General features: G+C 41.5%; 3 protein-coding genes across 4 annotated transcripts; 1 reads left to right on the forward strand and 2 right to left on the reverse strand.

Annotated features, from left to right (window-relative positions):
- Positions 1-30,416: 30,416 nt before the first annotated feature.
- On the reverse strand, positions 30,417-39,214 carry LOC139929712 (SH3 and cysteine-rich domain-containing protein 3-like). Its single transcript, XM_071922703.2, has 12 exons — positions 39,136-39,214; positions 38,613-38,691; positions 36,942-37,098; positions 36,718-36,815; positions 36,514-36,595; positions 35,712-35,809; positions 33,971-34,037; positions 33,726-33,775; positions 33,294-33,397; positions 33,130-33,181; positions 32,078-32,215; positions 30,417-30,647 (listed from the first exon to the last, which is right to left on the reverse strand). The coding sequence occupies exons 1-12, from the start codon at positions 39,150-39,152 to the stop codon at positions 30,549-30,551; spliced, it is 1,041 nt and encodes a 346-aa protein (XP_071778804.1). The 5' UTR covers positions 39,153-39,214; the 3' UTR covers positions 30,417-30,548.
- Positions 39,215-40,919: 1,705 nt separating this feature from the next.
- On the reverse strand, positions 40,920-108,102 carry r3hdm2 (R3H domain containing 2). Of its 2 annotated transcripts, XM_078283680.1 has the most exons (27): positions 107,825-108,102; positions 107,424-107,476; positions 83,227-83,404; positions 81,792-81,957; positions 81,381-81,609; positions 78,753-78,794; positions 76,754-76,840; positions 76,430-76,553; positions 75,501-75,579; positions 74,027-74,086; positions 73,307-73,447; positions 71,945-72,053; positions 69,610-69,705; positions 69,198-69,229; positions 68,420-68,473; positions 64,933-65,168; positions 62,307-62,488; positions 60,656-60,949; positions 55,465-55,600; positions 52,194-52,351; positions 51,693-51,832; positions 50,392-50,492; positions 48,727-48,896; positions 47,388-47,532; positions 46,012-46,106; positions 43,495-43,579; positions 40,920-42,647 (listed from the first exon to the last, which is right to left on the reverse strand). In XM_078283680.1, exons 5-27 carry the CDS (start codon positions 81,537-81,539, stop codon positions 42,262-42,264), a joined length of 3,111 nt encoding a protein of 1,036 aa, XP_078139806.1. In that variant the 5' UTR covers positions 81,540-81,609; positions 81,792-81,957; positions 83,227-83,404; positions 107,424-107,476; positions 107,825-108,102; the 3' UTR covers positions 40,920-42,261. The 2 variants fall into 2 exon arrangements, with proteins under 2 accessions (XP_078139806.1, XP_078139807.1); XM_078283681.1 differs by lacking the exon at positions 68,420-68,473.
- Positions 108,103-110,343: 2,241 nt separating this feature from the next.
- LOC139929715 (inhibin beta B chain) lies at positions 110,344-112,205 on the forward strand. Its single transcript, XM_071922706.1, has 3 exons — positions 110,344-110,376; positions 110,645-110,929; positions 111,430-112,205. The coding sequence occupies exons 2-3, from the start codon at positions 110,695-110,697 to the stop codon at positions 112,203-112,205; spliced, it is 1,011 nt and encodes a 336-aa protein (XP_071778807.1). The 5' UTR covers positions 110,344-110,376; positions 110,645-110,694.
- Positions 112,206-133,994: the final 21,789 nt, after the last annotated feature.

Here is a 133,994-nt window from a genome sequence, read left to right on the forward strand (position 1 = left end):
TCCATTCAAGTTCTGTGGATACAACCCTGTATGGATTTCATATATCGCCATGAGATTGGAGGGACGTAACGACCACTTAATGAAGCTTTTCATCAGTCAAATTCACATCAATCAAGAGCAGACTTTTAATGTTTCTGTTTTTGGTTTAGGAGCAAGGCCGGCGGTAGCTAACGTGCGTCTTGCCCACCCAATCAAAAGTTAAGAAAAAAAATGTTTTTTGTTCAGCCAATGGAAAAATAGCACAGAAAATGCCAGTACCGTTTCCAACTTCTGATTGGGTGGGCAGCCTACAGCCCGCCTCTAAAGTCGCCCACTGCCCACCCCCCCTTCTCGTCGTGTTCAGGCACAAACACACAGAGCTCTGAAGCAGACCCGTCCGCTGCACAGTGTGGCCGTATTCACACCAAATCAGGCGTTGCGGCACTTCCTGCAGGGTTGTGCAGAGGTGTGCGGAGGTGTGGGCGTGTTTATTTGTGCTTTAGAACGTAACCGCTGTGAAACAATCAGAAAATAACGTTTTATTTCTCTGATTCACTGGCTTTCTCGCTACCACCGCTCCCTCTCTTCATTCACTCTCTAGCTCGCTCGACCACCGCTTCTCTCTCTCTCTCTCTCTCTCTCTCTCTCTCTCTCTCTCTATTCAATTCAATAGGCTTTATTGGCATGACATTTGACATGTGTTGCCAAAGCACAATTACGATTATGAAAGACAATGTTAAGGAATGAAATTAGCAAAAAATAATGTGAATAACAATATTAGTTAATAGAATATAATAGATAATGAAATAAATAAATTAAATAAAATAATATATATATAAGTAATATAAATAAGGGATCATGTACAAAAACTGCTTTGCACCAGATTACTAGCTACTAGCTAACAGCTACTAGTGAATTTCCATCAGCAGTCCATTTGCATCAACTCAAATTTATTCGATGAAGGGAGAAGGACAGACTGAGGAGAATGATCTGTGTCTGCCAGACCCCAGCAGAGAATAGATCCCCACCAATCGGTGATTACTATTGTTCCACACACTAACAGATACCATACTACTACCTTTTTAAAGATATAATTACGGTGACTTTTCTAGAAAGTTTACCCATTCTCTCAGTTTGTGAATGCTGTGCTGCTAGCAAAAGCTCATAGTTTGTTTTCTTTGTCACTTTTGAGTTTGAGTTTGAATAAGACTACCTTCTATTTTTGTAAATATTGGCTATGGTGAGAAGTCTCACTGGATTAGGTTTTAATTTTATTTGAGAACTAAGCTCATCCAATGAAAAGAAATGTTATGGAGTTGATTATGTTAAAATCTGGATGAAGGAATTTTTTTATTTTAGGGTAAATCAATCTGCCTTCCACTGACTCAAATCATAGGATAGCAGCAAACTTAGAAATGCTGCTTCACCACCTCCCAATTTCCCTGCTTCAAATTGTTCTTTATAAATTAGAATAGAATACTACTTTATTAATCCCCATGGGGAAATTAATCTTCTGCATTTAACCCATCCAAACACCCCATACACAAACACACAGCCATAAGCTGGATGGCACGATGGCAGGAGCTTGCATCTGATCTTGACTCTGACAACCCTCCGGTTGCCAGCTGTCATTTTGCCAGATTTTTGTGCCATCTGGCCAGGGATTCGAACCGGCAACCTTCGGACTACTAGTCTGCTTCTCTAACCTCTGGGCTACCTACCGCCCAAGTTGCCCACCTATTATTTCTACCAGCCCACCCTAATATAGCAGGCTAAAACCGGCCCTGTTTAGGAGCCCTACAGCCTGGGCTTTGTCCAAAGGCAGAGAGAGGCCATACTCCAAGTGTAGACTTTCCACTGAGGCGTTGTGGTGGCTCAGGGGGCTGCGATGTCCTGTACCATCTTTCCTGTCACTCTCATCTGTACACTCTGGCTTTTGGAATAATCTTTAATACAAATGGAAGTAACACTTTAATTCAAGTGTAGCTATCACAGAGCTTTGTGCCCACCTCCTTCCAACCAACACTGTTCCTTCTGTTTCTCTTCTGTCCCTCTCTCACCTCTGCCCTCCCCTGTGGTGCCGCAGCCTCTCTCCTCTTCACTCTAATTGATAGGAGCAGACTTAGTTAAGATGTCACCTGAACACATCCAGAACCCTTGAACGCGGCGACAGCCCACCATCGGCTTCCAATACCTTCCCATATAAACCCCATGCCACACATGGACTAACTGAGGGCTAAATTGGTATTGTAGGAGGGTCAGGAGTGTCCGGGGCCCTGAGGGAACAGTTGACCCTTCCTGTCACACACTTGCAAACTCTTACACGTGCTCCACACTTGAGCTGTTAAAGCTGAACCACTATGATCCATTTACTCCCACAGCAGCTCAATTAACACATACAGCCTGTAGCACATGTACTACAGGCTTTCAAGCATGCTGTACACACATGTGCATGCAAACCAATGTGTCTGTGCACAATGCACACATTTACACATACAGATATGCACACACACGCACAGTTCACTGGCTGCATGTATAATAATAGTAATTGGTAATTGCTTCCCTAGTTCTAACCTGGCTGTCATGATCACATGTGACCAGGTGATTAGACAAGACAAGCACCCAAAGCCATTGATTAGAGACATCTACTCCATAGGAATATATAGATTTATGAGCGCCTGCACCACACAATGAGTCAACCCAATGGGATTTCTTGTGTAAAGGTTACAAAAGGGTAGAGAATCTTCTCCTAAAGGATTTTCATTTCTAACAGGATGGAAGTGACCTTTTCAAGAAACTTTGTGAGAATAGTGAGCGATGCAGTAATTGTGGAGCATACATCTTTAAAATTCAGAATATGGATTCCTTTGTTTTCAGAGAAGGACTGCTACATACATTTTGTATAGATTGAAAAATCAAGTAATTACTCATTCTTCTAAAATGACAAATTTTCAGAAAGTTAGCAGAGAGCCCCTCGTTAATCAAGATTATTCAGTGAAGCTAATTGTTACCGTCACTGCGATACTGACTATAGGGTCAAACAAACGAATAGCAGCAATCACAATACTATAATCAAAGTTACTACTTATATTTTATAATACTACAATACTACTTATGAATCACATTGATTTTTAGAGTGGTATGTCCTTTCAGCATTCAAGCGTTCAGAAAAAAAAAAAAATCCACAACATAGAGACATTTAATATTCACAATAGGAAAGTTTTAAGTGTTTCCAGACCTCAAGTAATGCATTTCAAGTAATGTATAGCTGAATTAGATAGGATCAATACTCTACAGTTGTTATTGCTGAATGGAGCAAATCAATACACTGTAATATAATTGTTTTTTGTTGTGTGTGTAGATGATAGGCGGTAGTTCATTAAAGTGTATGTATGTAGCTGTGTGTGTGTGTGTGTGTGTGTACAGTATGTACAGTAGATGGGACAGATTCAATAGGGCCAGAATGCAGAATGGATGCAATTTTATTACTTTTTCAGCCAGAAGACAAATACATAAAAAAACAATAAACTTGCAAGGCTGCGTTTCTTACATACACCGAGTCCTAGACTTGCATGGCAGTCACAGCTTATTCAAAATATAAAACATGCGAGCATACGTATTCTGAAGCGAAATGTAAAGTATAATCTGTATGTTCAATACTGTATACTACTCCAAAAATGTCATGCAACAAACAGAAGATTTCTTCACATCATTGTATATTTTATTCATTATGCCACCTCAGCTGACAGTTCACTTTTGTTAACCACTGTGTTTGGATGTCTGAGGTTCGGATAAGTGAGCTTCTACAGTATTTAAAACTAGCTTGGGGAAAAATTTAACATCTTCTTTGAAAAAAACCTTTTATACTGCTCCTAATACCCCTTGCGTGCCCTGGAGGATGTCACTTGTGAAATAACTTAGATGAGATATGAAGCATTAACCTTATTCACAAGGAGGATAGGGAGAATTAAGAGAATGGAGAGAGAAACGGGACAGATATTATAATCCTTTCTATATTTCTGAGGGAGGGGGGTATCATTCATCTTATCCAAAGATACACATCCCAGCAATATTTCCGTGGATAAAAACTGCCTGCCTGCCTGGACTGTTGTGCCAATGTAAACTAAAAAGCAAGACAAAGCATCTTCTCCCCTGCTTTTCACCTGGTGATCAGCAGAAGAGTATCTCTTGAAACTCGCTGTCAGGCAAAATGGATTGTACTTAATTTCCAATAAGGTGCTTAAGAGCGATCCCTAATCATGCCTTTAATTAGAATCCCTTGGTCATTAAGGGGAGATAATTCAGTGAAAAATACCTCTGCTCTCTGTGGGAGCAGCAAAGCGGCAGACGGACGAACGGGCTGCTCTGTACACAGGCCAATTTCTCTCCTCTGTGCAAACTACCATAGGCTACATCACATAGGGCCTATTAATGCAAGTAAAAAATGAGGCTTTGTGCACCTGGCTTCCACCAGAGGTATAGTCGAGAAGAGATTTCTGTTGTAGTGTATTCCTTTGTCAACAGAATTTGACTTTGAAACTACCTTTGACCGTCCACCTCAGTAACACTTAAACCTGCAATAAGTGATTTCAGACCTTGTAACCAATCCTGAAACAAACGTGGGCTATGTGGAGATTTCCTTGAGCCTTGATCATATAAACATATAAACGCGGGCCAGCTGTGTTGCTGTTTTCACCTCTTTTCTAAAGTTTGTTGTCAAAACCTGTTTAATAAAACATAAAAAATAAAAAAGTGTTTAGTCAATGTGCCCTATAGTCTAGGTTCTTATATAATATGTAATATTGTGATTCTGTGTATTTTCAACTTGTTAAATTACCTTCTGTTAATGATTTTCTTCTGAAGAATTCATTGTAATCTTAGCCTTTCCGACTCGAAGCTCCTCCCAACCCATTCAGTAGCTTTTCATTTTTTAAAAACTAGCTTGTCTCCTCCCTCGCTGTTTAACAGTGGCGCTCTCTCCCACCCATTCCTGAAAAGATTTCTCATAATGGCGGAACCGATGAAACGAGCGAGTAAACTTGTTCAACTCGTAAACTTGCTACCTACCTCTTCACTTGTCATTGTGGGACATGTAACCTTCAGCGGGAGAAAAATCTGGCAAGACTGGTAACCGGTGACACTTCTCTGTAGGTACGTCTAGCCTTTATGCACAGTCCTTCACTATTGTCCTTTGGAGCCTCCGTAGTCCAGCAGCTTTGCTGTGGTTTATTTACAAATGTGTTGCAGTTCCTGTCACCCTCTAGTGGTCGGAAAATCGCTTAGTTCAGCTTTAACATGGAGGACAGTAAACCGATAAAACCATATGCCTTCCCCTTTTAATACCTTCAAATTTTCCACTGACTCCAACTAGGCTCATATACTCTGGGCAAGTGTTTTACGGCATGTTAAAAGCTTGACGCAACAAAATCAGTGGGTTAAAATTGGCCTGTTGGCCAATTTATCTAAACAGAAATGCTGTGAATCAAAAGATGGATCGGTAGATCAGGCACATACACATATCATGTGGCGGTATTAGCATGGGAGGTTCTGCGTGGCACTCAGCCCCTTGTTCAAACATTTTTCTGCGTGCTATGGGAATCCTGTGGCATGTAAACAGATCACTATCTATGTCATGTCTGTTTGTGTACTTCATCCACAACGTCCACGGTCTCCCGCTCTAGAAGAATGGTAGGAATGATTCAGAGATATTACAGGCTGTGCTCTCCCCGTTATTCTTTGTGTCATGCGTTTTCTCTATCATGTGCGCGTGTCACTTGTTTTCTCTGTTTCATTGCACGTGTTTGTCTTGTTTTCTGTTTGTGTGTGTGAGATTCAATCTGTGTGTGTGTGTGTGTGTGTGTGTGCATGTGGATATATAGTGGCGTTTGGTTAATAATCTCCTGACCGTTTCATTACAGTAATCAGGGCTGGGATCGGTGGCGGTGGCAGGATGACTTAGAGCTCTGGGCCTCGCCTCATTAACTCACTGTGACCAACGAGCGACGCCCTCGCGACAAATTGGAATTGCCTCAGCGGACCCGGGGCCCCGAGTCAGACTCTTCCATAGAGGGTCCAGTGAAAGTAAAGATACTGTCCCTCCATCCTCTCCTCTCCTCTCCTCTCCTTTCCTTTCCTTTCCTTTCCTCTCCTCTCCTCTCCCATGATTATAGCTGAGATCATGTCCCAAATACTGTAGCTTTTAGTTCTTTTTCCCTTGCTCCCTGTTCTGGTGGTGATGAGCCTGACCTTCTTTGACTTGAAATCCACTCCGCCGTGGCTATAGGACACATGTAGGACTGATGTGTTTCCCTAAAATCCTGGCTAATATTAGGTTCATAGTTGATAGTTCTTATATTTATCAAAACATTCATGTGTTTTGTAGTGTACTGTGAAGTTTGAATTGAGTATCTGCTTCCTCCTTTCCCTACTTTGTTTTTTTCTTTTACAACATATGTGTTTTTATACAATAAAATCACCTATCTTTCCCATCACTCATCCTATCGCACATTCATAAGACAATGCTCACTCTATCACTTTCTTTCTTTCACCCTCTATTTATTGTTAGAATCTCTCTTATTCATCTTCTCATGTGTGAGGAACCAAATATATTCTGTCCTTTACTGCGAATGATCTCATGCCTCCCAACAACCCACTGACAGAATTATTTTCAATCGAAACAGTCTGCAGGATGAAAAAACTGCTCTATAGTTAAAACACATATAGTAGCTGCTAAGGTATACGACTGCCTGGAAATCTGACTTCCAGTAGCATCTTTTTCTTCAGTGTTTCCATACTCACTAACTCGCATATGTACAAGGCATTACTTTTGAAGTGTGCTGCTTTTCTGAAGCTTGACCCATGTTTCCTGCAAGTCCCTTGGGTAAAATGAGCTATGGACTAAGAGAAGGATGTAGCGAGATTCAGTGGGTGGTCAATTATATTTGTTTGCCTGCATGTGACATCTGTGGGCAATGTGGTATGTGCTTGTGTGGCGTTTGTGTATGTGTGCTCATGTTCGTTTTAATTCACACATCTAAGATACCTAGGCACAGCGCCCAAGGCTGAAATAATGACCCGCTGTCATATCTGTGCCCCCTTAATCCCCTCCTCACCAGCCCCCTCCACGTGCCTCCATACAAGTTAATTAGCTGCCCACCAATGTCATTATTAAATATAATCACAACATCCCTACAAGGCTCAGGAGGGAAGGGTGTGTAACATTACTGTCATGTGAAAACGCTGCAAAATCACATCCTAGTGTTCTTTGTATTATTTTACTTTGGCGCAGCTGGCAGCTTTGGTGTCAGTTCATTTTCAGTTTAATACATTTAGTATGTTGATTTTCTGCAGAATTGAAAAAAAAACTCGCAATCTTTTGCCATAAACTGTCTAAACCTGTTGAATACCTTTAAACTAATCAGTGTCAATGGGACAAGAAGGAAAATAAAACAATCTCTCTCAATTCCTGAAAACCCTAACCCTAAGATTTTCACCCAACAACAATAAGTAAATTCAGAAAGACAGATCTCAATGTAATTTCAGAGTCAAGTCCTCATCCTGGCTGCAGTAGCAGTACTAGTAGCTTCCAGAGTCCACAAAGCAGGGGGTCTCTTAGTCATGACAGTCCCTGGCTCTGCATCCCACTATCGGAGCTAAATAACCTCCATATTTCCCCCCGTGGCTGACAGTAATGGGAACCACGCTGCGTCGCACCACTCGCCGCCCTGCTTGCGTGCGGCTCACTGATGCTCAACCTGCTGATTGGGTTGGTGACTGGGGTCATCTTTTACTGCGCTGACCACAAGTTATGGAGCAAAACTTCAATAACCCGCTGGGCTAATGCAATTAGTAGCCAACAACCTTATCACTTACAAAAGCAGTAAGAGTACTGTCCCGAGGGAATGAACGTTGTTTGGGTCTGCGCATGATAAACAATGAGGTCTTCACAAAAGAGGAGAAGGGAGGGAGAAGGGGAGAAGTAATGTGGTGATACAGCCTTGTTGTAATGTGTTATCAAGTCATCAGTGTAAGGTGGGGGAGAGAGAGAGAGAGAGAGAGAGAGAGAGAGAGATGGGAAGGTGTGAGCAGTGTGTTATCAACACGGCATAGGATGCTATCTCTCAGGATTGTCGTCAGTGTTACCCTCACTATCAGTGTTCTCTATCTGATGAACACTTCGTAGTTATGGAGTGTTTATATGGCCAGAGATATGGTACCAGTAAAAGTGTTTTCCTGCCACGCAAGCATAACAGGTAGATAGAGAGCAGAGAAATCACATGGTTTCCCTGGTTCAGTGGGAGTTTTGACCATTCATGTGTAGCATAGATACGTCACCAAAGGCTGGATTATATGTGGTTTCACACGTTTGATTGGATCTAGAGATTACTAAGCAATACTGGCAAAATAGCATTTAGGCAAATTCTAAAAATTCTGATACCAAAGCACATGTATGAACAATTCTTACCATTTTTCAGAAATTCAAAAATGCAATTACATGACCTTTTGACCATGCCTGGACCAGCTGCGATTATATCATGTATATATGTTCATATAATTGTGTGACATTTTCAATAGTTCAGTGTATCATGTTGCTATTTGGCTGAAGTGTTCCCCAGCACCAAAACAAAGTTGAGAACAACTGATCAAGAGTCTATTTCAGTCACAGTCATATTAAAAAGGACAATAGTAAACATGTCGTCCCCCATAAATGATGATGTCCCCGTCTGGGCCAGTCAGTAACAAATATCTCACCTTGTTTTGAGCTGTAATTGTAGTTCACCTTTGGTCCAATCAGTGTAATTTTGAATGCTGAAATGCAGTGGTGAGATGCATAATTTCCCCCCCAAGTTTTGTTAAAATCAGATCAGTCTGAGGTATTGCGTGTCACACGTGGATGAGCGAACAAATGATGTAGTGCCCCCCTGATCAGTGTAATTCTCAAAATGTGAGAACGCAGTGGTGAGATGCATCATTCCCCGAAGTTTCTGCAAAATCCAACAGGTAAAAGACAAACATTGTAGCTTCCCTCTTCGGCCAACCAGTGCAATTGTAAAATTTTAGTTTGTGAAAATCCGAACAGTGCATGATGTACATACATTAAACAAACGCTGATGACAAAAATCTGAGATGGGGGTCCCTGGGACAAAAGATTTGTCGAATGGGGGTCTTTAGTTTGGAGCATATCTATTTGGGGGTTCCTGCTGTAACTGAGTCATTTAGAGCTTATATCATCTTGTCTCTCACTCAGGTTTGACCTTCAACCTGATCACAATCAGCACTTGATGTAATTAATGAGGTGATTAATTGCTGGATTGATCCAAAGATCGATGGAATGTTTGCACCATCAAAAGGCCCTCGGATTGAAATTGGAATCCTAAACCCAGTGTAATTAACTGGAATATCAGGAGCTTAATTGGATCCTGATGCTCACTTTTGGTGAAAAGTGTTTGAATTTGTTGTGTGTGTATGTGGACCTTTGTGTGAAGTAAGTGTTGCAAATGTTCAATATATTTTGAAAAAAAATCTAATTCTAATCATTATAAACACTGGGGAAGTGATCACAGTGTAAGCATCAGTCCAGAGTGAAATTTGCCCTCAGTTTAATTTGTTATACATTTGAAATTGCTGGTTATCAGATGTCAACATCCATCTCCTTACAGTGATTAAACTGCACTTTTTGGGGTTGTTTTCTGTAGTTTGATTACGTTCTCACTCCTAATGAACCGCACCGCAGTTCAATTAGAAGAGGACAGCGATCTGCGTTTTCAGGTGGTCTTGGTGCAGTTATTTGGCACGGAATTGGAGTTGGAATAAGTCGGAATACAGTTGGAATAAACTGCCCCCAACATGCTTCATGTCAACATGAAGCATGCGACACCTGTGACGAGCTTACATGCTTGTCCCTATAGACAACTGTAATTATGGTGACATAGTTAGAAAGGAGAGCCGTGCCTGTGTGAAGAGTCAAAGGAAGAGTATGAGGGAGAGAGAGGGTAACAGTGACGACAGGGAGAGAAACGGAGACAGTGGAAGACACAGAGGAAAACAGAGAGAGAGAGAGAGAGAGACAGGAAGGTGGCGGTAGTGAGAGGCTCGGGGCTGGGGAAGGTGACCCTGAGATACTGGCAGGGCTGTTCATTTAAGCAGGCAGGGAGCAGGGCAGTGACAGCCAGCCCCCGACCGCTGCTGGACCCCCTGGAGAGAGGCACCGCAGCAGATGGAATAAGAGAATTTAGATGAAACAATCCCACACGGGGCAACGTGGCCATGTTGATGCTGTGCTCTCATTGGAGCTGCTTCTAGACTATAGCATCTGAGAAATCTGGCAGGAAAAAGTTCAAATCCACTGATATAACAACATTTATAGTCAATGTCCTACAAAAGCCGTGCATTTTTTTATTTCCAGGGTAACTGATGGCTGGCATTGTCCCTCACACAACGAATGTGTTTAATGAACCTGTGACACTGTGACAAAGCCTTTTGGAAAGTTTTTGTTTTGCGTGACATTAGATTAGATTAGATTAGATGCAAAACAAACAAAACAAAACAAACTAATCTAAATTTGTTTTGTTTTGTTTGTTTTTCAGCTTTAAAACAGTTACAGCAGACAACACTTATTTCAACATTCAGCGCACAATTATCACATGATAAAAGTGGAATCACCTATTAAAATAAAATCCATACTGTGCAGCAATAATATAGTTTCAGATGTATTGACTAATATTCTCAGAGTTTCTGAGTCAGACAAAGCTGGTCAAAAAATGAAAAACAGCACCCACACTGGAAGTTGTTCCCTTCAATACAGAATATAAGAGCTTTCAGCTGGTTCAGATGTTTGGCAGACAAGTCATACTAACTTTAGAGTAGACAATGACCACATGTGGAATCCAATCTGATCCTGAGAGAGAGAGAGAGAGAGAGAAAGAGCGTGAGATCAGATTGTGTGGACAGGGTTGGGTAAACTCATCATTACTGGGTGCTGGACTTCTAATTTTTCCACCTGACTCTCATTCTCCATTTCAAGGACACGCTGCCTGCTGGGAGCGCGATGGTACTGTAGCTGTAGCCGTAGCGAGCGCTGCTCCCTCCATTGTGGTCGGCCGGCCAGCTGCCTGATGCATTTATATCTTCTGATTACCACCCACCACACACACTGATAAGATCCCAGCTGGAATAGGACGGGGGCCAGAGTGTCAGCGCTCGGTGTGTATGTCTCTGTAAGCCAGTATCAGCATGCCTGAGCATATGTGCATGTTTGTGTGTGTACTTGAACATCAGCATGCCTGAATGTGTTAGTGAGTACCACCAGACGTCAGCACTTTACATCTGGGTGGTGTGAAACAGAAGGAAAACACAAAGACATCCCACTGGAGTGTCATACACACACACACACACACACATACAGATGTGCTCAACACACACACACATCACACACACGTATACGTACAGCTAAAAAATAGATGAAAATGTGTTTTGGTTCAAATTACAAACTTCCTCATCAAATGGATGAAAATAAATTACAAAATACTGGTGTCAAGAAATGTATTTTAATCAAAATATATGTCGTTTATATTGTAAAAATACCAAAAATATATAGAAAATATAAATAAAAGCATTCTTCCAACTAACATTTATAACTTCTAAAACAATGGGAAATTTGTCAAATATAAGACATTTTATAAATAAAGTACAAATGAGGAGCCGGAAATGAGGATTACATTCAGGCTTATAGAGCTCCACTGTATTCTATCTATTTTATTTAAAGTTCTTATTTAAAGATCTTTCCTGCATCTATCCGATATTAGTAATGCACCAACTACTCTCATCATTCAAATGAAGTAGAACTCGACAGACAGACATAGTTGTGCAAATCTGTCAGTCAGCTGGTCACCTGATTTTACAGTAACATCTTATGACTGAAATAAATCCTCTCATCGACAAAGCAAGAGCGCAGCAGTATTTCACCAGCATTATGGCTGGCTACATCCAGTCACACCGGTGTGTGGCAGATAAAGTCACGATTGGCTGAGCACAGAAAGTGTTGAACTGGGTACATACAGAGAGGTGTGATGCTCGCTAAATAATGTAGCTGGGTACACACCTGTCACCCTCTCGCAGATTACCATCCAAATATATACCATATATATTTAGATTACAGGTGAACCATGATGCCGGCCATGTCGACTTGCACAAGTTTGGTTGTCTTGGCTGTCCACAGACTATGAAAGAACTGTAAGAATGAATAACTTGTAATGCTAATAGGCATACAAAGAGAGACTGGTAGCATCACTAGCAAGTTAATAGTACTGTGCAAGTAGCCAGAAAGCGTGTGTGTAACTATGGTGTTTGCTGTTGTTGCTGTTATTGTGACCATCCAAGATGCTGAGAAGATCATTTCACTTTATTATCACCATCCTCATGACTTCTCTCCATGACAGAGCCATTTCTCACCAAGACACCCTTTTCTAACTAATTCATTTTCCTCAAACGGAATTTATCTTCCATTAGCCCCCACATACATACAGACACACAATCACTTTCCCTCTCCATTGAGAAAGAGGGGGGGAAAAAACAGGCTTTTGTTGCCAGAGAATGTCTCATCCTTCTTCCATGGCGGTAATGTTTCACCTCTGCATGTAAACTGTCTGAATTTGTAATGTGGCACTGACTGACGCATTCATTTTCTGGCCACTCGTCAGATTTAATATTATGTATTTATCTGAGAGTGCTGCCTCTTCTTCTCGCAACTAGTGCTGGAAAACCCATTTATTCTCAGCGGGTGGGGGGGTTCTCCTCGGAAAAATAATCACCCTCCAAAACTCACCTCTGAAAATTTCAAATGATAACTGAAAATAGCGATAAACAGATGTTAGCATATGGTTGAGTGTCTCTCCCTTCAGTCTAATGTTGATGTGACACTTGTCTGTCTTTCACTCGAAGGTGTTCTGCCTCTCTCCCAGGGGAATGGGTGTGTGTGTGTGTGTATGTGCCTGTGTGTGTGTGTGTGTGTGTGTGATAGTTGCTCCGCCGCTGATGATGCATCCAGAGCTGACTTGAAGAGGGAGCACACACACTCACTCACACACACACACACACACACACACACACACACACAGGCACCCAACCACACAGAACCTCTCCCAGAACGACAGAACACACACACATAAACACACATATGACACACACACACACACGAATACAGACAAACACATACTGCACACAGACTATGAAATGTTATATATATACACATATTGCATATTGCACACAGATACAGATACATTGACTTAATGCTGCTATTTTTCCTCAACTCTTCGCTCTCCTCTCACCTCTCCCTCTTCATCTCCTTCCATCTTTGCCTCGTCCTTCTTTGTCTCTCCCCTCGTCTCCTAACCCTCCAGAGGGTTCCTCCTGATTCATTATTCCCTGTCAGCATGCGTCTCCTGAGGCCTCCCATGCGTTCGAGCCCCTCTCTGACTCCACTTGAGCTGTTAAACGGGTACAGGCCCCCCCCTTCCTCCAACTTTTAAACAGGTAATGGGTGAGTTTTAAAGTAGACATAATAATATTCTGTATGTTTCAGTTCCACCTCCTCAACTGTTACATACACACAATCTGTCTGCCTTGATCAAGGCCATCTACTTGACATTAGCAGCTACGCAAATGCATCACACTCTACCTCAACTATTAAATGGAGACATATTCAGGTATAAAATCAGAATACAAAGGGGAAGGGAAAGAGCTCTCTCTCTCTCGCTCTCTCTCTCTCTCTCTCTCTCTCACACACACACACACACACACACACACACACACACACACACAAACGCCTTGCTCTGCATCTTGTTCTCTGCCCCTCCTCCTGCTAGGAGCCATTGATTCTGTCAAGCCAGCATCAGTCCGTCCTGTCTGTGCCTTTACTTGGTATTCCCATGTCTTCTCTGGAGAGCAGTATTTGGGGACATGGAGGCAAGAGAGAGAGAGAGAGAGAGAACGGATCAAGTGCGATTTATCTGGTGTTGGACAGCCAGCCAGTCAGCCATTAAACTATATAGGCTGAAGAGGATCAGGAGGGTTGCAGAGGGGAAGGTCACAACTGTATAAACACTGACACGGCAGTACTGGGACATGATTGGTGTGTGAAGAACTGTAGATGTGTGCGTGTGTGTTGGAGGTGGTACTGATTCAAGACTGTGTGTGTGAGTGTGTGTAGAGTGGTGGGCAGTCTAGGTGTGCAGTCACTGATATATACATGTATGTGTGCCTGTGAAAACACGTGTTGTATGTCCATGTTTGACGATGAAAACACACACAACTCGCATCTTACTGCGTAGCTTCGTCATACAGTACATCCCCATACCTCTCCCTTCTCGCTATTCAAACACATGCAGCGTTACTTTTGGCATGTGAAGGTAATTTTTCTGCTAACCTGAGAGAACGTGCTCATATCACGCTCACACCTGTCAGTTCACACCAAGGTTTTCTTAATGGGCTCTGTGAGTTACGGTTCAGCTGCAAAGCAATCTGACCCCGGGTTGGTCAGGTCAGACTTTTTGCTCTGACCTGAGACCTTGGTGTGTCACGTTGGGACTGGGAGTACAAACATAGGAGTGCTGCTCTTGTGAACGTGGTCGGGTGCTGTTTGGCAGGTCGTCACAGCACATCAAGGAACAGACCAACATACATATGCATTTGAGAGGTGATACTTTGACGGTGTAGGTCATTGCCGCAGCTACTTTGGATGTGAAATTTCTAACAGGTTAAAATTAGACAGTCAGCTTTACTCTGAGAATCCATAGCAGTATATGGTAATAATCCTCATAGTGCTAATTGAGGTGCAAAGTTCGAGGGTGCCTTCTTAAAACTGTTTCGTAAAGGCACACCGTCGCGCAAAGAATACCGTCTCATCTAACCAGGCAGTAAGTTAAATGTTGAATTCAAACACTGTATGGAGATAGGTTTTAATACTGAGAATATTTCACAATCATATTTTCATTGTGTCATCAGGCATTATTCTGACCAAAAACATATGAAAAACAGCTTTTTGAACAATTCTGAATTCATATTTTCAACTTGCTGTTCTTGACAGTTTTGCATAGTGGAACACTGTCATAATACCGTTGCCACGGAAAACACTTGTTTTAATATTGGGCCACATCACTGACAGGTCAGGCCTTCCTTTTTCTGTTTTGAAAGGTGGGCAACACATAGATCTATCTTTTAGAGATAACACTGGATGTTCTATGTGGATTTATAATCGCACTAACCGTCCTACTATCATCACAATATTATCACAGTTCCAATCGGAAATCTGGGCATTGTGCATAATGACATTCTCCTGTTTATAAGCAGGCAGCTCTTGCGCTCGCAGACGTTAAGTTTGCGTGGAGTTTTATGAATCAGGGCCTGGGAGTCTAGTTGTGTTTATGGGTTTCAGACTTCTAAAAGTCATTTCACATTTATACAAAACTTTCTAATTACTTAAATGACTGTTACAGTGATAACAATGTCGCATATAGGCAAGAAATATAGCATCATTAGCATGTGATTAGCAGCTGGCCAGCAATATTGCTCATACCGCTGCCAACTTTTCCTTGCAAACTGCTGCCAATACAAGCTGACCTGTCTCAGTTGCTCAGCTGATAGAAAACAAATGGACAGGATGATTGGTATGTCTCCAACTCCCTCTCTCAGTTTCTTTAAATCTATTGTTCAAGATCCTTTTTCCCTTTTACATGTGGCATCTAAACTCTAACCGTTTCTCCCCCATTTTTTCTGCCTCCCTCCCTCCTCCCTCCCACTGTGTCCTAGCAGCCCCGCGTTTGTGAAGGTCAGCCTGCCTCTCCCCACAGGAGACCCTGACTGATTGTGCTGCCTTTGGGGCAAGAACTCACGAGGAGTGCAGGTGTGTGTGTGTGTGTGTGTGTGTGTGTGTGTGTGTGTGTGTGTGTGTGTGTGTGTGTGTGTGTGTGTGTATGTGTGTGTGCGTGTGTGTGTGGGCTCTTACATGTATGTATAACATTGCTCTGGGATAGAAGTAGGTACTGAATGGATTGTCACATCCCAAACTTAACCAGGCGCCGGGCAGAATACAAGCCATGGAACAAAAGTTAAATTTGCACTCTGAAAGCTGCTCCTAAGGTGTGTGAATTTAATTTAACACCTAGACTTGTGACATTTGAAGCCCAGTGCTCAGACATTTTCTGTCTGATGAAGTGCACTCAGTTAAATTTATACAACTTGGGAGCAACTTTTAGGGTGCTGAGTCTATTCTGTTTGTCTATTGACTGAAGGGATTTGCTCCATGCAGCGACGGATCACCCACCATACCCACCATATAATATACTTGCAATAGCACTAGTTCCTAATATTCATTCATAAGGATGCAGTTACTAAAATTACAGGTGTTTCTGAGGTGTTTTGAGTGGGTATGACGGGGAAATGACACCTGCCTTGTTAACCCGAATTATTAAATGCATACACTTTGTTAAAACAATATCTGCTCTCCATTATTTAATTGTACAATCTGAACAAATATCCCACTGCAAGTTACTGCAAGACTACTTCCCTCAGGTTAGATTTGACAGTCCATCTTTCAAACTCTGTTTTTGTACAAACACAATATTCTCTAGTGGGTATTTGTTGATCACTGGCACCATTCTGTCATTCAACAACACCAATGATTTACCTAAACAAAGACTTGAAACAATACATTCAATACTCATCATTCTTTCTCTCTGTCAATCTTGTTCTTTCAAAGAACTGCCCCCACTGCCACTGCTTTCACTGATCCAAACCTCAGATATCCAAACTAGAAAGATGCTCAACAGGAGCAATGAATGCAGATATGAAGTAATGCAAAAAAATGTGAAAGGAATGAGGTTTGTGTTTTGAAAACATGCATAAGTGCAGAAACACCTAGCATGAGCAAGAGGTTTCTAAAATTGAGTGTTTATCATGATGACATTTCTGAACTGAATAAATCTTGTCTGCTTGACTGTACCTCTGTTTTCAAGCTGACCACTACTGGGGCAAACTTCTAGAAATAGGTTTTGGCCAGGAATTGCCCTTTTTCTCTCATTTTGCTAAGGTCCACGTTGAACTGCACATGTGTAAACTTCACTATAAGCACCTGTTGAAGTGAAAGCAACTGTTTCTTTTGTGGATTTTTTTTTTTTTTTTCATTTTAGTTTTTATGTGATTCAAATTGGTTGTGGAAGTGTTTTTGGAGCCACATTTCTTGAGAAGGTGAATTGATTCTACAACGTTGGTTTGTTTGATTTTATAGTTGAAGTTACTCTACCAAGGTGCATTGCGTTTGTTGGATGTTTAAAATGGTTGCTGGATGTAGGTTTTCATAATTATGTTGAAGTACTCTGTTGTAACTGAACTGAGGAATAAATTCACCATGGCCAGAGTTTTGGTAATAAAGTTAGGAGAGGCTAATGTTTGTATAGCTAAGCTAACGTTAACCACTTTGCAGGCCAAGCTGGAACAACAGAGTAATTTGAATTTCCACCTGAAAAGTTAAATACCTAATCTCACTGCAGACTATATGCGTAACTTTAGAGACTCAAAATGAAAAAAAAAAATTGGGATCATTTTTCCAAAAATATAGCAATTTCTTAGTCAGAAAAATGAGTCAAAATGAGACTGTCGGAATCATATATTCAGCTGGCCCATAGGATAATTTCAAGTAATTATGCACAGTACCTTGAATTGCCACAATGCCGAATGCAATTTAAGGACAATTAAATTGCAAATCAAGACTATAGGCCTATAGGGCATTTTACAATTTACCCAGATGCTGACATTTTTTTCATATTTTGAATAAGCGGTGCCTACAGATCACTGCCTTTCATTTGTCCCAACATTTCACTGGTTTGAAGGACTCCATGTTTTTCGGAATGGGGAGGTTCTACACCACTGTAGTTTTCCTGAACTTTTCTCAGGTGGGGAAAAACTGCTTACTTTCTATTGATTTCTCTTTTTTTATTTGCCTTTCCCATTCTGCAGACTCTTCACTTTTTCTGCCCATCTGTACATCCTGCATTTCCCCCCCAGTAGATAACGGCTATCTGCGCAATTATTTGTAGCGAAGTGACGATCAATAGAGCTAATATAAAATGGTTAAAGAACAAGCAGCTTGATATCCAAAAGGACATTAGCATAACTGGGTTTGAATGCAGGAGCCGCCAGGATGACTATTAAATGAGATGGGGGTTGGGGGGGGTGATGAGAGAAAGGGGAAATGTATTCTGAGTGTGTGGCTGGTAGCAGTGCCACCTCCACCGCCACCTGTCAACACACACTTGTATATCCACAAACACACACACACACACGTTACACAGAGAGAGAAAGAGAGAGAGACAGAGGAGGAAGAGGAAAAAAATAGCATGTGTCCTTACAGAAAATGTGTGCACGCACACACACACACACACACACACACACACACACACACATCAATCCAACCCTGCCGCCTCACTAACATTTACTCTACACTCTGAGCCACCAATGTGTGTCCAGCCCATCTGTTGAGAGGACAGCAAAATATCTCCATGCAAAACAACTGAGAGGAGAGGAGAGGAGAGGAGAGGAGAGGAGAGGAGCGAACGACAGTCATGTCCTGGACTGGTAACACTGACTGTCGAGAGAGCGTCAAAAATGCTAACAGAATGATGTACGAAAAATCACAGACAAACAGATGCAGAGGAACATGAACATATGCATACCTATACACACAGGTACATGATTATGCACACAGACGCACTGTATTGAAGCTCGCACACACACCAGAAACATATACATATGTGAATGGTACACAATGTGCACAAAAACATGGGCACACGCCACACACACACTCTGACACAGACAAACACACAAATTATGATTTAATATGTGCGCGAAAGCCACAGGTAACATCAGGCGCCAACATCATGACAGTGCACAGAGGCGTCAGTTGATGAAACATAGATGTACAATAAGAAACAAGTGAGAAAACAAATCTGAATCGTCATCGAACAAGGCTTTAAAGATTAAGAGAAAACAAATTTGTTAATAGTGGTATGCGTTTAAAACTAGGCTTGTACAGTGTTACTATCATAAATCCAACCTAGAGAAAACTGTAACTGACCACATGCGCAATTTGAGATTCCAAAGAAAGGATGGGTATTTTATGGGCCATTATTTTCGCAGATCATGCTCCAAAGTTTGTGTGTTTGTTTTCTCCAGTGTGTGAGTTTGTTTCTACTTTTGTAGCATGTGTGCTCCTTCAGAAAAAAATGTCAAAATAGAGTGCTGGATACATGGGAAATGTTTGTACAGCGAGTCTGAGAGACGGGGGGGTGGGGAGAGGCAGAGGGGGAGAGAGACAGAAATAGAGAGAGTTGTTTGTGAGTTTATTTTGAGCTCCATTACCCCTATTATAGATGAGTATCTGCTCTCCACCCTCTTCTAAACCCTGAGGATGCAGGTGGCCCAGTGAGAAAAACACCTATCAATCTCTCTCTGGCCATCTACTTATCTAGCTGCCCATTTATTCATCAGCTCATCTGATGACAATCCACCCATTCCATTCCACTATTCTTCCGCCTCTCCTCCATCTTTCAGATAATCAGTCCATCTACACATCCATCTGTGCACCCATCCAGCAATTCATCTACCTATCCACTTATCTCCCCATCATTCATCCATTTGTCTATCATCCATCCATCCGTCCATCCATACACCCTTGCTTCCATCAATCTCCAGCGGCACCATCGAGACTGCACCTCAGTTGTTTAAAGTGCTTCACATGAATACAAACAGGCTGGACGTTAGGCTTCCAACAGACATCAGAAAACCAGAGGAGCTTCTTAATCAATAGGCGGGGCGAGTTGTAATCACTCCTGTTACTCGATAGTGCTGAGAAAAACACAAAAATAAAGCAACAGGGGAAACAATTAAATGCATTGATGGAAAAGAATGTACAGTGATAGCGTTGATTAGCCGGAGAGTCTCTAGTCTCTGGAACTAATTACCAGTTCAGATATAAGCTGTAATTGAAATGGATTAGTGTTCAAGGAATATTCCCCTATCCCATGTACAGTAAGCCAGTGTTTTTCTAAAACCGGGTCCGGACCCACAATCAGTGTAGATTAAATTGAATCCTCAAAATATTTCAGAAACATTAGTGGTTTCAGCAGATGACGGTTTTGACGGACGGACATTTCATATTTTGTATGATGCCGCCATAGGCTCCCTAAGTCCCTGTAATGTATGGTAAGTCAATTAACATGTTGTTGGCTGGTTACATTTTGTTATATTAGTCTGCAGGAGCCTAGAGGTTAAAGGAGCAGGCTTGTGATTCGAAGTTCGCCCGTTAAAATCCCTGGACCAGCTGGGAAAATGTGTTTGGGTAAAATTAATGAATAACGCTTTTCCCTCCCTCAACAACTAGAGTCGAGATGCCTTTGAACCCCACACTGAACCCCCAACTGCTCGAGTCCAGCTGCCACCAGTAGAAGACTGTGGTTGTACTGGGCAGCTCCCAGGTGTGAAGGTGTGAACTGTATGAATGTGTAGCAGGGCATAGCTGAATAGAGCAAGTGTGCTCGGTCAATTTTCCTCAGATAAATTAAAAATAATTACTATCATAGTCTGCTAAAAGCAGCTTTGGTCTAAAGAAAAGATTTTTTTCTTAAATGGAGGTCCCTAGAGAAACAGGCAATGAACATTGATATTGAAAATACCAATTGTAAGTAAGCTGCAGCACTGTATGTTATTATGCTCACAGGAATAAAAACAGGAATAATTGACTTGAATATCTGACATTGTGAGGTTTGCTATTTGAGACAATTAATGAATTATTGAATTCTTATTGATTTGCCCTATTCTCTCAATGGAACTTCTGCGGTTGTCTGCAATGGCAAACCTCAATAGTAATATTATGGAGGGAGAACAGAGGGAACGAATGCAGAGGGAAGAGCTTAGCTGCGGATGTCATTCACTGAGACCCCTCCAGGCCAACCATTAGCAAGCAAGAGGCAATCATCATTTCATCAACGTTCGCCGCACGGTCTCTCTCCCTGTCTCTTTTATTCATTTCGCCTTTCTTTTTGTTTCGTTCTTCCTCCTCCATTTCTCATTTTCATGCTATTTCCATCACTCTCTCCCCTCTCTGTGGTCCTCCATCCTTCCCTCTCCCTTGGTTTACGGTGGTACCCGATACATCCATCCCTCCGCCTCTGTACACACTGATGAATGTTGATTCGAGTGAGGAATGTCATCCCAGTGCGAGAGAGAGAGAGTGTGTGTTGATGTATGTGTGCATGTATGTGGTGCCACCTCAGGGCGACCTGCTGCAGCCTGATGGCCGTGGAGAGGAGTAGAGGCGTCCAGCGGAGCCGCTGTTATGGGATAATGGAGGATGTATCACTCGTTCTTTCTCTCATTATAGGTCTCTCTCTGTCTCGCACACACACATAAACACTCACCTCTTACCAATCTCTTTCTTTTCACACAAATGTACACCACACACCTCTATCCCCTCTCTCTCCTCTCACACACCTTTTCCCCTGTATCTCTCTCTCTCCGTCCGCGAAGCTTCACTCACTACCTTATCGGCCTAAACCAGCTCTGACAGTGCTGGCCCCGCTCACACACACCTTGTCTCGGGGGCACACCACATTATGAAACAATTACTCCCTTAATTGACAGTTAATTAATCTAAAGTCAATTTGACCTTGCCAGCCTAACCTTGAGATTGAAAGCTGTGGTAGTCGTGACACGGAGCCAGAGAATGGGGTTGATGGTGGGATGGAGGGAGCAAGAGAAGGAGGGAGGGAAGGAGGGGAGCGACAGACTAATGTCTACTTATCTCTACACCGGCGGAGAAATCACTTGTGGTATCTTCTCGTCTGAGCAAAGACGGACTGCAGTGGTACGGGATATGTTTCTCTCCCCTTCTCTGTGTGTGTTTGTGGCTTGTTTGTGCGAGTGTGTGTGTGTGTGTGTGTGTGTATGCAACATTAGCCCTTATCACACAATGAGGTGATTGCCAGCTTATTTTGCTGAGTTCATCATTTAGGTGTTAATTACACCTCTCACCTGAAAACGCTGCAAAGCCTCACTTTTCGTTCTCACAGCTAACCATCTTGGCCGCGCACAGTGTGTGTGTGTGTGTGTGTGTGAGGTTCCAGAAGTCCTTACAGCTATGGTACAATTACCAGACAACTTGTGAGGGTGATTAAGTGGTCTAAGGCGCTTACCATGTAAACGCGCCGTCCTGGGTTTGAATCCGACCCAGGACCTTTGTCGCATGTCACCCCCCTCTCTCTCCCATTCTTTCCTGTCTCTCTCAACTTTGAACTGTCTAATAAAAGAAGCTTGTAAGGGTCAGGAGTTTAATTTATGATTACTATGGGTGCAAGGTTAAGGTTATGGTAAGTCATAAAGGCTACAGTTGGGGGTAAGGGAATGACTGTATCTAGATCTATATGTCTATAAATGTGTCTGTGTTATGTCGTGTTTTTTAATGCCCAAAATCAAATTGTCCTTCAGGGATTAATAAAGTTGTATTGTATTGTATTGTATTGTATAATTAGATGTCCTCACAAGTGTTGTACCAACTTGTGTGTGGCTGTGTGTGTGTGCTTATAAAACCAATCGTATTAGCATAATACTGTATTTGTCATAAAAATGTGCTCAGTGTCAGACAAACTAATGTCAAACAATTTCATAATCACAATGACAACAGCAATTGTTTAGACTGCTTACATCACACTTACACTTTACATTGTCATAGCTGTCAAATGAAAAGTTCAACTCTTTGCCTCGCAACAAACATCTCACTCAACACTCAACAATATCAGAGCCGACCTCGACACGAAGACCCCTATTTACATTTAGCCCCTTTTCTTCCCGAACGCCTCCGCGTTTTCTGTAACGAAATCTGCGGTGTGGCGGATAAATTTGTCTCCAGTTTGTGTTGCTTTGACAAGACAGAGCTCCGGCTTCATGGCCGACTGAATTCGTGTGATTAAAGAGACGACAAGCAAAACCATCTGCTTGTCACATCCATCTGTCATCGCCCAGCGTTCGCCATCAGCCGCACATCACTCAAAAACAACAGCAAGTCATGGAGAGAGGGCCCGTACGCCTCGACGCCTCGGAGAGACAGACAGAGACAGAGAGAGAGAGAGGGGGCAGCGGAAGAGAGCGGGAAGTGTAAGAATGAGAGGCAGAGGGTGTGAGTGGAAGTAGATGAGAGAGAGAGAGAGGGTGAGAAGAGAGAGCGCAGGGGTGAGAGAGGGAAAAGACAGCAAGGGAAGGAAGCGACATACAGAGAAAGAAGAACCCCGTCCTGTTTTGTGTTGAGCAGATGTGAGCCAGCCTGTTGATGTCGTCCTGTTGTGTCCAGAGGTTTTCAACTAGTTAACTTCCCTGCCAGCCTCCGCCGGCCTATGATCAAATCCCACCACAGCTTTCTTCCCTCGCCCTCTCCACTTCCCTACAGTGATATTACATAAAAAAAAATACTGAAGGTGAGCAGACTGCCCACTCTCCTTTTACAACGACAACAAAAAAAGATTGTCCTCTGGGGGGAAAAAAAAAGAAGCCACAGGACCGGCTATAAAATGATTCTGCTCTGTCAAGACTATACGAAATGAAGTCGGACAAAAACTCCAAAGCTGCTCCTTTTTTGTGCAGGAGGACAACGTCTTGTTTTTACAACGCATCTCTACTTGCTCTCTCTCCTTTCTCTTCCCCATGATTTCTCTGTTTCAGTCACTCTCTGCTCCTTCCCTCCCTCTCTCTCTCACTCCTTTCACCTCAACAATGTCCTCTCATCCTCAGATAAAAACACAGTCAGCAAAGGGGCCTTTGGGAGATTGTGGGAAAACCAGCCCTCATCTTTCATCTTCCCATCCTCAGCCCTCTTCTCCCTCTCCCTCTCCTTTCCCCTCCTCCTCCAGTCTTTTTCTCTCCCCCTCTCCTCCTCCTCCTCCTCCTCCTCCTCCTCCTCCTCCTCTCCTCTCTCTCTCTCTCAGCCACTCTCTCCCTTTCTCTCTCTCCCTCCCACCACCTATCTCCAGGATTATCGATTTAGCGTAGGCTGTGATTGAGTCTCACTGGGTGTAATGTGGGCCCTAAGGTGTCTTCTGAATGGAGAGCATCATGAGTTATGGACTAACTATAGTCACTCCTCCACAACACCTGATTCGCGGACGGACAGACGGACGGACACAACATCCACACACACACAAGCAAACAACAGCATATCCTCCATGTAAACCGACACGTGTGCACAGACACATACAAGAACACACGCAATGTGACAGTAACACACACACACACACACACACACACGCCACAGAGATCTGATCATCAATGTAGACATGGTAACTTCAGCTCGATGGAACTATAGCTCAAGGGCCTCGTCTAACCTCTTGTGCTGTTGCTAGGGCCGTAATTTGCATTCTGGGAGATTTCGTCCACTGGTGACCTCTGACATTCATGTTTTTTCATTTTCATTCCATTAGAGGTAAATGTAGAAAAGTTTAGAAAGTATAGATTGCCAGACTTCTTTTAAGTTAGGCATGAAAGTGTCCAAATTAAATATTGACGATGCATATTATAAAAACCACAAGCAGTTCTGGGAGCAGATGAGGTGGCTAAATTTGGACGAGGAAAACGCTGAACAAATCGGTCGGCACAGAGAAGACTCGGGGTGTAACTTTTCAATAAAGTAGAGAACGCGAGTCCTCCGAAGGAATAATATGTTATGGACTATGGCTTCCTCTCAGAGTGAGGCTCACCCTAGTCTTGAAACCCTGCTGCCCTGTACAGTGTGACCGACAGCTGCTCAAGCAAATTCAACAGCATGCTCCTGAATTAGCAGAAAGATTTTATTTCAGGGGGTTAGGTTAACTAACTTCTTCAAATCAGTTACACATAATGTGCCGTACTAGCAGGCATTACCACATACATTATTTATAATACTTAGGGAGCCGGGATTAGATCGATATAATTGCTTAAAAGGTGCATACGTTAAAATGAGCTATGCATTTATGTTTGCATAAGCCTGCTGTCTAGATGCAGCTTTGCGGCTGATGTTCCAAATGTATGTTCGCTTTTATCCATGTTTTAGCACCCCCCCCTCTCCCCAAGCCGTCCCACCTGCCCCAAAAGCAAGACGCTCATTGTAATTCGTGAATCCTATTAGGAGTGGCCCCAGAGTCGGCCTCTGCTTAGCAAATAAATAATGGTAATGATGATGATCCCTCATCTTGTCACCGGGGCTCTCCCCCGGGGGCCTCGCAGTGCAGGTGGAGGGAGCTTCTCCTGGCCTAATTGGTTCCAACCCTGCAGTCTTCTCTCCAGCCTTCTCTCCCTCGTTCTCTCTTAGGCTCGATCTCTCTCTCTGGGCCTCGGGACTGACTCGGTAAACTTGTCTTTCACGTTGCGTGTGTCATCAACATCTTTAATTTATTCTTGCGCAAGCACAAAAACACACATGTGCGCCAGCATTTTCTTTCTCTCTCTCTCTCTCCTTATACAGACGGATGGACAGACGTGCCAAAACACGTGCACACACACCGACATGGACTGCGGTAAAAGGCTACCAGTGTCTTGCCACTGTCTTCCCCTACCAGCCTGATGTCCTGAAATTTCAGGAAATGAACACGATGTCTTAAAATGCAAGTACACTGCACGTAAAGTGAGAAAAATAAATGTTCCCGCCCCAAAAGGATTATGTGGAGAAGGTACGACTCGAATCAGCAGTAGAAAGTAATGGTGTTGTGGTCGGGGTAGTAGATGGGCGTAAACATTTGCCTTCAACTCTGACGACCCGGGTTCGATTTCCAGTTCATACCAACATTCTACTGTGAGTGAAGATTTCATTTTTAACTAACCCTAATCGTATTTTTCTTATTTAACCATGACCAAAGCCTTTCCCTAACCTTAACCAAATTGTTTTAGTCACCTGAACCTAACCGTAACCTTAACCCAAACCTTACAGTTGTTTTAGTTGCCTAACCTTAACCGTTAGCTAACCTTTTCAGGTGAGGAACAGGTGAAAACAGCATGTCCAATTCATGCTATTGTCACATAATCCAATTTGTGATTGAGGAACATAATCTTCACATAATTTGTGTCCATGACACCTAGTTTCAGACTTTGTGGATATTTCACAAAATTTTATGGAGGTCAAGTTGTCCCCTATAATATGTTTTTGGTGGCCTGTGCAAAAAACACCTTAAGTTGCTCTGTGATGCCAGACAAGAATCTGTTTCCATCTTTCTATCCATCCATCTATCTGTCTGTCTAGTCAATGACTCCTAACCCTGCCCTAGGCCAAGCATATCTCCACCCATCTCCGTACCCCATTACATTTCCACTTAAAAAAGACACCGTTTTGTAACTCACGAGATTGGAAAATCATTTTGAAAGTATGAGTAATGGAGATTAATAATCATACAAATCAGATTAGATAATTGAATTTTGGCGCCTCAATGAAAAATGGAAGGAAATAAAAGGGGTGTTATTCTGCAACAGTTATTAAAAGAATCATGTCAGGGCTTTAATCTAACGCTTCAGAGGTTCAGTCAGGAAAATATGGGATTTGATGCACACACATGCTATCACACACTCACTCACACATGCACACACACACATATGCATACAACACGTCACAAAAAACAGATCGAACAAAAAAAAAAAAAAAACCTCTAAAAATAAAGCCAGTCCCCAAGCCTTGTGAAAAGCCTAAATGTTGTTTTGCAGCTTTGAGGGCTGGGAGAAGAAGCAGCATTAGCATCGGTCCGTGGAAGATACTTTCTGAAACATTGCTCTAAAAATCAATACCTTCTCTGCCAGACAAAGAGGAACTCTAATATAGTTTTATGTTATTATTTTTCCTCACACATTGCTACATTTCTCAGAGGCTGGTGGAGGGAAGATGGATTTTCTCTTCGACTGGATGCTAAATGCGATTCTGAATGCGGTGGGTCAATGAGATGATGCAGAGGCTGCACTCTTAGGATGCGTCATGTTCTGTACATCCATGGGTGGAGTTTGACACCTCGCAGAGTTACTTTTCAACACAACAGCGGCAAATGCTGCTCTCACAAGTGTTGCAGACATACATGTCTCACATGAATGTACCAAGACGTGTGAGAAGTAACAAGCTCAGTCCATTCAGGATCATATCCGGTATGAAAAAGGTTATTTTCAACTTTACATTGTATTTAGATCATTGCATTTAGAATGGGCTTACTGATATTATTTGATAGTGACCTATGACAGCCTTTTGAATGCAAGTGTAAATTTGATGTCTGCATTGCATTGTACCTAATGGTCAGGAAATTACTTAAATACTATAGAATTATGGGGGTTATTATGATTATTAGAAAGCTCATGAATTATTCCAGCAGCTGTACACAGTTTTTAAAGACCATGTGATCATTAGCATTAAAAATGAAAATAAATTCTTCACTCCAACTCGACTGGTATGCAGGCTGGTATCCATGGGCTCGAGCCTGCATAGAGTCGATGGTTCTTGCTTATAGACTGGACATCGGCCTCAGTACTGATTCAAACAGCATACACACTCTGCCCTTGTGCTGAGAATTATACTTTGGGTAATATCAGGTGCAACAGGGACCTCTGCTGGTCGAACTCCACATCACAGCCACCGTTACCTCTGTGTCTCAAAACAACACACGGCACGCAATTATCCAGGTGCAAAAAAGATGGACATGTCATACTGTTCCACAGCGCTCAGCAGCTAAATATCAAACATTTGGATGCTCCTCAAAGATTTTAGAGGATGTTTGGAAATGCTGGATGCATGTTGGGGATTGGATTTAGTTAAAAGTAGTCGAAAACGTTAACGCATTTTCTGTCCAAATGAACACAAAGGAATCCTCTTTGTTTGTTGCCTGACTGTCAATCCACTGCAGTATCGCTGGATGGAAGTCCTGCACAAATGCAGAAGACTGATGTGAAAATCCTTTTTGAAGCACCCAGGTATTGAAAGTTTGGCCAGGACTCCCAAGTTTGGCTCTTGATGTGGAGTCCCCGACAAAAATTGAATTCCCTTGAATTGCACGTATTCTGTGCCACAGCATCATGCTGACCCTCCTCTTTGCCCTTGCCCTCTCAGCAATGCACTCACATATATACAGGAACACACACAGAGAAAATCATCCACCCACACACATCCACACACACATTTCGGCAACCCTCCACCACCCTGCCTGTCTAGAGTGGCAGGGTCAGGGGGTCGGGGATGACAACATGGCAGCTGTGATATCCCTCTCAGCCCGGTCCCGTGGTCGGCAGTGGCATGAAGCAGAGGCTGTTTCCTGGGAGGAAGTGACCCGTGTCTGAAGGGGTGGTCTGTTGTCCAATCAGGGGACCGCTGAAGCCTAGCGGCGCTACCTGCTCAGGCCACCCTGTTTCTTTCCTCTGACAGACAACAGAGAAGGAAGGAGGCGTGACGCAACTCATCATCTGGATATGGACGTGGTTGTGAGTGTGTGTGAGGGAGAGGGAGAGGGAAACAGAGAGAGAGAGAGAGAGAGAGAGAGAGAGAGAGAGAGAGAGAATTAGGGAAATCAATATGGAAAAACAAACAGTGAAAGAGAAAGAGCAAAAGTACAAGAAAGAAAGAGGGCATTTATTAGTAACAACAATCAGAAAGCAACGGACAGGAGAATGCCTGGAGATGAAAAGATGGAGGGGTAAAAAAAAAAAAAAAAGAAAAACATACGGAAAATGAAGCTAAAATGAACCTGTGCCTGTCTGTCTAGGTGTCGTGTTTGTCGGGCCGGTGATTACCACTGGAATGTCTCTCGGGACGTACAGATGCCATTCCCTGCATTCCTGTTCTCTGAGCCATCCCTTTACATAGCAAACCGTCCCCACACAGTCTCCTTTCGCTAATTACACTGCGCTTGGAGCAGCTAGCAAGTGACCAAGAATGGCTCTACATCCTTTTGAACTATTGGAAATGCCTCTCTCTCTCATGTCTGAGGAAATTAACGCATTCTTCCCTTTACCATGAATGACCTCTTGCCTCCAACAACCAATTGATCACAATTCCTGCAGAGGAAATATGAACAAATCCTACAGGTTTCCACAAGTTCTTCTGTTTCTTTCTGTTTCCTTGACACTCACAGATTCTCTCTCACACACATTCATACACAGCCACACACACACACACACACACACACACACACACACACACACACACACACAAGAATTACAGTGTCTTAGCTAAAGCAGCATGTATAATGCAAAACACTCCTACAATGCTCATCAAAGACAGGCACGTGTCCCAATACTGTATCATGATGCCAACTGATGGAAAGAGGCACATGTGTCCTAACAGGCATACTGTAATAAGATAATTATATTTCTAACTTTGGAAAGATATGAGAGGCTTAATAGTCGCTGGGTGTGGTACATTTGTGCTGCAAGAGCATTATTGCCAAGGTGTTTTGTTCACATTTGACAAGGACAGTGGGAAGGTAAACTGTTGCTCTCCTTTTCCCCAAAGTCCACAGTTAAAAAGGGAGCTGCATGTCAAAATTTGTGCTGACAAGAGAAGTTGCCAGCCTCCCTCAAATAGCTCCCTGACTCCAGCTAATGTAGTTTTACAGCATGCTAACTAAACAGGCAGATGAGACACATAGGACTTCAACTTTAAAGGGCAAATAGAAATCAATGACATATAATCCTTGTTTGTGCAGTGAATTTCAGGAAAAGGAAGTTTCAGAAGAGTAATAATGCCTTTTTTTGCCTTTTGAATGCCAAGTATTCTCATTGGTAAACACAGCAGCCCAGAAATAGTATCACATTTGATGGAAAGGCCATTCCAGCCACTGAGGTGCTCACTGTCAGAGAGAGAAGGAAAAAGAGGCCCAGAGACACTGAAATCCCCTTATTAATTCTCTCATAACTGCATGTTCAATTCAAAACCCATATGGAAACAGTTACTATTGCACTTATTTAGAGATATACCTGTGAAGACTAACTTCAAAACTAAGGTTCCATTTATGCAGTCCTGCTATAATAATACTGTAGAGTAACTTAAATTATCTATAGTGGGCCTATATCAGAGATACGTAATGTGTTCAATGCTAGGCCTTGATGAAGCTAACGTGTGTACAGTCTTGGTATTGATATCAGATAAACACTTGCATGAACACACATAATTGTATGAAGACAAGAAGAAAAATCAGCATAACATTCCAGACAAAGTATATTGAAACAACTGCCTTTAACTTTCCTATCATGTGTCAATTTACAGTGACTTTTTGCTTACAGATATTGATATTTTTATTTGCCTGTTATTTATCTGTCTGCATACTGAGTGAGCTCAACACAATATATGTAGCACATAGGTAAAGATGTGCAAAGTGGACAGATAAACAATGAAAATACCAATATCTGCAGATTAAAATTCAAGTATGAGATGTTACTGCACAACGAGGGATGTTCAGGTCGTGATGGGCGGATCAGAAGAAAGTGTGCCAGCTGTGTGTTAAAACTGAGCGGCGAGCCTGCTGGCGGCCTGGCGTTCCTCCTCAGATCTCCTGCAGCAGGTTGGAGGGGAAGAAGCCGAGCTTCCGTCCTGTACTGACCTTCAGGTAGCCGTTCACCTCCTCGCCCTTCTTCACCACGATCTGAGGAGACACAACAAACTCAGGCTGGGAGAGAAGGGTTAGGCTGTGTGTGTGCGTGTGTGTGTGTGTGTGTGTGTGTGCACAAGTGTGAGTGAGCGTGTCAGTTTGTGTGTGCATGTGTGTGTATAGTTTTGTGTATGTGCACCCAAGTGTGTGTGTGTGTGTGTGTGTGTGTTTGTGTCTGTATATTTAATTCTGTCTGTGTGTATATGAGTGTGTGTATCTGTATCTGAGCGTGTATAGGTGCACATGTGTGTATTTCTTTGTATATGTGTGTGCATTTTGTGTGTGTGTGTGTGTGTGTGTGTGTACCTGTGTGTACATGAGTGTGTGTATCTGTGTGTGTTGTGTGTATGTACATGGGAGTGTGTTTATGTGTGCATGTGTGAGTGTGTATTTGTGTGTATTTCTTAATGTGTGTGTGTTTGTATGTATATTTCTTTTTGCATGTGTCTGTGTGCCCAAGAGTGCGTGTATGTGTGTACCAGCATATACACGTGTGGGTGTATTTCTTGATGCTTGTGTGCATGCGAGTGTGTGTCTTTGTGTCTGTGTGCGCCCAGTGTATGTCTGTTTGTGTGTGTGTGTGTGTGAGAGAGATTGCACATTGCACAAGTTTACTGCGGTTACCAGAAAAAGATTTGTAAGGATATTTTTTCCAATGTAATTTATGGTCAGAGGTTAATGTTAGCGTTAGGGTGAAGTTAGGGCGAGGGTTATATTTAGGCTTAGGTACAGGCATGCAGTTGTGAGAGTTAACATTAGGTTTGGAGGTGAGGGACTGAATGTAAATCAGTGGAACATCCTCAAGTATAGTAACTGCAACATTTGTGTGTCCTTGTCAACATGATGCATGCTTATGTATGTATAAATATGTATTATATGTGTGTGTGCCTCTGTGTCCATGCACATGATGATGGCATCTACATATACAGTACATGTATAGTTTCCCCATGTTTAATTCAGTGATATTGAATTCACCACGTGTTGGTTGTCTTTAACCTGTACACACTCCACTGGATCAATGTCTCTTAATTATGTGTATGAACAATAGACTTAACTGGAATTTACAAGTATGTGGAAGCCTGCTGTTTAACTAAGGCTTGCTTTAACTAAGATACCATGCAATCTGGATGTGTGTGTGTCTTCTTTGAGGATATGTGTCTGTCTTTGTATTTCCATACTTATGAGGACCACATGTCCACACAGGGATAGAAAGATGTGGACACTACAGTCCTTCAAAGTGAGGACATTTTGCCGGTCCTCACTTCTTTAAGATTTTAGAGTTAGGGCATGGTTTTAAGGTTAAGATTAGAATTAGGGTTAGTTTTAGGGTTAAGGCTAGGGTTAGGGGGAATGAATCTAGTCAATTATGTTCTTCACATGTATAGTATATGTATGTGTGTCTGCATGTGTGTGTGTGTGTTAACCTGGTCTTTCTTCAGAGTGATCTGGCCCATCTCTCTGTTGCCCACAAAGGAGCGTGTCACCTTGTAGACTCTCTCTCCTGCTCGCACTCGGATGATGTAGTTGGCGGGGAGGAAGCCTGTCCTGTCTCCTATCTTCCCCTGGTGGAGCACAAGCTTCAACAGTGAGGTGCTGTAATCTCAGTGTGTCAACAAGATTCTTAATTAATTGATAGTCCACTGCCTAATTGTGTAGCCTATTTAATATACAAATCTGCAAAGGTGTATATTAAGTTCTCCCATGTAATTGTCCCCCTGCAAATACATGCAGTCATGCTAATTGACATTAGAAGCTACACTGGGAAACTGGGCAGCAGATTCAGCCATCGTTGATAATAATCCATCTTTTTCTGGATGTAGCGCTCGCTCGTTGCTCTTTAGGACAAGTTTTGTATTTCGCTCGTAACTTTCGATTTGTCGCTTCTTGCACGCCAAGAAGATTTCCCGCCAGTAACCATACCTTACACCTGATTTTCATTTGTGCAAATAGGGCGAATCTACAGGGTCTTAACTGGGGAGTTTTAATGATTTAAACAAAAAAAAGAATGAATTACAAAACACTAACAACTGAATAGATAACTAATTGATTAAGACGAAGCAGCCCTATAGTAACCATTCATTGTGTAGAGTAATGGCTCGGAAATGTTTTCAGTCCAGGACCAAATTACTAATTTATCCTGTTGACCTGGAACCCAGTCCTGTTAAAAGGGATTACTATGAACTAGAAGGCACTAAGTAGAGCACAAACCTCCACCAACACTGAACAATTCACCAACTTGCAAAGCTGTAGCCTCTGTAAAAAATGATAACCGTCTAATGGCAGAAATCCCAGATCTGAATCATCACCAAAATTGAATCAACTGATCACTGGGCCAAGGGCTATCTGTCCACCAAATCTGTGTGTAACAGACAAACAAGAGTGAGAATGTAACCTCCCTCCAACTTAGCTGGCAGAGGTAATGAATACAGTGACATATGCTGCCTGAATAGTATGAGAAATCAAAACTAGGACTCACCCTCCACCATTCCTCATTGGAGTCGTCTATCACTGTGATGCGGTCCCCAGCACTTAGAAACAAGTAGGATACGGGTATGTCAATGAGAGCAGAAATATTGAGATACTGAAAAAGCAAGAGAGAGAGAGAGGGGTGTGGAGAAGGTGTAGAGCCACAGTGCTTACTGCAGGTCCAGGTCATCTTTCTCTATAGCCTTGAAGCGGTAGAGAGCCAAGTAGTAGTGAGACTGGCTGAACACACCGATCTTCCCTGGCTGGGGCTTCTTACTCTACAGAAACACACAGAGACACTGTCTTTACCACCATCATCATCATCTTTCATAGCTGTCTTTGATAATCCTATCACCACCACCACTACAGCCATCCACTATCTCCACTGTTGTTAGCCCATCACACTCGTCACTGTTGCTGTCATCATCATCGCTGTCAGCATTGTCACTGGCATCATTCTCATAATTCTCACTGTAATTAAAATCATCATAACTCTCATTGTCATTAAAATCATCATTATCATGACTCTCATTGTAATTAAAATAATCATTGTCACGGTCATCATCATCATCCTTAATTGCCATCTTCATCTCCACAATCTCTGACCTTTTCATCAGCCGGAGCTTTGTCTCCCTTCTTGTCTCCCTCTGTGTTTGCTAGTACACAACACAACAAAAAGTACGACAAGCAAACAAAGAAAAACATTATTAATTTGCCATGTGGAGAAAACTGAAACCCAACATATTTTCCAGTCACTAGAATGCTGACTATTTAGCACAGATTTTCTGCGGTGGAAAATCCAGATATGGAGACAAAAACTCTGAAACAAAGTGGTTAACATCTCAGCTCACCTCCTTCACCTCCTCCCTCCTCCTGTTTGGGCTGAGACTCATCTTCTTCCATCATCATCATCATCATCTGGACCGTTCAGGAATTTGCAGTTAATGAACAATCCATTGCCACATGTAATAATATAATAATATCATAGTAATAATAGTAATAAACTTTATATAGCACTTAGTATAGCACGTTTTAAGACAGAGTTTACAAAGTGCTTTAACAATCAAATAAAAGCAAACACCATACTCATGAAATAAATCTAAACAAGTAAAAACAAGAAGGCAACACAAGACAAACAGATTAAAATAGAGGGTAAAAACAATATAGTAAAAGAACAGGATAACAGACAAAATAAAAGCAAGAAATGATTTACAAATGAGATACTGAGTCTACGAGCCTACTGAGAGGCCCTGATGGCAAAACCCGGTCTCCTTTAGTATTAAAGTATAAGTTTGGCGATTTTGGACCTATATATAATTTGTCTCTTGCATACCTGCAGTACTTGGACCTGCAGACAATATCGTCTCCTGAGTCAACTGTCAGGTGAAACAGCGAGCTCTGTTGCTAGGCCTCCTGCTGCTAACAATGAGTCTAAACGGGGTTTGTCAAAATATCTCCAAAAAAGCCGTTTGTAGGCTCCACAGGGGAGTTGAGAGTAAACATGACACAATTCAGCCATTAGTCACACTTTCACTAATCAGGAAATCATTGAACTATTTTTCTCTGCTGCAGCGCAGACTGCTGTGGGGTGAAACTGCGTTACTGGTGGTGTGATCTGGTTTTGCAGGCAGTCAGGTCAGATTGTAAACAGTAGAGTTTGGTAGAAGACTATCCACTGACTGAAAATGGTGCGGTGCTGCTGCTTTCCGGGCTGTCAATATAAATACGTCGGTTGATCGGCATATCGTTTTCACAGACTGGCTTTTTTGGAGATATTTTGACAAACCCCGTTTGGACTCATTGTTAGCAGCAGGAGTCCTAACAACAAAGTTCACCGTTTCACTCGACAGCTGACTCTGGAGTCAATATTGTATGTGGGCCCACGTACTACAGGTATGTAAGAGACCAATTATATATAGGTCCAAAATCGCCGAACTTATCCTTTAAGCCTCGACTTTAGAACAGCCAAAGGCCCTTGCCTGAAAATCTGAGGCTGCACACTGGCTCATAGGTAGGGCTGGGTATCATTTAAAAAATTACGATACCAGTACCAATACCAGTACCCTTAAAGTGATACCGATACCAATAGAGTACTTCATTCGATACCTTTTTTTTACGTTTTGGTGGCATCTCGGCACGCTGAACTGCCAACTCTGTCACACACACCGCACTCGACTTCACCACCACAGACTGTATGGGTTGTAGCTGCTGTGGTAGTGGGCCAATCACACGTCGCATTAAATCGCAGAACGCTTTTGGTGATTGGCTGCGAGCAAAACCATACAAATAGTCATTTTTTTCTAGATCTGTGTACAAAAAGTATCGAATGCAGGTATCGCTTGACTGGAGAAGTTTCGATACTACTTGGTACTGGGTTATTTCAGTCGATACCTTAAAGGTATCGAGTACCGATACCCAGCCCTACTCATAGGGGGGAGGGAGTTAAAAGGTCTGCTATAGAGCCTAGGGCAGGACCTAACCATGCTTTAAAACATTCAATTATTCCACGGTGTGCACATTTTAAGTGGCTCTGTATTGGAGCATCATTTAAAAGTCTATTAATATTGGTGCTCTGAAAGCATTCACACTCACGTTCTTCTTGTCTTCTGATCCTTTCTTGCGCTCCTTGTTGGCCATGATCACACCGATGCGCAGCGTCTCAAACACAGGGTCAGTGCGGTTTGACTGCGCTGCCAATAAAAGGTCATCAATAAACAACCAGAGATCACACTGAGTCAAATGCAGTTAAGTGAAATGTTTCCATCAATACATTTGAGCTTTGCTAACCAGAAGTATTTTTTTAGGATTTGAGTTGAGTTTACAACTTAAGTGAAAAACTCAAAATGAAAATGTATCTATTATTCCTATAATCTTGGAAGGCTCATTTTAGATTTGATTTCATGAACAGCTCAAGACTGGAACAAGACAGCCAAGCCGCTCATCTGTAATGGCATCAAGCAACACTTCCAATACCTGCTCCATTACCAATGAAAAGCATACCAACTGTCCAGAGATGGATTTTTTAGGGACCATTCTCTGGTTCAGAGCTGTTAGCCCAACTATGAATTATAGTTTATCCCAAGTCATCCTTTCAATACATTGTCAGTGGAGCAGCGACAGATAAGAGCTAATAGTCTTCTGGAAATCCTTCTGGGAGAAAGTTAGTCATGTTCACAATGATTGACTGGAGAGAAAATGTGGACCAGAGAGTTCATACGAACACTCAAACAAATAAAACATTGAATTGAGTGAGCATCTCATACACTGCCAGTAGCCTAGCTCCAGAAAATGTAGTCCTCTAGAAATTCATCATAGGAATAAATGACTCATTTGGTTTTAGGGTGAATTTTCTCTTTACGCAGCATGTAGGACAATGTGTGGAAGTTGGACTCACAAAAGGGCAGCAGCTGTGAGACTGTGGCATTCTGCTGACTGCTGTAGAGAGGAGAGCTGTAGGCCCTTCTGAAACCTGGAGGCTGTAGGAGAGAAGAAAACAAGAGAGGAGAGGAGAGGACAGGACACTTCAGACAAAAGATATGCTCTGCAGTGTAGTATTGAATTAAAGCTCAAGCACTGTGGAATATGGAAGGAAGCTTACAATTTTGCCAAAACATCTTTGGAACTCCACATAGGACTGACACTGGTGGTGGATGTTGGTTTTGCAGTTCTTACATCGCAATGCAAACTTATTGTTGACTGAAGAGAGAATGAGCAAAATGTAAGAAAAATTACATCATGAAACCACATTATAAAGAGTACAGCACACTGAAGTGCACTTTTTTTATCGTGCAGGACAGAGAACAGGAGACAAGAAGGACCTACGGACTATCATGCGTGCGCAGACGTCACAAAACTTTGGTTTCTTGCAGTAGTGGTCCTTGAACTTGTGAGGTTTGTCGTTGACTGGTTTTATTGGTTCTGAAGGAGGCGGATCCTCTTTCTCCTCCTCTTCTACCTCCTCATCATAGATGAAATATACCTGGATATGGATGTAGGGATGGGAATGCATGTTCAAAATCAATATAGAGGATAACAATGAGTTGTGTCTCCTGTCAGAAGACAAAACACAAGCAGGCTTAAGTTGAGTAAGAGGTTTGACTTCAATACTGGTCTTAGATCGGAGGTTCTGGTTGTTAAAATCAAAACTTTTTAATTGGGTGTGGTAATAGAGAGGTACCAACAAAACTGTAAGATATTACGAAGCCATGGTACTATATAGTAGGAGTCAAGCAAGCTAAGCCTAAGCCTAAACCAGCCAACTAAATTTACCTAAAGGATTCAGTCTCAGGACTGATAGCAGCTCCAGTGGATTGTTCTCTTCTGCTTGCTCTTCATTTAACCAAAACAGTCCCAGTATCCCTGTACTGTACCTCCCACTGCATGCCAGATTTTCTATTAGAAAGCTTCTATTAATACTGAATCACCCTGGGGTGTGAGTCATATGGAGTCTGCCTGTCTGGTCTGTGTCGAGGGCTGCAGTGAACACGGTATGAGCCAGATCCACGCATAATGTGTTAAAACTGATGAATGGAGCGACTATGTCATTATTGAAATAAGCTTTTTTTTTGGGACGTTTTCATCTCCCCTAACATTCATAGAAACTGTCCAAATTTGAGAAAGTGGTTATGCATGCTACTGCTAGATTTTTGGACATACAATCACACACACACACACACATACACACACACACAGAACCACAGGTGGGGTAGATTGAAAGGGCTTAGATCTTAAAATAGCCTTCAACAGGGACCGTCAGAATTCCCCGCTGCACGTAATAAAGAGTCTGACATTGCTCCTCCTAAATATACTACAGTCCAGTCAAACAGAGCCATAGCGTTCATGTACACACACACACACACACACACACACACACACACACACACAGAAAGAGAGAGGCCTGACAGACTGAACTGGCTCCAAGCTCTCCATCACTGGCAGGATTAGAAGGCAGGCAGGCCGGTGATTTACACTACAATAGCTGACTAATACCAGGGACAGTTCACACATTACAGGACCATCACTCTGCAACTCCGTTTAGCTGTCAGTATTCCAAAGCAAAACCGCTATGACGCCTCAATATGGCCGTCAGCTTAGAATTAACTCATTCATGCTCACTTATACTCAGCAATCCTCCACAAATCAAGAAACATCAATAACAGGCAATGACATGTCTATCAAGTATTTCAAAGGACTGCTAATGAAGAGTGAAGCTTAAGACAGATCAATATGTGTTAAATGATTGGATTTATATTACCAGGGTGTGAGACAGTGTCTAATTCATTGATTCTTCGTCAATACAACCCCTGATACCTCTAAAAATACCTTAAAGTAGCCTCTGACTTTGATCACAAATAGAGATTATCATTCCTATTGCCAGGTGACACATTTTCAGAGCTACCTGGCATTGGGAAGTCAGTTGTCTGGCTATCTGGCTAATAAATAGCCCCTGGATGTATGCATAGCGTGCTAAGAGGTGGATACTGGATCTCTCACCGTGTTGTCCTCCTCTTTCACCACGTTATCAGGGAGAGGTGGGTTGTCGTGAATATCCACCGAGTCCTTGTCATCCAATCTGTCATCGAGCAGCAAAGGTCAAATGTTGATACAGAAGACAAATTGTGACTAATATTTCCTCATGCTCAGCTAGGCCTATCAGTGCTTTCCTTGCCCATTACGCTCATAGGTGGACCACCTGGGTTCCTTTTTTTCTGGCCTCCTATGTATTATGAAATGTAAACTTTATTGTGTATATTTTTCATACAAGGCCCTTAAATGATTTCCAGCAGTGCTTTGTTTGTTCCTAAAGGTTATTTTGGGGTCTTCAGAGATTCTTCAACCCCCTAACCCCATGGAAATCCCCCTCCCACACAGGCAGCCTTACCCGCCTAGGCCCGTCTAAAAGTCAGGGAAAACTCATAGACATTTATGGGGACAATCCACGCAAGTTAAGTGACTTGTCAAGAGGATTTAACAAATTTCCTGCTCCCTTCTTCAGTAAAAAAAAGACTGGACTCACGAATCATAATGAGCCATGGTGTTGCACTGTCAGTCAGGGTTTAGTTCCTCCAGGTAGTTGGGCTTTGGGCCAGTAGAGGGCACTGTGAACAAAAAGCACACCGGCATCACTGCTGTCACTGCCACATGCCATACTGGGATTTCCCATAAAGTGTGCAACTAAATCCATATAAGTGTCTGATGGTAAAGCAAAACTTTTTGGCATCCAGTCACAATCAATAATCAACCAATTCTGTTTGATATATCAGATTTGTCCACAAATTGACAGGTAAGCATGACTACACACCTATTCACCATAATAGCATTACATTATCAGTGTAGTGTGACAATAAGGTGCGGTTAATTTCAAGATGCAGCCAACAGTGCGGCCTATTCTGGGGAAGCAACTTGATCTCGGCAAAGTTAAAACAGGAACAGTCACAACCTGGCAAAAGATACGGCTGAAGCATCTACAGAGGGTATCCCCCTTCTCATCTCATGTTGCTCTACATGCAAAAATACATCTTCAGTACATGCACAGGAAAACATTCAACAATCTACCACTAAACTAGTACCTAGGAGGTATTAGTAAGCAGTTAAGAATGATGAGAGCAAGTTGGTCAGATCATTATTTTGGATGAGTACCCATGCATGCCTAATATCAACCAACCGTGAAGCTTGAATGCAGGTCTTCACTGAGTGAGGGGGTTTTCACACACTGTGCCGTCAGGAGGGATCCTCTACAGCTCAGTGCCACAAGGAACTTCATAGGACTCTTTCCAGCTTTTTCTGCCACCCCCTTTGTTTGGTCCTTTACATGGTCAACTTTCCAAATGAGGCTTCAACAGGTGGGAGATTGGGATGAGTAATGCCAGCAGTCCAGCCCAGCCCAGCCTCTGTATGTATATGTGGGTGTGTGTGTGTATGTGTGTGTGTCCATGTGACTGCTTGGGACAGCTGAGCACTTTAAAAGCTGACAAGCCCCCCGGCTGAGTGGTAAAAACGAGAGGGCCCTGTTTCAGGTTCCTCACTCAGTAATGAGAGTTATAAGTTACTTATCATATTAACACACTCACAGACTACTTGTGGACTTAACTTTTGACAATTGCCTGTTTTATGATTTTACTAAATGAACCGCCAGAGGACACCAAATAAACTTGTACTAATGAGATGCAGTGGAGGAATGGAAAGCTCCCGAAACACAAGTAAACAAGAGAATCCCTTTCAACCAAACAAAAATAGCTTGGTGAGAGTTAAATCAACCTAATCTAAATCACAAAATGTTCCTTTAAGATTACAACTGAAATGTGGCATCCAGATTGACTCACACACACTTTGTTTGCTCGGTGTATCAGTAAATCTGATGCAATAGTTCCATCCAGTGACCGTAAGTTAGAGCGCTGACTGTCAAATCATACAGCCAAGGACATTTTGACTCAAGCCCCACAAAATAATACTGAGGAGTCTCGTGTCAGACGGTAAACTGGCCTGACAAATTAAATCAACACTTGTAAAAGTTTCAGTGTTGCGCCATAAACATCCAGACAGTGGGTTTAAAAGAGCACTGTCTATGAAATTGGATTGGACCATCAACATGGTTTTTCTGCCTCTAGTGTGACGACAGCCCACTATGATTCACCTCTCAGGTGTATTTCTGGAAATCGACAATTAATAATATCAATAACACCTCCTGTGTATGTGTGTGTGTAGCTATTTATATATCCCAGCTTCCAGAATCTGCTTCAGTGAATCAAATAACGAACCACATGACACCGAGGATGTTTTGATAGATTTTTTTCTTGACTTTTATATTTTTAAAAACAAACAAAAAATAACAGATTAAATAAAATTTACAGTAGACATATGCAATCATTGTGCACTTTAACTACTTCTTCTGATACGTTCTGCACAGCTGTCAACGAAAAAACGCAAACACAATGGGGTTGGGGTTGGGGGGTTGGGGTTGGGGTTGGGGGGGTGGGGGGGGGGGGCAGTGGTGGGAGAGAGAAGGGGACAGAAGAAGAGAGGTAGAGGGCAGTAAGGAGGCAACGAATGGAGAGACTGTGGGAAGGAAAAGAGGGTTGAAGAGGGAAGGAGTAAAGGATAAAGGAAGGCCTAAACTTATCCACTGGGGGTGGGGGGGTGGGGGGGGGGGAGAAAAAAAAAATCACTGAATATATAGATTTCTTTTATTCCTTACATCACTTATATAAATATATCGAACCAAAAAAAAAAAAGAAAAAAAAAAGAACAATACTCTTCTGAGAAAAAACAGCGCAATACAGAAACCCACAACAGCAGTAAGGCAAACAGAAAGCAAGAGAGGAGAGAGCAGTGAGAGAGTACATGAGAGGGAGAGAGGGACAGAGAGAGGAAGATAGAGCAAGGGGAGGCAGTATGAGACGTGGCAAGAAAAGAGAGAGAGAGAGAGAGGGGTGGGGGGGGGAGCAAAAGGCAGAGAGAGCGCGCAACTGTGCGTATGAAAGTTTATAAATATGTGAGATTAAGAGAGGATAGGGGCAGATGGGAGAGTGGAGGTAGGAGGAGGGAGGGAGGAGAGAAAGCATAGACAGAAAAGAGGAGGAAAGGGAGGAAGGCTGGAGAGCGGAGGGACGAGGAAGAGGAGGGGAAGGTTTGACTGAGGTCGACTGTCCAGTGTGTTCTTGTTATGTGCTACGTGACCCTGTTGCCTGCGTTTGTGTGCGAGATCTGCATGTGTGTCTGTGTGGGAGAGTGTGTGTATGCATGCGTGTGTGTGCGTGTGTGTGTGTGCGTGTGTGTGTGTGTGTGTGTGTGGAATTGCACGTGTTTTTTGTATAATTGGCAGCACACATTCCACGGCAACAGTGAAACATGCTCACGTGTCTTGTGTGCTCTTCTGGTATATAAATATAAAACAAAAAACAAAGAATAAAAACAAACAAAAAATCATATTTGCAAACAAACACCAGCCACCTTATGATTCACACCTTCTTCCCTTTTATGCATTTGACACACCTTGATCATCGTCCAAGTTTCCATTTTTTTTTATTTTACACTGAGAGCAGTCCCCCTCAGTCCTCCTTCCTTTTCCACCACTCGACCAGGAGTCTCTCTCTTTCTTTGTCTTTCTTTCCCTCTCTTTCTTTCCTCCCCCTCTCTTTTACTTTCACTGAGAACTGGCCCTCTCCAGCACACGCAGGTCATAGTTCTTTTTGGCGGCCCTCAGTTTGAAGAGGCAGGCCCCGCTGTTGTTGAGTTTGAAGGAAGCACTCTGTGCAGCCATGGTGCTGGGGAACACTGCCACCACTGTGTAGAGGTGGGCCGGGTCGTGGCCGTCGCCCTTCCCTCCCCCGGGCCCGGCACCGGCTCCCGCCCCGGCAGGCCCTGCACCAGGGCAGGGGCCGCAGCCTCCTGCTCCTCCCCGGCCTCCCTGGGGGTCCTTCAGCCACTGGATCTTGGCACCGCACATCGACAGCTGATTGAAGAGCTTCTCAGCTTCGGGGCGTGAAATCCCCTCTGGCAGGTCCGTTACCTCGAGAACTCGACTTACCACTGGGTTGAGGAGAAACAGGGAGAATCAGAGCGAGAGATGAGATGTAGAGCAGGCTCGATTGCTCAAACTGTATTTTTCACTTCTCTCTATAATAGCTGGACTCTGTGTTTGTTCATGCAAAATGATTTTTGCAATACATAGTGCTTAGTGGAATTACAATATGCACTCTTTAGGCTGCGCAGAGCCCTACATAATGGAAATACAGTGTGCACTCGTACACCAGACAGTAAAAGACAGTAAGTCAAACCAGCATGAGCCGGCTCTAGGTTGGTGCACGGAACATCCACATACCAGGAAGTAGCTTGGTGATTTCCGAACTTAAGTGCATGAACAAAAATATTTTGTTCAGCCATTCTCTTGGTTACAACAACACTGTCCTATCACAGCACTTTGGTGTGTACAGGTGGAGTTTTTAAAGTCAATAGTTTCACTCGCTCCCATCATGCATAAACCCCACCCCTCCACCTGAGCACCTTGAAAGTGTTAGCGCACTTGATAATTAAGAGCAAAGTGGCTTGGGGAATTGAAATCAGAGCGGTTTGAAAATAGAAGACCTTGTAGGAGTGTTTATAGCAAAACCTGCAGGAAAACACGATCATGTCCTAACACTGGTAGAGGATGTTATGCTCATCTGTATCTTCAAAGAACAAAACTTCCCGCACACCGTCTCATCACTTGTACTCACTTTATTCAAATGACGTTCCGGTCATTAGACCTTCATCAGGAGAGAGTGTGCATGAAGTTTTGTTCTTTTAATTTTCATGGTTATTTTTTCCTACATGTCACTAAGGCATTGCAGGTGTGCAAGAGCTTTTTATCTTTTTGTGAAGCACATCTGTATCTTACCAACATCGGTGGTGCCGAGATCCGTTGATGCAGATTTGAGGGTTTGTTTTTTCCCTCGTGCCCCATGTTTCATTACTCCTTGGCCCTTTAATACAATAAAACAGATTATATGGCTGATTATTAACATGCAATAATACAGCAGGACAGTAGATGGGGGTATAAGCAGTCAATAGGAGGCTTAGACTGAGTTGTGTGGTAGTTGGAGATGCAGACAATCGTAACGTACAGCAGAGGGCACAAGAGAAGTGGGGTAGGCTGCAGCAGAGGAGAGAATCATGACCAGGTTATCAGTCAGTATTCGGCCTCCAATTGGATGGTCGAAAAAAGAAAACTTTTACCTTCTCACAACTACACAAAAAGGCGCTGAGATGAAAAGATTTTAAATAAATTTCAACACAGCCCACGTTTTGTGAGAAAAAAGTGCTGAGACATTAAATTTTTGGTTGCTGCTATACATTTAAGATCCTGTAATCCTGTAAATGTGGTGGAAATGAATTTAACTATACAGAATTTTAATTAGTCTAGAATTTTTTTTTTTCACAAATATTTGATCCTACTTTGTTGAAATGTTTATTTACAATAAAAAAGCCAGAGAAAGGAATGCAAATAGCCATTTGAGTGTTTAATAAATTTGAACACAGTATGAGCAAACTAATTAGCTATAATCAGCTTAAACTCTTGTTTTTCTTATTTTTGTTATATTTGCATAGGACAGATCAATTTACCACCATGGAAGCCCAAGAGCTCCAAGCTCATTCAGTGAATTCCAAGCAGCGCTTTGATGGCTTGTGTGATATTGAGGTGGGGAGGACACTTGAATCAATAGCTTGGCGCTTACTGATGGTGACAACTTAAACACTATATTTTCAGTGATTGTGCATGATTCTGCAGCTCATCTCATCTCACACAGAAGATCAAGAATTCTGTGGCTGAAGTCCAACTCCACAACAACGTCTACCTTCACAGAACCAGAGAATTCTATGGCAACTAGTTTGTCGCAATTAAATGAAAACTGACTTTTCCACCTTGTTAGCCATTTCTCCATATCATAATGTACACCTATGTAACAATACATGTAAAAAAAAATTACAAAATGTTTACATTACAAAAAGTTTTTATATCAAAATTCTATTCCTTGTACTTCTTGGAAAACGGCATATTACCAGTAGGCCTACATAAAAATAGTACCATCATAGATGTTTAACAACCCCCCCTCTGCCTCTGTCATATAAAACCTGCAATAACTTTCCACAACTTTCAAAGTGACACGAGTGGCAACATGGTGCGACAATGTATTTGTGTTCACACCTGAAAACACAGTCTCCTTTTCCAAGGACAGATTAACTGTAGTTAATCTGTACTTTTAGTACCTTTGGTACTGTTCGTCACATGTGAGCATAAGAATATAAAAAGTTCTATGCAAGCCTCAACTTGATAGAGAATCCTTTCTCTTTTTTGGTAAGCAGTTTTCGGGTCCTCTCTACCCTTAGTCCTTTTCCCAGGACGCCATGGTTGTGGTTGCGGCGGCCGGAATTTATTCATTTGTAAGAATCTGGAATTTGTGACAGCTCAAGATTAAGTGCAAAGCATTTTTGAACTTTTGAACAGTCCTTCCCCTGCATTATATCTCGCCCCAACATCTCCGGAAATAAATCAAATTAAGGAAGCAAGACACCATCAAATTGCCGCTTCCTTGTGACTCTAAGAGCAGATTCAATTATCAAGCAAGACTTTGGCTACTGAAAGTCACCAAGGACCTAAAAGACCTAAATGTTTCCTAACATAATGTTCACTAAGCAAATGCTGCCAGTCACCTGATACTGACTGAATAACTGGAAGTAAAAAAAAAAAAAAGAAAAGAAATTCAGACCCTTCAATGTCACAATCTTTTTAGGTAGAAGGGCTAAGGCCACATCCACACTAATACGTTTTCGTTTTAAAACGCATAACTTTTGCTACGTTTACGGCTAGCGTCCACACTACTCCGGTGTTTTCGGACCCCTAAAACGGAGACTTTTGAAAACGCTGCTGACTCCGTTTTAGTTCGAAAACTCCGGGATTGCGTTTTAGTCTGGACGGGCGGAAACGGAGACTTTTGAAAACGATGACGCAGACACCCACGTTCGCTTCCTGATTGGGTCTTATCAGTCACGACGTCCGCCTTGACCGCCTTATACTCGTGTGTTACTTTCAGCAACAGTTCCACCTCGTCGTCGGTCCAAGCAAAGAAATCTCTGGTCGTACTTTTCGCCATTGCTGTTCTTCCTCCGTAGTATTTTCTGCAACTAAGCAACCAACTGCAGAGTAGACAATCTGCTTCCTGTTTACACTGGCACGCGCATGCCCAGTGTACGTGAATGGTCATGTGATATGCGTTTTCAGGCATGTTAGTATGGACGGAGATTATTTCTGAAACGCTCGTGTGGACGGAGATCGTTTTCGTTTTAAAACGGCGTTTTAAAACGAAAACGTATTAGTGTGGATGTGGCCTAAGTTGGGAGGGGATCCAGTACTGACCTGATGGGAGCTGTAGGAGGACTGGCCGTGCATGAGGGGAGGAGGACACAGGCTATACTGGAGAGGCTGGCCCAGCAGAGAGTAGCGCCCGTCACCTAAACAACATACGCCACAAGTTAAAGTGAAAAAGATGAATCCCGAAATACTTAATTTAGTATTATACTGTTCCAGCAGAGAACAGTTGGACCTTTTTACCAAACTAACATACAGCAATAAGCAATAAAACAGGAGATGGAGAAGGAGTTCAAAATTAATTTCCAATATTGTAAAACTGGAAGAATTAAAGTATCTCAATGGAGTCACTTCTCCTTGCTAAATGTGGCTGTCATACAGAAGTTAAAAGATGAAGCTTGATATGGAAAAGAGTCCATGATCTCTACACATGACTTGGAGTAGAGTTACGTGTAGGCCTGCACCTGCAAAGCAACCAAAGCCATTCGGATTTGGGTCAAAGGGCTTGAACGTGGCTCACTATTTGGGTGTTTTTGTCTTGTGAAGATGGTGTGATGAAGGCTTGCGTCATTGTGGTATTATGGGGATGGTGGACTGATGAAAGTCTCTGTTTGTACGTGTGCTCATGCATTCGTAAGTGTGTGTGTATTTGGCAGGTAAAGGTATTGTGGCTCTGACTGTGAGTATAGGTCAGAGGATTGGGGCAGGGTAAAGCATGTGTGGGTGCGAGGGGTTTGAGCGGCACGGTGCCAGTCGTGAGTCTGCTGCCGTGAGGTGGTCAAGGCCCTTTGGTTTGGGGCCAACAGCAACATGACAAGGTTTAGAGGTTCACTGTGGAAGTGGGTGAAAGGGCGAGAGCCGGAGCAGGGGTTAAAAAACACAGCTGCAACAACTTGAAAGGCAGTTGGTGTGTATTTGCACGTGGACTTAATGGTAATAGTTGATGCTGATGTGCACAGAAAGCGCATGTAATGTGTAGTATGTATGTGTGTTGCTGTGCATGTGTAACATTTATGTGTACATCTGTGAGTGTGGATGGTGTAGTGGTGACGACAGTGTTTCCAGTGTCAGGACCATGACCACTCTCACTGTACTTAAAATGTACTTTCAACACAAATCATTTTGATATGAAATCTTGTTACCAAGGAGAACATAAAATAAGGCAGCCTCATCGCCCGCTACATGAGTTTAACTTGTCTACCCTGAGGCTAGATAAGACTGTCAGACTGGCGGCAGAATGTGGCGACATATTGTTGGAGTTAAGAGGCCACCAGAAATGGATAATAAGGGAAGTGTTGCGTTGCTGCAAGCAAAGGAGACAGCGAGGCCAAAGAAAAAAACAAAAAACTTTTTTTTTTTTTCGAACAGTCTAGCTAAACTGTAACTGTATCCAATTCCAGGAAAAACCCCGGGAACCCTGTTACCTTGCGCTGGTCCTCCAGGCCGGGGAAACTGGGAGATGAGGGGTAATGGTCCCAGGCCTGGACAGACGCTGCTGACGCTGCCGGAGGGAGACGGGGTGGGAGACTGTGTGGGGGAGGCCAGGGGGCTGGTCAGCTGGGTACTGGCCTGGACACACAAGGAGAAATGGAGAGGAAAAGTACTATTTGATTAGGGGTGTCACGATTCCGATTCTAAATCGAAAATCGATCGAAATGAGCGTTCGATTTCGACCTTCGAAATCACAAGCAGGTTCGCGATTCTCCCAGTATTTTTTTTCTCTCCAACCCTGCCTACTTGCACGCGTCTGAAGAAAAAAAAACAACAACAACGTTTCAACGACGACACAGCGTAGCTGCTAGAGAGCGCCCGTTCTATATTTCACTATAGCGCCCAAGAGCGCCCGTCATTTTAAAATCGTTTAAAATGTACCAAAAGCTGAAAATCAAGTTATCAGCTTTGTTTTATATATACACTTTACGGACGGAAGGATCTGTTTTGTTGTCATAATGTGAATGTTGACACTGAAGTAATGGACGCCCTGAATCGCCTTGCCATGTATTTGGTACCAAATTAAAGGGAAAGTTGTGTTTTTTTTAAATGGAAAAACTTTGAAAAAATTTGACCATATGGCCTTAGTGTGGTACATTCCAAAAAAAAAATATGGCAGTTATATCACACTTGATACCATCTTTTTAAAGAAGAATTTGAAAATGTAAATGACAGTTGTCAGGGCATAAAACCAATGATCTGTCTTTACAAATCCAGACTCGATAGTCTAACCTGACCTTAAAATCGAAAGTCAAATCGAATCGTGGATTTGGAGAATCGTGACACCCCTATATTTGATAGATGAACCCCATGTTCCTGGTCACATTATACACACATCCTCAGCACTTCATCACTCCACTCAAACTTTTTTTTTTTTTTAATACAAAACACACAATAGACAAGGCAATTCAAAAGACAACACTGCATAACAAAACAACAAAACAGAAATAAAGATAACAAGGGGGGGGGGGATGCAAGGGTGACACCCAGAGCCCGCAACAGCATTCGACAGGCTTTTACTCCACTCAAACTCAAAGGGTCATACACATAAGCTACACACACACACACACACTACAGAAACATGAGATCCCCTGCAGATATCATCATGACCTTGCTGGTGGAGCAAGGTCATGATGGGCTCAGGATTTTTTTTGTTTTGTTTTTTGAAAGAGTTCCCCTTTGCCTATTAATGGACTGTTGCCAATATTAATCCAGACGTGTTTTTGGAGGGGACCTTTGCGTGTGTGTGTGTGTGCGTGTGTGTGTGTGTACCTGTGGAGTGTTGTCAGGTTTGTAGAGCTCTCCTGGCTTGCTGGGCCTCTGCTCTATGCTGTAGTACTTGCATGGGTTCCACTGGACCAGAGGAGGATTCTGGGAAGGCTGTGGTCCATTGGGGACGCTGAGCTGCATGACCATGACCCCAGGCCCGGGGGGTGGTACTCCTGAAAATGGACACAAACACAGACACACACAAATAGTTAAAAGGGGAATTAAGTAATTTATGACATTTATCGACTTCTATAGGCCACCAAGAAATTGCAACACTGCCAGGTGATGTACAGTATATGTAGTATGTATATGATGTAAATGTAGTATGGTATATAGTGATGTTATGTGCTTGTGATAAGTCTATATAAATAAACATGACTAGACTAGGTCTCTGGCACAGCTTACGTTGGCCTGTAATTGACACAAATAATGTCACATTTTCACAAAAGAATGAGTAAGCTAGCTAATTAAAACAGAGATCCAACAAATCTAGTGAAGATGCAATACATCACAATGCAAAACTGAACACTAGATTGGTGCTAGTTTCAAGCTCACCACCTGTTTTGTCTACCAACATAACAGCTTAAAGTATCAAACCCAAGCAGATCAATTGTACATTCACAATTTCCGATAATTCCCAACATCTAGGCTAAGCTGATGACATCACACAAACAACAGAAATCAAGACGACCCAAGGCAACCTGCTTAGGCCTATGCATGATTTTAGTCTCAGAGGAGGTGAATCTTCAAGTGCATGGCATTCACACTGCTTTTGGAATAAATAATGAATTTAGCTTGGAAAAAGGAAATACGAATGAAAATTTGACCAATCCATTACTATTTTAACAAATAATTTTAAACTATATTATAAAAAATGTAATTATAATTATCATCATCATATAGAGTCATCAGTAAACAGGTAGTTGCAGTCTATGAGGCCTACTCGTACAAAATGTTCCTCATTGTGACAGTCAGCCAATGACTCCAACAGGTCAGTTGGACAAACTTGGCAAGTTGCCTTGATGACCAACTAGTGTACCGATGTTTCACACCTGAGCACACAGCACAAAACAAAGCTGATGTTGAAAGGTTAGAGTGATCATCAACTTAAGCCAAACTGAGTGCTTAAGGCCTTTGCAAAATTTAGGTTTTCCAGGTTTTCTTTAAACATTACCTTTTCTAAGGACAATAATTTTGAGGTTTAACAAGTGAACCCTGCCTCCCTCTATCTAACCTTTTCTCTGTAAACCTTTCACCTATTTTCCACCATGAGTCAATGCACTGTTTGCAGTGACACAGCACGATGGGATTTTATAGTTTAGTGTTTATATTGGCATTTATACAGTACATCTGTCCAGTCTGATCACTTATGTTTGGGATGGCACTGGGATGGGCTTTACTTTGTTCTAGGGGATGAAGTCCTGATGAGGCTAATGCAACCCATTCTGGAAATCAATTAAATGAAAAACAATTCTTAGGTGTGTGTAGATGTGTCTGTTTTTGCCCTATTTTGCTCATTCATTTTGAAGCATTATGCCTATAAATAAAATTTAAAAAAGAAATTCATAGAATATTGCTAGTCAGAAAAAATGCTTAGGTGGGCCATCAGTCAGTTCAATTGCCAGGTGAAGCTATACCACTACGCCACCTCGGGCCACCAAGTCTCACCTGAATATTGCTGCTGCAACTGCTGAGGGTTGCAGGGGGACGGTGACTGTGTGATCTGATACTGCTCAGAGCTGGGGGGCTGCAGGTAACCTACTGACGGACTGGAAAGACAGACAGTCACACACAGTTGAGAAAAAGACACACATAGGGAATTCAGCACACACGTGCGGAGGACATGTGTGTTGCAGAATACACATATTGCAGAAAGAATGATAAAGGAAATTCATATACCAAGGAGTCACACACACACAAAAAGACACTTTCAGTGTTTGGCAGTCATCTGTAAACATATCACACCCATACACGGCTACGCTCTGCTGAGCTTAAATTACAATGTTAATGGTTTGCTTCAGCGGGCAAGTTAGCGAGAAGAATGCGGATGCACTCAGAGAAAACCCAAATACAGGAAGATAAAACATTTAAGGCATTATTGATTCCACTGGTGAGAATCTATACAACATTTAGCAACTTCATTTACAATATGCCAGCAGGTTCGGCCATTTACAGCTTGCTCATGCGGATGACAACGACATCAGCACAGTTAATGTAGCGAAAACAGCTTAATTGATATGTGGAAAGACTCCCACAAACAATTAACTGACTGCTATTTAGACAGTTTCCACCACGCAACAATGTCTACAGATGTAACATGTCACATTAATGACAACATACTTTGCATTGTTATGTGCATCTTATACATCGTGCCTAATGTTTATGTACTATGCATAGTGCTTTATATTTTACGCTATTCCTATGCCCCAGGGCCATTCACAGAGTATTAGTGAAAGGCTAATGGCTTGTCTGACCCTCTAATTCGTGTTATACTGATGTATAGTTCCACAAGCAATGAAGTGGAAAAAATGGAAAAGGCAGCTGTGACACCCAGCAGGGTCTTCTGGGGATTGTTTACAGCAAATTGTAAAAGTAAAAAACAAAACTTTATATGAATACAAAGTTCAGACAAACATTCTTTGAATTCACAGTGTTAGTCTCCTATTGATTATCAATGGAGTGACTGAAGGATATGGGTATGGCATAGTTTATTTTATTTCAACTATTGTAAAAAAAAAAGAGCATTGTCAAGGATTACACAATAAAGCCAGACTTATTTCCATCGTGGTCCTTGATTGTAAAAAGAAATATGACTGAAGGGTGAATGGCACCATAAATGAACATGAACATTTAAAAGAGGAAATTAAAGTGCAATTATCTTATGTTACAGAGGAGTCTGTATATAATTTGTAAAAAAAAAAAAAATGACTACAGTCTAGAATGGGGCTAACACTACTGTGGTTTGATACCTTGTGCTGTTCTGCTGTGTGGGGGTGATGACACTGTAGTAGACAGGCATGGGCCCCTGGACAGACTGGCTGACTGGCACCATCACCTGCTGCTGGTACTGCTGCTGCACCACCTGCTGAGACTCATTTCCCACTGGCACCTGGATAAGGGGAAAGGGTCAAGCAAAATGACACTATTTACAATAAATTAAAATTAATAGGTGATAATATCTGACTGCTGCCAAGGCCTACAAGTCAAAGACTAATGGGGGAGGTTATAAAGCAGAGACATGTTTGTTGAGCTACAAAACCCAATGGTAAGTTTATCATGGATTCTATGATGCCAGCATGAGAGACAACTGACCTGCAGTGAGTGTGAAATTGCTTTCAGTGGGAACTATCTCCCTTAAGCTCATTTATCTGGGAAAATGTAGCCATGTGTACTCAAGTGTCAGGGAACTGCTGCTTTATTTACCCTTTACTACTTACATTCTCTGACTGACTGAACACCAAGTCCTGTACCTGATATGAGGGCATCTGTGGGTATTGGACCATCATGCTTTGCATCTGTCCTCCCATGCCTGCCCTCTGGGAATTGAGCAGACCAGGATTTTGGGGCTGCTGCACCCCCATCATGCCCTGGTAGCTAGGCTGCTGGCTGGGCATCATGGTCTGGAGACCTGATGGGACGAGAGACGACAGGTGGAAAAGAGTTAGGCTAAGGTAGGAGAGGGAGAGGAGGGTACATTAGAGGAGAAAAGGGGAGGAAGGAGGAGGTAGAAGAGGGGAAAGCATGGTAGCTGGGATGTTGGCTTGGAGGAGAAACATCCTGTACAAGAGTAAGACTATGGTAGCGTGGCAGAGATGAATTGCATAGTTGTGTCCTGATTAAGCCCTGGTAGCATGAACACGGGCTGGGTATCATCTGGAGAACTGTGGGAAAAAGGAAGCAGGACACTAGTGTTGATACTTACAATTCACTGAATTGTTGCAGGTTTCAAAACTGCAATGTCTTAAAAATTACATTTATCTAAAAAATGAATTCGTTCATAAACTAGTTTTCACACAGCCCAAAATAATATATAAGCCCAAAATATTATGTAACATACAATGTGTAGTCCTTGCTCATCAGCTAAAATTAAAACTACTGAGGTGGTGGATGAATGGACACAATCCTAAGTTTATGTATAGCTTTGCACAACATTTTCATAAGAATAGCATTTTTAGTGCTATTCTAGGTGCACAAAAGCAATGCTTCCATAAAACATTTGTAGAGATATTCAGACACCAAATGGGCTTCACATCAATTGTTATGTTTAATCAATAACAATTCCAAGAATTGAGGTGGAAGAATGCCAGTATAAATCTTCACCATCACAAAGCTCATGTTTCAGACAAATTACAGACCAGGCAGCAGCCATGGACTGATGCAAGGTTTCACTGACCGCCAGGCCGATCATTATCCATGTTGATTTGGCAGGCCTTCACTATGCGCCAGAGTCCATTCAGCTAGTCAACAATGTCTATCTGTCAGTTACTGTATAAACACACACAGTCAACCTTCACAGGTCCCTAATGAAAAGAGGCTGAAGTATAACGCTACCATGGTTTTCCAAGTAGAAAGGAAAGTCTATTTTGGTCCAAGCATATTTGACTTGGCAGAAGGTTATTTAAAATCCACCTTTCACCTGGTAAACTTAGACAGTATGATTTAGCAGTTTCTTTGCCTAGGTACAATTTAATACGATTATAAAATATACTGGATTGTTTAAAAAAAATAAAAAAATAGATGTCAATTAACTCCTTTGTGCTCTTACATGTGTTCTTAAGAAGAACGGTAGAATATATCACAATACTAGATCTAAAAGAAGGTTTTACATAGCAAACAAGCACAAAATTACAACTAACAGTGCAATCATCCTGTTAACATAATACATTTCCCAATGTAGTAAATGTATGTCTTCTAAATTGACATTTTGTTTGTTTTCAGCAAAAAGTAACCCCCATGCTGGATGAGCATAAACATACTATGCTAGAATCTCTGCAGTATTGATAGCACCATTGCTTTGACATTTGCTTTCAAAGTAAATTTTGTCACTTGGGCATCCAACCAATTGAGGCAAAGTCTGAAGCAGGGGAGTTTCACTCTGAGTTGTCAAATCAGCTGCGTGCAGATTGCCACTGGCTCGGTGGGTAGGGGAGGGAGGGGTTCAGCGCATTAGTCTTCCTGTTTTCCTTCAAACTTACCTACCATGGCTTTAAATATATCTATACAAATTAATAAAATCTGAGAAGTTACTTTGACCAACACTGCTTTAAGAAAGGTCTCGATGACATTAAACCCGAAAAAGTTGTAATCTTCTATGATCAACGTTTTCTTATCAAAGCCAACATCAGACCCTGTGCCATTCATTGCATTTCATACTGGTGGTGCCCCTTCCTCTCATTATTCCCTTCTCTCTAAATGTGTTTTCAAGTATGTGTGTGTGTATGTGTCTATATATGTATGTGCCTGTATGTGTGTGTGCAAGTGTGTGTGAATGTGGTGTATTGGGGACTCAGGGAAGACGGGGAATATACACTATATATAAGTTGCATATAAGTTGCTTACCGTCTATCTGCCACTTCAAAAAAAATTCAAAATGTTCTACAATATAGTACTTAAAGCTACACTTGGCAATTTCGCATGTTGGCAGCTCCAATTGGCAATGGTTACATCAATACCTAGAAATGATGAAATATGACGTCAGTAAATTGTACACAGCACACTCATGTTTACCAACCTGGCTGGTCTGTGATTGCTTTATACCAAAAGATACCAAAGGGCCGAGAGAGGCAAAAGATCTGGTGTCACACTGGTGAGTTCAGCTTTCTCTGGACGGAGAGCTTGCTCGCTGCTGTTCAAGAGATAGTTTGTATTTCACTCTTAAGTTTTGATTCCTCGCTTTCTGTGGGCTGAGAAGTGTCCATATCCAACACCAGAAACTATGGCATCTCAATTGGGATGATGGGATGCTCCTCTCTATTGCAGCCACGCTTTGTGATTTAGGCTGATAAGATGGGTGTATTTTTACATGAAAATATTGTGTCCAGCTTTATAGTATAACATTTATAACATTATTAACTTATGAGTATCCCCACACCTGCCTGTCCTTTTTTTCAACTAATGCGAATATTTCAAAGTCCTCAAGTTTATTGTTGTGCCCATTCCAAAAGCTACTCAGAGCCTGCAAGCCTCCACCACGCACCAACAACAACCTACTATAGTCTGCTTTTAAGTGTCATGTCATTTTTTTTCTGTTTAATTTCCACTAACTAAATGTAACCATTTGAAAGGAAAATAAAAGTAATGAAATGCAAGAAAGTATCTAACAACTGATTACATATACATTGAAAAAAGGAATGTGTTAAGTTACTTGTGTGTAAGTGTGTAAGCACAGAACCTTTATTTTGACAACACTAACGTGACGTGATCAATTGGTCTGGGACAGAAGCATAGGAATGGATACAGTTTGGAGATTTTAAGCCTTCATTTTATATATTAAGAAATGGCCAGGTGAATCATGCATAGTATTGACAAGTGAGAAGCACTCCTCTGTAATCGTTCTGCATAAATTAGGTGTGTGTAGACATGTCCGTTTTTGCTCTATTTTGCTCATAGCAGCAAGTGTGCCTTTCTGTACAAATCGTAACTGAACGCAGTGAATGTACAGGTCCGTTTAAGGTCTGTTTATATCTATCTATCTAAAATCCTGGTATAATCTACTACAGTATAGTGTGGTAAAATACTAACCTGACTGCTGTGTGGGTTGAGGCATGGGTTGTGTGCGCTGGGCAGGGTAAGACACCTGGTGGGACATGGGCTGGGGCACACGGTACTGCTGGCCCGAACTGGGGTACTGACCAGGGGGGTAGTATGACACCTGTATCTGCAGAGAGAAAATAAGAAAAGGGGGAAGAGACAAAGGAGAGTTACTTTAGGGGACAATACACCTTGACTGAAGAGAAATAAATTAGAATCAAGAAGATAAAAGAGTAACTGTTGGTAAATCACACTGAATCAGATGGTCAGTAAAGCAATAAGCCATGGGAGACATAACTGTTCTAAAATCACTGAAAATCACAGAGGTGTTAGGCACAATTCAAAGAGACGTTTCTTCTGCCAAGCAATATGGTTCTTGAACAATAGCTTTAGTGCATTCATATTTTTAAACAGTTATGCTGTTACAAGTTTACATAATTATTTGACACACGTTTTGAATGTGACTCAGCCAATCAGAACTGAGGACCAGAACTATCCATTTTATAAAAGAGGGGTCTGCTTTATAAGCCAGTTGGTGCAAAATGAGCTCAGTAAGCAAATTGTCAGGGCCTCGCTATCATGGATCAGTTGGAACACATTGGTGGTTTAGCAGTACACCAAAAGAATTCCAGCCTCTGTTTCCTCATTAGTGTGCGGCAGCAACAATGAGGCGCACAAACAATGAGACTGTTCAGTGGAAAGAGTATCAACTAAACACAATGCACAGTGGTTATGGAGGCACAAGAGTTGAAGCTTGCTCCCTTTAGTTACCAGTTTGGGTTTCAGAGCACTGTGGCTTACACAACTAGGCTAAATGTAGCTGCCCCCCCTCCACCCCTTCCCAAAAGAGGCAACAAAAGGACACAGAGAGGAAGTGAAAGTTAGGAGGATCGATAGCTGCTGCCTCCACCTTCATCTGCATACATGACAACATTCAGCCAGTCTACAGGCTGCAGGGGTGTCAATATTTGCACTCCTGTTACATTGTCGACCACCCACACACCAAAGAACACCGTGCATCTTCCTTTCTCAGGCAATACTGTTTATACAAGTATGAATATCACAGGACAAGGAGGATATAGAGAGGTGTGTAGGGTGATAAAAGGCACAAGGAGACAGTGTCTATATGGATCAGAGCTTGGAACTACAAAATAAAAAGTGTTAGTATCAGAGTACAGGGATGGAAAGGTGTAAAAAAACATAGGAAACTGGAAGAGAGATAGAATAACACTGGAAAAATTCCACAAAGAGCTTTTTTTTTTAAACATACAGTTACATGCCAAAACAACACTATTTGCAAGCTCTACAATTGCAAACAGATGCTACATATGAGTATATTATTTAATAACAAAATCACACAAGTAGATGAAAAATATACATATAAAAACAATACAGTCTTTGGGTTGCAATGTAGTCTATGTACAATGTAAAATGTGCACCTGATTTACTGTGACAGAGATAGACTGTGGCTCTGGGCTAGTCTAATTTACTAGTGATTTGAAGGGCATGCTCTAGTGGACCAGCTGCTTTAAGGGGGCATTGCTGACCCTAAATTTCCCTCACAACAATGAACCAGTGTTGGATGTGTTAACTAAACTCCTAAAAACACCCCTACAGACTCTTGCCCTCTACAACTTGGCCCCAAAGCTACATTACAGGTCCTAATTTCCCCCATGGGGTGCAGAGTGGTCAATTCAGTTTAGCCCTCTCTCCTCCAATGAATTCTAATAAATACTTTATGGATTCAAGCAAGAGCCAAAGGGAGGGAAGGAAGAGAGTGTGTGAGCGAGAAAAAGAGTGCGAGAACTCATTATTGTCACCACCTCTGCAATCAGAAGAATGTGACAATCTAGCTCACTGGCTGACTGACTGAGACCAAGCTTGTGAAGGTGATGCATGGCGTTCTGAGTGAGAAGATCAGACTCCCCACTGGCTGAACCCTGCTACATCACAGGAATCATAATACTGACATCACACTTCGCACACAGTCTGAGAGCTGGTTCACTGGGTACAAGTTTACAGAAGAAAAGTTACTGTCAAGACTGAATGTTTCCACCTTTCAAAAACTTTATTGAGTTTGTTTTGTTTAGATTTCCATGGCATATCTGCATTATTGGATAGTTTTACAGTGGAGAGAGTCAGGCAAGATGTAGAGAGAGAGCGAGGGGGAAGACATGCAACAAAGGTCCAGATTCTAACTTACGCCACTGCAGTTAAATGGTATGTGTCTGAGCCAACTGAGCCAGGACACACTCAGTTGTTGTTTTGACATGTAGCCTTACTTCTGGTTTGTATCTACTGACAAAGCAGTTGCTGTCTATGTAGGGGTGGGCAGTATGGACGAAATATCATATTGCAATATTTTCAGATATCACAATTCACGATATGCATCACAATATTTTTCATTTGGATTTTCTAAGGCTAAGTTGCAAGTTACTGAAAAGTACAACACAACTGATAACAGCACAGTACTCCATTTGTGGCTTTAAACAAAGTATATGCCAAAACAAAAGAAATTGTCATAACATTTATAATTTTTTGAACGCAAGTTAAGTTATAACTTAAAAGGAACCCCAAAATAAAAAAATTAAAAAATCAGTCATTACCCACTCAGCCCCATGTCAGTCGAAACTCCACTGAAATTAGTAGGAACACCAAACACAGTGAGTTAGCCCCCGTAGTTCCATCTCAGCAGTTAACAGGGCCATCTTTTTGCAGCTCCACAAAAAGCATATGTTCATTAAATTTCTCTCAACAGCTCGTGCAGTATAATCCAAGTGTTGTGAGTCCAACAGTCCAATATTTACATCATTATTTCCTATATTTTCCTCACTAACAATGTTCTGATCACGCACAAACCCTACATTTTGACAGAAGACTGGTGGTACTTGCTACTGTAGGGTGCACGCAAGTTGTATGCGCTGCTGGCACATTCTAGAACAAAGCATTGTCTGATTAAAATATAGTATGTAATGAGGTAAATATTGGACACTGGGAGCCACAGTGCAATTGTTTGCTACAGAACACTTGACTTATGCTGCACAAATTGAATTATGCTTTTTTTGGAGCTTCAAAGGAGTTTGAACATACATGGGAGTGAGTAGATGACATAAATCGCATTTCGGGGTGAACTGTTCAATTTATTAAAACAAAAATGCATGACAAATAAAAGCTAATCAGGAATTCTGAAATTTACATCAATACCGTTTCTGACAGGGCATCAGTGTTTGGTCAGTTTGGCTATCCTCAAAGATGTACTCGAGCAAGATGTTGAACACCACAATTCTACACTTTCAGTTCATGGACTAACCAGTTCCTAATGGAGGTTGAAGATGGTGCACTTAGTTCTATGTTTAAAAAGAGCTAAACTAATCCCCATTCTGGCGGTAATTTTTGAGTTTTCAAACAAAGTAAAAAAGGGAACCATTAATCATAGCAAATGACTACCATACATGAAACCAGTAAATGCATTTTTGAGGATTTGTTGATAAGGCAAGTTGTGCAGTAATGCACATCATGTATTACCTACCCCTATGTCTGAGTGATGCAAGGCAGAAATCAAGTTTCATCTCTGTGGATCTGGCTATGTGTGTTAACAAGGTGCAGTGATGATCACACTGTGTACCCTTCTCTCTTTCATCAGCAAATCTTTACATTAACACTCACTGATATGAGGTGTTAGGAACATGATCCTCCACACTGGTGCTCATCTGAAGGGAGCAGGAACACTCTGATGTAAACCAAGATGGTGTCCACAGCATGTTTGAAATAAATAAATGTTCAAAGGAAAAATACACCCTAAAAGACTAACAGCTATTAGTAATGCACCTCGCATTTCTGGTTCCATTTTGTTGTATTTTTCTTATTCCAATGGAAAATTGGCCAAATGTAGACGACATGACGTTGAGATATTTCCAGCGCAAATAAAATGGTGTTTAATAGGAGGAAAACTTGGGAATCTCTCAGAATCAAAGAGCAAGGTCTTCTTACTAGACTTATCACTTTGCACCAATGATCAACAATCATAATCATACAGGGAGAAATCCATCGTACAGATACCAATTTCTCCACCGACAGTAGCCTCAATAGACCATAATACAATGCAGCCACAAGACACATTGCATTTTGAGTAAAGGGCGCAGGACACTTTTTTCAACCTGAAACTCTCGCTCTCTTCTCTTACTAGTGCTCTCTCCACCTTCACCAAAAACCCAGCTGAATACCACAATTCCAGGTGAGTTCTCTGGGGAGTGTCAAAAGACATTCTGGGAAATGTAGGACATCACTAACTAAGTAGAAGTAATTGAGGCAGGTTGAGGGAAAGCGGATACAACAAAAAGGTAAATTATAATACATCATCACAAAATAACTGGAATTAACTGAACATCACAGATTGATGATATATAACAGTAAAAGTATCTGAGGGTGAAATTGTACTTTAAGCTATGCAAGCATGACCTGACCTCATACAATATGAGGTCAGGTTATTTTCCAATGGTCATTCACCCCTGTTAATTCAGCTGCTTTTAAAATATCTGTGGCCAGTCCTAGCATGTTACTGTGTACCCTGTTTGCACTTTAGATACTATGATATGAATTGATATGAATATCTCTATTAAACATTTGTAATGTCTTGCAAAACAAGCAGGAAGTCTCCTTGTTTAAACTGAATCTCAGTATCATCTCCCTCACCACTGGTCAACTGTACCTGAGCCACTTCTACAATCATTATGGTCACCCCACCATCATTAATGGGTTGTCTTTCACACACACACACACACACACACACACACACACACACACACAGGCAGGCAGTACCATAGACAACTGCAAAAGTTAGGTCGACAACATATCCTGCAGACCTGGAGCCAATAGTAACCATACAATATTTTATGGTATGTTTAAGCCTACAAAATGCAAAATGGGTGGTGTTTGCCACATAGCACAATACAAAGACTGCAATACAAAGAGCTTAGACAATTATAGAAAAATCTGTGACCATTTAGTAGATTTTTCTATGATGAACAATTTACCTGATACTATCTCACACAGTAATCTTGTTGAGGTAAACCCCTGCCATCTGCTACTCTAACCAGATTAAAACAAAAACTAACAATTATTTTGAAAAACCATTTCAGCTAGGTCTGATATCTTTTGTCTCGACCTGTGGAGAGTGCCATACCTGCTGGGGTGGAGGGGGCTGCATGTAGCCCTGTGGAGGCGGTGGGGCCTGCATGACGGGCTGGGATGGAGGAGGTGGAGGGGGTGGAGGATGGGGGTGTCCAGTGGTGGGCTGGTAGCCAGATGGAGGGGCCATAGGCTGAGCTGTGGTGGCCATGATGTAGCCTGTCTGAGGTGGAGGGTGCTGGGACAGCACAGTGGGAGGGGGCTGGTACATGGGGGGAGGCTCAGGGTTCTCACTGGAGCCCTGCCGACTCAGCGTCATCTGGCTGAACTGGGGCGGCAGCTCTTCTCCCTGGGAGGGATGGGAAGAATGTTATTGGTTTTGAGTAGGAAATTACCATTGTGATGAAATCTGGATTATAGCATACTGTATATAAAATACGCATCAACATTTTGACTGATATAGGTTAATTGTAATCATTGTGTTGACATTAACATTGTGTACATTGAGTGATGGTAATACAGTAGCCAATAGCAGGCTATAATGTGAAGCAGAAAAGATTAGTAGGAAGTTGGTGTGCAAGTTACTGTTGCGTAAATGATGAGCATGCTGAGTTATTGCCACATACAATGACATTATTCACTTTGATGCATCATGTATAGCATAATCTATGGGTCATGACCCCAAATGGTAAAGTGTGTGTCCGTCAGAGTTGTCAGTGCCCAAATGTATTAGCTAACCATAGTAAATAAGGGCAGATTATGGGAGTGCAAGAGCCACCAAGTACAATACAGCACTGCCTAACTGAATGAGGTTGTAAGTAGCTCCTGGGCCATAGAGTACAACCTAACTACCTAATGCAAGGGGCTTTAGCATGATAATGTAGTCTTAAAACTAAATTAAGGTAAAGTGAGAAGCTGCAAGAGCTGCAAGTACCATTGTGTACTGCTGGGGAGGAGAGACAGGCAGGAGGACCTGGGGGCAGGAAGGGCTGGAGTAGGAGACAGGCTGAGAGGGCTGCAGAGATGCCACCGGCTATACACACCGCCAGAAAGAGGGAGGAAATAGAGGTGGAGAAAAGAAAGAGAGAGGTGGGACCAAGCCAGTGAGAAGGAGAGTTGGAGAGCCAGATGGATAGAAAGAAATGAAGACACAGGAAAGATGTAGGTTAGAACACAGAGGAAAAGTTGTTAATGGAAAAAATGGATAGTTATGGAAAAATATGTTTAGTTCCAGAATACTTTGAAATAAGACTACGTGTACAAAAATAAAATAAATTGCTACTACTGAGGAAAGTAACAGAGGAAATTGGTGTCATCAGATGTCCTTTACAAGTTGTAATTGAGAGTACCGTGTTCTTACATATGGCCTGAGTCAGCCTCAGGCCACAGTCTTAACTTATTAATCATTCTTGCCAGAAGCAGAGTGTGGATGTAGAATCACTCACTACATCTTCTTGACCACCTCAGTTACTGAGGCAGAATACACGGGACAACATTTTGAGACATTTAAGATGGGCAACGTTGGCTCGAACAGGGATGGGGATGGGCAACTCAAGACAAAATTATTGTGGTTATCATAGCAGCCTATAAGAAAATATTTGAAGAAAAAAATGGTAAATTGAAGTTAAAAATCTACTTTGCCTGAAAATGTTGCCTGTACACCATGGCCTGTACTTGACAAAAATACAGATGCTAGAGGTACTTACCTGGGCCATCATGTGGTTGCCCATGGGGTGTTGCTGTGGGGTGGGTAGCAGGGCGGTCTGAGGTGGGGGCTGGGGCTGAGGCTGCTGTGGCTGGGGCTGCTGAGATGGACAGGGAAGCAGGCTACGGCTGGACTGGGGAGCTGGGGCCTGGGGACACACATCAGGACTGACCAGGGGCAGGCCTGGAGATGTGGAGAAAAGGCATAGTTAGATACAATTTAATTAAATTATTTATAATATTTTTTTATTTATGCACTCAGCAAAATGATGAACCCACTACAGGTTCCCTATCAAAACAATTTGATAACAGTAAGAGAAGAAACTAGTTTAGGGTGTTATTATTATATGCCTGTAATCATTCTTGTATCACCCTCTAGTCTACAACATGTGTATTTTGGACCACTAGAGGGCAAACTCAAGTTAACATTCTTGCAACACGTCTTTCTAAAGTTCAGTTCTCTTTGACCTGGGTCAAACAGGAGTTGCAAATAATTCCTGTTTGTGTTAACCTGCAGGGAATTTCAAATTTTCAAGTTTTCAATCACACAAAAAGTATAGTAAATTGATTTTTGAATGCTTTGCTGTTATTGTCTAAACTTTCTAGTACTCACTGTATTGTCCTATGTGGCAAATCCCAACTATCTGGCACCCACACTGGCACTCACATTCATAAGAATAAAAACCATCTTCAAATACTATTTAGTCTGATTCCTGGCAGGGCCCACCCAAGTAAGTAAGTTAGCAGCCGTGCAAGTAATTTTTCTTTTTATTATTGCTGCAACCGATATTGTGCTCCCCAAAATCTCGGTCAATGGATAGGTCAGGACACTTTCGGTCCCTTATATTCTGGCCAGGCATATTGTAGGCCAACTAAGGGTGGGCAGAAATTGGCAAATGGCAGTAGATTTGGGGGAAAAGTTCCACAGGAAATAGTGAGCACTAGCTAGAGGCCAGACTTGAAGTTGTGGATAGAAACACAGTGGATAGTGTATTTTATTGAGCTTAGTGCCACTGGAGGACGCAGTAGATGAGGCATATGAAAGGAAAATGCTTAGGTATACGAGTTGGTAGCAGAGGTGGAATAGCGGGGTTGGAAGCCTAGACTACACCCCTGGAGGTTGGATGCCAAGGGTTTGTAGCCAAGTCCACTTTAAGACTACTAGGCATTTGTTGGCAGAGCTTAAATCAGACAGTGAGGGGTATGTCTGAAGTGGCAATGGCAGCCAGTCAGTGGCTCTGGCAAAGTTTGCTTGTTGTCTGTTCGTTTGTAGCATGCTAGCTGACATTGTTTACTAATAGCATAGTTGCTATGGCTGTTCATTAGTAGCATGTTTTCTGGGATATTGCTTGTTATGTTGGCTTGTTAGCTTGTTCTTGTAGCATTCTAGTAGTTGGCAGTAGCATGGTCGCTCTGGTTAGTTAGTGGCATGCAAGTATATTGATTGCTTAGAATTATATGTTGGCTTGTTAGCTTTTGATATGGTTTGCAGGTAGCATGGCTGGTCTGGCTGTTTGTTGGTAGCATGGTTGCTGGTCTATTGATTCTACTATAGAAGGTTCATGTTGGCTTGTTAGTTGTCTGTAGCATGCTAGCTGACATATTGTTTGTAAGTAGGATGGTTACTCTGGCTGTTTGTTAGTGGCATGGCATAATCAGCCATCCCCTTAGCCTATAAGTGTTGATACAGTTCGGTTTTCAAACTGCTGAGCGGGCCACTCCAAGCCAGCAGTGTCAGCCATCCCATTAGCCTGTGGTTGTTGTTGAAATCAATAGCAAGTTTAGAAATTATTGAGTAATGTTGGGAACTAGGGATAAACTATGTGTAGGTCCAGTGGAAGCAACTTTAGCTGTAAGTGGTGTTGAAAGCAGATGTCAAGGAGGATGGTTCTGGGATGCCAGAAATCATTGTTGAGCCTTGTGGTTCAACAATGAGACCTAATTCAATGAAACATCTGTGATTGAAGGTGGCCACTTGACAACCTCAGTGACATTACAGTACCTGCACTCACACACACTCAACCCTGTAACCTTTAGATTAGGTGGCTAGTAAATGGCACTGCTTGTCTGATGGTCCTGTAGATTTATGACAGCATAGCCTGATGTTGTCTATAGTGGCCATTTTGTGGGTTAGTACATTATTCTTTCGACATCTGAATTTGGCTTCTGTATGAAGGCTCACCTTGGATTATGGCACAAAGGAACATCAAATCATGTTTATTGGTAAATGTTTAGATTTATTTCACGTGCTGTGATGCACGAGGCTGACATTCAAACCTGGCACTTCTCGTCAATGTAGTTTAAAAAAAAAAAAAAAAAAGATTTAATTCTGTCAAGTACTGAAAGTGTATTAGTGAACTACAATGACCATAATTAATTGCGCGAATGACGCATCACGCTGTCCTTCAAATGTAGCCTTCATGAGATGAAGAGATAACCCATTTGTAATTATCTGTATGTTGTACTTGCTTCACTAAAATAGTGATAATCAGATGGAAGTAAAAAAGTCAGCTAATGCTGCAGTAGCAAGTTTGCTAATGCTAGCCTCATTAACTTACACTACACTAGAGAGACTTAAGTATCTCTCTCTTACTCTTTCCCTCTTCAACTTTTCCCTCCAGTCCTTACCAGAGCGAGAGCCTCTGCAGCTGCCCTGTGAGCCTTTGCTGCTGCCCAGGCTATCCCCTCTGGTAAGGATGGAGATGCCAGAGAAGCTGCTGGCCTTAGTGACAGGCGGCCGCAGGGTGCGGTTGGAGCTGTCCGAGTCGGTGCTGCTCCAGGGCCGTGGCTCCAGGCACTTCATGTCGCTGTCCGTGCTGCTTTGACGGCTGCTGGACGCCCGGCTGGAACTCTCGCGGTTCCCCCTGGGAGAGGAGAGAGCGGGGAGGAAGAAGGAGAGAAAGCGGTGAAGTGAAGGGGATAAAAGGGGGAGAGAGATAGGAAAGGGGAAAAGGTCAAGTAACAGATGGAAGTGTTAAAGCAGAGGCAGAAAGGGAGGGAAATGTGCATACAAGGGAGAGCAGAGTTGAAGGGTGGTTAGTATGAGAGGACAGAGGAGGAGAGAGGTAACAGTGTGTAGGACAGGGAATAGGTAGAAAGAAACAGTGGGGGGAGAAGGATAGATGTGTAGAATGGGAAGCAGAGAAGAATGTAGGTGGAGGCAGAAACAGAGAGGGACAGCAGAAGGGAGAGGAGGACAGGATAGAGGGGGGAGAGCAGAGGCAGAGGAGCACAGTAAGGTCATCAACAGGTAGAGAGGACGTACAATGTGACAGGCTTTAGGATGGGGCATTCAACACAGATGCATGTTGGCTGGTTGAGTGAAACCACAATACAAAATCAGGCAACAAACCACCCCACGCCACTATCCCACCATATACATACAACCACACACCCACACAAACCCATTCACAGAAGAAAACACACATGCAGGTAGAACAGATGCTCCAGACAATCAACACCGGGGTGAAAGAAGACATTAGAGTGACACTGAATGAGACAAAGGTCCATGAGTCTGACACACAAACCATCCAAGACTGGAGACACATTCACATTAGGGACTTAACAGAATGAGTACTCACATCAATGTTATACAGTTCATACAGAGATACAAAAAAAACACATGCACACAGAATATACTGAACACACCGTATCACAGACATAAAAAACTGACAGACACACACACACACAACTGTACATTAAGACCAGATATACATAAACACTCAGACTCACACACACTATCTACGAAATAACCACTTGCTAGCACTGGTTCACCACTACGGTTTTTTCAACTATATTTCTGTATACACACTCATTGCCTTTGTGGTGTGTTGTTGTGATGCTGTCACCCTGGATAAGGGCAGCTGCCAAGAAAACCAACGATCAGACTGTAAGCGTAACCACCACTCTGGAAAACCCCTCCATCACAGGTCATGGCTGGGTTTCCCAATGACATATCAGCATTAACATTACTGTTCCAATTAACGATAGGATAGTGATGGTCTTAGTGCTCTTGTGCTTGCAGACATATAACCCGTGTATTCATAAAAATTACAAGAGCCATGAAATTCAATGAAAAAAGAAAAAAATATATATCAGTTATAAATGGTGTGGCATCTAATTTATGTGGATAACAAGCCTTGTAGACCAACAGAGAACTACAAGTCTACATTGAAGACAGCAGAGACAAAACAGCCAAGTCAGCTGTAAACCGTTATTTTTGCATCCTCTGAGAACTGGGCGGAAGGGGGAGATGAACAGAGTAGGTTCAGGTAGAGAACAAGAGTGAAAATGAATTAAAAACAGGTATGGATGATTCTGGGGAATCTCGACGAGGAGAACAGGGAGGTGGAAAGGGCTGTAAAACCCAAGCGATAGTGAGTGGTGTTTGAAGGTGGCAGCAGTTGATAAATATTTCAGAGAGACTGTAATTAATGGAGGACCTATTTTAAGCCCTCTCTCTGCACAGCCTATTTTAAGGAAGGGCGGGTGCTCTGCCGCTTTCTCGCACAGCGCACACTTGTTCGCTTCGCTCTGCAGACAAAGATGAGAGCAGGGAGAGGGGGAGGAGAAGGAGGAGGGATTCTGCTGTTGATCACATGATATTCCATCTCCCCTGTATTCTCACGACAGCATCTCTCATCTCATCACACACACACACACACACACACACACACACACACTGGGGAAGCCAAGCTGTTATTTTTCTTCTGCGCTTTTATCACTCAGTCTTTATTAGACAGATTAATTAAGGTCTGTCTCACTAAGAGCTCATTATTTTTCCTATGTGTTTAAAAAGATGTTTTTTTTGTTGTTTTTTTATATAAAACCTGTGGTTTTATGGTATTCTTACAGTTTACTCACATGTGTTCTGTAAACTAGGTTTATCATCAAATATACTCTATATGAATGTATATTTTCATATGACTGAAATGTGAAAAGACTAACATAAAGAGCCAAAACGTAAAACATATATCACTTATGCCATATATTCAAAGTCTACTGTACAATTGACTGCTACATCCTACTATGTACAATATGCTGTTATTTGCAAAATTTTAGATTATATATAATTTACAATTCTCTCAGTCCTCAGACATGTTTGTGTATCTTGATAAATGAAACTGAAAAGAAATTTCAATTAGTCTGGCTGTTCAATACAGCTGCTAAAATGCTTTACCTTACAAAGAGAACAATAACAATTTAATAATCAGCTTGAAAACCTGAGGAACACGGGTTTTGACTGGATGAAACCCTAGATCTCAAGAGCAGTCACTCTAATGAAACTGAAATCTATGCAAGCAGCACAAATAAAAGGAATTGCAAGGAGGTGAAAGGGTGGATATCAATTCATTGGTTGGTTTAATGGTTTCAGATAAAAAACATAAAGAGTCTTAGAACTGTATAAGAAATAGATTTGCAAAAAACATGACAAATGATTTTTGCAGCTAAAAACTAATCTTAAAGAATCTACTATACATGCTGAGCATAGGAGGCGTATGTGTGCACAACCAATGGCCAACAACTGAAAGTATAATATACCTTTACACAATGAAAGGAAACAAATAATCAACAGAATATGGTGTTGCACTCTTTGAATGAAACATGATAACACATGTGATTGTGAATAGCCTAAGCCTACAAAGAAAAAATATATATCCTTCACAAAATGCAGTACTTGACTGATTTATTTTCTTTTCCGGTCAATTTTTTTTGGCAGTTAAACTGCAACAATGTCAAAAGCACTAAAGGTATTGCTTACATTTGTATGTGCTACTATGCAACAGGTGACATGTTTACAAAAACCAGAAGACCAAATCAACCACAAAACAAACAAATTATTGTGGAAGCAATGCAGTTACTGCATATAAAAATGTAGTGACGGTGGACGGAGTGGAAGGGTAAGTTGTTCAATCAGTCCCCAGTGAAACCACAAAGCAGCCATGCATGGGCCATGGGAAGCCCCACGGTGCAGTGCTGGAATAGCCATCAATCAGCCGACTACGCCAAGCAAAGATATAACACCACCACAAGTCAAGTCACCACTACCACCACCAAACCACTTTCAGAGATGGGCATGGCAACACACAAGTCAAAGTCAGCAGCACCCCAGTACCTAAAGATCTGCCTCCTCTTTTGAGAGCTAGAGGAGTAGCCCTCAGTGGAAAGTCTGTTGGGGTTAACATTGGGAGAAAAATGCTAGGATTACAGGACTGGATTGGAGAAGAGGAGAAGGTGTTGGGGAGGGTGGGGTAGGGTGAGAGAAAAGGAGGGGTGGGGGTTGAGGTAGGCATAGAGCAGAACTTTTACCCCTGGAAAAAAATGCACACAAAGCAGAAACTTTGACTGTTGAAAGGCCCACGCTTCTTTTCTCTCCCTCTCAGCATATTGTCTCCTAATCTTTCATTCTCAACAGTCAGGGGGCCTAGGGAAGGAGGCTGACTGTAACTGCCCGCGCTAGCTAACTTTTATTCCTAGAAAACGGTTTTCCACTACCTACACATCTTTGTCACAGACATTATGTCCCCTGCAGTCAATCTCAGCTTAAACCCATAGCACAGGACAACCCTTTTGTCATTACAAGTTACTTAAATCTGGCATAGGAGTAGAAAATGACAAATGAATATTGAGAATTTGGCTGGAACTCAAAATAAAATAAACAAGTAATGCTCCTTTACTACAAGATATTGCATGAAGTGAACTTTGTGAGGAGCTAGATTACTGTAAGTGGTCCTATTAATATATTCTGTTAAGACTTCTATCTTTATGGGTGGATAGCTCCCTACCTTTTATAATTGAAGTCTGACAAGCAGACTATAACCTTAGGGGGGCAGGGACGTCTCAGTCTTATAAAGTGCACACAATAGAGTCTCCAGTAGGATGCATCATCTTACCTGTTGTCGTTGATGTATCCATTTTGAGAGGACTGTAAAGAAAAAGACACCTGCACATTACGAATAGCTTCATTCATCCATCCAACCAGAAGCACTTAGGCCCAAAGCTAAACCTTCGCAGATCAGCATTTCAAAACTTCTCAAAGTTGACATCACAGGGATTTAGAATGGGGTAACAAAGCATCGAGATTACCGTGTTTCAATGTAAACAGTTATTGCAAACATATGGTCCTCACTCTTCTCTGAGAAAGAAATACTGTGTCTAAGGATTCTCATTTCTCACGCCTATCTTTCCTCGGGCCCATACAGAGTTATGCGTTGTTAGTCAAGAGAGCAGGGGGAAACCGTTAATGGATCAGAACATGGCTTGTGAATTGAGTGTTAATCTGTCCAGTCGAGGTCCTACACTTACTTCTCGGGCAAAGATCCGGTCTCGTACCCGCTGATACTCTTCCTCACGCTCCTCAATGGACTTGCTACGCCGCCCGTCCTGCAGCGGCACACGGATCTGCCATTTGGGACGACAATACAGAATTGAACATTACTTCACTGATCATCCAAAATCAACTAGGGTGACAAAAAACAGCAAAGCAACACCTGATACAACAACACAACGCATCAAATGTAATTCCAATGCACAATACTCAGGTAGAGGTAAATGAAAACATTTTTTTTTTTCATACATACATGATGCACCACGGATAAGGAGTCAGGAATCACAACTAATGTAAAAAATCAACTATCTTGATTTTCTCAACAGCAATTAAACAAAAACATTTTGCATACAGAAAACCTGTCATGTGTTGATCTTGCAAATAATGCAGAATTTCTGGTACACTACCCTCCCCTCGCTTGGGTGAAAAAAAGTTTAGTCGCATTTGCCAAATTCACATCTAGTTGAAGGGCTACTGCTGCTTGTTGGACATTTGTGGACAATTTAACTGCATTTTGTGGCAGGCCTAGCCCATTTAGACTGGACGCATGGCACCCAAGTAGGACTGGCTCTCTGTTACTGGCTAGGAACACTGAACTTGCTCTGAAGTCCTGCAAGGCTTCAAGCTTTTGACGTCAGGGTGAGTCAGTCCCATCATAATGTTTTCCGTTCATTTGCATCTAAAAACTCCTGCCAGAGTCCGTAATATGCTTAGAAATCCATGTTATTTTCAGAAATTATAATTATGGCTCAAACTGTGCACTACACTTCCGCTATTATTAGTAGCTCTCCTGATCTTAGATTGTGGCATCTTCTAACACATTCCTGTTCACATATCTGTCAGACATTCTGTTTCATACCCACCTGCCACCTCTGTAAACTACAATAATATAATCACTATTCAACCCCTGCCTGCTCTCTGCACAGCTTCCATTGAAAAATCCATTAAGATTGCGCTGTTAAATGTCAGGTCTCTTGCCAACAAATCTTTTATCTGGCGGAATTGTATTATTTCAAATAATTTAGAGTTCTTTTTAATTACTGAATCGTGGCTAGGTCAAGGTGATGCTGCATCACTTGTTGAGGCCACTTTCCCCTGACTACTCCCACTTCCATATGCCCAGATTGCCCAAGCTGAATATAAACACTTGCCCGTTTCATTTGGCAGTTTTAGCTCCTTTGAGAATCTCAGGTTTTTAATTATGGGCAAGGCCGCTCTGTTATGCATTTGAGTCTACAAAAAAAAACCCAAAAAACAATTAAGGCTTTCATTGATGAATTCGCTCCTATGTATTATCATGCCCACTTGTGACAGACATTTTAGGTGATTTCAATATCCATGTATGCTGTCTGCACCTTAATCTTAGCCATGATTTTATTCATTTTATAGAATCCTCCAATCTGGTACACTCTGTGACAGGCCCCACTCAAGTGAAAGGTCATATTCTTGATATAGTTCGACTGGTTTTATTCCTCATAAGTTGGTTTTTGAAGATGTATGTGTGTCTGATCATAAAGCCGATTCCAAGCCTTCCACCACACATGTCCACTCTCGCATCCTTGCCTCAACCTCTGCTACCAAATTCTGTGAAGCTTTCATTGCTGCTACCTACAGTAGTCCTCATGACCTACTCCCACGGCCCACTAAGGAATTAGTCAATGATTTTAATAGTTTCCCTGGCCATTTTAGACTCCATAGCCCCTTTAAAAAACAGAAAGGCTAAACCTAAAGCCATTCTCTGGCTAAACAAGCACACACAGGCTCTATAGAGGAAATGTAGACAAGCCAAATGGAAATGGAAAGCCAAGAATCTACAAATCAATTTGGACATCCTTAAGAAAGAACTTATGTGACAGTATCAGAGAGCAGTTAAGGATACGTGCACAACATACTTCTCTGATATAGTCTCTAGAAACAAGCATGTAATTTGTGATAAGATGCAACTAAAATGGTGCAGCTTACCGTATTGGGGCAGTTGTGACAAGTGGTAGCCTAAAAAAGGCCTCTAACTTGTCCCTAGATTTATTAACTTTTACTGGCTTTGTTGTAACTATTACTACCATTTTCTGTCCTATGCTTTTGTCTGATTCTATTACCTCTGTTTTACTTCACTATCTCTGTAAAGCACTTTGTAACCTGGTTTTGAAGTTCTGAAGTTCTATATTATAATGTTATTATAATTATTTATATAATTACACTTCAGAAAAAAATTCTGTATTCCAGTCTCCCCTTGTACAGTGAAGTCATTGTATGTGAACTGGACTATAATTTTGGGTGAAGTGGAACAGACTCGCTGAAGGCAGTGCAGTGTACCTGATTATCGTCCTTGTCCATGCTGGCATCATCTCTCTTGAGGATGAACTTCTTCTGGAAGTCCATGTTGCGCTCATCCTTAATGTGTTCAGAGAACCTTTGTTCTGGTCTGCAGGAAGAAAAAGAGGACAAAGGCCATGCTTACCAACATACTACCAACACACTGTCATACTGTATCCGCATACCAGCCAGCATATAGAATCCAGCGAACACAGTTCCTTCTAAGTACATACAGTCGATTAAATATCTTCCATCATGGATGCAGTTGCAAAAGGTATAAACAATGGCTGAAATCAAACTTTCTGTCAGATTTTGTGTGGACATTTCAAATTAAAACCATTGTCAGATTTGCAATGAACTGCTGATAAAATAAGACGGATGGATGACAGAAGTGTTAAAACAAACAAAATATTACACACGGCTGCCTACGTTTGGCTGCCTGTAGTGATAACATTAAAGAAAGGCAACACCGCAAAAACAACACATATCTTATAGTAGGTCTGTAGGCAGATATAGGAGTATCAGTGCTTCTGATCGGAAATACCACCTATACCCAGATATTTTTGTTTTCCTACTTCTGGGTTACAGGATTTGCAAAGTCAAAATTGCATTTTCAATCCTAATGCAGTGATTTTGAAAACGACAACTGTTAGGAGGTGGCTCTTTGTCAACCTTATTATTGGCATTATCTGGCCTATGGGCTGTGCACATGTGTGTAATTATATGTGCTTTGCTCTGTTTTGTGTAAGACAATCATTTTTTGGTTGCTACCAGTCACTGAGCAAGGGACAGACAGGTTTGGTTCCTTTTTTTTAATTTATTTACCATTTCTAGGTCTCCTTGCCAACTACTGCTAGCCTACTCCTGTCTAGTTAGTTAGCTTTGTGCTAAGCAATCTTCTGTCTCGGTTTGCCGCACCCCCTTTTTGAATTGGCCACAGCCTGACATATTTCCATTGGTCTAGCCATGTGTTTAGTGCTCAGTGTAGCACAAGACATGTTGGAAAATTGATCATCTAAACAATTTCAGGAAGCTGGCTACTCTTTCTCCTCACGCTGTTCCCTGCAAAACTGGTGCACAACCCAGGCTGCTATGAAATATAGGCATGGTTAAGCCTGTTTATATCCATTAACCCTCCCAGGGTCACATTCCTCATACACTGAGTGTAACATGCATGCAAAGTATTTGCTTAACCTCCCAACCCTGTTAAATAATGAAAAAGTACCACTCTGTGCGTGAAACCAGATCAACAAATGTCAGTTTTAAATCCTTCTCTTCAACTAATGGTTTAACTAATCTAGAACCACACTTAACTTATATTTGTGAAACCGGCCATTACACCTTATGCAGTGAGCCACTCACATGCGTGTGTTGCCCGTCTTGTTGATGATGACGGCCTTGCCTGTCTGGTCCACATTATGGTCCATGCCGAAGTAGGCCGCCACACGGTGCAGCAGCATGCGGTGATACGAGGTCATCTGAGGAAACTTCTTATACTGGTTACTGCAGAGGGCAAACAAGTGCATATAGTAGTCAGAAAACATGTCATATGGGCTATGGAAGGGAGGCTACAATTAAATATTACTCCAAAAGACTGCAAGGCACTGAAAAAAAAATACAACTATGAACTATTGCTGTTTTTTGCTTTTTTGCTTAATGTTGCGATGTAAACGGTCATAATGTGTAAAATTATTTTTCAGCAATTAAACAAATTAAATAACTTGGGAGAAAAAACTGTAAACTGCCTTTCTGAAGTGTTTGACAAACAAGGTCTGAACTTTAATGACAATTCATTTGGCTCCACTGTGCACAAGGGGATTTATTGCAGAAGTATTTCAAATACATTTCAACACAGTAGCACTAGCGATGATACCATCCCAGTGACAGGGGAACACAGAGTCCCAGCCAAAAATACCGTATGGTTAAAATACAAGAGGGAACTGTCAGTCTAAACTGGCTCCATAATATCAACTACAACTTGCCATATTTATCTCATTACCACAGCAGTCTATAAATAAAAAGGGATGGACTTAGAAGAGCTAAATTTAAATGTGAGTGAGTGGTTGTGAAGACGTGGCTCACTTGTCGTCATTAATGAACTCTAGGATATCTTGTTCTAGTTTGAGCAGCATCATTCGATCCCTGTTGAGGTAAGGGGGAGAGACGGGGAAAGGGCGGGGTCGAGCGAGAGAGAGAGAGAGAGAGAGAGAGAGAGAGAGAGAGAGAGAAAATTATTGGACAGAGTGCAGACAGTGTACCAAGCAAAGATCAAAGACAAGAGGCACTGCAATAAATACTTTTTCAATCCATCTAAAGTGAGGATGGGCAGTTATCCTCAACCACCCCCCCCCCCCAGAGGCTTACAGCAGGGGCCACATTCAATGCCAAACACCACAGAAACCTCAAAACAGAAATTCAATAATGAGAAAGGATGGGATTCCCCTCTCTGTATGTTACAGAGGCCTATCTTGTCCCACACTAGGGCTGGGTATTTTGGTCCTTTTTTGATACATATGTTGGATAAAAGTGTATTATATAGTAATAATAGCCTAAATAATAGCAGTAGACAATTTTATTGACCATCATATAATTTATGCAATTTTCCCAACCAAAAGAAATAACATTTGAACTCTCAAGTATGAATTTTTTATGAATTTATTGTTCTCCATCAGTGAAACATTATTAAAGAAGCCCTTGAGAACAAAGTATTTGTGTGTTTAAAATGCAATTTTACAATATAAAAGAAAATAAAAAACACTTTGGTTTAATCAACACTATCAGATTCAAGACCTTATTATAACTATTAAAACTATTTAATAGCCTACATTTTAAATATTTATAACTATGTCATCAATGTTTCACATTTAGAACCATTTCAAGAATATCAAGGTCTAATAAATTGTATATGCATTTGTGTAAAATGCAGTTTAAAAAAAAAAAAAAAAAAAAAATTCTTGTCATTTTTCTCTTGCAGTCAAACATGGTATAGCTCTCTTGCTTCAGGTTAAAATTGTGCACTACATTGTGCTTCATTTGGGTCGAGGTGTTGCCGGACTTGAAAGTTATGTTCTTGTCACAGATATTGCACCACATGCTGTCGCCATCAATTTTAGTAAAATTTTACTTTGGACTGTTTCTGCAACATGTGTACTAACTTTGAACAAACAGAGATGAAGGTGCAGTGATGCCAGGACAAATTTGTTTTTCCTGCCTGTGTTTTTCCTGCCTGTGGCAAGTAGTTACCTAGTATGCTAATCCGCAGTCATTTTAGTTATTAGTTATAGATAGAATATGAAGATAGAATAGGTATAGTTACTGAATCAAAGATGATGTAAGATTAACTATTAAAGTACAGAACTTTACCAGCAAATGTTTTAACATATTTTGGTAATCAGTAGTACCGGCATGATTCGGTCGGCGCCAACCGTCGGTACCCAGCCCTATCCCACACAATTATTTTCTATATGAACACTGGTCAGTGTGTCTCCTTGGTGCAGTAGAGGTGCCACTTTCACAGCTACAGAGACCGAATCAATCTTGTGTGGCAGTCTCATACCTGGGATTGTTTTTCAGTGTGTTGACCAGAAACTCGTGAACATCGATGCCCGTGGAGTCAGTGTACTCTTGACTGGAGTCTGACGGAGAGAGGAAAAGAAAAATGGAAAGAAAATAGCCAGGGGAGAGAAAGAAAAAGTTGGCATTTGTGAGATTGGATGGGAAGAGAGAGCTAGTGATTAAGACATTGTCACAAGAGTGCAAGAGAGATAGAAAGAGTTAAATCAGGATGCTAAGCATAGCTGCTAAAATGACCCCCCACCACACCAGCAACAACATGCCAGGTTGTTCAGGGAGAATAAACATCAGCAGCAGATACACTGAGACACCGGCTAGCTCCAAGGTAGTGGTTCTTATGCACGCGCACACACACACACACACACACACACACACACACACACACACACACACACACACACACACACACACTCTTCAGGGGGATCATTTTCCACTATTTTCCGCCACACTAGACAGTCAGGCTAGCCGTTTCATCTCTGCTGCTCTCAGATTCTAATGAGGCCTGAAGGCCTCAGTGGAGGGAGGGAGGGAGGGAGAGGGGCAGAGAGAGAGAAAGAAAGAGAATGAAAGAAAAAGAAGAGAGGGATCCCTTTGCCTTTCTAAGAAATTACCGTGACATCATTGCATTTTGGTTTGTAATAATTCAGTGGATATCAATGGTACATGTATCACTCCTGAAAACATCCATTTAAAAATGACAAATGTAGGATATTTTCACTTATACTGAAGTGGTGATACAGCATTCATCATGTTAGTATGAGGGGAAAAAATGACTCAACTCATCACATATTTAGCAGGGCTTGTGGTCTTGTTTTGTGTACAGCAAGTAGATTATGGCACCAAAACTGATGTTATCAGGGGTTTGATTACGACTAGGACAACATGCCACAAAATGCATACAATGCATCTTACCACGTGACAACATCTTGCGTGGAGTCTTGTCCTTCTTCTCCTTCTCTTCATTTTCATACTCGTCCTTGGAGGACTTCTCCTCTTCCTTGTCTGATGGACAGCTGATGTGAAGTTGGATGATATCCTGGAAAATCACAATCCATTGCTATAATTGAAGATGGTAACATTTTGTATTTTAATTCTGTTCATTTTGCTGTCTGTCACGTATTATTGATCCTCCACAAACCACAGCTGCATGCAAAAAAAACTGCAAGCTAGACTAACAGTAGAGATTACAGTATTGACTAAGGATTTCTAAATCCATATGGGATATAGGAATGTTACCGATTCTGGAGGTCCATCATTGGAGAACGGACCAGAGGACTCCTCACACACTGCCAGACTCCGTACTAGCTTCAGCTTGGCATTAGACTGAAATATAATCAAATACACTTTCCTTGTAGCATCTGTTGTACATCTCTCAATATTAGACTTTACAACATGAAATAATAATAAACAAGTACAGATGCTGTACAGTCCCATGACACCTAGCTAGGTGTGCAGCATCAAATGTTGCTGTAGTTACTACAGTCCTGGAATAATCAAAATAACCACATCATTCACCCAATATATTGTCAAGAGGAACAGATCCATTCTACACTCCATAGCTTCACTGTCTTTTAGTTATCATGACATAGTGGCTCTCAAAATGTTTTACTAGTATTAGGGATGGACATTTTCAAAAAAAATCTTGATCGATTTGCACTGTTAGTTAACGATCAAATATGGATATTTGTTAGGCCCAAATATGTTACAACGCGTATGTTACAAAGCCTTGTTTGAGAAGAATTCCATATACTAATATACAGATATAAGCATCTCTATATCACAAAGTTAACCCTTTTTTCGCTATACAATATGTAAGTTCTGCTGTTGCTTTTTTTGTTTTGATTCCATAAGCAAGTGCTTAGAAACTGTCTAAATCCCTCTTGAGACTGTAACGCTTACATAAACCCTGAATAATGAGTGATGATAGAGTTCCCTGAGGAAGAGAGGAGGAGCTGAAGGGAGACCGGGAGAACACAGGGAACATCAATACAATGTAGCTGATTAGGGCGCTGTCCCTTGGCAGATTATGGACTAAAACCGAGAGGAAAACACACAATGAGGGTGATCTATCTTCACAATTCTATCATTGTGGTAATAGTGTTTTTGTCTTAAGAGGATGCCACTGACACACTTGGCATCTTAGCCATCCAGTGGTATGTGGAGATGAGAGGATCCACACAGCAGAAATGAGGTCAGGACAAGAGAGGTTTTGCTGCAAAGACATCGCCCAGATGATGAATGGAGGCTGTATGAGTGTGTGTGTGTGCATGTGTGTTCAAGCTCATGTATGGTGTAATAGTGTGTGCAAACATAGCTATGCAGAAGAGCAAAAAGAAAAGAAGATTTGATCTGATCCCACTTACAGGAAGGCATTATGAGCAGCTCACGTACAGGATGTAGTGTGAGAAAGCCACTCCCATAAATACACACAGTAATAGGGCTCAACTCTTATGTTCAGCATTACTAACCTCTGCCCTGGCCTCTTTAAAGCTGCACTCAAGAGGTAAAACAAATACAAACACATCTTCATGTTCAGAGTAAGATATCTGAACAGTGATGATGGTTGTAACAGCCAAAACATGATGGTTTGAACAGAATTAATTTATCTTAATTTCTATATCGTAGTATCCTATGAATATGTTATGTGTTTACATTGTCTTGGGTCAATATAATAAGTTTAGACACTCACAGGAAAATATCTGAAAATCAATTTAGCATACATTTCTGTGATTTACAATATAGTTTTTTCAACCAGTTTTGATGTTTTTTTCCCCAAAATATGCTCCAATATATATATATATATTTTTTTTATCTCATTTTCAGGAAGAACTCTTACTCTTATAGCATGGCAGCAGACCTGTGTGGAGAAAGAGTACCAATGGACAACCCAAGGGTTATGAAATGAACAATGAACTGGTTGCATCATATTGAAAGCCCCTCTTTAGCTCCACTGATAAAACGTGGATTGACTGCCTAGTTGCAAAGGTTATTGGTACAATTCCACTGAGCCTAAAATTATATTACCGTAACTGGCTTAAATGTATTCTCCTTTTTGGGCTTCTATGGCCTCAGTGAGATCAATCTGCCACACCTACTTTTAAACCTCTCATCGGAATTATAATTATAAGCCACTGATAATGAGGGGTGTCTGACTATTAGACTGTAGTTGAGAGGATAAGAATGTTAATAATGTAAGGTCAGCCACTGGGGCACCAAAGATGAATCAGTCACTTACCTTGGCCCTTTTCCTGCCATGGCCATGGTTAGGAGCCCGTCTCTGCAAGACAGAATTGATATTTTAGCTCTTACTGTACGCTACAGTATCCCTTGTACTGTATATGAAGTTGTACATTAAACACGTAAGGTATTACTGATATGACAAAGTAACAATCAAAATGAAACAAGATGAGCAAAATCACGAAAAGGGCTGGTGTAATGCTCAAAGTGAACCGTAAAATTAAAAAAAATATATACATTTGTTGAATAAATAAATTTAAAAAATTGGATTTGTAAGGCACAATTTGAAATAATATATATATATATATATATATATATATATATATATATATATATGTATATATATATATACACATAAAGGTAGGTCCTCATTCATTTTCAATGAGAGGCTCGCTATCGTGAAAATAGTGCATTCGTGCTCGTATCCTGCACACGCCCGCCTGCCTGCCCACCTGCTCAACCAAAGTTGAATTGTCTTGAACTTTTTGACACCGCAACGCAGAGTTTCACCACACAATTGATTAATCAGGGGACACCATTTTGCCTGACTAGTGAAATGAGAGTTTGCTCTGTTGTTGCCAAGTTTGAAAAATGGAGGAAAATGTATTATTGCGGTCTGTGATATCCCAGAACTGCATGACTGCTTTCTAAGGAGTTCAGGGTTCATACACTTTTTCACCAATGATTTTCAATGACTTTTCCATGACTTCCACAACCTTTAACTTAATTTCCATGACCAAAAGAAATGACTTCTCTGCGGTACCACTGAAAATTTTGTACTGTAACACTGTATAAGTAAAATTAGGTCTGCATTTCAAACATATGGTGCCTCTCTAGAACAAATAAACACCAGATAGACACACCTAGATACATTTTGTCATATTTTAAATCCAATGCCAGTTTAAAATTTTTGTCAGTGTCTCAAAAGATAAATCAAAAATGCCATCACATTTTCTATCAGAGAGAGAGCATGAGAAAAAGAGAGAATGAAAGAGAGAGAGAGACAGACAAAGAGAATGAATGAGAAAGACAGAGAGAGACAGAGAGAAATAGTGCATTGGGGTAGGAATGCCAGTGTTAACTACTGATTCCCCAGCTCACAGTACACTTTCTCTCACCACAGACAAATCTTGCTGCAATCTGGCTGTCCGGGAACTTGAACGAGTAGTGCGAATTCATAATTTTTAATGCCCATAGTATCTCAGCTTTGATGTACGGCAGCGTATTGATGCCACAGTGGGAAAAACACACACACACACACACACACACACAGTAATCTCTTACACACACAGTCACACAAGAAATCAGTATGGTGCTATGTCTACAACATATAATGGGATGCTACAAGCTCCACACTGCATCAACAATGAACTGCACAAACATTTCACAATGCTCAGCACTGCAGCCAGCTGGCTAATACAGTCAACTCAACTCATCCTGACTCAGACACAATCAATATCTCGTTATAAGGAGAAAAGTTTCTCCTTATAACGAGATATGTTGGTATGTCGTAATAACGAGAAAAGATGTCATTATAACGAGAAAATATCTTGTTATAATGAGAAAAAGATCTCATTAGAACGAGAAAGGTTTCTCGTTATAACGAGATACTGAGCCGATTTTTTTTTCCCACTGTGGCATCAAAACGCTGCCGTATTGATGACTTTGTTTTTGGTTGAAACTATACACTTGTCTGTTTCTTTGCGGTGGAAACTGCAGTAGCGTCGGTGGATGTCTTTGCTGCACCAGCACTTACGTTCATAAACTCACTGATAGGAATTGTGCTGCCTGCAACAGCGGCTGCGGTCTGGTGCTTTTTCCCCCTTCACGTGGCTAGTAAGCGCGGCCTCTCCCATATTCTAAATATCGAAGGTTTTACAGCACAGTTCGCGTGTAGCACGTCTTGGGTCAGTGTCTTTTGCCAGCCATACTTGGTACTTTTCCTTAAAAAGCCTTCTGTTGTTTAAGCTGCACTTGCCTGGCATATTGTCGGTAAAGTAAGTTCGCTAACTGCTACAATAGCAGAAAGCAACTGTAGTGGGCGAGCATGTAAACAGAATGAGTCAGACTGAACTAACTTCTCACACCACCGAAATGCCACGATGGTTATGTGCGATGGTTAAGTGCCAATTTACGTGACTATTTTCATGCTTGGATTAATCAGTAATTATATTTGATGCAACTTTAGCTATATTTCCAGGACTTTTCCAAAAATATTATTTTCCATAACTTTTCCAGGGCCTGGAAATTGCATTTTAAATTTCAATGACTTTTCCAGGTTTTTCATGACCGTACGAACCCTGGGAGTTACTGGAACATTAATAAGAGCCTTTGCATGGTAAAGTTACAAGTTACAATTAGGTAGTTATAAATAGCTACGTAAACGTATGCAAACGTTAGCTAGCTAGCTATCATTATAGCAGCATCTTAGTAGCAACTCATAGTGTGGCTGTTTCTATGGTTACCATGCGCAGTGCACCAGGTGTTGAGTCCACATGTGGCTGTCGTATCTTGTTTAAAAAGCCCTTAATACTTTAAACTCTGGGACAAGACTTAACTCATTGTGATGTGCCATATCTTGGTCCAAAATTCCTTGCAGCACCCTTACTCCCTGCCTCCCTCTCACCTGTGCATCCTGCGGGGTGCTGTCCTCGGGCTCCAGGCCCTCTCCTGTCCCCTCCTTGGTGCCCTGTGGTTGAGGGGAGGTCTTGCCTCGGCTGCAGGGCTCGATGAGTGGCCCACTCTCTCCCTCCTGCTGGATGTCTGTTGCCAGGCTCACTGACATCTTCTTAGGGGAGGGGAGAGGGTGGGAGTTGGGGAGGGGAGGGGGGGGCGGGTGGACGACCCAGGAGAGGCTGGGGGAAAAGGGATGAGAGAAAAGAGGGGAAACAGTTAGGCTCTGACAGATGAAAGCTCCAATAGACTGCACAATTTTGTGTGAGAGAGGGAGACAGAGAGAAGGGAGATTGAGAGCACATGTGCATGTGTGTGTGTGTCTATATGCAAGTCTGTGTGAGTGTACTACTATACTGACTACCTGTGGCTGGTATCAGATCTGTGCTGACTCGCTGTACCGTGAGTCTGAATGGGAACCACACGCAGGAAGAGGAGGGGAACCCGCTAGAGTGGTGTACTGGGCTGGGCTGCAGCAGGGGGGGCAGGGCAGTCCATAGCAAGCCTTAGCCAGGGCCTCGGGGGTGGGGCTGCGAGGAGACAACAGACAGAGGAATAAAATGCAACAATTACAATGAATAAACAATACACAATTACATATTTACTTGGTGAAATGATTGCTCTTTGCAGTAAAATTATTAACCTCCTGACACTATCTGGTAACAACCAGTGAAAATAGAAATGAGTTGGTCATATTCAGTCACCTTGCACCATTCACCTTCCATCATCTTGATGCATCCAAAACAAAACTACTTTGTAAGCAAAGGTGTAAAGAATATTCAACCCATAATGTGCTTTACTTTCATACAGAGATTATATTTTGTAAGAGTAGATAGCAGTCTATTTCAAATTGTCGCTCTCTAATATTAGAATGAAACTGCTGATATTACTGCCCTGCTAGTCTGCTTTGATAGTAATAATGTACAGCATGGGTAGGCCGATACACTCTATATACTGTGGTAAACAAAACTTGAAAGTAGCACCAACACCACCAAGTTTTACTATGACTGCAATGATAGCCAACTTTTTCACTTCACGTCACTATACTATGATGACTATTTACTGTTCAAAGTATTAAAAAGTCCAGATGTGAATATTTAGATAGAACAAAAGCTGCTACATGTTCAGTATAGTGTAAAATGTAAAAATGTGTATAGATTTAAAGAGAACAGTAAATGTCACATGTTCTGTGTGTTTTGCAATGCAAAATATGCAGTGGTGATTCAGCATTGATGGAAAAAATTAGCTGGACTTTTTCAGCCAATTTTGAAACATTAACAGTAGGTTGAATTATGCACTGAAAACTGACCTGAATGGACTGCAAAGAATGCAAACCCAACCAGATAGTTAACCTAGATATCTGACTTTTACTTTCTTTGATTTTACTTTGTGTATTTTGTGTAAGAATACAGCACATACATTTAAAAAGGGATGTTGTTTGGCATGATTTGGTTCAATTATGTTTTCAGCTAGGTTTATCAATAATATCTTAGCTGACACTATAATCATCTCTGTTCCACTCCAAGTAAATGTTAAAAAATATGATCTTCTGGCCGAGGTGCCAAGATGTTTTAGGGAAACCCAGACCTAATCCAGCCCTGATAATTAGTTTGAAAATCCATTGCCCCTAGGATCAAATTTGTACTTTTGAAAAACTAACTAATAAAAAGAAAAACACTAAGGTTTAATTCCCTGGCATGGATATAAACTCATTCCAAAACGTGCACATTTAGGAAAACAATATGACAAGCAAATCAACACAAAAATTTTAACAACAAAAAATAGGCAGCAATATTTACAGTGATCAGGTGAACGGAAGGGGCAGCAGCTAGCCAGCCAGATAGAAGGGAAGGGGGGAGGGGGACACCGACAGACCAGCCACCACCTCAACGTTCCTCCTGGGAAATCTCTCTCGCTCTCTCTTCTCTCTCCCTCCAGCTCAGTGCAGCAACATGGTCTGCCCTCCACTCAGGAGCCCTGGAGACCGAGAGGAAAAGAGGAAGACACGGATGACGTCATGTTTCACACACTGAGTGACTCATCGCTGCTGCTGCTGCTGCTTCTAGAAGGCAGGGAGGCAGAGCAGCTGAAAGCTCAGAAACCACTGGCACACAGAGCTCACAAATGAACACCAAACATCAGCAAAATTATAGTCAATTCAGTTTATTCTACCAAAAACAATTGGTAAGATGTTTATTTTTTTATTCCCTTGCCACTGTTTAAAAATTAGTTCTCCAAAGTGTAGGCACCATTACTTTTGAATGGGAAAGGTCTTTGTTTTACCATTAAATGTCTTACTATGTCTTACACTAATGGAGGATCAAAATGAAAATAGAATACCTAATGTTGAATGCTTTATTATTTACTGTTCCATTAGGAGTAATAATGTCACAATAAAATGTTAGTAAGAAACAGAGAAGATGCAACTGTAATTATAAAATAAATCTAAAATTAAAAAATGCAAATGGAAAATAAACTGTAACCTAAAAGATGAAAAGAAATTGACTTCTTCCAATTAAACTACTAACTCTTAATTAAACTTCCTCCAATCAGAAAAAAACACAGCTAACAAAATTGTTAAATTACAGCAATCATTATGCTGATCATATCCTTATCATCATGACTCCTATCCTCTCTTGCTCTCACTCTCAGCATCATTGACATCATTAAACCAGTTTTCCCAGCATGGAAAAACATGACAGGGAATCACAAACAGCTTCAGGGTGAATCTTTGCACCAGTGCAGTAACTCTGACGACTTTAGCATATGTGCACTCACTCACACTCACACACACACACACACACACACACACACACACACAGTTGAGTAACATTCCATCTGTCCTACAAGCCTATTTCCTCTGGCGTCACAGGGTCAACAACAGCATGCGTTGTGTGTGGTTGTGTTGTATGTTGAGAGAAGGCCAGAGGAGAAAAGGATAAAAGAGGAAAAAAAGATTGAAAGAGCACAAGAGTGAATGAATCCAATCCTATGTGCATGCATGCAATTATAACACAAAGAGTGTGCAAGAGAAGAGCAAATTCAGGTTATGGAAGCATGATTATCTGCATGTGGGCATGCAGTCTGTGTGGATAAATGCCATTCGTGCGTGTGTGTGTGTGTGTGTGTGTCCCTGCCTGTACCGCCGTTCTGTGCTGTGCTGCAGGATAGATGAGATGAGCGAACAGACGAGGCAGGGATTCCCAGTGTGGGAAAGACCCAGGCAATGCAACAGCAAAGACGTCATCAGCAGCAGTAGCAGCAGCAGCATCACCACACTGCATCAATGACCAGGACACCCACACACCCCAACCCCACTCTGGAGACGCTTATACAAGCCTACGATGCAGCAGCACAGAACAGAACATAGCCACACTATCTAGGCAGATACAAAAGCTTGACACGGGCTCAGTCTCTTTTAATCTCCCTCTTTTGCTTGCTCGCACACACAGTGTACTGTTGCACAAAAAGAGTGAATATTGTTGGTCAGAGAGCAATGCAAATGTTTCATCTAAAGTGTCAATCACATGGCTGAGTGGCACTGTCCCCGCTATATGACAAAGAGAGGCGGTAAGACACACACACAGTGAATGAGAGCCACAGATGGGGGCGCTTATGAATGAACCAGCCTTGCCTATTCTCTCCTCCTCCACCCATTCCTCTCTCGCCCTCCCTCGGCTCTCTCTTCACTCCCTCCCCTCTTCCACGCACACACACACACACACACACACAGGCCCACAGGGTTGCCAAGGAGACAGCAACGTCATTCTCAACTGCTGCCATTTGCGTTGAGCGAGTACCAGTGAGAAGGGCAGGGAGAAGGATGATATTAAAAATAAATATGTGGAATGCAGTGAGCGGAGTGTGAAAGGGATGGAGAGACAGGAGGGGAGAGAACAGGGGAGGAGGTAGAGAAAGAGAGAGAGTGAGAGACCAGAATATGCATGTCGTTGGTATTCCAATTTCTTCTAAGCTCAAGCAATCTAAGACATTAATACTTGAACAACAATAGCACCTTAAACACGCAAATACAAAAACACATGCCTACATTCCACACACCCGTAAATATAACAAAGATGGCTGAACATCTAAATACAAAGGGACATGATACCCTGAATGAGCACATAACAGTGACACAGCTAACTATGTGTTCACATAGCAACTCAAAACAACCAGTTTCTGGAAATCAATTCATTTTGTATGATTTGAGACCAGTCGGTCTTCATGTCTTCTTCATCAGGGAGGAAGAGTTGGCCACAGCCGTCTTAGCAGCCAGTCATGTCCGAGCACTGCTACACGCCATGCCTGTTATTGCAATACCACTGGGAGCTACAGCTGGCAATCAGCTAGCTCAACTTGTCCACCAAACAGTAGCACAGCAATGTGATTGCTTGGGGTCTCAGAGTAATGTCAGGATCACACCTTATCTGCAATGCATCTGTGTTGCTAAAACACTATGTGCAGAGTTCTATTCAAGGATCCTGTGACTCAAATGTATTGTGATGAAACTGATTAGATGTGGTTATCAGTTGTAGTATTACAACATAAACTTTTGCTACAACTCCGATTCACTGACAAAATATTTTTAGCACAAAAACCTCTCCAAGAGGCAGCAAAACACAGGACACAATACTGGCTTTAGTTTACGCATGCATTATCTACGCATTTGCAGAAAAAAACACATGCAACACCCTAATCGCAACACAATGCATCTGTAACAGAATGATGCAGTGGTAATGAATTCTCTCATTTGAAATGAATGACCTTCCATTGAAGTGTAATGTATTCAACACGTTAAGTGTGATGCAGGTGTAAGACCAGACAGCCTAAACTACAGCGTGTCATAATAAGGATTGTACTCTGCAGATTCAACAACACCAATAACAGCAACAGCAGCACTGAACTCTGCCTGTTGTGTCCCAGTTCAGTCAGTGTGTCTGTGGGGCTGATGACAACGTCTGTCTGCCAGCCGTCTGGACTCATCACATCTGACTGCAGCCATGCAGCAGGGCAACACATTCAAGCAGGACTTGGGTCAGTCACATCGGAGCAGCAGAGATTATCGCACCATATTGGCCTAATTAGATCATATTAACCAAATATTTCAGCAGGATATCAAGTTTTGGATTCACTTTCAATAAATAGTGCACTGATAATTAGGGGTGTGCCATATCGTATCGTTCACGATAATACGGGTATCATTTTTAATATGATAAAAAAAAAATAATATCGTGATAATGGCAATATTCCGACTTGTTGACGTAATGACGTCACACCGTTACGCTGCGTAACGGTATGACGTACGTTACGTGCGTAACTTATGCTTAACTCCTCCACCTCCATGGTGGAGGAGTTAATTCCAAAAAGGGGAGCGACTTCAGTAGTGTGGAAGTGGTTTGGTTACAAAAGAGCAGATGTACAACAAACCACGGTAATATGTAAGCAGTGCAAGAAGAGTGTAACAACAAAAGGGGGCAATACATCGAACTTATTTCACCACCTCAAGCAGAAGCACCCGGTTCAGTAAGAGGAGAGCCAAAATCCCGCGAGGAGAGCTCAACAGCTACTATGAGTTAAAAACCAAGCAGAGAAAATACATTGGTTCAGCATAGCATCGCCGAATCTTTGGCAAGTTGTACTCCGTATGACAGAAAAAGCAAACGCTGGAAAGATATTACCGAAGCGGTCACATTTTGTTTGGCTAAAGATATGATGCCAATCCAAACAGTTGAGAAGGAAAGCTTCAAACAGCTTATTAAAAAGCTGGACCCTACTATTTATATTTTATACAGAATCTGAATCTCACTCTGAGTTACTGTTGTTGTTTACAAACTAAAGAACTGAGAGATAATTTTTGTTTAGTTTTTACTGTATATTTGAAGGCAAACTGTTACATTTATGTATAAAATATATAGATATAAAACTTGTTTTTATATGTCAGTCAACACTTATTTTGTTGCAATTGTATGTTCTTGAAATTAATAATAAAATATTTTTCAGTATTTTGTCATATCGTCAAGAATATCGTTATCGCAGAAATACCCTGAAATATCGTGATATTATTTTAGGGCCATATCGCCCACCCCTACTGATAATTCACAAAGACATTCACAAAATGCTCCTTTAAGGTTTTATGGTAAAACCCAGCAAAATAAAATGTACTGATAGATAACTCACAGCAACCATGTGAACATAGCGATGATCATCACCTTTAACATGAACACACAATAACAATCCCACACAATTTGGCTTCCAATCTTCAACGTTGGCATTAGTACCACAGAAGCCAAGCAAGCTTTGAGAATCCTACAAAATCTGACAACACCCCGCAGGTAAGCACACACACGGGCCACACAGGAACATACACACACCCACACACCACCCACAAAATCACCATCAACTCTCACAATGCGGTGCAGGGCACTCTGACCCACTTCACACATTAATGGCCATACAGTCTCTTATATTGGCCCTCCTGATGACAGGCAACCAGCTGAGAGACACAGGTCATACACTGCTCTGCCCACTGTGTCAGGTTACCACACAACAGACAGCCAATGCTGGGAGCTCTGAGTGATAGTGTGTGCGCGTGAGTGAGTGGGCGAGTCAGTGAGAGAGACAGAGAGAGTTGTCTGTGTGTAAGCACAAGAGAGAGTAGGCCTACGCTGTGTGTGTGTGTGTGTGTGTGAGTGAGTGAGTGAATGTGTGCGTGTTCTCTCGGGCACACAAGCAGGTGTATGACCACCTCGCAGACAGTAGGCTAGTCGGGCTAGATATTTAGTGCAGGTATGAGTCTCGCTGTCAAATTTAGCCACTCCAGGTCAAGCTGGGTCAGGGTCTCGGCAATAGTTAGCAGCGGGGCAAGCCACAGAAATGAGAGGAATTCTACTGCATGGTAGCGGCTAGGAGAGAAGAGCTTGGCTATATCAAGTCTTTTAACTGTTTAACTATTAAACTCTCAAGTGGCTGATCTAAGTGGATTTTGTTTTCCTGACCACGGAAGACTATGCACTCAATGTCATGCCAAATGATGTATCTACTCCCATGAATACATTAATCAATTTGAATGTGTTCCAACAGCTTTAGTTTGTTCCAAAAAGGTTGTTTTGTGCTCAGGGGAGAATTCTCAACATCTTATACAAGCAACATTGCCCCCTAAACCTTTTTAAAGAAACCTCTGCTCTATCATTGCTGTCTCCAAATAGTATCCCCAAGTTGAGGTTATGGTGTCCCATCTAAACATTATCCTTTACCACATAAATTAAATTGTCATATATTCATAGCCTAAAAATGTCCAGGAAATATTTTGACTTTTAAATTGCACAAGGTTTCCGAATGAGTTCAACTGATGCCTCCTCCTTTACATAGAGTTCTTGAATGGGATCTGATAGATTTGCAGCTTGTTTATTTAAGGTTGTTGTGTGCTCTTAGAGGGTCATCAACTACTTATACATGTTCTTACAAAAAACCCTTACACTACTGGCAGACATACAGAAGCAGCCTGATAGGCAGGGTTCTATGCAAACTGCTACCAAAGTGCGCCTATATGCAAATTCGAAAAGTATTATTTATTTTCACAAACAGGGGACATTGAGCTACAAGTTAAACTGCAGTGGCAGTCATTGTTGAGTCCCCCCCATCATGCATCTATCCCAACAGGCATACTGGAACACAAAACTCGATCAAATAGTTGCAAGATCATTACTTGCACTGAAAACAATACTGAATGAATGAATAAAAAAAATAATTCAGAAAAATAATTCACCAGCAGTGCAACAGTGCATCTCGATTTTCTGAATGCATGCAGTGCATACATTAAAAAATGGGGGCAATGGCTATATCTGTACTATCCTATCCTAGTTAATGCTCATTAATGACAGTCAGTACAAGTGAACGAAGAATGAACATTGTGTAATCCTACAATATCGTGAGTAATCTCTGAGAACCGCATCTGTAATCATAGTCATTTATCAAGGGAAATTTCATAATAGGACAGACATGCGGAGCACAGACATGTCTCTCCCTTTTCTCTGCAGAAGCTGAATGAAAGATGAAGGTGAATGGAAACGGAGCACGGTGCAAACAAGAGTGAGCAGGCACGTACGAACCCACAGACACAGCAGTGGGAGAGAAGTACAGAGGCAGCTCGACCCAATTCAGCTCCTCTGTATTCAGCCGCGCACCTAGCCCATTTGACGTCAGAGAGAACCCATTTCACAAAAGGCAGCAAGGTTATGTCTTCACAGTGGAGGCTGGTGTGTGATTGGTAGAGTCTGTGCAAGCTCAGTGTGTGCATATTATACATCAGCGGTGCTTGCGGTGTGTGCGCACCAGTGTGTGTTTGTCTGTGCATGTCAGAGAGGATTCCCCTTTCCGTCAGTTGCACTGTACGATTTCACACAGGGAGGGAATGAGGGCTGGCAGAGCGAGAGGGGTTGTAGAGGTGGAGGGGGAATGGTCTGGGAAGGGTAAGCTACTTTAACGACTCGCATCCACACCAATACAGAGACTGCTTTGCTCGACCAAAATGCATACACATAACTGGTGCAGTCATGCACTCTCTCACTCCGTCTCTCTCTCTCTCGCTCTCTCTCTCTTTCACACACACACACACACACACACACACACACAGCACTGTCGTGTGAAAGTGATGAAGACAAAAGTGTCTTCACAAAACAGGCGTCTCTAAGGCTCAAATGAACAAAGCGGGGAAACTAAGATGACAAGAGACAAAGATATGGAGAGAAAGACATTCCAAAGGCAGAGTGTATAGAGGCAAAGACACTGACGAGGAAAAATACGTCAACGGCGAAACGCAGCGGAAGAAGGGGTTTCTCACTTTTTTCCATCTGTCTCTCTGTCCTTGCTGCCACCCCCTCTCGCTTCTTTCTCAGTGCAGCGAGGATACCCCTGCCTGCCTTCCGCCCCCTCCACCTCAACCCCTCCCATCGATATCTCTCTCTCCATCCACCCACTGCTAACTGTTAGCTCTCTCCTTTTTCTTCCTCTTTTTCTTCCTCTTTTAATGTGTCCTCTTAAATTGTCAGGCCTGCTGCTGACGCCATCCTCCTCCACTCAGCCAGCCCACGCAGTCCTGTGGGACAAGCTATGACTCATTCTCTCCCTCCTTCCTTCCCTCCCTCCCTCCCTAGCTAGCTAGCTACCTACCTGTCGCTCTCTCTCCAAGTCTAACTCTCGCTCTGCTTCTCTCACTGGTTATAACCTATGTTCTCTGCTGTGTGGGGTGGGGGTGGATGGAGGGAAAGAGACACAGAAGGAATGTATGGAGGCGCAACCAAATTCATTAAACATGGAGACATGGGGAGATGGAGAGAAAGAGGTGTTGGCCAAATGAACGACAGCCTCCCTTCTTCATAATGAATGAGTGCCAGTAGAGAAAGAGGGGATCCTGATCTCACATGCATTATTGATGAAGGCAGTAGTGCAGGAATGTGGGTGAGGGAGAGAAAGAGATAAACAGAGACATAGACAAGAGTGAAAGAAAATGAAACACATGAGAGAGGAGTAAGCAAAAGACACTGATGGACAGAGATGATGAAAGAGTTCTTCAGCTTGACAAATAAAACACCATTCACCCACAGGAAATATAAATGCAAGGGACAGTGGAACTTTTGGACAACAACACAATGCACGAGTAGCATGATGAGAGTTTAACTTTAAACAGAGTTTGCCATGTCTATTAAAATTTTAGGCACACCTAAGCATGTTCTTTTCTTGCAACCCAACACAAAACTTGACGCAGAAAATAAAGCATGCAGCTTTTGAAGTCTCTTCCTATCTTGATTTTTCCTTGCACAGCACATCACACTGGATTCTGATCGCCTTATTGTTGCCCACAAAGATTGTTGTTTGATCTTTGAGAGTCTTAAACCTCCAGGTCAATCTGCAAAATCCACACCATTGGCATTTTTTACCTAAGCCTCTACAGAAACCAGGAAAACCCTGCTATTTAATGCACTTCAGCTCTATTTTGACCCCATCAGTAGCCACTGTAATGTCCAATAACAGGAGCTTGCTGGACAAATGGGCCTAGGAGGCATATTCTCATCAGCCTGTCAAACAAGAGGGAACCCTTAGGGAATGCATTAATAATACCAGAGCACATCACAGAGTTTTACCTTGGAAGATGAAGGACAATAGAATAGCATAGTAGCTCTAATAGCAAAGGACCCTTGAAAAACACTACTCTCATGTAAAGCTTGGAAGATTGAACTGCTGAGTAGCAGAGATGGGAAAACGTTCACATGCAATAGTGCAGGTGCTAAGGGGATGATGCAGCCTAAACTCTTTATTTGTGCAGTAGCAAGTGCACTGCATGTTGTTTGAAGTAAAGCAAACAAAAGTTTAGGGTCAGGACTGAAGCAGTTGCCAAGCTTTGCAAAGTGGTTACTTCACTGATATGCTGAAGAGAGCATCAACTTAATTTCCCCAACTATTGAGGTGTTGGACAGACACTAACTTCTAACTTAAAACATATATTGCACCATCAGCCACTGCTAAACAAGCACTGTCTGCCCAAAAGGTGGGCTACATGACGCTCTCACTGCCGTACAGCATCTCCGAGCCTTCAAATCTCCCTGACAGCAGCATGACTCAAGATAACAAAATATCTTAGCCGGCGGATAAACGCATAAATGATTCGGTGGGGGGTTGGAGGGCTCATCTTGCATTCTCAAGTACAGTAGGGAGATTTGTGAAAGATGCTGCCTGCTTTACTTGGGCTGCTGATGTAAATTAAATAAATAAAAATAACTGTGTCAAATCGAAATCGGATAGCAGCTCCTGCTCTCATTACAAACCTTATGTAATTTCTGCACTTCTTTTACTCTGGGAAGGGGAAGCAGTAGAGGAAAATGCAAGGGAGATAGGAGAGAAAAAAAGAGAAGGGAGAAAGATGGAAGAGCGAGGGATGGCTAGTGAGACAGGAAGACAGGAAAAAATTCTCAATGATGAAACAGTCTATGCTGTTAAGCGATTGGACCAGGTCTCCACCAATGGGAGGACCAGCTCCATGGCAACAGGCTCTGTCACCAAGAGAAAAGCAGCCATATCCCACAACACCCCCATATTTTTCTCCCTTTCTCTCTCTCTACCCCCCCCTTCCCCAATTACAGAGTTCGGTATATTTACCAGTGTACAAACACACTGGGTACTCACATAAACACAAATAAACACCAACACACAGATATACTCACTAATACACACTGACTCACAACAGCATGGGTTACTAGCAACACGGCTCACTCTCACAGACATGTACGTGCATAAACGTGCACGTGACGATGTACACACAGGGACGCACACACACACACACACAGACTTAATGGGGATTGCAAAGTGATCAGAATAAGAGTCATTCACACAGAGTTATTTAAGTGTGCAGATTGACAGTGACTCCCCTCACACACTGTCTGCTTTCAGACAGAACTGTTCCACTCCATCCTGATGGGAGCTGTGACTAACTATCAGGTCTGGTGGAGCTGAACCCTGAACTAAACAGATTGAGCTCACAGACAGAAGAACAGGCCTCCAGAATAAGAAAGTAGGCCTCAGCAGATAGAGAGGAAGTGCCCTTCCCTCACTGACATATGGGCAAGGTGAACTCAGCATGCATTGTTAGGCATCACTCCTAAGTAGCGAGCCAGATTTACTAGTGCATTTAGTATGCTAAAGCTAGCTCACATGGGAAGGTAGACCACGGGACATTGTTCCAAATGTGCAAGTTAAAGTTTGACGCAGTGTCTGACACATTAGCCCCTTTCCCGCTGAGGGGCCAAGTGGGGCTTGATGAAAATGAAAAAGCAGTAGGCCTATTTGTTTATTTCAAAGTGTAGACAACAGGCACTTGTGCTAGCAACACGCAGCAGAGAGAAACACTAAAGTGCTGTTTGGGGGTAAATTCTGTGACAAAAATGAATAAGCCCAGACTACCTCAGTTGGGCTGTATAGTGGAAACCAGAGGGCCAGAGTGAAATAGCAATCAAACGAGCAATATCACATGATTACCACTTACTCAGAAGACTTTCTAGCATTTCAAAGAATGACAAAAATCTAGGCTACCATGCACTATTTGTCGTTGCCTTTAAGTGTCTGTGATTGCTATGATAAAATCCCTAAAAAGCTGCAGTTTCTTAACTCAATCTATGTAACAACTTAATTAGATTTCCATATTGCCAGCAGATCAATTCTGCTGTCGAGTGAAATGAAGTGCCATCAACCCACCAGGGGACCATTGGCTCATGTCCACAGGCAAGGAGCAGCAGAAGGAATGCAAGAACCTTGGCCGGTTCGTGTCTCCTGTGATGCACGCAAAGGCAATAATAAATCTGTTGCGCCTGCTTTGTATTTATGAGCGTGTTTCAAATGCTTGTGCATGTGAATTTGTCATGCAATGGGGAATTGTGTGCATGTGTATGACTCCATGTGTGTCTGCCAGTGTGAACCCTGTGTGCCATTCCACATGGCCAATCTCCATGGTTGATGTATTAATGAGGAAAGCCCTAGTCCGGCAGAGCACAAGTCAGCAGCTCCATCACTGGGGCTTTCCTGGAATGCCTCACCCAGCTAGGCAGGCAGGCAAGGAACCCCAGGCCCCGGGGAGGGACCACCGATGACTACTGGAGCATAAATCAAGCCTGAGCCATCACACAACTACTTTGCTCTGTTATCCCCATCCCTCTCCTGCACTCACTCTGTGGCTGCCTCTTGCTGTCTCTTGTTCTCTCTCTCTCTCTCTCTCTCTCTCTCTCTCCAACTGGCTATCTCCAGCTGTCGCTGTCTCTCTCTCTGGCTGTCTCTAGGTGTCTCTCTCACCATCTCTCTCTCTCGTCATTTCTAACCGTCTCTCTGTTTAGCTGGAAGTCTGTAGCTGACTGTCTCTGCCGCTCTTTCACTCGGCCCTTCTTTACCCCAGCTAGAGATCCACTGTTTATCAGCCAAGTTGGCCAGCATCCTCCAGGTCACACACTGACAAGGCTACTGACTTGGCCCCAGGTGGGGAACAGCAAATACAGTAAAAGGGCTAATGTACAGGTTGCTCACACCTCTCTTAGTCCTATCCCTCAATCTCCCTCTCCAGCTGCCTCCAGCTGTTGCCGTCTGTCTCTCTAGTCATCTCTCTCTGTACCCCCCTCCCTCCCCTCCTCTGAACAGATGCTTACTGGAATGGTTTCTTTCCAGCATCTATCTTTCTCTATGAATTTTTCCCTTGGACCCCTATATTATTAGGCTACATGAAATTATAATGGTTCATGATTTGTAATTTATTCAACTGGTTACATTTATGCTACGCTGCTCTGGACAAGAGCATCAGATACATGCCTAAAATGTAACTTATTAAGTGCAAGTGGTTACTAAATGCAAGTGTTGTATCATGGATATACACCTACATTTTTAAGCTAGGTTAAGACATTGAGCCTACAGAGTGCAAACCCTCAATCAACAACTACAGGAAAATCAACATCCACTCTCCATCATCTTTATAACCCCTCCTGACAGCTCATTTAAACAACATCCTGAATATATCAAGGCCTAAATAACTCTGGCAATGTTAGCAAGCAAGGAACACAGCATATAAAGAAAGTAACTAAAAGAAACCTAAATATTGTACGCCCATTCAATGCCCAGCCTGATCAAATTTCACCAATTCACAATCAAGTCAGCAATCAACATACTCATAAAAGTGTGTTGTTGTAGATGAAATGTAGATTTTCAAGCTCTGTTAATGAAATGATTAGCCACAGTAACATGCTGTATGTGAGTTGCCCACTCTTCAATAATGAAGATTGTAGATCAATACAGACCCACTCAATTCCTGTGATTGACACACATGCTGTGGGCGTAGTCAAGTGTGATGGATGACCCACTGCGAGCAGCCAAAAAGGAAAAAAACAAATCTAGCCTACATGACGATAGCACTTGAGGAACAGACTGATGGCAGCATCTACACCTTTAGAAGACTGGAATCAATGGACTCTAGGCTATTAAACAGCCAACTTCCACAGCTCAGGCCACACCAGACAGGGGTTTCCCTGCTTACTGAACCCTTAGGCAGCCCACTTAAGGTATTTTCTTTCTGACCACTTAAATGAAAATCCCAATTATCAAAACTCTGAACTACTGAATAGGGCTGCACAATGAATTGTATTTTACCATTTTAAATTTTACGATTACCTCATCAAAATTAAAACATCTGATTTCATTTTAACTCCTTTTAAAACACCCACTGTAGTAAGTAGTAAGTAGGGGTCAGAAATGAATAGTCTTTAGCAGATGAATCAATAAAGGTCACCCGTCACACTAGCCGGTAACTTTGTGGAATCAATGTGGAATCCCAATATGATGAATTGCATTTCTTATATGAACTGCCCCAACACACAGTGCCAGTGGTGTCTTTAATTGGGTCAAACATTATGTTTGTTCCTAAATCCAAAGCATTTTCAAACCTATCCCACTGGCAACAAACACCTTTGTAATTTCCTCAAGATGAAATGCTGTGGAGCTGCTTATTATGGCTAAGACTGCTACTATTTTAGTGATTAATTGTGGACTGATAGTAATTGGAACTTGCATTTGCATGGTGAAAAAGATGGTCTTAGCTATACCCTGAAATATATTAAGTAATCAAAAAGGCACAATCAAAGCACTGCCCCACAAAGCCCCACAGATAGACCTAAAGCTGATGTGTCCAGATGGTAGCCAATGTCCTCAATGACCTGCACACACACCTCCATTTGCCACAGCCACACTTTTAACGACAGCTGGCTGGCTGGGCTGCCTTGCCAAAACAGTGATGGTGGCTGTGTAAGTGACTCTCAAGAGCTACGAGCCCTGCCTGCCAGCCAGCCGACCAGCCCAGAAGTCAGGCATCCAGCCAGTCAACCAGCCAGGCTGTCTTTGTTGGGCCAGCAGTCAGTGTGGCCTCTTTCAATGTGGCTTGTCCACTCCCAAAATGGCCAGCAGGCAGGCAACAAGCCAGCCAGCAAGTCATTCAGACATCCAGCCAGCCAACAGACAGACAGACAGAGGCCTGGTCACATCTCAGTCTACCGGCCAGCATCCCCCCTACCACTCCTCCTCATAGCCTATCCACCCTCCCACCACCCTCCTCCTCCTCTCCCCAGGCACCCAGCCAGCTAAATATAGCCCCCTCAAATCCCCTAGGCCACAGACCCACAGGTCATGGTCTGCAAACCAAACTCACACCACAAAAAGAAGACCTCTCTATCACACACCAGATGAGATCTCATACACACATCAACAGGGAGAGCATAAACAGTGGGAACAGCAGCAACAATAACACCAAGTCAGCTCAGACACCGACAGATATAAACATGGTCTCTGTCCCTTACGCATTGCCATTACACCAGGGCAAGGAGCTACTATGATGTTCTGACAATGACGACAATGACTAAAATAGGAAAATAGGGGGCTGATGACAGACCTGCTGTTGGCTGGGATATGTATGGACCACGGTCTCAAAATGACATCCTGTACATTCTACAGAGAACATCTGACAGACCTGTGGGCTAGATTAAGTATGGCCAAGACTATATTTTGAATACAGTAGAGTAGATCCCAATCTAGCCCTCCCCCCCCAGACTTCAAATATTTAACATTTCATTTCAACACACAGAGTAAACTCTTATTCCATAGAGGTTTGGATAAAAGTCCTATTGAACGCAAGGTCCCTTTGCTTCATTGTGATTATTCCACCTCAGCAAATAAAAACGCCTCCCCAAACAGCCTATGCATGTTTAATCAAGAACATCTTTGCATTTGAAATTTGTTGCTATTTTTCAACTCATCAGATCTGTCGCGCTCTGCTCACCCATTTTGTGTGTGAGGGGGAGAGAGAAAGAGCGAGTGTGTATGGCACTGGCAGCACTGCAGCCCCAGCTCAGATTAGGAGGTAGCGTTAATTAGAGGAGTTGCACACGGCACGCGAGGAGCCAGATCACGTAGCTGGCCTGACAGTGGTGGCAGGTCAGCGTCTTGCTGCGCTCTGCCATCTGCTCACCTGCAAAAACAACCAACCGCTCCTAAAACCTCCATCCGCCTAAGTATAGCAGCTTATCCATCACCACCTTCTTCCAGTTTTTCTTCTTCTCAAAGTCCCTCAATCTCACCATCCATCATCCCTGCCTTCTCGCTACATCATAAACAACCACTCCCTAAACCTAAGGTGGCTGAGTATAGCATGTTCGGTATCCTCCTCCTCTCCTATCTTACCTCTTCTCTCCAGTTATCGTTCCCTCAATTTGCTCATCATTTCCTTAGTGCTTTCTCCTTCCAAAAGCAATCACTTCACCCCGCTAAGTATAGTGGCACCTTTTTTATTCTCTCTTAGGTAGTTACAAGATTAGGCCTGGCTAATTTGCACCAAAAGGCCATCACTTCATCACATCTGCCCTAAAGCAGACTAAGATGCAAGTTTTTTCCTATCTTTTCTTGCTGAAACAAAGAACCATCAAAGCACTACACAAGTGAACAAACAGTTACATTTCTGCAAGCTTTATGGGCCAAACTTGTGTGGTTAATGATTGATAATGGCGTAAAAAGATATCCAAGCTCTGTTACTTTTTGACAAGGTTTTTACCCTGTACAGGCAAACCTACACTGTGCCTGCTGACTGTACAAAATGATACTGAAGGGGTTAAGACACCCACTCCCCCTGCCCGGCTACTGTTAGCTGGCTACCAACGTACCCTCTGCTTTCACTGTGTCCATTTGACTTGCTACTTCTATTTGCGCATGTGACCGCTATCCTCCGCCTCCGCTTCTGGAGTTTAAAAACTAAACTGATCGAATTGGCTTTGAACAAAATAAAGGCTTGGAGATCTATACATTCAACACACACACAAACACACCTAACAACATGATGGCAAAAGCCAAGGCAGCAAGAGATCAAAGAAAGAGGGAGATATGGAAGGAGGAGGATAAGGATGGGGAGGAGACGAGGGGGATGTGGGGGTGGGATTTGCTACTACAGTACAGCTAACATTCTATGACCATTTTCCCCTCCATGTTTAAGTTTATCTAAAAAGAGAAAAGCATGAGGAGAAAAGAACTCTGGCATATGAGTTAGGAGAATGAGAAAAGTGTGAACCTGCTGACTTTAAAAGCAATTACAGCAGCAGCCACTCCAGGGGTTGCTATTGATTTTTTCCTCCCTTTCTCTAACTCTCTAGCTCCCTCTCCTTCGTGCTCAGTCTTTTTCCCACGGATTGCTAATTAGCATGCAGGAGGGATCCTGCAGGAGCACCAACTACCTGGGGAGCAGAACAAACAAACAACAAATAGACACATGGTCATACAGACAGGCATGCGTGCACACAATTCCTAAAAGTGAGAGGACAGACTTCATTACGTCGGTTGGGGCTAAGCTGCTGGTTTTAGCCACTTCAGCTAGCCTGTCTTTTCTCCCTGGAGAATGGGGCCAAATGTGTAGGCTAGGAGACATTACAGAGAAAACAGCATTAGCTCTGGCAACATGACACCAAATGGGCTGATTCTATCCAATTTGGGAGTTGTTGTGGTCGTTGTCTGCCTTTTGGATTTTTAATTGACAAGAGGCTAGAATCATGGCATCATCAACATCAAGCTAGTTGAATTAGGGTGCATCACTAGAGAAGCATCACTCATGCACCTTGATTTGCACCTTGATTTATTATAATGCTTAAATACATGCACACACACAAACACTCATCATGTAAACAGCCATGTTTTGCACAAGACATATCTGCGAGAAAAAAAATAAAAATAAAAAAGAATAAAAGGAGCAAGTGATAAGGAGGACTGTGAGTCTGATTCACTAGGCCTAAGTGCCATAACCATCAGAACAGAGAAAGAGAGGGAAAAGCCAGGTTTTCTAAACCTGAAACAGCGCTGAGGCCATCAGGACGACTTGCTATTTATAGCGACAGATTTTTTATTCAAGAGGGCTCTGCTGCTGCTTGCTTTCTCTCACGCTTGCGCTGCCTCTCTCTCTCTCTCTCTCTCTCTCTCTCTCACCTCCCCTCTATTCTCTCTCTGTTCCCGCACATTGTGTTCTGCAAAAAAATAAATGGGGAAAACACTGACATGCAAGGGTGGGAGTGCAAATAAACTAACCCTAACCCATATTATCTTTAGAGATAAAAAGAGATTTAATTTCCCGTACATTTATCAACTGTATTAATCATAACCCATCACTGCTCCTTCAAGCCTTAAGTATCTTCTTGGATAAACTCTAGGGTCCCCATGCAAAGCAAGGTTTCCCACATGTAGCTGTATGTAAACCCATAGGGTGTCCTTTCTCCCCTGCACCCCTCCTTCCTCAGTATGACAGGGTTGCAGAGTGACGCCCACTTCTCCATGACTCTCCACCCCCACCAGGCCTCCTCCACCCCCTCCCTCCTCCTGCACAGGGACACAGTAGAAGGGAATTCCTCATTACCTCAGTGCTGGCCTCACTAAACACATTTTGTGTGTGTGTGTGTGTGTGTATATACACATACTGACAACTAGGCATACACACCGCCACCATTCAAGTCACCACAAATGAAACGGTACCATCAGCCCGTAATCATTAAAATCCATCTGCTTAAAAACTAATCAGGGCTCTTTTTCCAGCTATAGCATATCGTAATAGAGTGAGTTGAGCCTATGCAAGTGAAAGAGTATGTAACCTATGCCACACTGTCATGCAGCAAGCCCCATTCTTTGATTTTTACACTGGTACTAGGGCCTAATTAAACAAATTGTTATAGCGCTTTACAGCTATAATGGGCTTCCGATAAAGGGAGATGACGGCAAAAAGAGCTGAACTCTTTGAGAGCAAAATCATACCTCAGGAAGGTTACAAAAGAGCAACAATGAAAAGTGCCAAGATAAGAGGCAATTATAACAGTGGCAATGGCTGCAAGTTGAACCAAACCTCAAGAGTTGTGAAATGCACAAGAATAGGCAACAGCTTACTCGACTTACCTTCATATTATTAACACTCACTGACAAAGACATGAACACACACACACACACACACACACACACACACAGTACAGGCTTACTGTATTTAGAGTTCAGCTCTGTGGGTTTCCAGCCAAGTAGGATCAGGTGTCTCACAGATAAAAGCACATTATCGAAGCAGGAGCAGCAGCAGAAGCAGAAGAAGCAGCTCTAGACAGCACTGACATTAGTTTTGTCTCAATAAATACCGGAGCCGAATAAATTCCATCCCCTGCAGCAACTAAATCAGCTGAGTTTAAGGGATGGATAGCTCTGTCACTCTATTCAGCTCTTTCTTCTTTCTTTCTCTTCTCCTCACACACGTTCTGGTCCCGTTCCTGTCTATAGGTGCCAACACCTCTGTCTTGTTTTGTTTTATTTTGTGAACGAGGACAGAAACCTCTCTTTTGACTGCCCCCTTTCTTTTTCTGAATGAAGCACAAGCACTACAGGGAAACGGAAAGCCTTGCTCGCTGGCTGGCTCCCTCTCCCTCTCTCTCGCTCTCTCTCTCTCTACTGCTCTTATCCTATCATGCGCAGAGTTCTCACCGCTCCCTTCTCCTCCAACCCTCCCTTTTGTGTGGATTCTCGCTCTCTTATACATCTTGTTTGCTCTCTCTATCTGTTCCTCTCTCCCTCTCTCTGTAACAATATAATTGCAATGACAGCCAGCCCAGGGCTCGTCAAGAAACCCAGCTGTTTAAAGGGCTGCTCGGATCAGTCAGTATGTCACTAGCTGCAATGGCAAGACCCTTAAATGAGAGCGAAAAGTAATAAAATAAATTTCTTCTTTCACAACTCCTTTTTTTTGTTACTTTTTTGCATAAAAGACACATATTATAGATCAGGATTTGCAGGAACAGATACAATCCAAGGACCTGCTTTGACTCTCACTAATAGCAGATCTTCCATACTCTCCATTCCTTGGGAATCCAAAAAGTCGTAATCTGCAGCCTGTGTCTGGAAAGCATGAACAAGCTTGGGCTATTGACTACTGCTGGTGAAATAGAGCACTGCTGCTATGGTCAAAAATAAATAACAGCAGGTATTGAAGGAAGGAGAGAGGGGGGGGAAATAACGAAAACACCTCATTAGCTAGGAAAAAGATTAATCCCACAAGACTACATACTTGCATCTTCTTCTCCTTGCAACCCCTTACTGCAACCAATGCCTGAGAGAGGCAGTCAAAAGTTCAGCATCAAAGGAAACTACAGCAGGGAACTTCAAGTAAGGTGGCATGGCTTAAAGGACAATTCCAGTTATTTTCAACCTGGGCCTTATTTCCCTAGTCTTTGCCATCATGACGATTGTGTTGTTTCGTCCATTACTTCACTGTAGAGCTTTACCTACTTCTACTTTGCAGGTAGCAATCCTCTCCAATACACACCCAGCGGGCCAACACGATGTCCAACAGTCACACCCAAAAATCGATTAAAACATGTCCTTTAACACAATAACAACCACACTGCAGCGGGGCCTGTCTACATTTTACAATTATCCACTGCCTGAAACTCACGTATATTGCAGTATGAGATGTTATTTTAACTAGCAAGAGTTAGTTGGCAAGTAGACCGTTCAAGTATTCTGATGCCACATTCATGTCATATCGGATTTTCCATAAATACAAACTGCTGACAGGGAAAAACTGTACATGTTGACCTCCAAGTGGTAATTACAAGTAGGATATAAATTTTTTGTGGGCTCCGTTATGTCCCACCTGGCATTACGAATTGTGGAAGTGTGTAAACACAAGTGGTAAACATAGCAGGGAATCCACCGATGTCGTCAGTCCAAGGTATCAAAAATCAAAATTGTCAGTAATATTCACACAAATACAATCAACCATACTTACAAAAGCAAGAAATATCTGTAGTTTGTTTATGGTTGATTTTAAATTAATAAATTCAATTGATTGTTGATGTTGCCGCTACAACTAGTATCAATCAATCAATCAATCAATCAAACTTTATTTATATAGCACCTTTCAAACAAATCAAATGCAATTCAAAGTGGTTTACAAGTGATTGACAAAACGTAGGATGATAAAAATGAATTTAGAGACTGATGCACACCAAAACAACCAACCCCCCCCCCCGCCAAAAAAAGGTAAATTAATTAAATTTAATTAAATTAATTAAATTAATAAAAGATGGGTAGTTAAGATAATAAAAGATAAACAATAAAAGATAATACAAGCAATAAAAATACCAATAAAAATAAAATTATGAATACTACACAAAATAAATTGATTATAGTAAAACAGTAAAATGTTAATAAGATAAAATAGAATAAAATAAATAATAATGATCAACAGTAAAATGTTGATAAAACAAAATAGAAAAAAATAAATAATAATGATAATAAATTAAATAAGTATAAATACTAAAACCATAAAATTCTAAAACACTACATAAAAGCCAGACTGAATAGATGTGTTTTTAGTTTACGTTTAAAAATATCAATATTTTCAGCTCCTCTCAGATCCTCTGGAAGGCTGTTCCAGCGGCTTGGAGCGTAATGGCTGAAAGCAGCATCACCAAATGTTTTTGTTCTGCTTTGTGGAACAGCTAAAAGAGAAGAACCGGAGGATCTGACGGGCCTTCCTGGTTGGTAAACCAAAAGCATTTCTGAGAGGTAGTCTGGTGCAAGGCCATGTAGTGCCTTATAAACTAATAAAAGAATTTTAAAATCAATACGAAAACTAACAGGTAACCAGCGTAAAGACTTTAAAATAGGTGTAATGTGTGCTCTCCTTTTGGTCTTAGTCAGCACTCGTGCAGCAGAATTTTGAATTAATTGTAGCTGATTTATTGTATTCTTCGGTAGACCAGAAAGGAGAGCGTTACAATAGTCTAGCCTGCTAGTTATAAATGCGTGCATCAGTCTCTCTGTGTTGCTCAGAGAGAGACATGATAAAATTCATAAAGTAAAACTAGTAAAACTCATAAAGAACGCATTCAAACTTGGGCAACAAAATCCCGTTCTTCTGATATGACGTGAATGACGTGAATGACGTGACGTGAGCCAGCAAAGTAAACAAGGAAGTGTGTGAGCAAAGCTAAAAGGTATCAAATGGACCATTATAACTGAAATGTTGTGACAATTGTTTAATAACAGCTAGGCCTATTTAAAGACGTGTGACTGCAGTGTGGGTGTTATTGTGTTGAAAGGCCCTCTTTTAATCGTTTTTTGGGTTCAACTTGGGTTCAAAGCTCTACAGTGAAGTGACTAAATGTTTAACACAATCAACCGTCACAATGGCAATAACTAGGCTGGCCCAGGTTGAAAATAACCAAAATTATTCTTTATGGGATGTCTGTCCCATAGGTGGCCGGATTCTTGAGTTGACGCCATGTGACCAGGCGTAACCAGGCACGGTTCGTAAAATTTGAATAGAACAGTATGCAGCCAAACTAGGCAGTATTCCAGCTTTGCATTCAAGTAGCACTGAACCAGCCAGTCTCAGACAGATCAATAATTATTTGTGAACATGAACCAATCTCTCCCAAAGCTAGAACCCAGAGCATCAATGCTCTATGCCAGTGATTTTCAATCCTGGTCCTCGGGACCCACAGCCCTGCTGGTTTTCATTCTAGCCATCTAATACAGGTCTATTTTACACCTGGAATGCAAGGTGAATGCAATTAACTACCTGGTAGGAGAGAAAAACAGCAGCACTCTGGATCCAGAGGAACAAGATTAGAAAACACAGCTCTATGCTATGATGCCATGAAGAGGATGCTATGATGCCATGAAGAGGGAAAAAAATGGGGGCTGCTCCTAGGCAGTGAATAGGAGACTGATTTTGTGGATTCATATTGTTTGAGCTTTTATATCCGAGAGAACTACATTTCACAACAGTGCTAAAAGTTATGAAGCAGAAAACAGGCCCACATCCCTGTAAAATCACCCTGGTGGCTGTCACTTTGTCCACAAAGTCAGTCTCCCACTGACAGTATATGGATCAAATCTAGGATTTGTCTCTTGATGACAACAAGTGACAACAAAAACTTACTCTAGATCATAGGAATGAGCTAGTCTATGAATTCTGTTTTAGGGTATATGGTATTTTCCACTTTAAACTGTACACATTTAATATTGAACTGTCCTCCCGTCCTCATCTAGCCGAGTTAAAGAGCAAAATCCAACCAATGTCTCTGCAGTCCTAGAATGTCCCTTGGAAAAGGTTTGTCTTAGGCTGGCCACATGAGTGGGATAAAGGGGACAGCATGCACTAATGCCACCTAATGCTTCCAACCAAGTCCAGCAGCTTCTTCTGCATCTAGGCAGGCAGGTAGTCTCTTTCTTTCAAGGGAGGGTAAGAGAAGGGAGGGGAGGGAGAGAACGAAAGAAGGAGAAAGGGGAGGAGTCGAGGGAGGATCAGTAGCCAAAGATACCACAGATAAAATTGACTGAACCGTTAACACGATCACCTAACAAGGTGCTGAGGACCTTGCACATTGCACAGAACTGGAGTAAAGTCATTAGGAAACACTGTAAAAATATTTTGCACTGAAAAATAGGCCAAAACAAGTCTTTGTTAAAGACAACTTAATTTGGACATAGGAGGTTTCTTATAGGCTTTTGATAGAACACATGGGTTAAATGAGGCCTGGATTAGAAAAAAGCCTCCTACTAAGTCATTAGATACACACTCCAAACATGTGCAAGTTTTTTTTCCAAGTAGTTTTTCTAACAAAACAGACACTTTTTCAAGCTGTGACTTGGAGCTGTGCGGTCCGATGGTGGATTTCAACATGTGATGGATGAGGGTTTGTCTGTTGTCTGTCCCTTTAAAGTATTATGCCAAAACCTTCCTGCTTTGCAGCAGTGACAGTGAAGTCAGTCAGGCAGCCATGCCCAATCTGAGGCCAGACTTGAAGCCACGCAACCAGTCACCTCCCTTCTGCTCTGATCAATAATTTACATCAAGCAAGCAATGGAGGATAGAGACGATAACAGAGGATGGAGAAACGGTAATAAAGAGAGAGAGACAGATAGCAGAAAAGAGCAAGGAGAACAATATAGCAAAAGAACAGGAAAAGGAAAGGAAACAAATACAGATGGAGAGAGAATGGGTGAAACAGAAGCAGGAGTGGTGAAGAGAAGGGAGAGAGAGGAGCAGCAGCAACAGCACCACGCTCGGTGCTCTGGCAGAGATCTATAAATAGCTCTTCAAATCTCTCTAGAAAAAGCCACTCTTCTGCTGCTGCAAACACAGATTCAGAGACAGAAGCAGATATGGATACCTGGTCGAAAAACTAACAGAGATCATTTTTTATTGGATAGTAGCTGCCAATCTGAATGGCTTCAGCCTGTAAAATACAGTATAAAAAAAAACCAAAGCATTTAGGCCTATATTGAGAAACATTACCTGTATACATATTTAATATATTAAATATTTAATATAGTAAAACCAAGCAGGATATCTTTATTCCATAAAATCATATGCTCTGCAGGCGTGCAAATACAGTAACTCCTATAGTCATGCATCTTGCAACAAAAAAAAATGAATTTTGTAATCAGTTGAGAAAATCTCACACTCGTCAAACTGAGAATACAAATTTGGAACTGGAACAAACTCGTCTTTATCCACCAATGCTAGATGGTTTGATACGTAGTGCAAGTCCAAGCTAAGCAAGGTGCAGAGCATAAGGAAGAAACCTGCTGGCAGGCAGGCAGGATACTCCATCTTTCTTATCACTGGCCTTAGCAACAGCAGACTGTTGATTCAATGATTCACCTCCTCAGATCCTGCTGTGGATAAACCTAGTCTAAATGCATTGCCCTTTCATCTACAATCTGACCCAAGATTATTCAGAAAAGATAGGTGACTGACATACAGATGCAGATGCAGATGGGACACCAGTCTCTGATACAAAAAGAGCCATTCAGTGTACCAGTGCGTTCTGCCCAAAAACATTGAATGTTGTTCAGGAAGTTAATACCTCCTTTACCTATCCTTGATCTCATTCAGAACAGTCTATAAAAGAAGAAGTAGGCTAAATGGTGACATTTTCAAGACAATCTGAACATCCAATGTAATTGTGGTGGCAGTCCCTGCCTGACAATTACCAATCCTAGACGTCATTGGCCTGGCCTATGCCAATTAATATGCATATTTATGTTTCCAGTCACACATGCCGTTTACCCAGAGCAGATGTTTGAATCACAGATCCAACAGTCTGTGCCGTGATCCCACCTTGTTTGACACACTCTTCCTATTTTAGGCTCAAGTGTCAAAACGTAGAGCCAAGACACAGAGAGATGAGAGAGAGATGACTATTTGTCAATTATTTCTTATTCCAGTCTTCCTCACCCATGTTCACCCATTTGATGAAACACCGGTGTTTTATGAATTATGGGTCGAAACACAAAATGAGTCACAGGCTTGTTTCTGTTGGATCCCAACAAACTAAAGAACAATTAGGGCCTAGAGCCATACTAAATTAACTAAATCTGGATGGGGCAGAGAAAGTTTAGGAGTCCATTAAACACAAAAACAGACTTCAGTGCAGTGGAGTTATAAACACAGCATCATAACAGTGTAGCAAAGTTGTTTTTAGACTAATTTATAAAACAACCAACTACCTTAGAGTAGGCCTAAAATATCCATAATCCTTCATCAGTAATACCAGCCATGGGTTTGTTATTGCCACCTGCCCTTGTCATAACATCAACACCTTATTGGCTGTAATTTCTGACTGCCACTGAACACACACGCCTGGATCATAAGGCAAGAATAGTTACTAAGTCACTAATTCAACTAAATCAATAATTTAGTCACGCAGTCAAGACAACGCATCCACCTGTTTCCCATGAGGACTTTAGGACTGCCACCTAAGGCTAGATGGATATAACGTTAACATGGCCATCTCATGACAGGAATGGGGAACATGGATTTGAAAGATGGAGCTTACGTTATATATCTGACTAAGGATTAACTTATGGAATCAACCTCAAGTAAAGTTATTAGTGAGGTTCAGCTCACCGTTTTGCTGGCTGTATTTAGCGAGTCCGTGTGGAGAAGTCTTCAAGTTGTGTCTGTGGAGCACAGGTGGTAATGTGGTCAGTGCCGACTGAAACATTAGCTAACCCACACGCTAACAATAGCTAGCTCACGGCATTAGCTTGCTTCCTCCGGCGAGTATAATTAGCCACCTACCTAGCTAATGTTAGCCTGCTAGCTAGCCTTTTCTTTTCTGTGTACGGTAACTTACCTAGCGTTAACAATACCAAACGTTAATGTTAAGCGAGTAACAGCTGGTTGGCCAACAACGGAACAGATATTTACAGTGAGGTCAACCTCGTAATGAAACTGTACCAGCACTGACAGGTCTCAAAATAGGAGGTGCTAGCTGGTATGGTTAGCTAGCTCCCCGAATGACTTACCGATGCTAATATAATGGTGTTGCTAGCTTGTGATGGTCCACTGCGACCCCGACTGTCAAAACAGCGCCGCGTGAGAGAGAAGAGGGACATGAACGTTTACGTTAGCTAGCTAGTAACGTTACGGGCCAAGGCAGTCAAAGCTAAACGGCTACGCGAAATCGTTACAGTAATATAGCTAAATAACAAAAACACCAAAGAATAAAGGACCCAAATGAAAGAAAAAAAGAAACAAAACGCTGTTCCCCCTCTCGGCTCCGGCTTCTTTATGTCAGCGTCACTTTTTTCCCCCTCACTGATAGTTTACGTCAGCGGCGCACTTGACAGTCGCAGGGAAACGTTCAGGATACAGTAAACTTTTACGCAAAATCAGGCGTTTGGCCACTAAATGTAAAAACTGCCAGAGGTTTTGGCATCTGAACATCTGTCAATAAGTTACCAATTTTGTTATTAGATTGGACAAATTTCGTCTTTGCATGCATGGTTTGAAAACATTGATCGAAGAAGGGTGAAGCTGCTAAATGACATCTGGGGTTTTACGGAGGCTTTTTCTATACCTTACATAGGCTAAAACATCAAAACATGTAGGCCTATATGTGTAATAACCAATATCAGTCTGATAGGTAGGGTAGAAAGGTATACTATTTGGATGCATATGGCCTAACTGATTTTTTATTTTAATTGTATCTCTTTATAACCACGCTCAGTAGGTTACAAATAACGTGACTTAGGGGGACGAATGCATTTTCGTAACCAGACAGGAGGGCAGTTGAGTGCAGTGAAACTTCAATTTACGCTTAGCCTACTTTACTCTTACTTTATATACCTACTTACTTTAATTTATTGTAGTTCCTAAAATACTCCACATGTCGGCAGCCAAGTACTACTATTCATTCCTAATGCAAAAACACCTACAGTCAACCTATAGGCCTACATTTCAGAAGGATACTGTACAAATACCAAAGAGGAATATCCTAAGAATAGTATATGAATTGTATAGTGATAGGGCTATCATGGGGTATAAAACATACCATAAAATACGATAAGGTCACAATAAACTTGCCACTGAGTAGCCTACCACTAACTTTATAGGAATATTATAGTGATTTTCGTTAGGAAACACAAAAACATATAGGCTACCTATGCTGTTCAGGACAAGTTCGCATGATCTGATTATCAAATAATGTCTTATGTTAGCTGGCGCCAAACTTATTCACACATTTTTATGTTACATTGTATTTTCTCTGCTTACTAGTATACACTCAAAAAGAATGTGTCATTATTAGCTACTCGTACTCCTCTCAAAAGTAATTACTTAATAGAAAGTAGAAATAGAATAAACACGTTACATTACTTTTCCCTTAACACCCAACCTACATTCAAAAGTTGGGATAACTGAACCTGTCCTGGGAATGATCTGGGTAATCAAATAGCGTTGATGTCCAATGTTTTGGCCTTCCTTGGCTCAATAAATTCAAAGTTGTGGGGAAAAAAATCACCAAGGAAAGCCAACTTTTCTGCCATTTCTCATGCTGGTTGTGTGAGAGGACGATGACCTAGGCTATTAGGGGTGTGTGTGTGTGTGTGTGTGTGTGTGTGTGGTGTGGGGGGGGGGGGGGAGGGGGGGGCGTTGGACAATTCACGATTACAAAAGCAACGACTCAGGCTATTGAACTTTTCACCTACAGGTACACATACACATGTGAAAGCTCTTTGAATAGTCTTGTACAGACAGCACCATGACAAAAAGTGCCCCCCCCCCCTCTCTCTCTCTCTCTCTCTCTCTCTCTGTCTCTCTCTCTCTCTCACACACACACACACACACACACACACACACACACACACACATTCACTGACTCACACACGCACGAGGCATCAGTTTGCAATGTTGGGCTATATTATGCTGCCTTGCAGGGAACATGACAGAACGTGTTTCAAACTGCGGTCCCCACCCTAAGCCATTTTAGCACCTTTCCAAGTGAAATTTAATTGTTGGGTTAGGAGGCTCGTAGATATCTGTAACTGGGTTAAAGTGCACGGATCTTCAACTTTGATCGGTCAGAATGGTGGCAGATTGCGTGTTCCGTTGTCAATCGGTACGACTAAATGAGGGCAACGTGGCACTGGGCGCTGCCCGTCCCGTGTGTATGCTGTGATACGTATAGGCTACAGCCTTCATAGCCTGCTTCTTCCTCAAATGTTAAACCAAGCTAATTAGTCATGGCTTTAAGCTATTGTCAGTATTAATACATGGTGAGTGCGACACAGTATGTCCTTCACCGCAACTGCTGCTCCGTTGTGTCATTGCCGTCCCTTTCCTTTCTCCCACTGTGTGTGTGTGTGTGTGTGTGTGTGTGTGTGTGTGTGTGTGTGTGTGTGTGTGTGTGTGTGTGTATGTGTGTGTGTGTGTGTGTGTGTGTGTGTGTGTGTGTGTGTGGTGAAAGGGCGAGAGATGCTTTGCCAGTAATTTCCTCGATGCCCCGGTACGCTCATTGGTGCGTCCCTCCAACGTGTCACCAGTTTTGGTGGATTACCCCAGATATCTCCACCATCAGGTGGGTGAAACACCACTCCTTTCTCTCAACTCCTGTCTTCACGGTGTCCACCTGCAGCTACAAGGACCTCTCACAACATTTGAGAAAACTTGTGACTGCCAAAGAACAACTCAGGGAAACAGATTCAAACACGGATTCAAGATTTTTATTCGTTCGTTTACGCACGCCGACCACAAAATGCACTTATTCACTTCACCGAAGGAGTCCAGGATGGTGCCGTCCTGTGTATTTCCAACGTTTTTGTTGTTGGCATCTTTGCTATTGAAAGGTCTCTGGGCTGGTGACTCCCCGGGGTGCGCGTCCTGTGGCTTGCCGGCGATGGAGAAGGACGCCGAGGAAAGGCTGATGATAGAAATTGCAAAGCAACAAATCTTGGACAAGTTACACCTGAAAGAGAGACCAAACATCACTCAGACCGTGCCTCGCGTGGCGCTCCTCACTGCGCTGCGCAAACTGCACTCAGGACGCGTCAGGCAGGATGGCACTCTTGAACTAGACAACAATATACCAACCAAAGACCAAGGATATGAAATAGTGAGCTTTGCAGATATAGGTAAGTTTGGCATTCATCGTTTACATTGTACAGCTGGGTTTTCTTGAAACACTTAAGCCTACGTGAGCGCATTTTATGTCAGTGCGTAAAATACACCCAGAATGAGGTCAGGGCTTCCATATGCCTTTTTAACTACTTGTTGATATTGTACTAGCCTATAAAGTGGTTGAAGATGAATCATTTGTCCTCAATATGCAGATTATACCTTTGTTATGTATAGCAGGTGATGTCTGCAAGGCTTGTTTGGTTGTTGGAAGCAAAATATTAAGGTTCATTGTTAATCCATAACGTAGTCAAAAGAAAAAAACTGCTTTTAACTACAGCTGGAAGCAGTTTGACCTGAACAATGTTTATTTTTACATAAAACTGTAATTCTATTTTGCAAGCAAGGAAATTAGTCTAAAATGACTTGACCCTTTGATTGTGTGAAACAGTTCACAATCTCCAAAATAACCAACACATCCACAATCTGTGTTGTTTTTTAATTGTCTCTGGTCTAGATGACAATGGTGATGGACCAAGCCTCAGCCTCACCTTCCAGTTCCTGCAGGAGCGCGGCCAGAGTATCCAGGTGCTCCAGTCCTCTCTGTGGATCTACGCCCGCTCCTCTGAGGACCCTCACCGGGACTCCCGCCTCCCCGCCCGGGTCTTCCTCTCCGCAGACGGTGGGGTTTCAGGCTCTAACCGCACCCTGGTGATAGAGAAGATGCTGGAGGTGCAGGAGAGTAACTGGCACACCATCCCCATCACCCGCACCCTGCAGGCCTTCCTGGACGGAGGCCAGCACCGGCTGCGGCTGGAGGTGAGCTGTGACGAGGATGGGAAGAACCTTTGTTCCCTTGACAGCCCCGCCGACGCCGCCAACCAGCCCTTCCTGGTGGCCCAGGTGCGTCTCCGTGACGACCGCTCCAAACACGTACTCAGGAAGCGCTCACTGCGCTGTGGTGATGATGTAACCGTGTGCTGCAAGAGGGACTTCTACATCAAGTTCAAGGATATCCAGTGGCAGGACTGGATCATCGCTCCCGAGGGTTACCATATGAACTACTGCATGGGCCAGTGCCCCCAGCACCTGTCTGGCTCCCCGGGCATCGCCTCCTCATTCCACGCCAGCGTCTTCAGCCTGCTGAAAGTCAATGGCATTAACACGGCCGTATCGTCGTGCTGCGTTCCCACCGAGCGCCGGCCCCTTTCCATGGTGTACTTCAACTCACAGCACAGCATTGTCAAAACAGACGTCCCTGACATGATAGTGGAGTCCTGCGGATGCACATAAAGCAGAGACAGAGAAAGAGAGAGGAGGAGGAGTTAAGTTAATGCACATTTGCATTTATTTTATGCAGAGAACTAAAAAGAATCATAAGCACGTTATAAACAGGCAGACAGACACAAACACATGTACAAAGGATGTGAAAATTTACTCCTTTTCAACTCATTCTGACACAACATCTGAAGTTTGGCTACAAAATATGAAATGTCTACCATTTGGAAAAAAGTGATACATTCTCTTACAAAATTACTGATTGTACAAAATTGAGAGAAATCATGGCACTTTTAAAAAAAAAAATAGTAGGTAATCTAAGTCCTTGGTTGACAAAATGACAATGCTTTTACAGACTGGATCATCTACTGACATAGATATTGAATGATGAATTTCAAATAATGATTTTTTTCTCCAATATGGATAGATAGTATTTTGGAAATGAACTCTACATATGTTGTTTCTAACATATATTGTATTGAGATTAACAAGTGACAAGTTTGTTTTGTCCCAAATAAGAGACACAGGTGTGTTGAAATTCACACATCCTTTTAGCAGTGCACACACACACACACACACACACAAATATGACAACTATGACTATGACAACTGCGTTTCAAATTAAGATTGCGCCAACCTAATAATAGGGTATGGCACAAAGAATAAGAAATATTATATGAGAGGCAGTTACGATGATGACAAGAAAAGATGGAATCTACTGTTTGAAATCATACTGTTTGTCATGCATCATAATTTTGCATTTAAATTGTGAAGTCTTGTATGTAATGTTCAGTATGTCTAGAGCAGTTCTGGGCAAAAAACAAACCACATCCATTCAATTTTAAAGACTGGAACACAATTTCAGTGCCTACAATCAGTTGAGTGTTGAAGTCAGAAAGACAGGGTCGATATTCAGGATTATTATATATATTATATTTTTTCTATTTAGAAGTAAGTTGCAGAGGAATATATACAAAAAATACATTACAAAAGTGAAAAGAGATTAATGTAAAGCCTTCAATCCAATGTTAAATTTATAGCTGCAAACATTTTATTTTCATATATATTTATTTTGTACTTCACGATTGCTGCTGGGACTCAGTTCAAGGATGCAGTAAAGATTTTAATGGATCTCAGGAAATTGGGAGTAGAACTGACAACACGTCTAGCTCTTAAAAAGCACAATGGCTTTGTTTCCATCTGTTTTGTGTTGCAGTGACAATGTCCACCTATATAAAATCTGTCAATGCTTATTGTTTTACAGAGCTATTGTATTTCCAAGGCTACTCTGCCCCTTTCCTTACCTTGCCTAAATGCTGCCATTTTAAAGTAAGGCTTTTGGAACTTTTTTTTTTTTTTTTTTAAATATCCCTAAATTTAAATTGTGCCTTCCACATTGATTTGTGAAGTACAAGTGCAACTTGGATATTTGGTATCAAGTCAGACATTTGTAAAAACGACGTCTAAAGTACAAAGAGAATCAAGTCTATATTCATATTTATACTTCACTCAGTATGAGTATATTCATTTTACTTTACTCATTACTGACTAATGCATTCTTTTGTGTAGACTTGTGACATGATGTTCACATCAACGTTTATTTATATTATGGTCATAATTTGAATTATTTTGTACTACATTCAACAAGCGTTGTCATTATATTGTGAAGTGATTAGAAGCAATTCTTGTGATTGTGTGAATGCAACACAAGACAACAGTGACAACCGGCACAGTGGAATCCGCCCTGAGAGCTGTCCATACCTTATCCGATGCTACATACATGATGAAAGTGTTTGATCAGCATCTCCACTGTATTATTTACTCAGGTAATCAGTTGGGCAACTGGGGTTCTGATGGCTGATGACATGAACTCAAGGTTATTTCTCAGCAGCATGAGCAAACATTTAGCTATTGCTTCAGTGTCAGGTAATGTGAAGGTCTGTGAGGCAGGTAGGTCAATGGGCACGTTGGCATTCCCATCTCTCAAAGTCTAAAGTTTTTTTGGATGATGTAAAATCATAAGCTTTCCAGGCAAAGGTAAGCTGATAATGATTTGGTTTAAAAACATTTTGTCTTTCAGCTTGTCTTTTCAACTAAGTTTACACTAAGCTTAGCAGTGTAGAAGTCAAAGATCTTCTCTGCTTTCTGGATGGTGTCTTGTGTGGCAATTATCCTTACTCTAGTGGTAAACTGTATGGCTTGAGGCCCTTAACCACTGTATTGTACAGCCATGATACACAGGCAACATTTTGAGGCAATGAAGATGGCCAATTTGAAAACAATTATGACCAACATCTTTCATCACAGGTTTCCCCTAATAGCTCACAAACATGGTCGCCATTCGCCATCCACACTGAATATCGCCAGACTTTACTGCCTCAAAAAGCTGCCCATGTATTATCACCTTATTGTTCAAACCTGCAGACAACAAATTAATGTAATTATTGTTTATTTGTTTTATTTTGCAAGCACTTCCTGTCCCAGGACTCTATGTGACATTGAGATGCCATCCTAACATAGTTTACTAAGCACTTTATCACCCTACTGTATTTTTAGAGCAAATTCTGCTTGAAGCATCTACTACTTGTAGTTCTGGTGGGCACTAACTAAAAAATGCAACAGCAAAAAGCAAATGTCAATCAGGTTGTTTTCTTTAGCTGTAGTTGTGTTTAAATGTGTGGTACTGTATATATTTGCAGAGCACAGGAATGATGCAGGAATTTCTGTATACTGTAACTGGTGAAAATGGAGCCAGCATTTGAACTCTGTATCAATTGAAATGAGTAATTCTGATCTTTATTTTTTATATTATACTATATTTTATGCATAATAAATACTTTGTAATACAAATTAAATGTAAATAGTTTGTCCTGAAATTACATGATTACAGTGCAAATATATTTTTAATAAATAAATAAATGTTTTGAATTCATACTGCATATGCGATGTCTATTATTTATTTCCATGGGACTTTTTTTTAAACCATCTCATCTCTCCACTTAAGCTCCCTGCACCTTAGAGCAGAACACTGTTCTTTTTTTGTGCCGAAGACAACTGAATAAATATCTGTGAACATGAGCAACTCTATCCCTATTCTCTTAACACTTGTGGCTATAAGATGTGAGTAGGTACTTTTGTGCTTATCAATGGGAGTATGCGGACGTGTAGAGTGTTTATTTAGGCTTTCACCTTGCACTGAACTTTATGATACAGTAGTTTTGACCAAGAAAAATGTAACCATATCCCCAGAAGATCTTCCTAGATGCTTTTCACAGTCACATTTTCAATTTTTTCCCGTTCATTGTCAATGAAACTGTACATCAGTGTGACGTCACAAATTAGGGGACAGGACAAACACCTCTGTCTTGTTTTCTTGTCACAGCCAACATCAGTGAATTTTTCCAAAATATAAATGTAACTGTATAAGATGCTCCTTTAAGCATCAGCATTTTGATTCAGCACAAATGATTCAAATACATCAAAATAAGTCAAAATAATTTTTTGCATTTGAAAACACAGTGATCAAGTTTCCAATTTTAGCCTCCATGAAAAACGTGGTACTGTCTGTAAGGCAAAGGGCATGTTTGCTCACACAAATAGTGGAAGTGGTTTTATGGACTGTCTGTGTTTGGTGTGTAAACAGTTGTCAGATTCCCCTGGCATGTATTCATCATTATAGCACGCATTTGCATTAGGGATTGATCACAATCTAAAGCTGAGACACTAGGTTAGAAGTAAACAATCTAAGAAACAATAATGGTAGATTGTATTCTATACTTCGTTTTGGCAATGATTTTTGGTACGAGTGGATAACAGAGATAAATCATGAGCTGCAGAGAAAGTACATCTGTTGCCGTTATAATTGCTGAGGTGAAGTTGCATATGGTGATAATTTGGCACACACATATTGGGTCACAGTAGATAAAGTTTATGAACTGTAATAAAGCATTGATTAAGGGGTAAAACTATTTATTTTCACATTATAGAACATGTCTGACGTGTTGCATTCATATTGTATTCATACAGAGTATGCAACCACAAATCATTACACAGCGCACAATGTACACTGCTCTGTAAACACTGCAAAGGGCAACGCTATTCCTAAATTGCAAGAGTAACTACCATTTAAACTTGGAGGGAATAACTAATATACATAGGGTTTTTTTCAACAGATATAGTGTAGAGATTTATTGCAGCACTTAATTGCAATTATTTAAATACAAACCACTTTTGAAACTGTTTCTCAGTGAATTTCCTAATGATCAATTGACAAAACCTATTACTTGCATTTGAAAAAAAATTAGGTCATAGCATAAGGTCCTCTGGTGCCAGAATTTGCCAACTCCACTAGTAAAGCCAACACTGATCCTGAAGAGCTAACATCCAGCATGGAACAATTTAACCTCAGTATCTCTTGTACTGATGTTAGAAATGTTAAAAATGTTTATGCATATTCCTGAAATATACTCGAGTAATTTTAGTTTTATAATGTGCACACAAGATTCTAGACACTTTTTCACATGATTCATTGGGGTACCAGGTATGGTGGTCCAAATTCATCATTATGTTAAATACTACCATTAGCTACATACAAAAAAATAATGTGGCCTGATGTGGTTATTCTTATTAATGGATATTATCGTCATCAACAACACTAATAACAAGAAGAAGAACACAAAGATTGAGTATAATTGTTTATGACTCTCGGCTAAATTGTCGTGGATCAATGGCGCAGAGTGCAGAGCGCAGGCGCATGTTACGTGTCTACAGAGTGTGGTGCGATTGCGATGCAGTTGTAAACGGGGTTGGATTAGGAGGAATACATTATCAGTAGGTGTGGTGGGCCTGGCTTCAATGGCTGGCTTTATGACCAGTCAAAGCACCTCTTTTCTCCCCTTTAAAAGCAGTGCACACACAAAATCTTCTCCCAAAAGGAAACTGATGTCCTTGTGCAGGAGGTGCAGACTATACAGCACCTTAAATAAGCGAGGGCAGATTTTATTAAATTAGCATGGGAGGAGATAACACATTTGGTTAACGTGTTGCTCTGGGGCACGTTCAATTGCCCCAAAACGTAGCAAAACGTAGCAAACAGGACGTTTAAAAGGAAACGGTAGTGCGTTGGTAGTGCGTTGAAAGCAAGGGGGTTTTATGAGCAAACATCCCGTTCAACTGGATAAAATTTTGCACCGTAGCAAAACAGTGCAAACTTTGAACGTACCCCTGGTCTTAGGACGGGGATGGGCAATCATGTGCCAGGCAGGGGCGAGAGCATGCAGGTTTTCATTCCAACCAAAGACTACACCAGGTGTTTTCATTGATTAGTTCCCCCCTGGTTGAAGGTGTGCTAATCAGTGAAATCACCTGGTGCGGTCTTTGGTTGCAAGCACACCTGCGCCGTGCAATTTGAATGTGGTCTGAGCAGGTGGGAGACGCAAGCACAATCCTTGTCACCAAAATTGCACTGCATTGATTGATTGTTACTGACACACCCATACTGCGCCTCCTCTCCCACTTCTCCTAGGTGCAGTCAAGTTCACCGTGAATCACCAAAACATCTAACAGGCTGGGGTGCCGTAGTGGGGGGAATAGGGGTACTGCCTACCCACGGCCCCAAGCTGAAGGAGGAACCCTAAAGTGTCTGGACAGAAATGCCTTTTGTGGTCCTTAAGTGTATGTTTATAAATATTTTATACATTTATTGCATACACCTTTGGTTTTGAAATTGGGATTGGTTGAAATCTATCACACTGAAAACAAATATAACTCTCAAAAATATCATACAGCAACTGTTGTGTTATATGACACAAACTAATAAAATACATAATCAAAAAATGAAAAGTTGGTGCGGTTTTTCCAGTGCAGACTAAAACAAAAATGTCCTCCCTAGACAGATTTTGAACTAACCAGTGACAGTATGCACATAGCAGCTGGTCAGTGCTATCAGGTTAGTTTCCAAAATCCATAATTTAAATCAGGGATGTTTCTGATAATTGATCAGTAAATGAATGTGTGAAGAAGTGTTTGCATTGTGGATGGGTAGACATATATAGTTTGTCATACATGGAATAATGGTGGTGTGGGGATGAGAGGAAACTGGAGGGGGGCCCAGAGTCACCTCCTGTGCATGGGGCCCACAATTCCTAGCTACGCCCCTGCTAATGGGTGCAAAAAAAAAGAAAACTGTATGCAAAGCCCCACCATCAGCCATCACTAAAACGGAGCTCTGTTTTTTTATGTCAAGTCAAGATCATGGGGGAAAGGCTCCAAGTGTGTGGCTGCATGTGTGATGGTTTTAGAGCATGTGCAAGGCAGTTTGGTATCAACATGTCAGCAGGTGGGCAGGATACTCCGTGACCCCAGGAAGTGAATGCATTGGCCATGCTAACGGAAAGAAGATTGCTGGCCTACTCTGGGAAAAATAAAAACCTAGTGACTCACTGATATACTGACACACTGACCCACAGACACACTGATTGCTGTGTACCACTAAAGCCCTAATCCTTCACTCCGCTCACAATCCCACAAATCCCCTGAGGAGGGTTAAGGTAGGTGTCAGTCAGACGCGTCCTCCCAGGTTGTCCTGTCATGACAGGACAATCTGGGAGGATATCGCTCTCACACTCTCTCTCCCTCAGCTGTCCTCAGGTAACAACAGTAAACAACAGTATTATGTAGGCTGCTTAGAATAGCGCACAAACAGCTACATGCAGTAATACTTATTTATTATATATTACTAATTCCTGCTGTCATATCTTCATGTGTTTCATGTGTATATTGGGAAAATAATTAAAAAGTGAGCCTGTCAAGTTTAAAAGCGAGTCTGTAGAAGTACTGTGAGACTTGCTGTTGATTATGCCAAGTCAAATCCCTAAGCAGAGAGCTCAATTATTCAATTTGTCACTCTGTGCTAAAGACGTAGCCAGCTCAGTGAACTGGCACAATGCAGTATAGCCTTCACAAACACAGTGTGAACTATAGCTAACTTCTATCTGAATCCTTCCACTGAGATCTCTCTATGGTTTCTTTTGTGTCTCACTCATGACAAAGGTGTTATTGTACAGGTTTCATGTCAGAAATATTCACACATTTTACAGGTTAATGTTAATGTCCTTAAAACAGTAGGTGACACACATATCCTATATAGCTATCCAACTTGTCAAAGAGAAACCACAGAATATATTATTAACCTGCTGTAATTCAAGTAAGCCTACATTACATCAATATGCATTCAATTGGCCTCACTAATCAATTAAATGTCATACTATACTTTTCTCATTTGAAAATGCAAATTATGGACATAAAGCCTAAACCCAATCATATATTGAAAGCTACTTTAAAATATATCTGTAATGTAGGCTGGATAGCGTTCTTGCAGCAACATACAGGGCACTTCAAATAACTTTTAAGTCCACAGGATGATCTCATTACGACAGACCCAGTTACCTGATATATCTCTATGTGTTACATCAGAACTGTCTTACTGCAGAACAATATCCTGCATCCTTGACATGAACTCTGCAATTCAAGGAATTAAGGTTAGAGGATACTGAACATTTAATGGGGCTGAATGTATATTGATAATTCACATTCAAGAAGATGTAAATATTAAAACTTTGATTAGCACAATATTAGACTACCTTACTTTACCACTATTAAGATAAAGCTGCACTTTTTACCTTATATCCAAGGTAAAAGAGGTCATTTGATTTCTGTAGTCTTGTCTGGATAGATGAAGTTCTATATTAAACAGAAGAAAATGCAAGACTGTATGAAGTATAATTGTAGTCATTTGAATTTATTTGAAGCTGTGGTAGATTATGTTTTTACCTCACAGTGTCAATGTTAGAGAATGTAAGAGAGTAAGTTATGTCTGCTGTAGTAAATAGTAAATTGTTTCTATTCCAAAAAACCTATTAACCCAAACCAAACCTGTAAACTCAACATATTTATGTAGAGGAAACTTGAGAGCTGTCATAAGCAAAATGTTGCAACAGTAGATGGTAAATATATATACAGTATATGGTACATTACTAAACAGCAAATAGTAAGAGGCAATCCAATAACCAGATTTAATAATATTACGATATCCCATATGCAATCATAATGTTGATGTTGTGATTTATTTTGATTTATCATTGTAATGATGTATAATCTAATCATGATTCATAACCTAATCAAGTGGTGAGATTACTGTATCTTTTGTCAACCAATCAAATCATCCAGCATCATTTGAATTCAGTTTAGCAAATTGTCAAAAATATTCATTGCTTGACAAAACTATTCAAAAGATGCAAAAATACTTTGATACAAATATACTTTAAAATGTATTTGTTTATGTTTATGTTCATGTTCATGTTCATGAACCTGCCAAAGAAAGAGTAGCATATTTGCTGGTATACTGTCATGATTTTTTAAAAACAAATCAGCGGTCAACTGACTTTCCAATATTTACCACTTGGTGGCATTGTCTAAGTAATGAGCCTGGCGTTTCACTCATTCAGATTTACTACAGGGAATAAATCCAATTAAATCAACTCCTGTTTTACTATAATCAGGTTATTCACCCCTTCACGTGTTCACCTCCAAGAATTTCAAAATCCAAGATTGTCAACCACTTGAGACCAACAGAGCGATGATTTTAGCTATCATGAGAAATTGGTTGAGTCTTGTACAAACTATGAACCCTAAAGGGATCCCCTTGTACATGGTATCCCCTTTTGACTGTAGGGGGTCCAAAGTAGTCAGAAATATGTCATATCTGGACAGGCATTGGTCTGGGTTGTCATCAAATGCAAACCAATACAGTGTCCTGGTCAACAAAGTTCTGAGTTGACCAGTAAAGTGAGAAATTGAGATAATAGTGACTGATGTTGTGTCTTTTCACAGTTTGGTCAGCAGAGGGCACTAGACTTAATGTTGGACTTTATGCCTCTCCAGTGTCAAAACCTTCACCTGGCGATGTAGTTGAAGAAAACAGAATAGCACATCCATGGACATGAAATTCCACATGATATCAAACATCTTTTGCATAATGTTTAGCAATGGAGACTGTACTAAGGACACTGACAGCTTGGACCACCTATAACCACAAGCCTGAAGACCCCTTTAGGTATCTAACAATATATCAAACTGTGTCCTCAGTCAGAGTCCATATTTTACAGCTAGTGTTTACTGCAGGGAAAAAATCTGATATCTGGGAATAATGATCACAGCAGGTACTGACACTGGATATTTACTCTGGCCATAGGACACAGTTTAATATGAGTTATGAAAGCAGCCCCAAACTGCCATACCACCACTGTGAATTGCACATCATTCTATGACCCAAGAAACACTGTCTAGCAAAGGTACCTCAGGTAAACAACAAGGATCTTCCTTGAAGGAAGACAAGTTGAAGTAGAATACCAAAGAACTCTGAATCTCTGCCTTCTAAGGTGTTGCTGGAGCCTTAAGAAACATTATGTGTTGGCCGTTTTGACTTTGTAGCCAATATTCATTTGGTTAAGACACTCACACTCGATTCCTTGGAATCGATCAGAGAAAGATGAGGTCAAGATGACTTGGGTTTAGGCAAGCCTCACTGACATGTTTCTTTAGATGTCAGGAGCATGTCTGTGAGAGTAGTACTTTTGGGCATGCCAACCTGGGAATTTCTATACACATGCTGAGTGTGATAACCAGGGCTCTATTATCTTTGTTTTACTAGTGAAACAGCAGTTACATTTGACTTTTCTAGCCTCAGGTTGTTGCTAAAAACATTACTGAAGTGTATTTCTGCTGCCTCTGTCTGAAGAGTCAAGGGGCCTGTGTCACAAAGGACATAGTGGTAGCAAAAAACGCAGGGCAATACATAGTCTGCAGCACAGTGATGGCTTGGCTTTGTCCAGTCACATTAATGATATGAGTCTGTATCAGCTTGCAAAGGTAGGCCATCCCATCTGCAGAGAATTTATATCTCTGATAAAGTTAATCATCAGGGAAAGTAAAGGGGTTCTGACACTGTTGCTTTGTAAAGAGCCCTTAACATCTGTGCACCCCAGTCCACTGGATCCTCTAAGATTGTTGATTGGTGAGGTAGCAGGCTTTTTAAGTGTTTGGAGCAGGTTAGGTGTGCAGCCTAAGTTACCAAGGTACCCTGCTTAAAAGTGAGCCACCGTCGTGAGACCCAAATCCCAGGGTTGAGCCCAAAGTTAGCTCACAAACCTCACTAACCTTGCTTCATGAGATGGGCCATAGCCACCCAGTTTCCCAGTGATAAAACAAGTGGATTTTTACAAGTGAGCACATTGTGGAATACTTACTTGCTTACTATGCTTCTCAGAAGAACTAAAACTCTGTTGTTTTTCATCAGCAGAAAAACAGCAGGTGTTTGGGGACCAGGCAAGGGCTCCAGAAACATCCTCAGACTATTTTTTCCATTAACCCGAGGCAACTGAGATAGTTGGCTACTGAGTCTCTTGGAAGCAATTTAAACCAACAAGTCCTCCAACCCATACGACCATATAGGTCGTTTGTTCCTACCCTCTAATACGACCCACAGGAGCGTTTCCTAAATTAGCGCCCCTGCCGGCGGCAGGAGATGGCTACGTTAGTCTGCGTCACGTCACGTGACTGTCAAGTTTCTCTCTGCGGCGAAAAAAAAATGGCTGACATTCCTTTTATTCTCAGTGGAAAATGCAATATTTTAAGATAGTTCCGGCATTAAAATGCGTTTTGATAACATTTCTAGCGAGAAATGTGCATTTTATTTTCATAATCTTCGTTCAGTGAATATATATGATGTTTAGTTTGTTAGTTATTACAAAGATTCATTCAGGCTTTCTACCGTTGCTATGGTGGTTGCTATGCACGCTGCTATCGCTGAAACCACAGTTGTAGTTCTTCCGGTTTGCAAAGTGGTCGTAAAAAGATATATCTACTGAATATATCAAATATCTAGTACAGCCAAACTAGTAATTACACTGCATCTAGGTGATCTATGTTAAGAAAAAGTAAAGATGTTGGTTTATTTAAGATATTTTAGCCAAAACAGGAGTCGAACGCGCCAAGTCCGCCCGCAATGCCCTTCCGTGAGCCACGTCATCCAACGTGTGTGTGTGTGTGTGTGTGTCGACTCCTGTTTTAGCTAAAATATCTGAAATAAACCAACATCTTTACTTTTTCTTAACATAGATCATCTATATGCAGTGTAATTACTAGTTCGGCTGTACTAGATATTTGATATATTCAGTAGATATATCTTTTTACAACCCTAGATTTACAACCCTAATTTGCAAACCGGAAAAACTACAACTGTGGGCTGATTTGTATCAAGCTGCATGGTGCGGATCTAGGGAATTGTAGTTTTTAAAAAATATTAGTGTTTTTCCAAGAATTGGAAGTTGTAAATACTAAATTGAGAGTACACTGAGGAGTTTAAGGGGATGGTAAACACATTTGTGTAATCAGATTATAAATATCTAATTGTTAAATGGGTGAAAATTAATTTTAACCATATTTTACCCATATTTGACAGCGCCCCCAGTTGTTGACTATACTCACATGATAGCTGAGGTCAAGAGCTCTCTATAACAGTTGGTCCCATGTCTGTAACCCCTTTTGTTGCTGAATTATAAGCCTTCAAATATGCACCGAGGTCAAGGTTCAATGGTCAGTATTTCAAAGCAGGAGCCATGTAGAATCTTCATACTGACATATGTTACTCTCCAGGATGAGACCTTTCCCACGATGTATTTGGTTTAGCTCTATGACAAAGAAACAAAAAGCTTCATTTTATATATTGGGCCTTCAAAATGCTCTGTGAAACTAGGCCTGGGATGGTTTGTGTCCCTGAAATGAGAAAATTAAAACTTTGTCGTAGAGCTAAACCAAATACATCGTTGGAAAGGTCTCGACCTGGAGAGTAACATATGTCAGTATGAAGATACACACATACACACACACACACACACACACACATGTTGGATGACGTGGCTCACGGAAGGGCATTGCGGGCAGACTTGGCGCGTTCGACTCCTGTTGTACTCCTGTCAACGTATGTGGTCGTTTTTTGGGGGAGGACAGTCTGGTTTAAACATATAACAAAAAACACATTCAACATGCCTAGCAGCATTATCCTACTGCAACAATTTGCACCTACAAAACAGTCCTTACCTGATAAGTTAGGCTTTTGGTCACAAAAGGACACCCCATTTTAAAGGACAATCACACATTATAGGTCCTCTCTGGCACTGTATGACCTCTGGCACTCTGGCTCTGCAAAATAATATGAAAAGACAACACATACTGTACATTACTGATAGCAAGATAGCTAAAAATATGGGTAAAAAATGGCAAATTTCCCCAAGCAATACATGGCTGTCACTTGGAGACAAAATTAAAAGAACATGTAACACAAACGAGCTGCACTAGGAATGGGATCTGCCTGATGAATAACTGGTGTACCACTGGGAAATGCTTTGTGCTATGACCAAACTAACTGCTACCGTGCAAGATCTCTGAACTCTTGTGAATTTTACGGTGTTGCTGGTGCCTTTAAAGATGGTACATTTTAACTTGTATTTTTACTGTTTGTAATTTGTAGTCAAGGTTACAGAACATACATTAAAGCAAGGTAGAACAAGCAGGATGCCGTGCTATCAAGGACTGCACAAATGGAAATGGACCTTCTATGCATACCTGTTTCTTGTTTCTCTAGATGAGAAGCCACCATTATGAATCTTGGACATTTCGACCAGGTAATTTTTAGATACATGTTGATTGTGGTAGTCAGATATTAGTTTTCTTTTTTTTTATGAGCATGTCTCTGGAACTTGTCTCTCAAGACTCTCAGAAGCACCTACTTGTCTGATCAGCATTTCAACAGGTATTTGTGGTACAGGTAGCTAGAACCTTGGACAACAAGGTTTCTTTGATTCAACTTGAGCCGCTGGAGCAGTCAAAAACAAGACAACCCTCAACATGTATTTTTAAAACAACGGACATGTCCAACAACACATGCTGGCTAACTGATAAATGGAACAACCCCGCTGGTAGGAAATGCTTCTCTACAACAGTCAAGTTAGATGTTAGCTAGCAAGATGCAACTGTAAACGATCAAAGGTTTTGTCAGTAGAAGTCAGAGAAGAAGGGTCATTAGAAGGTTTGTTCATTCATTTTGCATACCCACTTATTCCTATTCAGGATCATAGGGAGGCTGGAGCCTATCCCGGCATGCACTGGATGGAAGGCAGGGAAACACCCTGGACAGGTCGCCAGTCCATCACAGACACAAACAAACACACTCACACTTATGAGGAATTTAGAGTCTCCTGACTGCATGTTTTTGTTCTGTGGGAGGAAACCCATGTGAACATGGGGGAGAACATGCAAACTTCACACAAACCCTGCACCTTCTTGCTGTGAGACAACAGTGCTAAGCACTGAGCCACCATGCCACCCTCAGGATGGAAGGGTGCATGTTCTCGTATCCATTGTATTTAAAGCATAACTCAACTCATAATTCGACCAGGACCCTATTTTCCCATCTTTCTCCTCTATACTGGTAATTTTTTTACCAAAATGTTGATAATTGCGTCACTATAGAGATACTTACAGATTTCCTTGTATGGGTGCGCGGTTCTCTAATACAGTCCTATAGGGCCAATGAACACTCAAAAAACCAACCCAAAAGCACCCAAAGCATGTCTTTTTCAGCACACTGATGGCTTGCTCTGTAATGAGACATGTCGGTGAAAAGTTGTAAAAGAAAATGATCTGAAGTTATGCCTTTCTTGCACAGTTTTGATGCTACCTTGTCCATTGCTTTAGCAATTCCTTGCTTACTCTTTGCCAGCCGGTTGCGACTGCCCGTGTACATGTGTTGCTGTGTAAAGTAGTGCAAAATAAATAGTGAAAATTGTGAGGTCATGGATAAACTAGAAATTCTATATATACATGTGCCATTGCAGATTGAGTGTCAATATGGTGAAAAACACAAGGCTTTGGGTGCTTTTGGGGTTGATTTGTGGACTGTTCAGTGGCCCTATTGGACTGTACTGGAGAGCCGAGCACCCTTGCAAGCAAGATGTAACTAGGTCTTTAGTGAAGTAATTTTTTTGATTTTGGTCAGAATGGATCAGTATGATTGCATGGTCCTAACCAGACTCTTTGACTTTTCACCTTCCAGCTACAGGTGCATGGGAGGTGGAGCTTGCTAGGCCATCGGTATGAAGGAAAATGATGGGAAAACAGGGCCCAGGTTGAAAATACCTGGAGTTATGCTTTAAAGACAGCAACTGCGGGGTGGCTTAAGTCTCATACCATGTAACAGCAACGTCCTGGGTTTGAATCCGGCCCAGGACCTTTGTTGCATGTCATTTTGCATCGCATTGTGATCTGATGAGCAAGACCATATGCCATGGTAACACAAATGTTCACAAAAGTTGCATTGAAAAGACAACTGTAACCGCAGCACGTGAAAATTCTGTGAACACTATATGTGGTTTTGTATGTGGCTCACAACATTTGTTGCATGGCATACTGTCTTTCTCACTCATCTTTCCTGTTATCTCCAGGCATGCTAGCGCAGTAGATAGTGCACTAGTTAGTAATAGCTAGTAGGCTACACATCTACACACACAAGTAAACATGTCTTCCCCCCATGAATGATGCAGGCACCCCTTAGGCCAATCAGTAGCAAGTAAACACAAATTTTAGCACCCCCTTAGGCCAATCAGTGCAAATTCCAGAATTGAGCAATGAAACACATAATTCCCTTAAGTTCCTTGAAAATCCAATCAGCGGCATCCATGATACTATGTGTGACTTACAATTAAACAAAAGTTGTAGCGCCACCCTTAGGCCAATCAGTGTAATTTTGAAAATGCCGGAATGGAGCAATGACCCGCATCATTCCCCGAAGTTTCGTCAAAATCCAATCAGTAGCGGTGAATAGAGACAAGACGCATTTCATGTCCTGATCAAGATTGTTTTTATTGTCAGTACAGTATGTTGTTTTTCCTGCTTTGAAATGTACATTTCTCTTTCAATTACATATAAACTAGTTTCCCCTGCATTAAGACTGAAAAATAAACAAATATCCTTGACCTCATTATAAGTTGCCCTCTTTTGTCAGGATCATGTCCTGCTCAACGTCACTATTACTGACCTCCAATGGGTTCCATTGGTTTTAGAAGCCAAGTGCCTTGAAAACAGGTGGGGTGTGGGGAAGTGCTCCAATGAGGACAGGGGCTACTGGATTTAAATAGTTCATGAGCCAGCAGGAGCTTGCATCAGCACAGCTCAGGGAATTAATGTCACAGTCCTTGTTGTTCCACCTTAACCCTCACTTACTCTCAGCTCTTACCACACAGAATTTCCTGTGGAGACCTAATTCTGTCAGGTAAGACTAAATGCCCAATCAGGTTATAGTTCCTGAGTTGACAACTAACAAATGTGACAGGGAGTATTGTGGAATTTTGCTACTCTTTTGCAGTGGTGAAGAGTAAAATATGGGCTATGTATTCAATTTATTACTTTAATACCTTAATAACTGATTAATTCCTTTAATGTAGCCTATTAATACATTTTTTGCTACCTGTTGCCACCATAACCCTGTCCCGGATAAGCGGGAACAAAATGGACGGATGGATGGATAAATGGAATTAATCACTTAACTTTTAATACAAATCATGTGATTGAAAAAAATAAAACTATAGGTAGGCACAGTATAAGTAATCTCAAGCACAATTCAATAATTTAATTAAATCACATTGGCTCATTGATTGGACTGAAATGCTGATTGGAACGAATAAATTCCAAATGCAATATATGGAGATAGGCATACGGGGATAAGGGCAAATCCCTTTGAATAAAGGATCAGAGAGGGGAAGCAGAGGCACAGTAGTAGAGCTGCACATTGCATATTGACAAATAACCATATTGTGATCATTTTGCTGAATATTGCAATTGCAATATAAATTGCAATGCAGTATACAGACAGATTTTTCAATATTTTTGTCATCTCATCTTTAATGAAAAACTGAGATGTTGATTTGCTCTGTTTGAATACAATGAACATTTTTTTTTTTTTTTTACAATGTGCAAATTAATTTATAGGCCAGAAATTGGGCAGGGCACCAGAATACCGTGTTTAGGAGTCCATTTTGTGATAAAATAATTGCAGCCTAATGAGATTTGGAAATTGAAATAGTTTCATATTGTGCTTTTTTATTTTTTAATCAATTGTGCAGCCCTACTCAACAGAGAATGTTCTATCAGGACCTAGACCAGCAGGGGTAGATATTACTGCAGAGTTGGTGGACTTTACTACTGGACTATCTAGGCACACGTGCAGATTGTTGTTTTTATGGTGGCAGATTGACACTGAACATTCTGTCCATAATTTTGTGCAGTAGTTTTTCAATTTACCTTTATTGTATACATACCCAATCTTGGACATAAAAGGTCATCACACACACCTCTCCTATATCATCAAACAGTGATGATTAGACTGAGATGATGTGGAATCTGCCTGGATGACTGTGACACTGGATCTGTCCAAATGATGAGAAGCTGCTGGGCTGGATGGACACATGACAGACATAAGAGAAATGTAGGGCAAGTATGAAAACAGAAGTATGTATAGGGCAATGTGGATGAAATTACAACAGACTGTACAATAATGGAAATCCAGGCTCTGTATGCACAAACTGTTTTATATTATTTACTAAATTCTACTCCTTTCTTTAAGGAAACAGTAGTTTTTGCACTCACATTTCTGATAAACCCAGGTTAGCTTTATCAGTGGGTTTTGTTTCCTCTTCAGATTTTACATCAATAAATAATTTTGCTGTTGAAAAAAATAAGACAAAACATGGAGAGCTCAACAATAGGTCACATAAGATATTTCTATACAAGCATCAAGTTAAATGAATATACAGAATAGATGTGTAGACACTGTAAATGTTTCCTTAACCAAGAGTGCCACATAGTTTGGTTCCTGTGTATGTGTACTATAAACTAGCTCTCTACTGGGGAATACATGGGACTTACTGCCATGGTGTTTTGGTTTGCCCTGTTCTCAGGTTGTATCATACTGCCCTCTGGTGATTGAGAATCAAATAGAGGGGTTTGGGCGTATGCTTCTTTAAAAAAAGTACATGGATAGAGAGATGCAATTATGCATTTCCAATAGCAGTTGCACTGACATGGATAGTGCAGTGTAACTATAGTGTAAATGCTGTATTTATTACATACTGAATACATGTATGGCATTTACTTGAAGTGTCTGTAACTGTCAAGGGCCTTAATCATCATAAGAATGCACTATTTATTTTATCTACTGGATATGGAAGTAGTTTTACCATGCAAAACAACTGCACATACAGCCTCCTTTACTCTGGTAATACTGACATATGTATTTTGATTTAATGCATTTATTGGCACATTTTTACATACTGAAAGACAGAAAAATTTGGCAAAGACTGCAGAACATGAGCCGCAGTCTACCACACTTGACAACTATCATATTAATATCATAATAGCCAGCATCTCTCCTTATTTTACCCCTAATCAGCTGTGTGATTTTTATTTAGCATATATCATATTTATTGTATTGCAGCTCAAAATTGTCATTAAAATGCATAATTAAAAACCTCAGTAAATGTATTAATGCAAACTTCCACATTTTGCACCAATTTGAACATAGCTATATTTCTATTAAAACTAGATTTTTTTTTCTTCTGTTCATCATTAAAACAAGAAAATAATGCAAATAGTACAGTAACGACCTTGCCCAGCCTATCTCTTGTTTAAACTGGTTTACAGTCTTGTGTACCTAATCTATTCAAAACGATACTGTGGATTACGATAACTCTCGTGACTGGCCAACAAGTAGTACTACTATCAGATAATGCTGTAAAACATTTAACACCAATGTCGTTTAACACCTGCACTTCACAGTCTTGCTTGCTCAATTCTTAATTTCTATTAATTCTTAGTAGAAATGCATATGTTGTGAGTAAAAGATTGTACCATTACAAAAAGTAATGGTAAGAGCAATAAGAGCTATTGAATTTGCAGTAACTTGACCAGGTGAAAAGAGTGGCAAAACCCCTAACCACATTTTTGAGTTTTGGAGCAGACCCTTAAGAAATGATGAATATGTTATCATGATAGTTTTCCTGTCTTTAAAGAAAGTCCCCACAAATCCAGGCCATTAACACATTGTACAAGCCTATTATTCTTACTATGAATAAAAGTCAGGGATCTGTGTGAGAATAAACTGGGGATGATAAATTTCTGTTGGTTGATGAATTATCTTGGGAAGTATCAAAGGAATAGTAATCATCTGTTTCTTTGGAGTAGTTCAATATTGTTAATTAGCTATGGAATATCAAAGACAAAACATCAAAGTGCACAAACTGACAGCATAAACAGCAAAAGCCCCTCTGCAGAAACATGCAATGATCACCTGATTTCATTTCAAAACTAAGGATTTTTTTTATTTTGACATGAATGATTTTGTTATAGATGAAAACACTGTTATAAACTGGTTCTAAACTACACATTTAACATGCATATTTATGTGTGTGTATGTGTAGATATATATACACTATACTGTATATACCTATACATATACTATTCTACTATACACTCTATATAGTAGTAGTAGTTTATGACCAGGTTTTAATAACATGGTTTAATGTTTATAACCCTTATTATAATAGTATATTATATACAAATAGTATTGTATATAATATAACTATATATAGTAGTATTCTATATAAAATTGTATATGTACTCTAAAATAGTATATATACTATAGTGTGTGTGTACACTGCCATATTCAGTGTCATTATGTCTACATTTGTTTGGATGAATTCACCCAATATTGCATTTGTTTTGCATATAATTGAGATACCAATATCAGTCAGACTTTATTCAAAAAAATATTGGTAACACTTTACAATAAGGGTACATTAATTAAGGGTTAGTTAATGCTTAATAAGCATTAACTAACCCTTAATTAACAGTTAACTAATGTGTCTGGTAATCATTTACTAATGGTGTTCATGTTAACTAAGGTATTAATTTATACATTATTTAATAGTCATCTTTATTTATTTATTATGTTTTTTTTATTTTTAAATAAGATTTGAATTACTATGCAGCTAAATGCATATCACGTCAGAACAACCTTATCGCCTTTATAAATCTGACTGATATTGGTATCTCAAATATATGCAGAACAAATGCAATATTGTGTGAATTCATCCAACAAATGTAGAGATCATGACACTGAATATGGTAGCATACTAAAATGCCACTTGACAAATGAAACTATTGCACAATACAAACTCTGCTATGTGCATCACAACTATTTTGCAAGTTATATGCTGCTTATCTTGAAATCAGTAACTTCTAATTTTCAATATCAAGCATGCACATAAATTAAATTTGTGCATGCATTGCAGACACAAATGCATTGAATGCACAGTATATTAACTTATCAGTCCTTATCTTATGCAGTTTCCAGACTATGTTGTTAAACTAAAACCTGTCTCTGCAGAACTCTTACCTGTCATGCAGCACTCGTGCAGACCTGCTTGTTTATCCCCTTCAGCCTCTGCTCTCCAGTTTCCTCCCTTCAGCGTGTGATGGCCTGAGGTGAAACCCAGTGCAGGGAGTGAGCACCCTTATAAGCAGCACCCACAGAGCCATACCACTGTCAGCCCAGGACCCCGGACCAATGGGAAGAAAACATGTGCAAAGGGCCATCTGCAATGGAAAAACAAATCCTGTAAAAGATTTTGTGGATTTTGCAGCACGGGGGAATGGTGTCCAGCTGCCCTGAGTCTTAGTGACAGATGCACTCTCTCCCTCTCATCCTGCTAACAGGCCAGTTCCCTGTAGCCTTTAATGGCCTTAAATAAACCTGGAGACACCCCACCATCCAGCCATGAAACCACTTTCTTTTACTTTCAGTAGTTGTGCAATCAAACACTAAATGATGTGCCAGTGCATTGTCAAATACCAAAGATGGGTTATTATCTGTTTCAAGCGATTTAGCGAAGTAAGGCACTGATTGTGTTATGTTTATGTTATGCGGATATTCTGGCTTGATAATTGTGGGAATTGCTTAGTTTCTCTTCTCTACAAATATATAAATCAGAGCAGATTAAAGTAAGCATACAACAGAAATGCATAAAACGATCAGTCAGCATAGTCCCTAAAGACTGCTAATGACTAAGGGACTATACAGTGAAAGTTTTTGCGATTACATGCTCAGGCAAGGTTTCAAGTAAGAAAGTGATGAGCGGTGAAGCTGCATTTTCTAATTTGCACTTGAACTGAGTGTCTTGGCCAAAAGCTTTTGGTCTGACTTACTTACAACATTACTTACCCTCTCTGTAATCCGTCTAGCACCATAAGCCCTCTATGAGCTTTGAAGTACTTGTGGAAGTGGACACCTGTAACTTTTATTTCTGTCCCATTCACCTTGACTCTTTAAGCTTCATTGAGACATGCTGAAGTAAATTCATGTACATACTGTATGAGTGCAGTAGCTCTTTTTTAAAATTGTTTTTATTAGATAGGCTTTTCTCAATAGCCAGAAGAAAATGGCAAAGACAGTATTGTTTCTGGGTACCTTTGGCGTTGCTAAAGGTGGTCTTTGCGTTTTTTTGCATTTTTGTTTCACCTTGTAATCCTGTCCCATTGATAATCTGAGAGTGAAGCTACTTCTCTACCTCTCCACCTGACCAGAGTGGGATGCTCAGCCTGCACGGGATTTTCTCTGCCCACATTCAGATGGGACATATGGCTTCAGCACCTGTGGGCCTGTTTACACCCAAGTATTCCCTGCTTGTTGGCTAAAGCCCACGACTCTCATTGACAAATCTGATTTAATCACTGGCCGTATGTTCTCAATGGACTCTTGCCTTGGTTCAGGTCACCAACTGCTTAAGCTTTGACTCAGCTTTCATTGTTGCCTTGAAGAAAAGCTGTGATGCTCCTGTGGATATATCATTATATAAAAATGCTATCAGTTACAAAAGCATAAAATAAAAAAATAAAGCATAGTCCTTTATTTTACGTAAATGGCAATGTTGATTACATTTCTAGCTGGTTTTGTTTGCACTGCTGTGTGGTGATCTTCATGTTCTGTAAATTGGATTAAGATACTCGTGTGCACTAATGCTGCACAGCCAGTTGCACATACAGTACAATATACAGTTGGCTAATAGTATATAAAGCTGATGTGAATCAAGCAGGCTTTGCTGATTAAGAATCTCAGACAATTAGATTAAGAGTAGGCATCTCAGACATTTACATTTTTTATAAGTCGGATAGTTGTAGTAGTAGTTTGGAGCAATAAAACCTTACTTATTGCACCTTTATATATAAAGTTCAGTTATAATAGTGGCGAAATGAGTGAGGCTTTCCCCCTATCCCCCTATTGCGCAATAATATTCCTTTGACTGTGTGTGTGTGTGTGTGTGTGTGTGTGTGTGTGTGTAAACTGTGCGCACTCCAGGCCTGTGACACCCTTACCAAAGTCCTGGGATGGGCTGGCTGAACTCCACTCCGGGTTTTGCGGTGGACTTTCAACTTGAGCCTGGTGAGGCGCAGCAATCTGCAGCATCCCCACACGTAGCCAGCCACACACGCTGTCCGAGAAGTTGCCTATGAAGTTACACCATTAGAGTAAACAGAAACATTTATAGATGGATTATCCTAATTACTAGATAGGGCCACACTTTTTATAGACACAGCCACGTCCATACAGGCATTATATAAACATATGCATGCTGCAAT

This window comes from Centroberyx gerrardi, chromosome 5 (genome assembly GCF_048128805.1).
Source record: "Centroberyx gerrardi isolate f3 chromosome 5, fCenGer3.hap1.cur.20231027, whole genome shotgun sequence".
Lineage (NCBI taxonomy): Eukaryota > Metazoa > Chordata > Actinopteri > Beryciformes > Berycidae > Centroberyx > Centroberyx gerrardi.

Coding starts and splice junctions, on each gene's coding strand:
- LOC139929712 (XM_071922703.2), bottom strand. Junction 34,038..35,711: donor GATCAGAAGACAAGAAGAAC/GTGAGTGTGAAT, acceptor TGAACGGTCCAG/ATGATGATGATGATGATGGA. Junction 32,216..33,129: donor CCAATGAGGAATGGTGGAGG/GTGAGTCCTAGT, acceptor GTGCTCCACCAG/GGGAAGATAGGAGACAGGAC.
- r3hdm2 (XM_078283680.1), bottom strand. CDS start 81,539: ATGTCAGTGAGCCTGGCAACAGACATCCAGCAGGAGGGAGAGAGTGGG. Junction 62,489..64,932: donor CTGCAGAGGCTCTCGCTCTG/GTAAGGACTGGA, acceptor CCACATCTCCAG/GCCTGCCCCTGGTCAGTCCT. Junction 48,897..50,391: donor GTTGCAGCAGCAATATTCAG/GTGAGACTTGGT, acceptor GTCCATTTTCAG/GAGTACCACCCCCCGGGCCT.
- LOC139929715 (XM_071922706.1), top strand. CDS start 110,695: ATGGAGAAGGACGCCGAGGAAAGGCTGATGATAGAAATTGCAAAGCAA. Junction 110,930..111,429: donor AGTGAGCTTTGCAGATATAG/GTAAGTTTGGCA, acceptor TCTCTGGTCTAG/ATGACAATGGTGATGGACCA.